At 37.9% G+C, this 144,179-nt stretch overlaps 1 protein-coding gene and 1 long non-coding RNA gene across 3 annotated transcripts; one reads left to right on the top strand and one right to left on the bottom strand.

The window, feature by feature from the left end:
- Positions 1-33,323: 33,323 nt before the first annotated feature.
- Positions 33,324-99,966, bottom strand: ACTR3 (actin related protein 3). The gene is made up of 12 exons (XM_036886582.2): positions 99,721-99,966; positions 72,895-72,950; positions 68,946-69,070; positions 65,160-65,270; positions 61,861-61,956; positions 60,400-60,507; positions 55,898-56,041; positions 54,005-54,178; positions 40,722-40,814; positions 40,412-40,537; positions 37,217-37,300; positions 33,324-36,098 (listed from the first exon to the last, which is right to left on the bottom strand). Exons 1-12 carry the CDS (start codon positions 99,762-99,764, stop codon positions 36,003-36,005), a joined length of 1,257 nt encoding a protein of 418 aa, XP_036742477.1. The 5' UTR covers positions 99,765-99,966; the 3' UTR covers positions 33,324-36,002.
- LOC118912954 (uncharacterized) lies at positions 99,067-141,578 on the top strand. Of its 2 annotated transcripts, none has more exons than XR_005025015.2 (4): positions 99,067-99,147; positions 131,499-131,636; positions 140,319-140,401; positions 141,051-141,578. It is a non-coding gene; the product is annotated as an uncharacterized LOC118912954 (long non-coding RNA). The 2 variants fall into 2 exon arrangements; XR_008998834.1 differs by lacking the exons at positions 99,067-99,147; positions 131,499-131,636 and adding exons at positions 100,073-100,483; positions 101,208-101,269.
- The last annotated feature ends 2,601 nt before the right edge of the window (positions 141,579-144,179 follow it).

The raw sequence follows: 144,179 nt of genomic DNA, 5'->3' as shown, positions 1-144,179 counted from the left end.
AACTGTTTTGGTTTTTGCTCATCTTTTTGTTGCTTTGCTTTACATTCTGAAAAAATTTCTGCAACTTTACATAACAATTCTTTTAGCATATTTTACATTTCCAACCTTCCTTCTTTTCCTCTAAGTGTTCCTTGTTTATAGCACCTATTGTTTTTCATGACTGTGAAATCTTCTCTTACATCTCTGAAGATGTTCATTATAGGATTTTGAAGTTTTTATCTGACCTCTACATTGCTTTCTCTGGGTTCTTTTTTTTTTCTGTTTGTTGGTTTTGTCCTCTGTCATAGGGCCTTCTTCTCAATATATTCCTTCATTGGCTTTCTGCTCATGTTTAAAAGTGAGACACTACACAGGTATCGCTGTATGTGAGAGTGAGCACTCTAGTCAGAGTGTGGGTATTTGCCTCCTACCTTGTGGTCCCTCAAATGCCAGCAGTGGAGTTCTCTTACCTTACCCTGGACAGTTCTGCAGAAATCCTCCAGGCTTCCTGACTGTACACTTAGGTATGGCTGCCACCATTCTGGCTGCTGGCAGAGGAAAGAGAGCTGGAGGTCACCCCTCTCAGTATGCAGAGTTTCTTGACCCCCCTTTTTTCTCCCCTTGTCTGTTCCTAACCATGGCTGTTTGGCCATCCCCAAGCCCAGAGCATGTCCCTCTAGTCTCTTCCCAGGGCACCTTTCTCTCTTCAGCCACATCGATCAGTTTTCCATCCTGAACTCTGCAATGTCCAAATCCTCAATGGCCTCTACCTTCCTGAATCCAAAGGATGATTTTCTGTCCTCATCTTACTCAGCTTCTCAGAAGAATTCAACATAATCTGGTATTTGCTCTTTCTAGAAATTCCTTACTAATTCTATAACGAGAGATATCTCTGCTACCCTGCCACAATCTTTTATAAATGTAAAATAAACATGTCACTCTCCTGCTTAGAACATATTAGAACTTCTCATCACACTTTGAAACTATACAGTTTCCTTACCATGGCCCACAAGGCTGCACATCGTGTTTCCCTGCCTACCCCTCCTGCCCATCTCTGATCATCCCTGAGCATTCACTCTGGCCCTGGCACTGTCACCTCTGTGACTCAAACACACCAACTTTGTCCCCTGTGGGAGTCATGCACTTGTGCTCTTCTCCATCAAGCTCACTTCCCTCAGAGCTTCCAAGGCTGGCTCCTTCTCATTATTCACTTTTCTGCTCAGACATCACCTCCTCTCTGAATCCAAGGATGCATCCCTAAAACCATTACCCTGCTACACTTACTATATTCCTCTGTTCTAGTGCCATCACTGCATTTGTAATCATGTGATATTATCTTGATTACTTTTTATTTATTTTGTATATGAAACCCCTAGAAGAATGGATGCCCCACAAGGACAAAGTTGTTGTGTGTTCTTTTGCTCACAAGTGCCATTAAATAGTGCCTGGCACATAGATCCTTGATAAGTGTTCACTGAGTGAATAAGTGAAGTGGTTATGCAACCATGTGCTGAGCTCTCCATGGGAAATCACTGCAATACAGTTCAGTAAAGGATCCATTATCAGCTCAATCTACCACCTAAATGGAACTCTTCCCAACAGAAAAGATTTAAATTCCCCTCGACCACTATGATTCACAGAATGACCCATCACCTGACAGAGGATGGGATGTCTACATAGAAAGACAGAGGACACATCTCACAGAGGCACTTCTCGTCTGTAGAAAAGCAGACAACTAGCAAGCGGTAAAATCTTCCAAGGAAATTAGTAAAGAAAAATTCAATATATTAAGACAAAACTTTGGACAAGTTCACATGTGAAGAATAAGAATTTAGCGCTGATAATTACAACATGTGATAAACAGAAAAATATCCAAAATCATCTAAAAGATGGATTGCTGTCTTGGACCCACTGGTTATAAGTCCTACCCACTTTATTAGGGTGAAAGAATTAGAAGTTGCCATCAGAATTTTCTGTAAATATTTTCATTTTCAAATTTTATAAATATATATGGTGAACTGTATAGAGGTATCAATAAAATGGTGATAGGTGAGTCACTCTCAAATTCTGACTTACAGGATATCTCTCAATATTTCACATGTAGAGTACACAAGCAGGTAGACATTAACTATGACGTCCTAAAAATATGATCTTTTTTGACCCAACAACTCTCCTTTAAGGAAGTTAACTGAAGGAAATAATTAAGAATGTGAATTAATTTTTGCTTATAAGGATAGTCATTACAATATTATTTATAATAACAACCTAAATGTCCAACAACAAGACTGGTTAAAGCTATTTTAAAAATTATTCTGCAGATAAATATTTATTGGCATAGAATGAGTTCATTAGATTCAAAAGCAGGTTACACAGTAACATGAACCACTATATGTATATAATATTATGTATACAAATATGAGAGAGAGAGCTTGAAGGGGCTTGGGAGGACCTTAGCTAAACTGAGATTTTAAAAGCAGTTTCTCTCCTTAGTAATACTATGGAAGTAATATTATGGAAGATCTTTTTTTATACTTTTTTCTTTATCCTAAGCTAAATTTTCTTGTTTTCCTGTAATGAATATCACTACTGTTGCAATATGAAAAGAAGTTAATGTTGATCAGAACTTCATTGGTGCTGAGAATGGGCACAGCCACAAACACTGTTCACAGAGTTTCATGAAGTTCACTCTACCTGAAGGTGCTGTTTATCACATGCACATGAATGACACAAACCCAGGCGACTGATGCAGTCCAATTGACGCCTCCAGTTTAGGTCTCCCTTGGCCATTTCATCTCACATCTGTCCAATCTGTAACCACCAGGAAACTCCTACCCATGCTTCTCCCTTTAGACTTCTCATCAGAACTTCCTTTCTTTCTCACAGGCTCCTTGTCTCACTCAGCTTGGGCCACCTTAACAAAATACCAGAGACGTGGTGGTTTAAACAGCAGACATTTATTTCTTACTGTTCTGGAGGCTGGAAGCCCAAGATCAAGGTGCCCACTGATTCAGTTCCTGGTGAGGGGTCTTTACTTGGCTTGCAGAAGGCACCTTCCCCCTGTCTTCATATGGCCCTACTCAGCACATGTATGTGCATTTCTTATAAGGCCACTAATCCCATCCAGAGGGCCCCACCCTCATGACCTAATATAACACTAATTCTCCCCCAAAGGCCCCATCTCCAAATACCATCACTTTGGGGTTATGTCTTCAACATATAAATGGGGGAGGGGGATCCAGGCAGAGAACACAGTCTGTAAAACTCCTCCTCACCTTTCCATATGAATGTGTTCCAATGCCGTTTCCTGACACCCTACACAATCTCTACCATTCACACACATTGATGGTTTCCATCCCATCTTCTTATCATCTCAAATTTGTCCCAAAGAGATCCAAACTCCAATTCCAAACTTAAATCTCCCCCAAGTCTCACACACAGCTCAAACTCACATGCCCAAATGTCCACCCTTCGCCAATCCTGCTTCTTCTGTAAGGGTCACCACTGTGGTGGATGCACAGCATGACCACCCAGCCATTCATCTGAGCCAGAGACTGGGAGCAGGCCTGGCTTCATCCCTTCCCCTGCAGTGGAAAGCACACATTCTGTATCATAAGCCCTGGCAGCTCCTGCCCATAGAAAACCACAAAGCACCTAGAAGGAGTTCAGGCCCTGACACACTGGCAGAGAAAAGGAGAAATCACTCAATCCAGAATCTCAAGACGCAGACTTCAGACCTTAGTGTGAGAAGTGTGACTTTCTCTGGGAGGAACTGTCAGTGGTTCCTGGAGCTGATGCAGGCAAGGCCACAAACCCAGCCCCAGACCTCCCTGACCTGGTGGGCATCTCAGTTAAGTGGACTACCGACACCTCCACAACACGGGACACCTCTAACAGCAAGGGAGGTGATAGGAGGCCTTCAGACTCATAACACAAATGACATATTGTCTGTTTATGGAAGGTGTTGTGAGCAGATCAAAATAAAAGCTACCTTGGGCTGAGTTGAAGTCCTCCTTCTCACCTTATTTGGCCTAACCAGAACTGGCCCTGTAGATTTCTAGAACATGTCCCAGATTTTCATTTTCTGCTCCTCTTATTAGCTCATGTTCTAGCCACTTCTCTCCCCGATCAGGGCTGACCTTCTAGTTTTCTCCTTCACTCGAATCGTTCCCAGACTCCCACCTATCACCCACACTGCCCCAGGAACAATCCCACAAGCAAAACTAACACAGTTCATCCACTGAAAATAGGTGGAGAGGTAACCTTTACGACCTGGCTCCTGCTTGCCTGCTTACATCTCCACACTTCGTTTTGCTTACTCTTGCCAAATTTGCTGTTCCTGAACAAGCCATGCTTCCTCTGTCACCTCCAATCCCTTGCACGTTCATTCACCTCCAATTGGTTTCCTGTTTCCCAAGCTCCCAACTCCTGTCCCTCTTGACAGCTTCCCTGGGAGCCCTTCCCAGCACATCCCCAGAGAGTTCAGGCTCCTCTCCACCAGCTCCCATTGCACCTTACATAGCCTTCTGAGTATCCAGTCCCTGCAGTATTTTGTAGTAAATGTTTGCTGTCACCTAGAGAACAGGCATGGAGTCTTTTCACCCTTCTTCTCACATGTATTTTTGGGCTTAGACAGAAATGTTTAAGAAATATTTTTGAATGAGTTAATTAATAGAACAAAGAACAAACCAAAGGCTAAATGGCAACAATGACAACAGATACTACTTCTAGGATTATAACACGTTTCACAAGATTTGGAATCCTTGTGGCCTTGGATATGGAACATTGGGATTGCAAGAAGAAAAAGATGAATGAAGTTATTTGTGGTACATGGAAATCAAGACAGCCAGGGTAACCCGAAGATGGAAAGACAGAAGATGCTAGCCTGAAGAGATCTGTAAGCTTCTGTAATATTGATCTGGTGATTTCCAATAGCCATCAGGAGACACTAGAGTTCAAACTCATCTTTCCTTAGCAAATAAACTCCAAAAGTTGACTCTTGGAACAAACCCCACTGAAAGCAACCTTCTGTTTATCAGGGTCTCTGAGGTGTGACCTCCCAGGCAGCCACTGCACCTTTCTGCCATTTATCTTTCCTCTTGAATCAAATCCATGGATGCTACAGTTCTTAACCTGCAGAGATGGAAAGGGCCTTTTGATTAATGGACTTGATCAGCGTCTGCTCTTGTCTAACCACAGCATTCTCCTCTATGTTTCATACTGCACACCCACAGAGCACCATTCCCCTTTTATTACAGGCATGGAAGAATGTGATGGCTTGCCAGACAGCAAAGTAATTTATGAAAAATGTATTTTTAAAAGGAGAACATATTAAAGCTTGAAAAGAATTCAGTGCCTGTTGCTATTTTAATTTTAAATAGGCTATGCAAATAATTAAATGTCAGGTCATATTGATTGAAACCATCAAATTTAGGAGAGTATAGATAGTATACAACCCTAGAGTCCTGGGGATTTTTAAATCAGATTTACCGGGGCACTGAAACATATTTTACTTTTGACATGAAATAACAGTATAGACTGGGTTAAAAATGAGCCAATTTCCAAAACCTCTCCCTGCTACACATGTTTCCATACATACTCCAATTCTTTAAAAAGAAATAAAAAGAAATCGAGATGAATTCATAACTATATGTAAGCACTAAATCCCTCTTTGGTTTTTTATTTTTCTCAAGCCTCTCTTGCCTCATGCTAGCTTGTCTCAAATGTTGACTTCCAGGAGAAGATATTTGAGAACAGCCAGTATTCAGAACTAAGATAATAGATGCTGCTAACCTTAACCTTAGAACAGTTTAATTTGGATGTTTACCTGAACTTTGTTCATGGCTTTGTACATTTGAGTATTAATTAGTCACACCACAGTGTGTTGTGTACTGTGTACTATGATGCAGCTATTCCAGATTAACAAGAAAGTCAAAATTCCCTTTAAAATGATATTGACTGGCCAGTGAATACATGTTTATTGTGCAAAGAATTGTACACTATTGTTAAAACTTCTGCAATGAATAAGACACCATCATACTCATGAGGAAAGAATTCAACAGCAGAGAATGTTCCTTTCGCCTTTTAAATTCTTAATTGGCAATTAAAGGAAATTCCTATTTCCAGAGTATCCAATAACTGGTCACGAGAGACAGCCCAGAATGTAGCTGAATGTCAGGAGGAAACCAGTTTTTCATCCAAGATTGGTTGGCCCATGACGAAGTTTAACAGTGACGTGGTCACCTGTCTGTCCATTGCCAGTGGCAGACATTACTAATCAATCACATCATTTGGCCATCTATTCCACAAATATTTATGGAGTGTTTCCTACAGGTTAGCACTCTAATAAGTGCAGCAGACACTTCCGGGGACAAGATAAACAAAGTCCCTGCCCTCTTAGAGTTCACATTCAGTGGGAGAAGAGATAATATGCAAGAAAGATCTTTTTGATGATAAGTGCTAGGCAGGTAGTTCAGCAAGGAGATAGATATGGCTGAGGGGATGGGGGAGGGATTTAGCTAGGGTGGTAAGAGTTCTCTCATTGAAAGTCACATTTAGGGAGAAACTTGACCAGTGAGAGAGGGCCAGCCATGTAAAGATCTATCTGATGGACTCTCCTCAACACAGCACCCTAGGCAGCCATTAACAGTTAACTACTGATTGGCTGTGCTGTGTGACCCCTGTGCAAGGCATGCTGGGGGATGTAGAAAAATACAGGGTAAAAGGCATTTGGTGTAGTTATGGGAACACATTTAACATCAAACAACACAAGATTCTGAAATACAGCATCTTGGAATGCTTGGATTCTAGTCTTCCTTTTCCTAATCGTGGCTTTTTCCTCAGTAAAATAAGGGTGGACCAAATGATCTATAAAATTCCTCTTAGAACCTTTGGAGAATAATTCTAATGACAAAGTGAAGTAGGCTATTAGACAATTGGGGAAGTAGGCTAAAGTAAACAAATCTTTTAATGAATGAGGTCACTTGAGCAGTCAGAGGAGAAATAAAATGTAGCTGTGGCTTCTTGGAGGCCTCTTGGTGATCTCAGAAAAAGTCACCATCAGCCCTGGTTTTTCAAATAGCTTCACCTATCACAATCCAAAGCCATTTAGACCTTGAATTCTGGATGAAAACTGAGTGGTGTGGTCTTCTCAGACATACACATTTAAAGTCATCAGCTTCCAACATGTCACCTGGCCATCTCAGAGCACAAAGGGCTACTCAAAAACAAATCATCATGTTGTGGGATAAGGAGGAAAGACTTAATAGGGACTCACAGAAAGAATCCACCTTTCACTGCTGCCTGCCAACAGGAGAGTCAACACAGAAGTCCTGGAGAAAGGAATGGATCTGGATCAAGATTTAATGATTTATTTCAAAAATTCCTGATCTTGCTTCACAAGAGCATTAAAAGCAGTCTCCAAGTGCATGAAAATGTCCCCTTTTTTACAGGTAGTGGGTCAAGTTTAGGATATCAGCCATAATACAAATATTTATGGTACTGTGATATTATGAGTTTAGACAATAAATGATTAAAATTCATTTTGTGGGTACAAAGTGCTACATAAATGCTTGCTCTCCAGAGAGACTTCAACTTAGCTTTTCTGACTCCATTTGGACTTCTTTTTATCCAAATCACACAGGGTACCTGTTCTATTTGTAAATACTTCATGTTCCACGCTAGCCTCTTCACTATTCCCCCTGCTGCTGATGGATGCTGACTTGGCTCTTGCCATCCAGGCAGACTAAGGGATCCAGGACAAGCCAACTCACAAAACAGCCCTGCTGATTTCCTATTGCTCTGTTTTTCCATGCTCTAAAGTAAGCATGGAACTATCTCTGTGACCTAGTCCCAGAGCCCAGGGACGGATGGCTTCAGGGGAGGGTGCCCTCCCAGAGAAGAGCTCCTGCTATCAATCAGCACATGGGGCCCACCAACTGCTCATCAGCCAAACTAGAGCCCCTACCCCTCAGCCAGCCACTGAACAGAAGAATGACCAAAGGCTTGCATTCTCTGGGAACATACAAGACAGAGCAGGGTGTCATCTTCTCTATCTCCCTTCCTGAAGCAACAGCTCTGAAGGCGTTGACCCCACCTGGCCTTGGCCTGCACACTAGACCCCGTAGGGCCAGGCTGGAGCCTTACTGACCGGAGAATTCGTGTTTGATAATAGATCACAGCAGCAATACCACCTCATCTTCCTGGCCCTCAATCTTCTTATCTATCAAATGAAGGTTTGCCTCTATCCCTTAAGCCTTTAACACCAAGGTAGCTTGTTTGGTGGGTAAGCCTCGGTTCAAATCCTATCTTTGACGTATCCTGTCTGTGCAACCTGGCCTCAATTAACCGGTCTGTTTAATGCAATAATGCCTACCTCATAAGGTAAACTGTAAGAAACAAATTAATTAAGCATTCAAGTGCACTTGTTCACTGCAGTGAGCATTTTACGTTACAGAGAAAGAGACCTCCTACATTTCCATCCTGTACCACTCCCTCCCCCAAGGACTTGCTCACTAAACACTGGGTCAGTTACTTGTTGGACTGAAGATGAGAACAAAATTAGACCTACAGTGTAGCCCAAACCCTGTTTGAATGAAGTTTTTTGAGACCATCCTGTTGAAGATGGAGGTCCAAGGCTAAGCATATCCCCCCACTTGTGAAATGTAGTTAGAGCACGCAGGCATGCAACATGAAAGATCTGTGTAAAGAGACAGGGAGAATCAGGTACCTAGCAGTGACTGTTAAGTGCATATGTATCTCTTCCACTATCTTTGTGGCTTAAGACAATAACCATATTATTATATCTCCTGACTCTGTGGGTCAGTGATTCAGGACAAGTTTAGCTGGGGCATGTTTCAACTCCACATGCCATCAACTAAGGTCAGTGCATGGCATTTAGATGGTGAGTGGGCTGGACTGGAGGGTCCAAGGCAACTTCACTCATAGTTTGGGGGCCTTGGCCAACACGGCCGGCAGGCTGGGCTCAGCCTGACCCCTGGAGCACCTGCACATAGCTGTGCCAACATGGTGATCCCAGGGGAGCCAGCCTTCTTAGATGGTAAGCTGGGGCTTGGAGAGAGTAACCAAGACACCAGGGCAGGAGCTGCATGGCTTCTGCTCACTTGGCCTTGGACGTCATGCGGTGGCACTCTAACCGCATAATGCTGGTCTAGTGATTCTGTTGGACCTCTGAGGCCAGCGCACATTCCAGGGGACAAGTAGCAAAGAATTGCAACCATATTTAATCTGTCTCAACCTAAGCCTCAGGTCTGCTGTTCAGAACCAGCTGTGGGTACCCTGTTCCATCCTTTTATCCTTCTCAGTGTCCCTGCCAAACTACTGTTTTCCTGCTGACATATGGAGGAGAAACCAATCTTCACCAGAAAGGACAAGACAGCTGGGCAGCTAAAAGCCTGTGTCCCTTTGCAGTTGGTAGCTACTGTGCAAGAGGGACCCAAAGCTTGGCAGAGTTCCCAGGGTCCCCAAGCTCTTTCCATCAATAATTAGCATCCAGGGTCTTACAACAACAAAAGGTTAATTTTCCCCATGCGGCCTCCATGGGGCTGCTGCGGCCTTGTTCTGTGTCATCCTTACTCCGGCATCAAGATGAAGAAAGCGGCCTCTAGCTGCAGCAGTTGGCTGTCATGGCAGGAGGAAAGTGAGCACAGTGATGCTTAGCCCTTCTGCTCAGGGATGGCTCCTGTCACCTCTGACACTCACATGTCATTAGTCAAAGCAAGTCAAAGGTCACACTGGATTCAGCAGAGCTGGAAGGTAGAACCCTCCCCTACCAGGAAAGACCCTGCAAAGGACTGCAGAGAAAGACGGCACAATATTTGGAGAACGTTAATATAATCCACCACCACAATCTGTTCCCTGGACACCACATGAGCTTAGGTGTAGCCCTGGTATTTGAAAGGAAGGAGGCCACTTCGTTGCATAATAAGATAGAAAACTAAGAGCATTAGGATGTGATTTGAGAAGAAGAGATGGATAGAAAACAGGTAAAACATGACCACAGCCATAGGGAATTTCTTGTCCACTTGGAAAATAAAATAAGAAAAAATGATGGTAGAGAGTAGTCCTGGGGGTACAGAAGTCACTGTGGGTTTGGAGTAGGCATGGGAGGACTTCATGGAAAAGGAGGCTTGCCTGACCTAGAGATGGCCACATAGGTATTTAGAATACCCGTATTCGGGGACACTCGGTCGGAGGACCAGGTCTGTCTGCACTGGACGGGATGGGGGCGTCTCGCCAAAGCTGTGAGCAGGAAAACCCTGGGGGGAGATGGCACTGCCACGTGTCCTCTGCACTGTCGCTCTCCAGCTCCATCAGCCCACGCGGGCCCAGATCCCGGGGCAGAGCGTGAGGTAAAGCAGGTGGCCAGCGGGACCCCAGCTCATGGGACTGCTTTTGTGCTGAGAGATGGATTGCATTCCCTGTGCAGATGGCAGTCCCCTCCTGAGCCTATGGCAGGCAGGAGGTAAGGCCGTGAGGTGAAGTGAAAGCAACAACAGGGGGGGGAGTTGACATTTCAACCTGCAAACCCGAACTTCTTGTTAACTTTTGAGATGTAAACTCTACAGGAAATATCCTTGGTAGCAAGGGTCTGGCTCTCTTATCTTCATTGTCCTCACCCCACAGGAACTCACCTCAGCACATGGTGGGTGTTGAATAAATACAGAATGTAATTGATGGAACAGGGCTCTAAGTATAGGTGAGACCAAGTAGGCAGCTACAGTAACTTATTTTAGCCACCAGGGGGCAGCATGGCATCTTGAACTGTAGACAGTGGTGGAGACCAGAATTAGGGTGGATGTGATTCTCAAAACCAATCGGTACTGGGATGGCAGTCTCTGCCAATGTTTTCCTGGGCCCACAGAAGAGAAAGACAGTCATTTTTCCCCATAAACCTATATTCATCCAATTTAAAGGAAATCCTTGATTCTGAGATTGTCTTTCCCAATGTTTCATCATTAAAACATCCTTTCTTTTCTGAGATGATGCTAACTGTATGTGGTAGGGGTTTAGTTTTGTTTGTTAATTAACTTTCTTATTTAATCAAATAAATGATGGCAACCTTCTGGTATTCCGAAATGTTTTTAGAAAATTACTTCTTAGGTTAGTGAACTCAAAATTCAGAGACCTATTAGTGTTGAATGTCAGAAGCAGACAGGGTGAATGCAAAGAAAAGACTGTAGATAAACCTCACCTTGGTGTTCCCCAGGTCTTCTTCCCTGCCACCCACTGCTGCTGCTTTTCTGACCACCCCTTCCTGGACAACGGGCCAGCTCAGGGTCCTTCTGCTCTCTCCTGACCTGACTTCCCCCTTTTGGTTAAACCCATTCTCGGGAAAAAAGTCTGTTGTCAGTAGCTTAGACCTCAGTGAGAATTTAAATGACTCCTTTTCCTCCCAGGAAAGTCTGTCTTCCAGGTCTTATCTCTTATTCCAGAAGGCAGGTGTGTGTGGCCAGTTTAAGGGATTTGGGCATCTTCAGAGGAAGGTACGAGAGTGAAAGAGTCGGCAAGGTGTTGAAATCAGGGCACCCGAGTGGCTTCAGAACCCACTCCAGTCTATTAGGGAGGCCAGAGCCTCTCCCTCACAGCCTCCCAATGCAGGCAGACCAAGTCTTCAGACAGAGTGGCTCCAAATGCATATTCTTCATTCAGCTTTCTGGAAAGTCACAGGCCACACTCCTAAGTCCCTACGGTACTTCAGTCCTGATGACAGAGATCCTTCTGTCCACTGGACCAGAGCATCTGGGCAAGAGACAATGCCCCAAATCATAAGCAGCCTGCATTGGTCACAAACCAGGAAGTACTGTCCATAGTGCATTGTGGAATACAGTAGCATTTTTAGCAAAGACTACACCAGATCAACAGGCCTGCACTGAGCCCTGCCTTGGGGTCACCAGGCCAGTATTACCTGGGGCACAAGAACTCTATGCTGCAGTGGGGCTGCCATCAAAACTACTCCAAAAAAATTGCCAGAGTTCTAAAGGAGATGACAAAGGATTTGGGAGACCTGCAATGGCTTCCTAAGCTGGGCCTGGACTAATGAGTAGGATTTGATGGAAACAGGAAAGGAGGACCTAGTCAGCAAAGATGAAGCCTGACCTAAGGGCTCAAGGAGGAAGTACAAGGTTGTGTTCAGGGCACATGGCCCAGCTCAGTTTGTTCACATATCAGACATGTAGTGGGAAAACATGGAAGCAATAATAAGTAGTATGAGGACTTGGTAAGCAGGCAGAAGTGAGCTTGAATCCCACAGCGAACCACTCAGTGGCCTTGGCTGAGTCTCAGGCAAGTCAGTCCCTAAGTCAGTCCTAAGTCCCTAAGTCTCAGCTCTTTGACCATCAAATGTGGACAACGGCCCTCCCTCTTCAGAGACTTAAATAAGAGAATGGGTATGTAATGGATATTAAATTTTAGTCCACAAACCCAATCAGTAAAACATTTTCTTAAGTAATTCTTCTTTTTTCGCACTCGATTTCTGTTTCAGGCCTCATTCTTCCTGACGTTGGAAGGACTCCCGCTGCAGACACTAGTGCCAACGTGGGCCCCTTGGTGTGAAGCCTCTCTCTGCGCTGCCATCTACAGGGACCTCTCTTCCTGCACCTGCTCCTCAGGTGTGACTCACACTAACTGCTCTCCATCATCCTCATTCCCATCTGGATTCGTTTGCCAGGACTGCCAAACTGAGGCACCAGCTGGGTGGTTTAAAATAAAAGAAGTTTATCTTCCCACAGTTCCAGGGGCTTCAGTCTGAAGTCCAGGTGTCAGCAGCGCCAGGCTCCTTCCACAGGCTCTGGGAAGAGCCCTTCCTTGCCTCTTCGCTTGTGGCGCCTGCGGGCAGTCCTGGGCCTTCTGTGGCTGGTGGCTGCATCCCTCCAGTCTCTGCCTCCAGCTTCCTTGTGTGTGTGCAGCTCTGTGTCCAAATTTCCCTTTTCTTATAAGGATACTAAACCACTGGATTAGGGCCCACCTTAATCCAGTATTGATGCCGGGTTCTTGTTCACGAAGCCGAAGAATGAGCTTCACAAACACTCAAGGTAGGAGAGCAAGGTACAGGCTTTATTTAGAAATAAAGTGAGAGAATAGAGCTCCCGGCTCATGCCAGGAGGGGACAAGAGAGCCCATAGTGGTGCGTTGTCTAGGGGGTTTTATAGACAGCTGAGGATTTTTCAAGAACATGAAAAAAACTTAGGGGTGTGAACTTGTTAAGTGGTCTCTGAATATTTAGAATTAACTTAACACAAGCAACTTCCTCTGATCATTTCTCCCTGAGATACCAGCATCTTGGTCTGGGGGCATATGAAAAAAGGTCACCTGCTCAGCTTCCCAAGGTGGGCTGAGGTATTGTTTGCTAAAGAGTAAGTTAAAAATTTCTGACGTCTTAACTTCTTGGGTATTAAAATGCAATCTTATCTTTAAGGTGGAATCCTTTTTGCCTTTTACTGTGTTGTTTATGCCTGGGCTTACTTGCTAAATTAGTTGCCCAGTTTGCAAAATCACTTCATCAGATCTGAAGTACATAGGCCTGGGCCTTGTAGTATGCTAAAGAAAACCTTACACATGATTATAAATGGTTAGCATAATAAAACATGATGCTACTCTTCTTTATCTGGGGAACATTAACTGATTTCACTGAAGAATGATTCTAGAGCTCAATGCTTCACATAAAGAGTTTTAGCAGGGGGGTTTCCTTGCATGTAGTTACATTGTTCTGACTGCAAATATCTCGCCCTGGCCCCTCCGGAGGCCCTCACCCTACTCTGACTACTTCCATGGTCCCTGTCTCAGTATGATAACCCTGAAAAGACTATTTCCAAATCAGGTCACGTGGTGAGACCCCACGTGGGCGTGAATTTAGAAGGGACACCGGAGCTGGTTCTCTGAGAGCACCTGCGGGCCCAGACTGCCCCAGCTGGCTCCATGATTCTGCAAGGCCCCTGCATCTTTCCTGTGCTCCGCTCTGGGATGAAGGTCTAGCCCTCTCCTCCCTGACATCTTCGCCCCCTTTCATGTTCTCCCCAGCAAAGGGGGCTCAGGGCCCTCACCCCAAGGTCCCACAGACCAGCTCTCCCCTGAGAGCTGGGCTGAAGGTGTATGGAGCAAAGTGGCCTCTCTGCGCAGAGGCCCACTGGCGCCCAATTTGTCCTCACCCACAACCACTCACTTCTCTCTCCCCAGCCTGGGAAAGTTGTGTTTAATTACCACAAATAAATACATTTTCTGTTCTTCTAAATCTATTGACTAACATTTAAACTTCTGGAAAACTCAGAAGCCAAGAAAAGAGCCTTTTTCTCCAGAAGTTTGCCTGTCTTGACATATGTCTTACTGGCTAAACCGAGACTAAAGGGGATCTGGTAAGAAAATGCCAGCAATAAGATGATTTATAATTTAGAAATATTATCCCACTGCCCCAAATTACCCAGCTTGCTGAGTGTGAAGGTCAAGCACTGCACTGCGTACATTCCAGGCAACCAAGACGACCGACCATCCGGGTTTGCTTTACTCACAGTGCCCAGCAATCCAGGACACAGTGGTCGCCCTATGCTCAACAAGAAGAAGTTCCCCAGGCCAAGAATGCTAAACAGCCCCAGGAGGTTACAGCTCAGACCTTAGCATCCAAATTGTTGAACAAATGAGGAAGTCTCTCCAACAAAGGCTTTCTTTTACGGGGCAAAGGGTCAGAATTTTGGAGCACTGCCACAGTGCTGTGCAGGCCCAACAGGCATTTGGCAACTGAATACACAGAGGCATCACTGAGGACTTTTATAACCAGGCCCTCCCGGGAGCTAACCTCCCAGTCCTCTTCCCTAGGACTCTGCTCCACACATCTGCAGCATGTTTCTCCCCCCACCACAGACAGGCCACTTCAAATTCTGTTCCCTATTCTTGAAAATAAAAACAAGGAGGGGTCTCCCTACCCCCACTGGAGATTGATTCTTACTGGCTCTCCTTCCTCTCACGGTTGCCAGGGCAGGCGTCTGATTCTGTAGCTTGTCTGTAGGATGGAAAAACAACGTGGATTTCCACAACCTGAAACCTAATTTCTGGTAGAAAGGTACCATCTGGTGGATATTTGGGAGACTGCTCACCTCCTGTGTTTGGAAATGAACATCGAGGGCAGTTTCTCTAGCAGCATATGCCAATGGAAATATTACTCCGAGATGGAAGGAGAGCTTGGCATTCAAATATGGGCTGATTCCCTTAAATTAGTATTTGCCACATACAGACAGTTGTTTTAAGAACCAACCAAAAGCATCTAGAAAAGGCTTCCTTGTCCTCTGGCCTCCTGTATCCAGTTTACAAGTAATTCAAACAGCTATTCATTGATTGTTCTCTTCCTCCCAAAGTGTAATTCTTGCTTCTCTTTCCATTGGACATTTGTCTATGAGTTGTATCTTCAGAAATCTAGGCCTTCCTCATTCAAAAGCCTTCTTCCAAAGTCTACCCCCCACAGACACATTCACACACTGTCTTTGATCCTTTGTGGGGGTCCTCTTCCCAGTCCAGCACAGTGCCCTCCTCTGTGACTCTGCACCCCTTTCAGGAGTGGGAGGTTCTGCCATATTTGCATGACAAGTCCCCTACCACAGTTGGTCGAACAGAAATGACCAGCTTACTCAGGGGTCAGTCAGATTCTTGCTCTCTTGAGATTTGGTCTTTGATATCCATATTCAGAAACCACGAACAGGTGTGCCTAGGTCTGGGGTGAGGTGGACTACGGCAGTGAGGTGTAGCTGCCACCCTCATGTGCACAGGAACAGAAGCAAGGCTGGCGGGCCAAGAGCAGAGCACACTGCAGAGACCTTTCTGCCTGTGTTCCAGAGCATTCCATGTCCCAGGCTGCATGCTGACCCTTGGACTTCATTCAGTGCACTGTATCCAGCAGTGAACTCCACTTTGCTCCTGAAGCAGACTCTGGTGTTTACTTACAGGTAGATGCCCACATGCACACACGGACATGATGAAGATCTGTCAGTAGATCCTGACACTGGGGCTGGCGACCTCTGAGGTCGTCTGGTAGATCAATGACCCAGGGACATCACAGAAGTGAAAAGTCACTTGTAGTCAAAAACATCCTGGGATTCCATACTCTGTATAATATCTGGGGTCAACAGGAAGATAAACCAACCTCCCCTGGGGACTGTTTAAAAGGTTCTTGCAAGGGAGGTGACTACATCTCTGCCCCTGCTGAAGAGTGGTTTCCCTCCAATCATTGTTCATGATGCAAACAGCTTGGGGGAAGATATGATGGTTATGGAGGAAGGAGACTCTCAGTCTGCATCAGAACAATCAGAGCCACTGTGGGTGACAGGTGAAGCATCCAGAGTGTTTCTATTACTAGTTTGATATTTACTGCTCAGAAAAATATTTTCTTTCAAAATATGACTGCTCATCAACAATGCCCCTGGCCACCCAAGAGCTCTGATGGAGCTGGTCAATGAGATGAATGCTGTTTGCATGCCTGCTAACACAGCATCCATTCTGCAGCCCATGGACCAAGAAGTTATTTTGACTTTCAAGTCTTATTAATGAAGAAAACATTTCAGCCTATAGCTGCCATAGATATTGATTTCTCTGATGGATCTTGACAAAATAAGTTGAAATCCTTCTGGAAAGGATTCACTTTCTAGATTACATTAAGAACATTCATGAAGAGGTCAAAATATCAATATGAACAGGAGTTTGGAAGAAGTTATTCCAGCCCTCATGGGTGACTTTGAGGGGTTCAAGACTTAGGTGAGGAAGTCACTGCAGGTGTGGTAGAAATAGCAAGAGAGTGGCTGCAATCTCATGATAAGACTTGAATGGATGAGGAGCTGCTTCTTAGGGATGAGCCAAAAAAGTGATTTCTTGAAATGGAATCTGCTCCTAGTGAAGATGCTGTGAAGATTGTTGAATGACAACAAAGGATTTAGAATATTATATACACTTAGTTGATAAAACAAATGGTATGAGAGGACTGACTCCAACTTTGAAAGAAGTTCTGTGGGTAAAATGCTATCAAACAGCATCATATCCAACAGAGGAATCCTTTGTGAAAAGAAGAGTCAGTCGATGTGGCAAACTTGACTGTGGTCTTCGAGAAGTTGCCACCGCCACCCAGCCTTTAGCAGACACCACCCTGATCAGTCGGCAGACATCACCATCAAGCCAAGGCTCTCCTCCAGCTAAGAGATGACAGCTGAAAGTCCGATGATGGTTAGCTTTTTTTAGCAATAAAGTATTTTTTAAATTAAGGTATGTACATTTTTTAGGCATAATGCTATTGCATGGTTAACAGAGGATAGTAGAGTATAAACATAACTTTTACATGGCATTGAGAGACCAAAAAATTCAGTTGGCTCACTTAATTGTGATATTCATTGTATTACAGTGGCCTGGAACCAAGCCTGCAGTATCTCTGAGGTCTGCCTGTATACCTAAATCACCTAGAATAATAAGTGTTCTTTAATTTTAGCTATTAGTAGCACTGTTAGTACTATTAATAGTAGCATTATTAGTATATCATTATTACTATAATTCATAGTATTATTGCTATTGTTAGAGTGTTAGTACTAGTAGTAATTTAATCCCTGAGCACCAAATAACTGAGTGACCTTGACCTTGAACAACCCACTTCATCTTGCTGAGGAGTGGCTTCAATTTCCTCATTTATAAATTGAGGGGATTGTCTAGTGTCCCTTCCAGCCCCAGAATTTTGCTTCTCTCATCCTCTACATGTCATCCAAGACCTACCCATCAACACATATTACCATATTATTGTATGACAGCTGTAATTTTGGTCTCACTGTTGCATAAGCCCCTTTTCCCACTTCTGCCCAGCCTGGAATTGTCCATGAACACCCCCGTGTGCTGTCAGTCTTCCTACATATAGCACAAAATGTAGGTCTCTGATCTTTGTGCACTTATAGAATCTGGAATGGCTTCTCCTTCCAGGAAGCATTTATTAACCAAATCCATGTTGAGCACCAAATGGTTTTGGCCACTTCCCAGCTACTTGTCTTCCCTGCCTCCCTGATCTGGAATCACTTCTCCAGCAGAGGCCCGGGAAATGCTCTGGCTTTTTCAATTGCCAATTTAATTTGCCACCATCTGTCACAGAGTATGAGTTCCCAGGGACCTAGAGCACATCTTCCAGGGGCTTAGCACTGTGTCCCATCCAACACCAGTCAGGGGGCGTTCGTACGCACAAAAAAAAAACAGGATCATGGTGGGAAGAGGGAAGGAAGGTGGAAGCTGGGAGTATACACACCGTTGGTGCCACATTCCTGAACCACCCTCACTCAGTGTGCTTTCATAGAACTGTAGAAATTGATTTCTAAACACTTAGAAAAATTAGTGTCTGTGAGTATAGAAATCTTTCAGAAAGCTAGCTTCCTGGATATATTCTTATTCATTTGTATGTTAACACCTATAGCACACACCACAGGTAGTTTGAGCTTAGGCCATTGTAAGAAGGAACTGACAAAAAGCCTTAAGGTGCACAGGTTTGGGAAAGAGGTGGGAAGGGCCCCTCTTTCTAGTGGTATCAGTGATAAAATCTGTGATTTGGGACAAAGAAGCCACCACAAGGTGAATGGGTGGAGCAGCCTTGCACCAGTGTCCTCTGCCTAGGTCAACAAATATAATTTACATGTTTCAATCTGTGTATATTTGGGCCTGTTAAATTAGCCATACTGAGAACACTTCCTAGGTTTTAAAAAAATATAGCATCCCTTTAAGAGGCAGTCAGTTTTCTAGCAACTTCTAACACTCTGGGCACAACCAAGGTCAAGTAAAAAAACATCAGAGCATCCCTTCCTCCTTGTACCACACCAGGTGAGCACTCAAGGAGCACAGAATCATTCTAGCTCAAACCACACATTCACAAGCGTCGTATTGATTGTAAAGCTGATTCGGTCTTCTTGGAGTCTGTTTGTGCTACAGATACAATTCTGAAATTGTATGCAAACGAAAAGTGCTTCTGAATTCAGAGTCTGGCATTTCCCATGCTCGCCTTGCCAGCCTCCTCAGCCAAGGTTAATCTCAATGGCTAATGCCAGGTAGTTCCATCACTGATTAATCTGATCAAAGGATATGTGCCTGATGTCTCTTATTAACACATCACAGTTTGCTTCCTAACCTATGGCTTGCTGCCATCTGCCGCAATACAATAGAGTGGTTACAGATCCACTCTGGGAGGGTGTCCCAAGGCTACATTCCCCACCATGCAGCCCTGTGCAGGTGGGGAAGGCTCCTATGTGCTGCTATGAAACCCAACCTCCTGAACCGTAAAGGGGACATTTGATAAACTTCATATATTCAGAGTATATAGAACAAAACATTTCTTAGGGAGCCATGTCATGCTGTGGACAGGCCACAGAGCTGGAACTGCCCCATCTGCATCCGGGAAGAGCCACAACTCTTCCAGAGCTCACCCACCCCCTCACACTTCCATCCCACTGTCTCTTACCTCTTCTGGGAACCTGAGTCAGAATCCTCTCTCTCTCAGCCTGTCTCCTCGCCCAGCCCACCGGCCCGGGCATGGCTTCCCAGGGGAACTAACCCACGCCAGCTGTTCTCAGCATTTCCTTACTCCTTGTGCTACCATGGAGCCCTTTCTTACTCCTTTAAGTGCATGTTTCTTGAGAAAAGCTATTTACAATTATTGGGTCTGCCTCAGTACCCTCTCTTACTCCACAGCTCCTGATCACCCTCTTGAATTCCATGTCTCTGCTGAAGTGGATCCTTCACAGCCACCAGTGAGCTTCCAGCTGAGGAATTAATGAGCTTTTACTCGCTCTTCACCTTGGTCAGCTCTGTGTATTTCAGCATTTTCACCAGCTATTTCCTTCATACGCTCTGCTTTCCCAGTTCCCAAGACACTCCACTCATGGCCATCCTCATCCTAATACTGTGCCCTACCCATCCTTGCTCTTTGACTCCTTCCTTGAGCCTTCTGCCCTGTCTTTGGCTTATTTCCCTCCCTTAACCTTCCTTTTACAAGATTTCAGCATTCACTTCTCTGTGCACCTGAGAGTTCAGTTCCGCAGATCCTCTTGACCTGGAGAGCTCTATCTCCACCTGCCTGTAGACATTTCCAGTGTTACCTTCCATGCATCCCTCAAAATCAGCAGGTGCCGAATTGAACTCATTGTTGCCCTATTGCAATTTCTGTTATTGGCACTGACAACTGTTCTCACCCCAGCCCCGTCACAGCGTTGCCACGCAGGCTGACAGGCTCAGCGTGGTCCTTCTCCACCTCCGCCCATGCCAAACGGACCCAACTCCATTGCTGCCCCCTCTGTGCTCGCTTTCTCCCAACCCCTCCCTCTGGTCTGCCCCCAGGGTCTACTCTTCAGGGGATGGCCACAGCAGGCTAACTGGCTGAGACACTGATCTATGTGTGTCCATGTTGCCTCTTCCCTCCAGTTGGGCATGAACACAGCCAAATACTGTGCTGCCCTGGCCTTCAGTGAAAGCCTCTCTGGTTTTGTTGGAGAAAGCATGCTTAATGCCTTTGAGGCAACAAGTAAAGAGGGTGTTTTTGCTTTTTTTAATAAGGAAAGAGGGGAGACAGGGAAAGACTTAGAAAATAAAAGTGGAATACTATTCACCAACAAAAAAGTAATACTAAGCAAAAAAAAAAAAGGAATACATATTAATATACACAATATGGATGGTCTCACAGACTCTTCAGTGAAAGAAGCTGAAGGATTATGTTTATATGAGCTCCTGGAACTGGCACACTCTGTGCGGACGTAACTCAGAAGAGTGGTTGCCTTGGGGCAGGGGAGGAATGGACTGGGAGAGGACACTAGGGAACTTTCTGGAGTGAAAGGAATATTGTGTATCTTGACTGGGATGTGGTCATACAGGTATTCCATTTATACAAACACATAAAACTCTACATTTCACTGAATGCCAAGTTTAAAAAGAGGTCAGAGCCTGAGGGAGGGTGACGGGAGAGATTACTGAGTATTGTTGGAATGCCCCCCAGGAGGAGACACTGTGACGTCCGAAGAGACAGCTCATGGTGTCAGCAGGGAACCTGGGCCTTGGGCTCCACAGGTCTCAGACATAGTAGAGCATCCTGTTCCCTAAGTCATGGGAGGCCACCAGGCTTTACAGATATCAATGCATCCATGATAGAGCGGAGGTTAGGGGCCCTTCCCAAGCCTCCCAGGCACCTGGGAATATTTCCAGATGGGAGATCATCTTTGGGAAGGAAGGAGTGCTGAATAATGATTCAGAATTAATTCCCTATCAGCCCAGAAGAACGAAACTGGAAATTCAACCTGAAGAAAATAAAGAAATGGGCATTTCTTGCACACCAGACTTGGTGGTCTAGAGGCATACCTCCTGCAAATGTAAAACCGTTCATTTTTCTATCAATTCTTCTCATCCATTCTGACAAATTAGTCCTTCTAAATCACAGCTGAAGTCATGTTTTCTCTAGTTAAAATATCCAATGATTCCACATTCCTTAGGGAAACAAAAGTCTATATCCATCAGCCTGAAATCAGGAGGCTTCATCAATCTGTCTAACTTCCCAAAGCCACTCAGTAAGGATAGTGAGAGGGTCACTACATAAGAAAAGACTATTGACACCAGTCAGAGGAATTAAGTTTTAAACTGTTGTCCAGTTGCTAGGAAGTCGCGCTCTCCAAGACCACTCTTGCTGCACACACCACTTGGCCAATGGTCAGACAGTGAACACATTTTAGTACTTACCCAAATATAATTACAAGCGTAAATCTCTCAAAAATTGGGATTTGTTCCAGTCATGTTTTTCATAATAGCCACACACAGTAAAGCCTCATGTGAGCTTGGGGAGTGAGCCAAGCCCAGGATAGGAATGAGACAGACTGGGCTTGAATTCCTCTGCTCTGGTTGCAGCAGCCATTGCTGGTTACGTATCCAACAACCCAATGTGCACACACACACCACCCACTCCCAACAGCCAGTTTTATTTCCATAAGCCACACCAGTCCACTGGGTCTCTCACTGAGCCAATCATTGAGAGCCGTGCAACTTAGGATGGATGTGAGCTGCCATCGGGTACTGAGACCTAAGGACAACTCTGCTGGGAGGCTGGGAGGGCATGTCTCCTCTGCTGCTGGATTTAATTACTGTCAGGATGAGAGGCCTGAAGCAGCCGCTGTCATCTGTCAACCATGGGAGGAGACAGCCTGAGGCCAGAGCCTCCATACAGAGACTGGCACAACACAAAAGTGGGGAAGACCGGCCCCTAATTCAGTGGACCACTGAATCAATCAGTCCCTGAGCTGTTATCTGCAGACTGCTTCAAAGTAAGGTGATGTTCTTATTTATTTAATTAATCCACTTAAATTGGATTTTTTTGTTAATTGTATCCAAAAGGATCTGTTATCCTTGCTAAGCTTCAATTGTCTCCTCTCCAAATATAGCTAGGAATGCCCAATTCATGAAGTGGTTGGTAGGATTAAATGTATATAAAACATTGCCTGGCATGCAATAGGTGCTCAATAGATAGTGATTATATCTTCAAGTACTTGGCAGCCTCAGTTTACAGGTAGCAAAAAATAAACTCCTTTAAGTGCTTGCTTTTAACCACTTTAAAACTAATCCAATTTATTGAACAGAATTTAATCTTTGTGGAAAAATTATCAAAATTGGGACTTAGGATCATGACTAGGAGCCTTAGATGTTTTTCATTTTAACATGGTGCATGCAGGCCCTCGCCCACTAAGAGAGAATTTCCTGATATGTGGAGATGTCTGTGTCTTTTCCTCCAGTGGCCGTCTGGATGGCCTCAGTGTTGGAGGCCTCGAAGGTAAGTGAGATGGGGATCTGCAGTTCATCGGGGCTGCCCTGCATGAGTCTCTCAGGGGCCTGGGGGCATGATGCCTGCAGACAGAGGCATAGAGGGCTCTTCCAGCAGGCTCAGCACCGTGCAGAGCCTGGGCCGGCTGCACTGCCAGCAGAGCCTCCCTACCACTTGCCTGTCTGGCCACAGTGAATCGGAGGTTGGGAACTGGATTGGCAGCAACAACTCATGAGAAGAGGACAGTTAGCAGGTGCTGGTCAAGGCAAGAAGGCAGAGGGCAGACCTGGGCCTTTTGCCCTAAGTTGGTGAGCCATCCCTGCCCACATTGAGCTGTGGTCAAGGACAGGAACTGTGAAATGACTTGAGATGCAATGATTAACATTACACATTTTTAAAACCTGATTAGACCACAAAACAGATCACAATGCACTCTAACAGAGCTGACTGGGATTCCCTCCCTTTGGTTCCATCACCTGCCTTAGCTGAGGGTGGGGCTGGGGATAAGACTGTCGCAGGTGCGTACTCACTGACGTGATCCTGCTTCATCACACCACTTGGTGAGCCCAGAGGAATGTGAGAACAGGATTACGGGTAAGTCCCTCGTCACTGGCTCAAAATCTAATATACTGATATTCATTAGGGACCAAATACCAGATAACAGAGCTTTCAGAACTGCATGAGAAGGAGCTCAGACTAATTCAGAATGTGTACTTTTATCAAATCCTTTCTGGTTACTCAAAATTTTTCTCTATTACTTCCTACCTCTCCTGGGTTGATAAATACCTGTATACCTAAGTTTCAAGTAAGTAAAAGTGTTACTTTAGACAGAGGTTGATCGATGATACAGATTCCCTTCCAGCCACTGAGAGCCAGAGATTTCCATTCTTCTACCAATCCTCCACATAAAGGCTGATGCCCACCTTGATGGCAAATGAGTAAACTGAGACTGCTTTTTCGATGCTGGTATGTTCAGATCTATTCATGTCTTCAGTGATTCCTCTGAGCTGCTTTTAATTAATGGTTCATTTCATGGTGACTCAGCCAAAGTGGTAAATGAACAAAAGTAAACGAGCAAAGGTCTGAAAGACAAATCTTTTGAGGTGAGGAATTGTGGGTGTCTGCACATTTTCAACTGCAAATGATCTTAGACTAGTATCTGACAGTTTATCACCTCTTTGAGTCCCTGTGCATCTATTTCATCTCTAATGATGCTGCTAAGGTCGTGGTGGGGGGGGGAGCTTATCTACACATTATGACAAACACAGCTATCCATTGACATTTGTGTGACTGCAGACAAATGGAGCTATAGGAAGCTTCAATTGCCCAGTGCCTCATTGCCTACGGGTAATTTGTGTTTTATTGGGCAGGAGTGGAACTGCGATAAAGAGGATAGCATAATCTGTTAGGTTTCAAACTTGGGGAGTCTCAAGGAAACAGCTAAGACATGAAGCTTCTTTGATTCAATGTGGAAAGTATTTCCTTAACATCTACTATATGCATAACATGTAAAATTCCACGACATGGAATTTTAAGCACACACTCTACCCTCCAGGAAGAGATATTACTTCGTGGAAGAAAAGTATCTACACACAAAACAATTAAAAGTAAAAAAACAGGATATAGGGATCTATGTAATGTAAATATTTTATAAATACATCACATGCATATCTTTACAGTTAAATTGAGAATTGTCAAAATAGAAAACATCAATTCAGTTTACTTGGTCTTGTATCTGTAATATCAAACTGTTAAAAAGTGACATCTAATAAATTAATGCAACTGCCTTCTTCAAGTGTTCCTGAACTCTCAATTACAACCAGTTTCCCTATCTTTTTGTTCTTGTACTTGAAATACACTTCTTTCCTAGCCCGATCAGCCTAAGTGTTCCAGGAGCAAACTGAGCGTCTGACAAAGGCAAGTTTATTGACCCATTACTATAGAGACTGCCCAGAGAAGAAATGTAGAAATGTAAGATCTGGGGAAAGGGTGAAATTTAAATAAATCATCATTGTGTGTAAAGAGTGAACATCAGATCTGGATTGCAAATAGGATTTAGGGACCCGTACCCTTAGAAACTACAAAGTTTAGATGTGGAATGTTGTGGCCCAAAAACCTGTATCTGAAGCTCTGCACCTCATTTAGAAATCAAGGCAACTTCTATGTGTCAAAGTAAATTATGTAAAAGTGCGGTATTTCGTTCTTACTGATACAGTTTGAAATAGCAAAATTCCTCATAGTCTACAATTTTAGAAAAAAGTTTCTCGGTAAGGGAGTTGTGGACCTTTCAGCTGCAGTATGTCCTTCTGAAGAATATTGTTGCCTGTTAACACTGCAGCTGGTTTTATCTGTGTCCGAGGAAGGACAAAGCAGATTTATATTTTCTCAGTCTGAGCTAACTTTTACTTTCTCACCTCCACTACAACGTAAAACACACTGCCCTGTGTTTTGGTAAATTCAGGGCTGTCTCCAAGCTAGGTTATAAATGCAAAGAGTTCTGTATCCCCACCAAGGTCTAGCACTGTGTCTCTTAGGTGGTGGGTGCTCAAAAATATTTCTTGGACTGAATATGATTACCAACAGACAGCAGTATTTCAAGCTTGTTGAAGAGGGCACATCAGGCCCCAGCAAAACTAAGACTAGTCCAAGTCCAGGAGCAAGGCAGGGAGCTCTTCTACAGCAAAAACACCTCCTTACTTGCAAAACTGAAGGCAGGCCATTCTTCCTCAGCTGCAAGAAACGTTTAACAGGATTTCAGTAGAAATGCACTCAACAAAGTTGTGCCTACAAGGGGAACTTTCAAAGGAAACAGGCTGCTATGTACACAGGTTAGCTTTCTGTGTAAATCCTGCTTGCATGAACAATATGGTACTTTCAAACCTACATCTTTTCAGATTTTGCTCTTATGAATGAACAGTAATCACCTTTTTCTCTTATCCTTCCCTAGGCATACATTAATTACTTAAGAAGGTATGGCTTACCGAGTTTTTATTGCTCAAATAATGTATGTTCAATCATGTCAACTAAAATATATCATCATTAAATAATCACCTCCATTATAGAGAACATAATGAAATCATTTGTAGTGGAAAACTATTATTTACCCCACGGTACTGTTTGAGTAAAGGGCTTTTGTGTCATAGGAACACTTTCCACTCTCTCACCATGAAATGCTAACATGCTGCAAGGAGTTGTGTGTAAATTGGTGTGGTGGGTATAAGCCAGAGGACAGACAGTACAAAAAGCTATTCTTTACAAAACCTAAAGACCAGAATATCTACACACTAAGTAATTCTAGGATAAACTTGGTAGGATTTGGTGTGCACATGATTTTCCATCTGACAAAGCAGTTTTGCTGTGTGCCAAACTGCAGACAAGAGTCCATCAGTCAACATTTGGATTACTAAATGAAAACCATTCTTAAAGAACATTCCTTACAGTATTCCACATCTTGTTTACCAGCCACATCATCTCTGGCCCTGATCTCAGGGCAGACACATAAAACAAAAATTCAAAAGCAGAAATGATGACAAATGTCAACAGCGCTTCTCCATATAAAAAGTTGCTTTGTTTTCATTGAACACGTGGAGCTCCCTCTTGAGACCAGGAGCAACATGATACGTGTAATAGCTACAGTTGTGCCTTCCACCCAGGGGTCTCCTGCCTGGTGTAATAGGAAAGCTCCCTCACTCTATTCCAAGGCTACCTAACATACTGATGCACTGTCAAAACAGTGCATGGCATTTATTCCATATTTTCAAAACGTTCGCATTTAACTTCAGGCAGCTTTGATCTCAATCTGAAGTGCCATCTCCCATACAAGAGCCATGGGTGGGAACAGGGAGAGGGAATTCTCAGAGTTAACTTTAGGCGTGGGCTGTCCAAGTCCAGGTTTTATCCAGTTCAGGTTTCCAAGTTTTATGAGGATGCTCCAGGAGGCTATAACAGCACATAAGGGAAAGAAAAATGCTTGCTTGCTTGATAAAGAATGACTTCAGTTCATCTCTTTGCTACTTAGGCTAAAATGTCCCACGTCCACTTATTGAAGAGCTTTAATCACTTCTTTCTGCTACCGTTACTCATTCCTTAGACAGTTAACAGGCCGCTGCTTGAGAATGAGAAGTGAGCTAACCAAGAACATAGGTGGCACAGCCCACAACAAACGGGTCTCCGAACACAATAAATGATCAGTTCTTGTTATAATGACTTTGATAAGTATAAAGTTACTGAGATTTTCTGAGGGAAATAACTAACCTACTTAAATTATTAGAAATATAGATGAAAGGAGCACGTATCTTGAGTAAATGTTAGAATATAAAACTGAAATCAGAATCCTCTCCCATGCTAAAGATTAAGTATTTCAGGATTGGGATACCTATGGTTAGCTCTGTGCTGCAATAGTAGAGCAACTGTCCAAACCAATCCCTGCTATCACCTCAGGTTGCTTGATAATGTAAAACATACCACTTTTTGAGTTTGAGATCACATGTTTGCAAAACAGGAACATTTTTCGATTTTTTTCTGGGTAAGAAGACGTCATTTACATATACATATTAACAAAGGAAGAATGCAGAACCTAAATTGATGGGTGCTTTAATCTCTGTGATGAATTAAAGGCAATTATTGTGTCCATATAATTTAGCATTAAGGGAAGGAAATCAGTCTTACTTTTCTTTGTTATCTTTGTAATTAACTTTGCGTGGTTCTGGTGATCTAGCACTAATGAGAAACTGTACAAAGTCTAACCTTACAGAAACAAAGAATACTAGCAAATATTGTTAAAATGGCACTTTAAGGTTGAAAAAAGCTTGGAATGTTACCCAATCCCTTACCTTTTATGGTTCTCCTTAATTTAAGAATATAAATGGCTGTAGTTCTGATAATGAAATTTTAATGTACTTTGTTGTGCCTTGAACACTCTTTTAAAGTTCTAGGATGCAAAAACAATGTCTATTCTGCTATTGTCCCCCCAGCATCTTTTTTCTTATGTATATATTTTTTATTAAGGTATCATTGATATACTCTTATGAAGGTTTCACATGAAAAGCATTGTGGTTACTGCATTCACCCATTTTATTAAGTACCCCCCGTGCCCCATTGAAATCAGTCCATTAGTATAGTAAGATGCCAGAGTCACTACTTGTCTTCTGTGCTACACTGTCTTCCCCATCACACCCACACACCATGTATACTAAATGTAATACTCCTCAATACCCTTCTCCTTCCCTCCCCACCCACCTTCCCCCACCCCTCCCCTTTGGTAACCACTAGTCCCTTCTTGGGAGTCTGTGAGTCTGCTGCTGTTTTGTTCATTCAGTTTTGCTTCGTTGTTATACTCCACAAATGAGGGAAATCATCTGGTACTTGTCCGACTTCACCTGGCTTATTTCACTGAGCATAATACCCTCTAGCTCCATCCATGTTGTTGCAAATGGCAGTATTTTCTTCTTATGACTGAATAGTATTCTATTGTGTATATATACCACTTCTTTATCCATTCATTTACTGATGGACACGAAGGTTGCTTCCCTATCTTGGCTGTTCTTAATTTGTTAATAGTGCTGCAATAAACATAGGGGTGCATATGTCTTTTTGAATCTGAGAACTTGTTTTCTTTGGGTAAATTCCTAGGAGTGGAATTCCTGGGTCAAATGGTATTTCTATTTTTAGTTTTTTGAGGAACCTCCATATTGCTTTCCACAATAGTTGAACTAGTTTACATTCCCACCAACAGTGTAGGAGGGTTCCCTTTTCTCAGCATCATTGCCAGAATTTGTTGTTCCTTGTCTTTTCTATGTTGGTCATCCTAACTGGTGTGAGGTGATACCTCATTGTGATTTTAATTTGCATTTCCCTGATAATTAGCAATGTGGAGCATCTTTTCACGTGCCTGTTGGCCATCTGAATTTCTTCTTCGGAGAAGTGTCTATCCATATCCTCCACCCATTTTTTAACAGGGTTATTTGCTTTTTGGGTGCTGAGGCATGTGACTTCCTTATAATTTTGGATGTTAACCCCTTGTCGGATATGTAGTTTATGAATACATTCTTCCATACTGTAGGATGTCTTTTTGTTCTGTGTTCATTTTTGCTTTTGTTTCCCTATCTCCCAAGCATCTTGAAGTGTTTAGCATAATGTTCCAAATTAATATTGCTGAATAAATCACACTGAATTACTATCGCAACCTAGGGAACAGCCTTGTTTTTACCGAAGTCATGGGTATTTTGCTGAAAATGACATCCTTTAAATAGGAAAATGAAACGTTTCCCATAATGCAGATTCAATTTGCTAAGAGACCTCTAGTGGACAGAGCGAGTCTAAACTACAAAGCCACAACTGCCCTCCACCTCCTGCTGAACTTTGAAAGTCATTTGTCTTCTCTGTGAAATAGCTCAAAAGCAAGTAGTTATTTCAATCTCAGAAATACTTGAATGCTAACGATTGGACAAGTCGTCTTCTATGTGGGTTTAATACGCCATTTCCCTCTTTCTTCTTGGGGAAGAAAAAGTCCTTAAAACCATTTCATTCGTGCTTCCAAGTGCCCTAGAGAACAATGTCCAGGGTTGCAACTTTCCATTTCTGAAGGTGAAGAAAGAGAACCAACAGGTAGGAAAAGACAGTACTGCTCAGATCAAATATTTGAGATCTATCAGTGGCAGGTGAATCCACAGACATACAATTCAAATGTACTCTGAACGTGAGATCCATTAGCAATACTTTTTCTTGAAGTTATTAAAATATACATACATAGAAGAGTTGAACCACTTTTTCAATGGACCATCTTCAAAGAGATGCATTTTTAAAAGACAGCTAGCTATAAATGGATGTGTAAAGAGAATTTGTGCCAAATACATGACCTATTTTAAAAATAGATATCACTCTGCTTATATCATGGACATTCTTTTTAATTACTGGATCAAAACAGTGATAGAATCAGAAATAACATTTCCACAAGTTCTTTTTGGTCCACGTAACTTTACTCAACAAATATTTGAGCATTTGCATCAGCCAACAATTTTACATTAATACAGACTTCACTTCATTGTAGCCTTACAATACTTTGCAAGTCTTAAAGCCAGTTGAGGTACTTTCTAATTCATAAAAATCCACTTATGCCACTGGCAAGTTTAACTTTGGTATTAGTGAAATCTGAAATAAGAAACACAAACAGCCAATTTGGACATACATGGACAAAATGTGCAGGAGCTTAAATATACCATGTGGCCTAGATCAGGGCAGTTTATAAAGTTCCAATGGTTGTTCCGTATGTGGAATGTATTTTTTTCCCTTCTTTTTAAAGATCATTATCGCCTCATAACATCTAATTCAGTCTCAAATATTCATGCTGTTTTAGGCTCTTGCTATTAGCTTAGCACTTTAGCCTGGTATATAGGCATTATGCGTGATTTGGTAGACTTATTTAGGCCATTTGATATCTTCTTCATCAGCAGCATCTAGCACAATGTTGATAGTAGCTTTCTCTCAAAATATGGGTCAGAGAGACTAAGCAAAGTTGTGAAATAAATTTTGAAATAAACATTTAATATATGCTATTCAGTATACAAATAAAACCATCATTACCAAGTTCTATTCTGCCACTAATTATGCAGTCTTTGCCAAGTCACTTAAATTCATGTCCCTTCATCTGCAAAATGTGAATCGGATTGGACCAAATTGAAAATTCCAATTTTTGATGTCAGTGGTGTGCATGTGTGGTTTCGACCTTAACAGCATCAATTAAGTTTTTCAGTCAGTGTCTGAGGGTTGCAGACAGCCTCCAATCTTATTCCCCCACTCTTATAACTGGCTTACAGTTCCATGCTCACCTTTCACCCTAGTTACTGATTATTACTCAGGCTTTCTTCCATACTTAAAGTATCTTCCTCTCTTACTCTTGATCTACCAAAACATTACCAATTTTCAAGGTCTTGGGAAAGAGAAATCAGTCTATTCCAGCAGAACCTACCCTGTAAAGTACTTTAGTTATCTCATGAATGTACATGATATTCTAGCTAAACATTATGGCACCAAAAACAAGCCTCAGATTATCTTATTGTCCAACCCTCTAAACAGTGGACTAAGCATTCGTTTGGGAAAGACTGCCATGTACTCCCAACAAGAGAAAGGATGCACTGCTCCAATTCCACTATCAATTTTCTAATGAACTTCCAAGTGAGAATAACAATCTGTTGTACCACTGACACTTATTCATTGAAAATGGAGGGAATTTTGAAGTTATCGTCTCTAAATTAACTGTTTTACAATGGGATTTGGATAAGATAGGATCAAAATTGATCAATAAAAACCAGAACTAGAAATCACTGGAGTTTCTACTGTTGTTGTTGAATGTTATAAAATATTCAGGGCATCGTACAGTGCTCTTTAAGTGCACCATCATTTACACTGTGGAGATTTCAAAGTGATACTAAGACCTAGTTAAAGAACTACTGAAGACCTACTTCAGAAAACTTATGATCACTTAATAATCCCCCAGTTCTATGTAGAATGTCAGTTTTATTTAAGGCAAATACTAGAAAAGAAAAATGTAATAATTCAGTCTTACACTTTTGATACATATGGGTATTTTTAAAGGATCAAAAATTGCATATTCAAGTAATTTAAAGTTTTAATTTCAAAATGAAAAGTGGCTTTTATTCACTCATTCACTCATCTACCAAACACATTTACTTAACCACTACTATGTATCAGGCCATATTTAAGGCACTAGAGGTAACAAGTGAGTTAAGACAGATCCTACTGTGTACTTTTTTTCAACTACTGTTGGATCTAACATACATTATTTTAAGTAAGAATTTTGGGCACACTAACAAGACTGATTTTAAACCATAGCCACACTTTTTATCTTTGAACTTTCACCCTCCCTAGCTGAGTTTTCTCCCTGAAAACATCCACCATCTTTATGAAGAGAAATTCAAAGCTTAGTAGTAAGAGCTCTCTGAAAGCCCAGTGCTCTGAGTGACTTTTTACTACTACACTAGTCTCTAAGCTCAAGGCAGAATGTTTTATTCATCTTTATGCACAATGCTTGAAACAAAGTATGTAGTCAAGAAATGAATCTGGGAGTGGAGGCCCAAAACTTGAGCAGTATTTAGGTAGAATAAATCAGCTGTAGTATTTAAACAGAAGTGAGACTGTTTTGACGACTCAGGATCTTAGTTTTAATTTAATGTATAAAAGTCACAAAAGCAATGGAACACTGAAAACCATTAAAGAATCATGTGTTAAATCAAAATATCAGAACAATTTTTTGTTCTAATTTTCAATATTCTGACTTTTCAGTAACCATTTTTTTTCTAAATTATTCATTTCTGTTTTTGTTCCTTTTTTTACTATTCCTGTGTTCATTGAAACAGTGTTAACAGAATTCTCAATTCAAATAGGTGTTACATAATTTCAGTTTCCAAGTATCCAATGAATCAGTTAAAACTGGGTTATGGCATGGAGAATATCAAAGACAACCACAGATTTAATTTATTTTTGTTAAGATTCCATCAAGACCATGCACTTTATATTAAAGATTCTGGTACACTGAAAAACAAGTTATGTGGAACAGGGGTGAACACTTCATAGTACTGAGGAGTTTGCAACAGTGAATAGCAGAAATTCTTTTTCACTGAAGCCTGAACACTTTGCAGATCCTCCAGGCACATCTAAAATTCTTGTTTAAAATCCAGTTAGATGTCTTATGGACCTTATTACAAAAACAAAGTATGGATTTTCAGGACTTAGTATGAAAGTTCCCCATTACTTCTCAGTAACAATTGTGTCGTTGACCAACTGTATGGACTGTGCTAATATACTGAAGTATGACCTAAGACACAGAATTCAATCCAAGTAGGTGATGCTTCACTACCAGAGTTTGCACATATCTATCTGGGTTTGTGTATTATTTTAGCTAATATATTTAGTGTCCATTAACCTAAGTTGGGAATCTGGATACTCATAGTTAGAGAAGCTGCAGAGGGCTAGCCAATGTACTCATGCCTTGTAATGAACTTCAAGAGGTCAGGGAACAAGAGATGACAGGAGTCAAAGCTGGGCTGGTAAGAAAAGCAGAAATACCCTGGACTTTTTAACTGACAGACTAGTCCAATATTTAGAGGAACAGAGCATGTTTTATAATGGTAAAAATAAACTTTTACAACATATACAATTTCCTCAGTTATGTTACAAGCACATTGTTACTATCTTAAGGGTTATCTAAAAGAAGAAATTTTCTGTTTATACTTTCTTCCAGGACTTCTCTGTAGAAGCAAAGAATAAAGAATGTAATAGCCTATAATTCCTATACTTCCCATTATTATTTCTTAAGATATTTCTAGAAACAACTGCAAGAACAGTTACTTCAAATCTGTTGATGTAGCTTTGAAAACAAACCAAAAGTTGTGTTGGGGAACCTGAATGCTTTGTCTCTAATCAGAAAGATAGATCAGAAAAAGTGATTGTTTACAGTATATGCCACTTACTAATAATGTTTAAGGGTTAAGTTGTGAATACATGCTTACTATAAGGAATAGGCCTCAAGTGAGATAACCACCATCTATTTTATTTCTGTCCATTAATATTTCCCAATTTTGATCAAAGCCCTGCCAATTAAAAAGGAGACATTAGATAACATCTTAACTACCACAAATGAATCCACTGAAAAGGCTAGGTTATATTCTTACAATTAATAAAATTTGCATCATTAATCCAAAATAACACCACCACCTTATATTTAAATTGAATTAAGGTGCAGAAAGTTCAAAGAATTTATCCAAGATCATACAAATATACTTTCTACTTTTTAACAATAACAACAAAGATATCAAAGCTGAAGGAGTTGTATCATCAATTTGTAAAGCAAGAATAAACACTTCAGTCGCTGGACTCAGTTTGGTGTTTTTCCAATGTACCATGCTCATGCAACCTGATATCAACCAATGTTAAAAATCTGAATTCATCTTGGCCAACCTCTGTAATATACAACCAAAGGTGCTCTCAACTGAAGAAATGATACACAATGACAAGAGAGATGTAAAAAAGAGCATTGTCCTATCATACTATAACTCACTCCTATAAAATAAGAACAAAAAGGATATTAGGAAACATACAGGGAAGGCTGGAGTCTTATTTCCCCAAGTTAAGTATAAGATAATTGGAAAATTTCTGACCTCCAAATTGGCATATCAAACAGTAAGAACATCTTTATATAATTATGCACAAGATTATAATCTGCAGCTCTATAAGCATGTGTTTTGAGTTTATTCATTTACTGTTCAATCATCCTAGATGGAAAAGGCATACTTATTTTATGACAATGCTAGTAATTCTTATTGGACCAGGATGAAATCTTTAATGCTTATCAATTTAGCTCTGTATCAAACGATCTTTGAAAAAGCCAAGTGCAGAACAGTACATACAGTAAGCTATTTGTGTAAAATGAGGGAGCTATATTCATTTCTATAGGCACAGAATAAAAATATTTACAAGACCTTTCTAACAGTGTAATGAGAAAATGAGGTTAGAGTGGGAAAGGAACCTACTTTCACTACCTACTTTTTGGTGCTTTTAAACAGTTTTTTTAATAATGTTTATGAAATACTTTTTCAAGTAAAAATAGATGTCTGATACTACTATGACTATAAGACATAGTTCTTTACTCCCACAGTCAAAGAATTAAGATTCACATAAATGATTAATATACTTTTAAATACCCAGGTTCACTCTAAATAAAAACTATAGTTCATTCCCCAATTCTTTCTTTATATTAAAAACAAACAGGACAACACTTAAATAGTTCTTTAACTTTTAGTTAGGGTTATACTTACTCCTATGTGATGTTTTTATGGATAATGAAGTTGAAGTATTCACTGGTATTACTGCCTAAATTCTAAAAAGCCTATAAAACATCTCTTATTTTAGTCTTTTATAAGTAACTGGTAAAATAACAAGTTCACAAGATTCTACCACACGCATCATAGAGATTTGAATGAATCCCACACTCCAGCAGAGACAGAAATCATATAAAATGCATAAGCGCAAAGTAAAATGAAACTGCTTCCTAAAAAATAAAAACAATAGAAAAGGTAATTCAGTTTTAATTTATTTTCATCACTTTTTCTTCATGATCCAGATATTTTAAAATGCAAAGAAAACGAACTTTCCATAATATGTCAGGGACTGGCACTAAAAAAATTTTCAGACTGCAAATGAGTTATACAAATCAAAGTAACAAATGGAGGTCCAGTTATCAAAATGAAAGCACTCAACATATTAAAAGTTCACAATTATTTGTTTAAAAGCACATAAAAAAGTCAGCTTGCTAACCAATTTGTGATTTTAAAGAACTATTGCAGAGGTTTGAAGAAAAAAGATTAGTTAACTTATAAAGAGATTAAAGAGCTTGAAACAAGTATTTAAATAAATTTGTGTCTTTATTAGAATGGTGTTAGGCTTTAAATATACCAATTTTGGTAATCAAATTATTTGTTTTTTATTAAGAAATGACACTACAGAACTGCAATACTGGTCCAACAGCCTTGTCTTTACTTTTCCTTTCAAGCGAGAAACAGAATGTGAGTAATCAGAAAGCACAAGCAGGCATCAGTTAATCCAAGGTACTAGCTGCTTAGTTCCAAAAAGCACTTGCAAAGAAAACCACTGGGAGGTGCTCAGGGAGCTGGGAGATGGAAGCAATTCATAATAACTGGAATCCCATGAGTGCTGTGTTTACGCCAAGTCTCTTGAGGCTATTTTTTAAATTTATCCTTTACTTGGTCACCTTTTTTTCCCTCAAATACTAGTTTTTCTTCAACTTTTTTTCCTCAAAGTATAAAAAGTATGAAATATAAACAAGCTCTTGCACTGTACACTTAGAAGTGTACAATTCAAGCATTATAGAGCTATCTACATACTGATAAATCCCATCAAATCTTGGATAATTCAATAATATACAAAATATCAGGGCACAGAAAGAACTAAAACCCACTTCTTTTTGTTACACATAAGATTAAAATATTCAGTCTAAAGAAAAACAATCATTTTGGCTCTCTTCTAACATTTGCATGTTGATACACTTATTAAAATATTCCTGTATAATTATGTTTGGTCTTATTATTTCAAGTCAGGTTTAAAACCTCAAAACCAGCCATCCAGACAAACAGGTAATCAGAAAGACTATTTCTTCCCCACCTCCCTAACCCCAATAGCTATGAAGTCAATTTTACGACATGACTCCAAACACTGGATTGTGACGACAAATGCTAGGTCCAATTTCTTCATAATCCTTTTTGGTGTGGCATACTTGGTAGAACTCAGGCTGAAAATAAAAAGTACATATTTTTATACAGGTCAAAAATCTACCCTTTTTGGATATGCTCTAAAATAGACTTGTTAACATCTAAAATGTTTATTACTAGTCCATCCAGGGTACCTGAACAAAGCTTATAAATTCTAGCAATCATAACTTAAAATCAGTTATAAATTTTTATCAGAACTGAAAAGGAGCATTTAACTCATGTCCCTCCATTCCCCCTCCTCAAAACCTTTTCTCCTAGGTTTTTCAAATTTGGAGGAACAGAAAGGTTGATTCTCAACTGCTCAGACTATTCTGCTGAGGCTTTCCCATATTATACACTGGATCAATAATCTTTATAAAGCAGCTTTAATACAAAGTACAGATAAATTACTCTTAGTTATGCTCAGAAACTTCCAGATCAACCTACTCTCCTCACTTAAGGTCTGGTATAAGACAGACTATATTCCATGCTCTGTTACCTCATTTCTCAAAGGGCAAAATTACAAACTCAACTAGGTTATATAGCACAATTTAGACAATTAAAATTAAGGAAGAAAATAACTTTTTAATGGTTTTAAGTTGAAGTCTGTATAGTTTTCAATAATTTAGATAAAAGCCCCTTTATTTTATTTGATACTTTGTGCACTATAAGACATGGCAGCAAAATTTGCTAGGCTAATCATATTAAAATACCTTTTAAAAGGGCTTTAAGATGTTTTGGTTTGGGAGAGGGTTCTTAGAACAATTCCCTTTACTCAGTTTAGAACATACTTCTTGTGCAGTGAAATGTAATTCTTATCTTAGTGCTTGTAAATATCTGTACAGAAAGAAATGATGACCTTCTGATATCTGTTGCTATGATAATTAAGAGTTTTCCCTACAGATAAATTTTAAAACTCTAAAAAAAAAGTCTGCAAGAAAAATATGAACATTAAACTTGCACTTTAAAAAATACTATGTACATGCACATCTAATTTTAAAACTTTCCCTTGCAATATGTAGATTAAAATGTAAAGAAATTTCCCTCCTTCTATACTGTGCAAGTAAGATAAGATGTAAGCATTTTTTCTAACCAACTAAGAGGAAAAAGTGTGCCATGGCAAAAAAAAAAAAAATTTTTAAAGTAAGCTTCATCTCACCGTGGAAGCCAGCATCGATCCTCCAAACCAAACTGCGTATCGCTGCATGTGGTGTGTAATGACTTGTACATCAATAGGTTTTGGCTAAAAACAGACATAGTAAGATCAGTTAAAAGTAAATTTCAAATTAACAGGTTCTGTATCATTTAAACTTAAATGTACAGACAAAAATATAATGTTTTGAATATTCAAAAATAAACAAATTTAAAACTTTAAAAGAGGCAGGAGGTGCACGAGAAACAATACAAAAGAAACAAATCAAATTAATTTTATTTTATTAAGAAACCACACTGAAGTGGAGGAAAGAACTAACCCAACTAACATGTGAACACAATATTACGATTATGCCCTAAGGCTTAATAGAAATACTAAACAAAGATTCAAGTAGATTAACAGTTCTGAAACTACTATATAGGTATTCCACAATTGAGCAGAAACATAAATACACTGCAGCTAATAGAAGCCAGGTTTCTCACTGTCAGAAGGTATTACAAATATGGAAATGTAGAAGGCTCTAAAGAACTTAACAGTATTGACAGAAACTGACAATATCAGTATGAATAGTTTATTTATACAGATGTACACACACACACACACACACACACACACACACACACACACACACACACGCACGCACACCCCAGCTCTGATCACCAAGAAGGCCTAGAAGCGGTGACCCCCAGTAACAAAGAATACACCTACTGTCTAAAACTGGGCTTCCTAATAGAATAATAAAATTCTCACTACATTTTGCTGACCAACTAACTAAAAAGAAAAAGGTGTGCCTTGGCGAAAAAATTGAAAAGGCCGATTCCAAGAGTGGAGAAGAGAAAGTACAAGATGGGCATGGAGTATCTTGCTGTGCTAGAAAGAAGGGCTTGAAGAATACTGAGGCCCCATCAAAAGGACATTAAAGCTACTTTGAGTGGGTTTCACAGGCCAAATCTGAGAAGGGAGCATAAAAATTAGTGACATTAATGGTATTAATGATGTTGATATTTTACCACAATATTAATGATATACAGCCTAAAGAAAAATATGAGAAATCAGGAGTTCATAGAGAGATTACCGAATGAATGAATGAGGGAGAAGGAGGGAAAACTTCCATACAGTAAAATGGACTAAAAAAACAAAGAAGGAATGACAGAATTTGCTAAATACCATTTAGAAAATACCACGGTAATAACTATTTTAGGAAAGAAAACCAGTGTTGAAAGTTTGATGAGAAACAGGTTTAGTTACATAGTATGCAAGTATCTACCCGTAAGATTCTTATTATATGTAATAAAAATAGTAATAACCTCATAGTAGAGAAATCTGGCAAACACAGCTTTAGCAAAGTGATCAAAGTTAAACATCTGGGACAAATCATATCAGGTGTCTACTGATACAATGCACTAGAAAGGATATAGTAAGTAGCACTTCTGTGGTATTACTGTCAAAGGTGCATAATGAGAACCTAATATCTGACAACCCCAAACTGAGAAGATCTATACTCTGAAGACATTACAGTTATAAAAGACAAAAAAGACTACTTATTCCAGATTGAAGAGACATAGTTCAAGCATGTGATCCTGGATTGGATCCTAGACTAGAAGAAAGTATTTTTTCTTCTTTTGCTATAAAGATAATAATGGGAGAATTGGTGAAATGTGAATCAGGTCTATAACTAGATAATGTATTATATGAAGGTTAATTTTCTGATTTTGATAATTGTAATGTCCTGTTTTTAGGAATATGCACTACAATATTTAGGAGTAATGGGTTTCCATATTTGCAACTAGCTCTCAAACAGATGGAAAAATACAATTTTTGCAAGTGTAGGTAGGTATATGTGTTTATGTATACATATTTTCATAGAAATAGAGTAATAAAGCAAATATAAAATGCTAACACTTGGGGAATCTAGGTAAGCAATACATAGGAATTCCTTCTACTAGACTGCAACTCTTTTGTAAGTATGAAATTATTTCAAAGTAAGTTTTTAAACTTCCATGCCATATAAAGATACGGTTATTTTTTTGTTATTAAAAAAAGCTATTTGGTGACCATTAAGAATTAGATTGAAAGGGAGTAAAGCTAGATTCAGATACAGAACTAAAAAGATCTATAAAAAAATGATTATATGGTAAAATAAAGGGAAGGAGGCAGAGTCCTGCAATATATAGGGTTTTAAATCCTGTTATCATTAGGTATGTCAATACAGTGCTGGATCACTGGAAAAACAAAATCCAAAATCCCTCATTTCTTATTTAGAAATGTACAAGAAGCTTAAAAATATGCTAAACATTTTTACTTTATTGAAATACTAAACTCAAAAACAGTTTTTTATTTCACAAATCTGTAACAAGTCATTATAAACTAAACTTATTAAAACATTTAACTGTTAACTGCATTCCAAAGGATAATTTTTAAGATAATCAAAATTTACGGACTGAAAGTCAGCTGTCATGCAACTTCTCAGCAAGCAGGAAATCCTAGAAGGCTACATTTTACATTTAAGTAATTCTGAATGACTAGTAGCCCTCATTGTTGGTATTTTCCAACTTAAATAAAAATGTAAATAAAACGTATTCTCTGAATCAATGTTCTGATTCTACAATAACTCTAAAGTAAACAAGGATGAAACACCAATTCACTGAAAATTTGTCTCACAAATACAGAGAGCAGACACCTGAGATTTTAAAATTAATTTTGATTTTTCAACAGCTAGCCCAAAAGGCTAGGATATACAATCTGTTGAATCACCAATTTGATTTCACACTATGAGGCTACTATGGGGGAGGCTGGAGACACCCTGCGAAAGCAGGCTTGACCATGCAACATCAGCTTCTCTCTCACAATTCTGGTTTGCTCCCCTGCTACAGGGGTATTAAAAATTCTGTGGATCCTTAGATTACTATTACTGGAGTATGCAAGGAACCACTATATATGTAAATTATCTGTGATGGAGATCAAAAAACTTCTCATGGCTATAACTAAGAATATTTTCCAGAAACATAGGTAGTATCCTAGAGAAATCAAATGACCAGAAGTCATAGATGTGAATCTATAATATTAATCATTTTCCATTAGAATACCCAACAGGTTCGTCTTAATTTCCTAAATATAAGCAAAAGTTGGCAGACATTTCCCATCCCCATTATAACAACTGAAGTACCTTCAACCTTCTCACTGATAATTGAGAAAACCTACCTTCAATCTACCACCACTCAATTCTTCACTTAATTTCAGCCTGGCATCTACAGTTCTTTTCAAATCTCTCTGCAAGCGACGTCCAAAGTCCCTGAACATGGTTGAACCTCCAGAGAGGACAATATTCTATATTAGTGGAGACAAATAAATGGCTTTTATTCAGAGAAAGCAGAGAAATTTTAGAGACATAAGAAACAGTACTAAAATCTTGTATTCTTTTGAGTTTTTAAATTTAGTATTCAACAAAGGACAGAAAATAAAGTTTCCTTAAATTATGACCTTGAGTAACAATTTTGCTGCGAATACTGACCTTGTAGAGAGGGCGTCTGACATCAATAGGACAATTCTGAATTACTTCATCTACAACTTCTGAGATAGGTTGAGTAAAGTCTGGATTAGCAAACTGAAAAGTAAAGTTGGATATATGACAGAGATTAGATCACAACTGATTTAAATATCTCAATAAAAAATTAAGAAAGTTTTCAGTTCAAAAACAAAGACTTAGAAACCATAACTTCTAGTCTCTGATTCAAATTAAAGACACTGAAATTAAGAGATTTCAGAAGAAATCAAATTAAAATGATAATATATACCATTTCATTACCATCAGAATAGGTATTTTAAAAAAATTTAAAGCCACACATATACTATGAGGTGGCAAAGATCTGCATAAATGACCTGTTTACACTGCTGATGAGAACAGACACTGATGTTATACTTTGGAGAACAATTTGGAAATATCTAAAACAATTTTAAATGTACACACTACTAACTTCTTTTCTTAGAACAAACCACAAAGAACTCCCCCACACATGTGCTGTTATATAAAAGCATATTCAAGGCAGTTTTGTTTCTAAGAGTAAAATCAACCCAAAAGCTCATTAACAGGGTACGGAATAAAATGTACAATCAATACTCATTATTCATGGATTCTTTATTTGCAAATTTGCTTACTTGCTAATATTTATTTGTTATCCCATAATCAATACTCATAGTGCTTTCAGTCACTCATGGGCATGCCCATGTGCAAAGCTGTAAAAATTTGACTTGACTGACACACACATTCACAGCTAAGGTCAAACAAGACAACATTCTGCATTTATACTATGTGTATTCTTTTACAGATCTATTTAGTGCCACAGTTTTCACATTTTTGTGGGTTATTTTGCAGTTTAAAATGGTCCCAAGCATAGTGCTTAACTGCTATCTACTGTTTCTAAGCACGAGATTAGGCATGTATAAATTTTTCCAGTTTTTAAAATTAGTTTTAAGTTATTCAGAGACTGAGCATACAATGAAAAGAGATTTAACGTTACTTAAGTGATAAGCTGTAATGATACAAAATATTTTAATTTAGATAAAGTACAAAAAATGGAGGTAGGATTAAAGATGGCGGTGAGAGAGGTGAGACGGAAACCTCCTCCCAAAACCACATATAATACGAAAATATAGCAAATACATCAAATCCTGAAAGAGCAACAGGAAAGAAAGCTGTGCCAGACTGCATACACCTGGGGAAACCAGCAGACCTCAAGGAAAAGGGTAAAGTACCAAAGCCGTGATCCGGCAGGATCCAAGCCCTTCCCCAACCCCAGCTCACCAGAGGGAGGAAGAGAAACAGAGTGGGGAGGGGGTAGAGGCCTAGGACAGCAGAACAGCCAGCCATGGATATCTGCTTTGGGAGCACAAACCTACACTACATGGTGCTCTGGAGATTAGTGGGGTTGGAAAGCTAAGACAGGTGGAATTCTTGGAGAGCCTGAGAATCCAGTTGCTTGTGGAAAACAGGGATCCACATCCAGACGCTCTGAGACAAAAGAAAGGTGGGAAGTCTGAGAGACTTCCTAACAGCGAGAGGGGGCTGCTAAAGAGGCAAGGACTGCAGAGAGCTTACTGCTCAGGAGAAAGAACAGGTGGGAAAAATTGTCCAGGCACACTCTGCCCAGCAGGTTGGGAACTTTAAGAGCTTCAGGTGCTCCATCTCCCTGAGCTGGCTATGCAGCTCCGAAGCCCCCCACTGCAATACTAGCCTGCTGTGCCTTCCTCACTGACACCAGCTTGCAAATCAGCTGCCCCCACCACTGTGCCAGGCCAGCTAGAAGGCAGTACCGCCTATAGCAGCTACAAGTGCAAAGCACAGAGGCTTCTCTCTGCATACTTGGCCTACTGGCCCTGTCAGTGGAGACAGGCATTGCAACTGGGATGCAGGAAAGGCCTCCTTTCCTCCCTACAGGCACCAGTGCTGCTTGCCTGGGACCCCCACCATCGCTCCAGGGGCTGAGCAGCTTCACAGAGTACAGCTTCTGGGCACTAGAGGGCACCATCTATAAATATGAAAGGTCAAAGGGATCTGGTTCAACCCAAAATCCCACAACCACCACAAAGAGGGCCAAGTGAAACTGACCTCATCATTCTTCCTGAAAGAGATTTCAAAATAAAAAGCATAAACATGCTAATGGAGCTACAGAAAAATACTCAAGAACTCAGGGAGGAATTCAGGAATGAGATACAAATGTTCAAGAATACAGTATCTGAAATGAAACATAGAAGAAAGGGATTTAAAGCAGATTAGATGAAGCAGAGTAGACAGTAAATGAAATAGAAATTAGAGAACAGGAATACAAAGAAGCTGAGGCACAGAGAGAAAAAAGGATCTCTAGGAATGAAAGAATATTGAGAGAACTGTGTGACCCATCCAAAAGGAACAATATTCGCATTATAGGGATAAAAGAGGAAGAAGAGAGAGAAAAAAGGGATAGAAAGTGTCTTTGAGGAGATAATTGCTGAAAACCTCCCATAACTGGGGAAGGAGATAGTCTCTCAGGCCATGGAGGTGCACAGATCTCCCAATACAAGGGAACCAAGGAAGACAACACCAAGACATATAATAACTAAAATGGCAAAGATCAAGGATAAAGACAGAGTATTAAAAGCTGCCAGAAAAAGATCACATACATAGGAAAACCCATTAGGCTATCAGAATTCTCAGCAGAAACCTTACAGGCCAGAATAGAGTGGCATGATATATTCAATGAAATGAAGCAGAAGAGCCTCAAACCAAGATTACTCTACCTGGCAAGATTATCATTTAAATTTGAAGGAGGGATTAAACAATTTCCAGATAAGCAAAAGCTGAGAGAATTTACCACCCACAAACTGTCTCTACAGCATATTTTGGAGGTACTGCTATAGATGGAAGTGTTCCTAAGGCTGAATAGCTGTCACCAGAGGAAATAAAACCGCAGTAAAGAAAGTAGACCAATTAATTACTAAGCAGATGCGAAATCAAACCAACCACTCCCAAAGTCAGTCAAGGGATAGACAAAAAGTACAGAACATGATACCTAATACATAAAGAATGGAGGAAGAAGAAAAGGGAGGAAAAAAAAAACCTTTAGATTGTATTTATAATAGCATACTAAGCAAATTAAATTAGGCTGTTACATAGTAAGGAAGTTACCCTTGAACCTTTGGTAACCATGAATCTAAAGCCTACAATGGCAGTAAGTACTTATCTATTGATAATCACCCTAAATGTAAATGGTCTGAATGTACCAATCAGAAGACAGGGTCATTGAATGGATAAACAAGACCCATCTATACGGTGCCTACAAGAGACTCACTTCAAACCCAAAGACATATACATGGAAAAAGATATTTCATGCAAATAATAGGGCAGGAGTTGCAGTACTTGTATCAGACAAAATAAACTTCAAAACAAAGTCACAAGAGACAAAGAAGGAAATTATTACCTAATGATAAAGGGGTCAGTTCAATTTAGATAAAGTACAATATCACTAACAAAGATTCTAATGACCTCTACTGCTGCAGTCTCAGAAAAAGAAACTGGCAGCCAAAATGTATCTATCTGAAGCATGCTGATAAGTGTACATAAGAAACCCCAACAGGGATATACACAGTGGGTACAGAAATGTGTCTCATGCTGAGCCTTGAGAAAGAACCCAACCTACGGACTAAGGTATGTTTTACCTGTTAGAGGTGGTCCATATTGTATTCTATGGAAAATGGGAGACTATAGCTCCACTTGGCTGGCTGACTGACTATGCCATTTAAAGGGAGGCTAAGATTAGAGGCAGGGAATGGCTTTGTTGATGATTAACTCAAGTGAGCAGCAGAACGAACTGGATCCTGAAAATTTTTTTCCATGATTACATTAATTATCTTGAACCACAGCCTTTCTAGGCTTTAGATTGTGAAATCTCTAAACAACCTTCAGTTCTCAAAACATAAGGCTTTCATGATCCCATAATGATACTTAAACTTGAGAACCTCTCATTTGCTTAAAAGAGACTTAATCCCCAAAATCTGGACAAGGAACATTAACAATTTGATAAAAATTAGGCTGTATAATCATTTTTTAAAGTGCTATCTTGGGGGGGGGGCATGGGGAGGGCTGTGCAACACAGAGAAGACAAGTAGTGATTCTACAGCATCTTACTACGCGGATGGACAGTGACTGTAATGGGGTTTGTGAGGGGGACTTGGTGATGGGGGGAGTCTAGTAAACATAATGTTCCTCATGTAATTGTAGATTAATCATAACAAAAAAAAAGTTCTATCTCATGGCTACTAACATTTAAAAATGGATGTAACTGTGGAGTCACTGTGTTGTATACATGAAACCAACATAATACTGTATATCAGCCATACTTCAACAGAAATATAAACACAAAATAAAAGTGCTATCTTATCAAATTATTAATTTAGACCTTGCAAATTCTCTACACTGTTCTTTGTAAGTCATACTCTTCATTATTTACCTAAAACAATAACATCTGTATATGAGATTAATTGTCCCATTAATATACACATAAGATTAACTGTCCCATTAATTCTTTCCCATATTTAAGACAGTTTATCTGCTATACCATGACCAAGTAAAAAAGGCAAGGAAAGGGTCATTTATTCCTGTGCTATGCCCTTCTCATAGCAGTTTTTATTCAGAAATACAAAAAAGAAAGAATTTACAGAACCTTGAAATATTCACATACACTGGATTCACCCACAGTTAACTGATTTAGAAAAAATGAAGTCTGATTTGAATATATCCTTTGAAAAAGCTTAGGAACTACTGTGCTACAGAACTCCAGGTAAGAATGAGTAGAACAATATACAGTAAAGTAGCAAGCAATGAATATTTAGTGAAGAAATAAAGGAAAAAAGAAAAATTAACAGTAAACAAATGAACAATAAATTTTTATAAGTTATTCAGTACTTGAATACTTATTGGCTCAACCCAGATTCCCTACTAAGGAAGTTTTAGGTCTTTTCTTTCATTTTCAGCAAAAGGATTAGTCCTGCCTCTAACTGCTCTCAGATTAGATCATAATATACTGCCAAGTGGCTATCAAGGAAGGAGTATCTTCTCTCTCTCCTGAAAAATGTATAAAGAATACACCCAAGTAAACATATCTGCCCAAATAGCTAAGGAAAATTTAATTTCCTTAAAAAAAGTGTCAAGCCCATTCCTTATAAAATCGGTTCAAGTATTTGTGATGAATTTAGCAATTCAAAAATAAATATCCTTACTCTTTTATATATTTTGTCTTCAGTGTTCAAGTTCAGATACCTACACTTTCACTTAACCAAAACAAAAACAGAAAAAATATTTCAAATGACAGAGGAACTATAACACAGAGATACCTAAAACTACAGGAGAAAGAATCTTAAAATTCACCCAGGAAGTGACACAGTAAGTTCATGCAATACAAAAAACAGGTTATTCTCAGAAAACATGGTGAATTCAACATATATGATACATAGTAATTTTGTTCTTTCTATTAAAAGGACCAATAAAGAGAATTTTTTTTTTTTAAAAAGGTATAATCCCAGCATGCATAACGTGGGGTGAGGGGGCGGGGCACAGAGAAGACAAGTAGTGACTCTATAGTATCTTACTATGCTGATGTAATGGGGTATGTGGTGGGGACTTGATAATGGGGGGAATCTAGTAACCACAATGGTGCTGACGTGATTGTATACTGATGATACCGCAATAAAAAAAGAAAAGGTATAATCCCAAAGTTAGAGAAACCAGAATAGCAAGAAATAACCACAAAATGTGGTAAACTGGAAAGCAGACAGACAACGCACTCCCTATAAAACACTTAATAAGGCATCAATAGGGAAAGCCAAGAACCACGCTGTTTCGTCTCATAAATCCCCCAAAGAACTGGCTGCACCTGTAGCAGTGAGACAGGCAGGAAGACTGGGTTGAAAGCCTTTCTGAGAAGCACTTGAAGACCCTGTCTTGCCAATGAGTTTCAGCCCTGGGCAAGTTCACTATGGATTCAATGTGACCAAAGAAATGACAGTAAAATGTTCTTGGGATGAAAGGGTTTATATCCAACTTTACTTCCAACATGGCAGGTCAGTCACTAGAATCCTGTCCACTCAAAGCAAGTCTACATGCAACAAGCCAGTCTCTTGCCTCTGGGCCTCTCTACCTGCACAGCCGTCCCAGTCTCTTTCCTTGGCACTGCCACCACTCCAGCCTCTGCTCTACTCTCCTGCAGCCTTGCAACCATGCCACTGTTTCGTACAGAGCACTGGGTGGAGCTCTTTTATATAGAGTCAATAATGATGCATCACCCAGACGTGTGTAGTGAGCCAGCTAACAAGGGCCAGGTGAGAATACTGGCCATAGAAACCTTCACTTTATTCACAACTCAAATCACCCTTCCCCTGCCAAAGAAGTCTACTAAATGCCTCCTCCTCATCCAAGTAGAAAAATGGCTAATCTGTTCTCGTAAGGGAAGAAACTAGAGAGTCTCAAGATTCTTATACACAGCTGAAAGGGATAAAAGCAGGGGAATTACAAGTGAAGGTATGCAGCCTACTGCTGACATAAATGCCAATCCTCTTACCCCATTTGGCTACTAACCTTAATCTTCTTCTCTTTAAGTCTTCTCTTTAAGTACATTCTGGGAACTGGACTACCCAAAATGACATGAAGAAATACACATAGGGCATTCCTCCAAAGAAAACGCCATAGTCAACAAGCCCTCCCCACAAAGCTCAGATTTCCAATCAGGTTTTCATTTGTCCCCTTCTTAAATGAGCGGTCCCAGAAGGTCTCCAGCATGACAATACAGGAATCAGAACAAAGAGAAAAGGAAACTTGGAAGAAACAGACTGCGGATAAAGTGAAGGTTCCTGTGGCCAGGATTCTCACCTCGCCCTGGTTGCCTAGCTCACTACACACATGTGGGCAATGAGTCATTATTGACTCTATATAAAAGCTCTGCCCAGTGCTCTCAGCGACATGGTGGCATGGCTGCAAGGCTGCAGAAGAGAGATGAGACTGGAGTGGTGGCAGCACCGAGAATAGAAACTGAGACGGCTGTGCAGATAGAGAGGCCCAGAGGCAGAGACCGGCTTGCTGCATGCAGAGTCGGCTGAGTGGACAGGATTCTAGTGATTGACCTGCCACCGTGGAAATAAAGCTGGGTATAACCTTTCACCCCAAGAACGTTCTACTGTCATTTCTTTCGTCACAATGAATCCATAGTGAACTTGCCCGAGGTTGAAACCCATTGGCAAGACAATTGGCAAGTCGGCAGGGTTCACTTGTGACCAAGGATAAAAGAACAGGCTGCCCTCATGAAAGGAGGGTTTCAGCAAGCTGCACCTATGAATAGGGAGACATTTGAGTGTCCCCCAGTGGACATGTGGTACTGTGAAGGGGTGGAGGACTGGGTTCTACCCCAAAAGAAAATTTGTTGCTGACTGAAATGGCGTCACTACTAAATGCTGTGGAAATAGTAAAGGCCTAAGAGGAGGCAGCAGGAGAAGGAGCAGAAGCCCAAGAAAAAGTAGCAAGCAGGCTGCCAGGTGCCGTGGGGCAGGTGAAGAATGTAGTGGAGCCATCAGCCCCAGAAATGGAGGAGCAGAGGTTTGACGAACAGGTGGGAGTGGAGGCCCTGCTGGTGCTGGAGGCATCAGCCCCTCCTTGGTTGAGACCCCACCTGGTTGAAAGCTGGTGGAAGGCCAGAAGGACTCAGCAACTGCGGGTTCTTTCAGGAGAAGTGCAGCCCCCTCCTCAGGTTGTGGAGCACTCCATGCTCTGCTTCTATCCTCAGGCTCAAGTACAAAAGGAAATATGGTCTGCTTCTCAAAGGAAGAATTTAAAAGGCTCCGTGAATGTTACAAGGACCCAGATGTGAGTTGGTTTGAAAAGGCAGGAGCAGACAGAAAGAAACTGGATGACTGGAGCTGTGGCAACAATTGAGACTGGAGTAGCAGTTCCGGCTGCTGAGGATGAAAACAGAAGGCAGAGATAAAGTAACAAGACCGGCCTGTGTGTCTACAAGACTTTCTGCTGGAGAGGCTAGAGAGGGTGGGTATTGTAAGACCCACCCACAGTTCTTTTTGTTAACTCATTTGAGTAGAACTGGTTTCAATACAGCCAGGATGACCACTCGGTGTCAATGGATCTCCTCAGGCTTCAGGGTTATTATAATTTGTTGTAATTTTTATCTGTATGTTGTATTGTTATTATGGAATTTGGTTACAATGCTCCAGATTTCTCACATAGGGACCATTGCAGAGGATTGAGGGCACACAGACTGAGAGGCGAGAATCTGGAGGAGTAGAGTGTGGTTAAGTGAAGGTTCCTATGGACAGGATTCTCATCTGGCCCTGGCTGGCTAGCTCACTACACATGTGTGGGCAATGCGTCATTACTGACACTATATAAAGAGTCCTGCCCAGTGCTCTGTGCAAAATGGTGGCATGGCTGCAGGGTTGCAAGAGAGCAGAGGCTGGAGTGGTGGCAGTGCCAAGGACACAGGCCCAGGGGATGGCTGTGTGGGCCGAGAGGCCCAAAGGCAGAGACCAGCTTGCTGCATTCAGACTAGCTCTGAGTAGACGGGATTCTTGTGATTGACCTGCCACCATGGGAATAAAGTTGGGTATAACCCTTTCACCCCAAGAACATTCCACTGTCATTTCTCTGGTCTCACTGAATCCATAGTGAACTTCTCCGGGGCTGAAACCAGTTGCAAGATAAAAGGTCTTGAAACTTTCATCTCCCATACACCCTATTTATTGGGGATCCTACTGGCAGATTATCTGCACCAAAATAAGTAAGTGGACAAGAAGAACAAGAAATATATAGGATAAAAGAAAGAGAGTTGTAACACAAAAGAGAAGCAAAGGGAATCCCCAGAATGATGAAGGAACATGAAAACTCTTTATCAGATGCAGAAGTAAACAGGTTCAGAGTGGGACATACCAGATAGTCTGAAAAATTAATCTAATAAAAAAAATCGTATGTATCTAAAAATTCTGAGAACACAGTTACAAAACTGGTGGAGAGAGATTAGAGTTAAATTAATGACAATTATTTTAAAACTAAGGAAACAACTTATGAATGACTCCATGGAAAACAAAATATAGGACAGGAAATATTTCACAGTAAACTATGCTCAAATCTGAATAAAATTTGTGTTCACAAAAGGAGGGAGCACACTCAATTTTTATCTTACTGAAATCACAATATAACTATTGGGACAGAAGGATATGGAAAGGTACTGTTTGGGACAAAAGAAGGAGAGATAAGGCAGTACTCTCCCCTTCCACAGCTGAAAACTGATAGAAATGCCCAAGGCTAAAAAAAAACTTGAAGTTGCAATGTAACCAAAGTTTACCTCTGAAAAAAAGAAAAAGAGAGCTAACCATTCAGATCACTCCTAGTTTTAGCTAGAATTTAAATAACTAGGACTTCTGAACAATGTGCATAGACATAACTGATGTTTTTTAAAAACTTAAATTAAAAAAAAAGATTTCTCAAAGAAATTATGAGGAAAAGAAACTATAGAAGAAAAAAAAGATGTTTCAAAACTTTAAAACTTAAGAAAACTTGGTATAATCAAACAGCAAAGATTACTCTATATCAGTTGGAAAATATTATATATGGAACATAAGCAGCAAGATAAATTTTCACCCAGAAAAGTATCCCTTCCCTAAGCAGTATGATACAACCAAAACACATTTTATTTACATACCTAATATTTCAAGGTTTTTAAGACAGTCAAGACATTATTAGCTAAGGTCGTCTGTAAATTTATTAAAAAACTGCATGTATTCCACTCATATGCTTTCTCCTTTGAAACCTGAAATACCTCCTATCTTCTAGTCTATTATATCTCTTGTGGGAATGATAATATTTACCTAGGACTTTGGCTCAGGACCTTTCAAAATCCTCTAATTCCTGTCATCAGTTTGGGGTTTTAATATCTCTCTCCAACATTTCAACTTCAAAACAACTGATATTCCTTAACTCAAGTGACCTTTAATCTACCTCTACTTCAGCCACTCACACATACATGGCCCTACAGGGAAATTTGCCAACTTCTAGCTACAAGCAGTTGTCTCTGTCTTTGTCCTCTTGAATCCCCACTAAAATGATGGAAGGAATTTCAAAGGAAAGGCAAATGTCCAAGGACAAAGAGGAGGCAAGAAAACAATGACAAAATATTTCAACCCTGTTTGAAAACCAAAAAATGAATGCTGCATCCTAAGTGCTTCCAGAGGGGCATACTGGTAAGAAGTGAAGCCATTCATCCTTGTAGAATGATCAAAAGTCCCAGAAATCAAAGATGTAAATAAAGGAACAAGGCTTTAAAAATAGAAATTGTTAAAATTCTCTACATGGAATAGTGAGACCTCCATGAGTAATTGAAAGAATAAACAGAAAATGATACAAATGAAGAGATGAAGCAAAAGTTTTTAGGAAAAGTTTAAGAGAAAAAAATTACCACATTTTAGTGCTGCCTCAAAAGTAAATAACATTCACAGGTTAACGCTATTAATTTAGCCAATAATTATAACATTAATATATAAACAGGCTAAGGGAAAAGAGGGCCTATGGGGAAAAAAACAACTAACATAAAAGGAGATGAGCAGATAATTTATGTTGATATATCAAGAAACAGCAGTACCAGCAGAGGACTTGAAAAACTGGAGGTAATTATCAAGAGCAATGGCTAAGTACGAGCTGGTAGCTGCTGTGTAGAACACAAAAAAAGGTAAGGACTAGGAAGTGAGAGCTACCATTTTTGTTTTAAAACTATAAGTATCGTTTGACTTTTAGAACTATGTGCATATATATTCTTTTAATTCTTATTCTAAAAATTGCCAAGAAAATGTGCTGAAATCTTAGAACCTCCACAGTGTACACACTGCCTGACCACAAAGCCTTACCTTTCTGGTCCTCACTCCTTTGCTCCCAATTTACAAATCTATGCCAATTCATCATTATCTCCAATTCTTGCCTCCATTATTCACTATCTCCAAATAATCCAGCTTTCAGATTCCCTTTCTTCTCTATAATGCAGTACTTTAACCTTTGTCTTATCAAAAAGCTTTTACCCCACACTGCCTGGGGGAACAAACACTATTGTAAAACTGTAAATCTGGGGTAACTAACTTCAGTGAATGCCTCATTGCTTTAATACTGTTACCATCTCAACTCCCAAATATTGATTATGGAAGTCACTATTGTCTCCTCACACTCAACCTTATTTCCAGTCCCTTTTCTGAACACAACTGCTTGATTCCACTTGATGAAAATAAAATCTGTGAACTATGATCCTGAACTTCCTCAGCTACCTGCTGCATACTGCACTGCTCTACACCTCCCAGGTTCATATTTTCCTGTATCCATACTGAATGCCTTACTGTTAACACTGGAGTAACCTCTCTTAAAAATAAAAACTAATTTCAGCCTCCCTTATTTTTGTCTTACCAGTCCTGAATAGCTAGCTGCATGCTTTTCTTTCAAAGCCACCTCTGTCAATTTCATTGGTGCAACAAGCTGCCTCAATCATACCAATCCACAAACATTCATCCCCTATATCACCAACAACCTGAGTGCTAAAAACCCATGAGAACTTCTCAAGTTTCCTCTAGTACTGTAGCTACTGGCCCTATTTAACCTCCCTCCCTCAAACATTCTCTTCTCTCAATGTTAACACCACAACCCCTTAACTTGACTTCTCCATTTCTGTATTCTTCAGTATTTTTTGCAAGCTCCTCTTACTGTGCCTATCCACAAAGTGTCAGGGTTTACTTAGGGCTCCCATTCTTCCTCTTCTACCCATTCCACATCCTCTCCCTGGCCAATCTCTTCCTTTGCCCAATACATGATGATATCACATCTATCCTCACTTTAGGACATACAGATCAGTTTAAAACCCTGAGAATCCAACTGTTCATTTTAGAACCTTTTTAAAGATGCATAAACCCATCTCCTGTTTATACCTCATCTATTCTTCCCTTCAGTATGCCCAATTTCAGTGCACAGTACATGTAGTTGCTCAAGTCATAAATGTGGGAGTCTTCCCAGAGACTTTATTCTTATTCCTTTCAGACCTAAGAAATCAGTAATTCATGATGATCCTATTCTTTTCCTCTCACCTCCTTTCTCCTTCTTACTGGCCTACTGATATTATTTATCTTCCAGAAAACTGCAATAAACTTACCTGTTTCCAACACAATTCACACCTCCCTTCCAATCTATCCAACCCAGTGCAGCCAGAGTGACCTTTCAAATACTGTTCATAGATTTGTGTCAATTGCATGTTGAAGATTGCTGCAAGACTAAAGAATCCAGTAAACTCTTTTGTATTACATACTAGTCCCTCATGTACACCCATCTGCATCCATCTCCTACCACTCTCTTCCTTTATACTTCTCTTATCTGGCTTTCCCATATCTCATATCACTACCCAGCTTATCTTCTCTACTAGAAATATATTCCTCTAACATACCTGCCTGACAAATATCCATTCATATTTTAAGTCTCAGTTGAACTGTTACCTCCTCTAAGAAGTTTTCCTGGTTCTCCAAAGCCAACTTAGATGCTCTTTGTTCCTATGCCCTCACCAGATACATGCATTCATTAAACAACTATACCTGTTTAGATATTCATCTCTTTTATTCTTTAAGCTCCAAAAGCAAGATAAAACTTCTCCTGTTTGAATATTCCATGCTCAAATGTGAAACCATGAAAACTGTATTCAATTAATATTTGCTGTGTAAATAAACAGTAGTAAAAAATAACTGCTGTTAATGCTGAATAAGCAGAGTTGGTATTTAATGTTAATAAAGTCATTATATTAATAAAGCTAAATTTCTTACAGCAGAAAATTTTTCATTATAAAAAACCATATTTCATTAATTTAATACAATCTGTATGTTGCTAACATTACATGAGACAGAAGACTATTTTGCTAATAGTTAAATATTTTCTTATTATAGTTATTGAAGACTCTTCAAATAACGGTCATTTTACATGATAGGAAAGAGGGGGGCTGTTCCCAGAACTTTTCCCAAAATATGTAAGTGATTATAAATTTCAAGAGCTCCCCTTTTCATGACCACACATAAGCCATAAGCATTAGAAGTTTCATTTTTCTAAATGTATAAAAAATATCAATTGTTTAGCCTGTTTTAACAAAGGCAATTTAGTATAAAAAACAAAGTTACTGAGATTAACTTCCTCTCGGTAACTTACAGATTATTTTCTGCTTAATAACTTCTAAACAATTCCACCTAAAAGGAACTTACCTCTGGATGAAAAAATATTTCAGGTCCCAAGAATCTTTCATAACCAACATCAATGGAAAATTCTTTCTTTGAGATGGCATTGATTCCAGTGTACTGTTTAATCCACTTTGATCCATCTGTGTCATACTTATTAAATTCTTTTACTAAATCTGGGCAGACATAACTATAGCGCTCCTAGAAAACCAAAGAAATGAGTAATTTTTTCCTGTTTTAGGAGAAGTATAGAAGGATGGCATATTTTCAGTATACTAGAATCAAATGAAAAATTATCTTCAAAAAATAACAGGAAATAAAGTTGAAGAAAATTATGTTATTAGGACATTTTATGTACAGTACAAACAGCTCATCTCCTACACATAACTCCTGGCTTCATATAAAAACAGAATAAGATTGACAAACTAAAGAGTCAATTTCTACTATTTCAATGTATTTCATGAAATATTCATTAATGTCATCCAACATTTTATACTGTGTTAGGAACTCGTAGAGTTTGTATTATACAGAGGAGAAAGCACAAAATATAGAATTGAAAAATAAATAATAGTTAATGCCATAAATTAATATAGATCCTCAATACTTTTCTGGAACAAAAATGAGTACTTCTAAGTAACTGAGCAAAAGAAAAAAGGTTGAATAAAAACATAAACTCTTCTTTTTCACTATACTACATGCAAGGTTAAATTGTTACACATTTAACAGTATGTCCTAAGTAAAAATTTTCATCAAAAATGCAGTTCAAACTGACACTGTTTGCAATTTACAGACTCCTGATTACCAGTTTCTTTTTTTTTAAAAGAAAAATAAATTTCACATATTTTTACACATCAAGGATTATATCCAAGATATATGCAAATATTACTGATAATCAAAGGATATAATAGGAAAGAATACTGAAAAACAAAGGAGGATCTGATTGTGCTATACTGAATCTTCTTTCTCCAAACTTTGGAAGTAGGAATTAAAAGGAAATTATGATTTTTTAAAGACATTTGGACTGAGCATCAGTACTGTGTCTAAAATAGATTTACATCTTTAGGGTCCTTGTTATTTTTCTAAACTCCACAGACTTCCCAAAGTTGAAACAGTAGTGTTATTAATTTTTTTTACACACTTAATTCTGATGCCATTAACTTGGGGCAAGTTTTGGCAACCATTTAGTAATAATATGCCTTTACTATCTAGTAAGTAGCAAATTCATTTTCATTCTTAACATCTGATGAGCAAGGAAAACCCTATAATCATGCAAAGACAGGAAAATAAATAAAAGTTATTTTTGCCAAAGCAGTTTTGCTTCTACATATTCAAAATGTGGGAGACCCAATGAAATTTTTTAAGTATGATGGCAAATGATAAATTTAAAAAGCAAAGCTAAGTATTTGGACAGTTTGAAGGAAGCACTGATATAATAAAGATCTATGTAGCATACAAATTATTAGAATACCTTACACAACTCACATTTTTCTTCTATTTGCCATATCACTTGAGCAAACCATCACCAATAGTCTACAGCCAAATGAGTCCAAATACATAAAAGAATTTTTATGACAGAAAACTGTTAGGATTAAAATAAAGAATTCTGTGAATAAATTGACATGTGAGGACACTGACATGAGCTAATTATTGGTTTTTATTAAAGAGGATAATCATAAAAATGTATGTTAAAGACAATTAGTATAAATGTTCCTACAAGTTAGGCCTCTTACATGTGAAATGTGGAGACAAAAGGCAAAACGTTGATAATCCCCAAAAATTTCCTTCCAAAAACTCAGAGACTTTACATATAATTAAAAGCAACAATTTGTAGCTGCTAATAAGTAATGTTTTTCACTTAAGAGTTTTTCATGTTAACATTTTAATTTCTAACTGAATTATACTCTCATCATTACTTTTTACCTTTACTGCCTTAGCAGTTTCCAAGGATTGCTCTGGAGGGATTCCTACTTCTCGGTCTCTCAGCAATTGCTGAATAAAATATGTTATATCTCGTCCTGCAATTGGAATGTGCTTGATACAGCTGCCAATCACATACCCTTCAGCCTAGACAGAAAAAAAAAAGTTTCAAATTTACTTTCAGTATTTTCAAAATTAATAGAGCCTAAATAATTAACTGTTAAAGACCCAATTTCTCAGGTTAGTGTTACTTCTTTTCTCAAATACTGCTTTATCCCAGGAGAATTCTTATAGTCTTTATTCCTCAACTGCATTCCTCTCGGTTTACTTATCACAGAATATAGATACTATGAACAAAAATTGCCAGCAACTTAGGTTTATTCTCCCACTGATAAAAGTTTACAATCAAGACTAAAATAACTTAACAGAGAAATAATAAATTTCAGAAGTATTACATTTTAGAAAACAGCAACTTCAAATAGGATATTATTTTAAAATATTATAATTTCAGTAAAGAAATCAGATTGCATTGTAGGAACTTTGATCACTAATCCATAAATCACTAGCTATCACTTTCTAATCGAAATAATAAGTACCAATTTCACAAGACTGAGGCATTCTATACATACACCATCATGATGCCAAATAATTAAATTACGCAGAATGAATTCATAAATTTACTAATACGGTCAGAAGTACAGAAAGTAATGAAGCAAAATTAAAATTTTATTAACAAAGAACATTAGGGATGTCCTCATCTGGCCATGACAGAATAATAGATATTGGCATTATTCTCTCACCTTCAAGAGAAAACAGGATAAATTATATGAAATAAAAGTTTTCAGACACCAGGCACTGAGCAAGAATTCTCAGAAGAATACTGCCTCAATATTGGGAACAAAGTTACCAAAGGGAAAGGGACTGGGGAGGATGTGTGGGAAGGGAGGGATAAGGACAGGGAAAAAGAAAGGGGGCATTACGATTAGCATGTATAATGTGGGGGGCAGCATGGGAAGGGCTGTACGGCACAGAGAAGACAAGTAGTGACTCTACAGCATTTTACTATGCTGATGGACAGTGACTGTAATGGGGATTGTGGGGGGGACTTGGTGAAGGGAGGAGCCTAGTAAACATAATGTTCTGCATGTAATTGTAGATTAATAATAACAAAATTAAAAAAATATATATTGGGAACAAAGTAGGCTTAGGCAAAATGCCGTTCTGAACTTGCTTAATAATGTTTAAAAGGACTCTCTGGAAGGATCAAACTGATTTTTAATAATTTTACTGTGTCCCAGAAAAAAAAAGACAAAAAATATATTTAAAGGAGTCCAAAGGCCCAGGATATAACAGTATGAATATATAGTACCCAATCAAATATTATAAGCAATCAAGGAAGCAGGAAAGTACAACCTTTAACCAGGAGAAACAGCAATCAATAGAGAAACAAACATCAAAGATAGCAACATTAGTAGACAAGGATACTTAAAACAGCTACTACATACTCCATATGATCAAGATCAATGGAAACATGAACAAAAAGATACAAAAAGACCTAAACAGAACTTCTAAGGAGAGAAAAGGAAGTATCTGTAATTAAAAATACATTGTATATGCATACAAAATATTAGACAATAAAGAAAAAAAAGTCAATTTGAGACATAAGAACTATCCAGTCACAGAGAAGGAAAAAAATGAAAAGAACAACAGTGAACTATGAGACAACTTCAAGCAGCCTAATCTATATATAATTGGAGTCCCCAAAGTTGAGGGACAGAAAAGATATGTAAAGAAAGAATGGACACAAACTTTTCAGATATGATGAATGCTACAAATCCCTAAACCCACGCAGCCAAGAACCTCAAGGACTTTAAAGAAACAAAAAACATTATAAGCCAAAAGATACTACAGCGATATCTTTAAAATACTGAAAGGAAAACTGTCAACCTAAAATTCTACACCAAGTAAAAATATCTTTCAAAAATGAAGGCAAAATAGATGGAAATCTGGACCTTCAAAAAGGAATAAAAATAACTGTTTGTTATGGGCTGACTTATGTCTACCCCTCCCAAACTTATTACACTGAGGTGCTGACTCTCAATAGCTCAGAATGTGACTGTATTTGAAGATAGGGTTTTTACAGAGGTAATTAAGTTAAAACAAGGTGATTAGAATAGGTCCTATTTTGATATGACTAGTGTTCTTAAAAGAGGCAATTAAGGTGCCAACACAGAGGAAGAACATCTGAAAACACATGGAGAATAAGGCCATCCACAAGCCAAAGAGGTGTCACAAAAAAATCAACCTTACCAATAAACACCTTAATGTCAAACTTTATAGCCTCCATATCTGTGAAAAAATTAATTTTCTACTGTTAAGACACTCAGTATTGTGGTACTCTGTTATGGCATCCCTAGCAAAACTAATACTTAAAACAAATGAAGAGTGTATACATTGAGTTTATAATTTGTAGAAGTAAAATGAATGACAATGACAGTACAGGCTAGAAGTACAGTGCTGTACAGTTCTTATGAAACAGAATACTATTAGTAGTTAGACTGTAATAAGTTAAATGTTTACTATAAACACTAGAGCAACAACCACTAAAAAACAAATGACATAACAAAGAAGTATACTACTCCTAATATGTCATAAAGAACATAAAATCAAATTATTTAAAAAATACTCCATTAATTCAAAAGAGAGCAGGAAAACAAAGAAAAGCAAACCAGGAACAGGAATGCCCAATTCTTAATATTGTAACCAAAATTTATTCTTTTTCATGTTGATAACTTCTATTTGCAAATTACCTATTCTAATATTAATTGTCAAGATACCGACTCTAATTACTGCTTAGTTGTATAAATGTTAAGAAAAGACTGGAGTCAGGCAGAACCAATTCAAAACCTAGACCCACAATCTATTACTTGATGATCCTAGGCAACTCACCTATTTGTATTTTATAAATAAGTAAGCCAAAGTCCTCAAAGGATAATATACTCTATGTCATAGATTCTGAGGTTTAAATGAGACTTTCAAATGAAACTCTTAAGAATCTTTATGCAACACTAAGAAAAATATGTTGCCAACTATAAAAAGCCATTAAATTTTGCATACATCCTAATTTCTAAGATAAAATATCCTCTAATGGTGAACTAAAACATGATTTAGCCATACAATGAAGTATTGTTTAGCAATAATAATAAATGAAGTACTATACATGCTACAACATGGATAACTCTCGAAAACATTTGGCTACACCAAAGAAGCCAGTCACAAAAGGCCACAGAATGCATGATTCCATTTTTAAGACATGACCAGAGCAGGCAAATCTAGAGAGACAGGAAGTAGATTAGTAGTTGCCACTAATTAGTGGTTGCCCATTAGTGGGCCTAATGTAATCAGGGGAAGAGTACCTGTTAAAGAGTATAGGATTTCTTTTTAGAGTTATAAAAATGTTCTAAAAATGACTGTGGTGATGGATGCTCTCTGTGAACATATTAAAAAAAAAACAAAACACTGAATTGTAAAGTCTAAATGGGTGAATGGTATGCTGTGTGGATTTTGTCTCAAGAAAGCTGTATTTTTAAAAGGGCAGTTAATAATCAAATCCTTGTGACATCAGGAGGGTGGATTATGACATCTAATCCAAAAGCAGTCACCCTGAGGATACAATCCTCAACAGAGGTTGCCTGACACATTAAAAATAGGAATGAGAATACTGAAGAAATAAAATTCAAAATTATTTCATTCCTTACATGATACTCAACATAATATAAAAATTATTTTAAAAGGTAAACCTTTCTGTATATACTCATCTAATAATAATTAGCATGAATTACAGTATCAATCTGAATTTACTAGGCACAGTAAAAAACTTATTTTGTCATCAAGAATCAGAAGCTTTGTGCTTGGCACAAGGCCTTGGAAGAAAATCCTTTCTGATGCATTTTTCTTAATATGATTTACTAAATCCAAACCATAAAGCACAATCATAACTTAAGCTTTTTACTCAAAGAACTAATTCCCCAAAAGTCATCAATGGTCATGTGCTTACAAGTACTACTTAACCGATGCATCAGTCTGAAATCTGTTAATTAATGGTAAGAGACACTAGCAACCGGCTGACACACACACACAGATACATCCAAACTGGAAAACAGAATTCCACATTTAAGAAAAGAAGAGCATTATATACCTCCATTCCAGATACTCCAATTCATCATTTCCTAGTTATGAATTAGAAAACTATTTCTAATAATTTTGTAATTATTTTCTAATTGCAACAAAAACCTACAGCAAAAGGAAGATTGTGGATAATTTGTCTATAAAATTTTAATAGTTATTTGAGCAAACTATAGCTACAGCTGAACAAAGGGGCCAATTACAACAAATATTTAAAGTGTAATATTTTAAGTTTTTAAAAAGTAATATTAATTCATATAATTTATCTTTGCCAGATGTGATATTTAATGTCCTCTTCAATAATTTTAAAATATCCTTACCACAGGAATGACATGAGTGACACCATCTCCACTGTCTATTACCGTACCAGTCAATGTCCGTTCTCCTACTTGTCTTGAGGTCCAGGATGCAGCTAAGGCAAGAACAGCCTTGAACAAAAAGAAGTAAGATAGGCATAAAATAAAACAAAGAATTAGTAGAAAAAAATATTTACTGGATGGAGTACTTTATTCAACTTTAAATGTGAATCTTTGGTAAGAAAATACACAAAACTATATTATGCAATAAAACTGTTCACATCCTATGTTTTAAGACATATTTATAAACTTTTCATATTACAGTGAGGGCCATTTTTCTCCTAAAGCCAAAAAATTTGGATGACTAACATGAGAAAGTACAGTATTAAGACTGCCAAAACCTAAACTATGTCTATAAGGGCTAGCCTATTACAAAGTACAAAGTAAGGAAAGTAAGGTAGAGAAAGAAGCACACAAGCACCCAGTCACCCGAATTATTCAATACAGAGATGGCTGCAAACAAGTGTCACTCTTACAAGAGTAGCTCTTAATTTTCTAAAGAGTAACATGCATTAAAGAATATGTAGCAAATTATTTAACCACAGAAAAAGCTACTGCACACTTCCAAATACTGTAATTTAATTCAGAAACAAAGTTGGTGAAATATTTTTCTGTGAAAAATTTTGGCATAGTCAAAAAAGTTCAATTCTTTTTCTGAAAAAAAAGCTTAGAAAATAAAGAAATCAACACAGCTAATTTTTAAAAACCAAATTTCATATAACATATATAAAATAAGATATATGACTAATGATTAAAAACAGCTAAAATAGCTTTATTTTACCTACGTGTAATACAATAGATAAAAGAAACCTAGAAAAATATCTAGGCCATCCTATTTTAACACAGGATGACATAAACATTGTGGGTTAACAAAACTATTCATTAGTTTATATACTTATTAAGCACTGTGATAATGCCAGGTCTACATTTGCTATGGAATTAAAAAACAAGAGGTCATCAGCTCCGATCCTAATAGGTAGGAGAGAAGCTGTTCCATACAGATATAAATATATACAAATTCGGTGCAATAAAGAATCACAGGGATTTATGACACTCAGGATAGGGAGGGGTAACAAGGAAAGGGTGGCAAAATATACCCAGTAATAGGTCAGTCAAAAAAAATATGAAGAAAGGATACAACAAATACTATAATTTCAAGTTTTTGCCATAGTATGTTTCCGTATTTCTATGAAAGACCTTGATTTTTCCAAAAAGCATAAGCTTACTTCAACATCTATCTCTTGCTGACTAAATAAATTCCATTTCCTATAATATGATTTTTTAATTATCAATTCAGTAGAGAACTATGATATGCTTTATGGTTATGAAAAAATGTATTTTAAGAGTTAATATATTTCAAGTGAATTTAAGAGTGAATTAACATTAAAATGGAATTAAGCTGATTGTGACTTTGAATTTGCTTACCTGCACAGCAATGTACAAGCCGGGAACATTGAAGGACTCAAACATTATTTCAGCAGTATATTCCCTGTTTTCTGGAGTATTTAGTGGAGGTTCAGTCTATTAAATTGAATAACATTTTAAATAGACAACATCAGATCATTTTGGTAACTTTATATAGACAATTAATAAATTATTAAATGAGAAATAATTTATTTCAAACACTGCATTTGAAAGTCATTAAACCAAAGATAGATACAGACCAAAGAAAAACTATAAAGAATTCAGAGATCTACACATGTGAAAAAGTTATTTGCATAAAAAATATACATAGAGAGAAAAATTTACATATATATACACAAATTAAGTGCAATAAAATATTACAGGGATTTATAATACACTACAACAATATATACATTTCTGTGCCATACCACTCAAAAGGATTAAACACTGAGAAAGGGATGGAGGGAGAGAGAAAGGGAAGAGAGCCAGTCAAATCACCTTGTAAACACGCAAGACGTCCAAACAAACATACCAATGGTATTTGCTAGTAGAAACCTCATCTAACAGGACTACCTGATCTGTCTACAATTATATAAATAAGTCATGATTATACAAATATATGGCATGGCTTTCTGGAAAATGTTATATAACTGTTAAAGAGTATAAAATGGGGATGTTTACAGTTCTCTTCAGTTTTGTGTGACTACATAAACCTTTTAGAAACCTGTGTGTTAAATCTGGGCCAGAACATATACTAATGAGGTGAAAAAAGGACCCAGGAAATGGCACTCACAATCCTGAAGTTCATGTTTTACCTGTGCCTTATGACTACTTAAATTAAATTATTAAAGCTTGAAATTTGGGTAAGACCTGTGTGTGATTTTTAGGAGTCTTAGTTGACAGTTCTTTTTGTTATGTCAAATACTTAACTTGAAAGGCAAAATTTTAAACTTACAAATACAGAAGAATTGTGTGACCTTAAGGTAAGGAACAATTCCTTTTTAAAGGGCAAAAATTACAAAAGGAAAGACTAATAAAACTTGAATTCATTACAAATTAAATCTTTTATAATTTTAAAAGACATTATAAAATTTAAAAAAAAATTTGCACTTTGATAGCTAAACTACCTGATGTGTTTATCTCCTTAAACTTATTTAGAAGTTTTGAAATTATGTTCAAGAGTTTGGAAATAATTTAGTGATAAATACATACAAAATTATTGTATACATATATAAATACATACAGGCAAAGTAAAAAAATCAATGCAGTTTAATTATAAACTCTAAGAAAAACCCAAGTTCTATATAAAATATCATCACTTTAAGACCTCACAAAGAAAATACACAAATAGCTAATAAGCACATGAAAAAGCACTCAACATCATTAGTCACCAGGAAAATGCAAATTAAAAGCAAAATGAAAAATCTTACACACCCACCAGAATGGCTAAAATTAAAAAGACTGACACACCAAATGTTGGCTAGAATGTAGAGCGAACAGATCACTAACACACTGTTGGTGGGTGTAAAAAAAGGTACAGCCTCCTGGAAATAGTTCTGAAAGTTTCCCTACAAAGCCAATCATGCACCTACCCTTTGACACAGCAATTTCGTATCTAGGGATTTACACAAGAGAAATGAAAACATATGCCCACAAAATGACTTGTACAAAAATGTTCAAATAGCCCAAATATTCACAGTAGTCAAAAATGAAACAGTCTGGGTGATCATCAACAGGAAAATGGATACTGAGGTATATTTATAAAATGGAGTCTGACTAAGAAAAGAAAAAGGCAACCAATACTAGTATATGCAGCAACATGGATGACTCTCAAGATTATGCTAAAAAGAAGTCTTTGATCAACGAGCAAATCTTGCATGATTCCATTTAAATGAAACTTATATACAGGCAAAACCAATCTGTGCTGGAAAAACTCAGAATAGTGGTTGCTTCTAGGGAGCAGAGGCAGGGAACAACTAGGAAAGGACATCAGAAAGCTATCGAGGCAGATAATAATGTCCTCTATCTTGATTAGGGTTTAGATTACACAGAAGCATGCATCTTTCAAAACCAGGGGATGGGCAAACTACACCATGCATCTTGTATGCCAAATCCAGCCCACCATTTGTACAATTTTATCAGAACACAGCCATCCCAATTCATTTATGTGTCTATGGCTGCTTTCCTGCTACAACTGCAGAGCTGAGTAGCTGTGACAGAGAGGGTTGTCACAAAAGCCAAAAGTATTTGTCATTGGGTCCTTTAGAGAAAGTTTGCCAACACCTGGTCAAAACCCATACATGGTAGAGCTAACATCTGTGTACCTGACAACATGTTAAATTTATGTAAAAGAAAAAAACTGCAAACAAATAATGCACTTTATTTGATGTGTGTCCTAAAGTATTTAGGAGGGAAATGATTCCATTTAAAACTCATTCTGAAGAAATTTAAAAAATAAGGTGGACTGATGGATGGATAACCCAATAAATGTCATACAGCAATTATAGTGTTAAAAATTAATTGTTGGGTCTCGGTTTTGGGTATGTGGGTGCTCACTGTAAAGTTCTTTCAAAACTTTATTTAAGAAATCATAATAAAATATAGAATATTGATTTAACCAATAGTTATAACTATATTGTGGGGAGGGAAAAAAAAAGGCATTTTGTGTTAAGGGAAGGGAGATAAAAGGAAAAGAAGTATTCTTCATCTTTCCACTAGGAATTTAGTAGGTAGTGTCTAATAGAAAAACAAAGAAGAAATAGAAGAAACACGTTTAAGTTTATAACTATTAGGAAAAACTTTTAAAAAATTTAAACTATTTGCTTCTGGGAATACAGATCTAAGGCTCAGACAGGTAAGGAAGGAAAATGCAACTTTTTTGTTTTAAATCTTATAGCATTTGATTTTTTTTAAGCAGAACCTGCACTGCTTTGGAAAAATAAGAACAAAGTCTAAAAATTTAATTATATTGTATTTTTGTTACCAAGAACTACTAATGAAATAATAATCAGACTAGTTATAAAAAAAGAGAGAAAATGCCACATTTCCAACATTTTCCTGACCCTTACCTTAGTGTTCGTATCATAGTATTACAAATTAGTTATAGTAAGAACTTCTTAAGTGCCTAAACTTTGGTGCTTCAGCATATTACTACTTATCTGGAACCCAGAACAGGGTAGTCTTAAAGATGAGCTTTATAATAACTCTTTTAGACATATGTTTAATAAACAATAAATATGTCCTAGTGAGTACAGATGTTAGTTAACACATTATTAAATTCCTTCAAAAATGTCTTCAGTGAAATTATCATTTGTGCTTACCAAAAGAAAATAATGATCTTCAGGTTCTGCCCTTAAATATTTAAAGATCACCTGCTCCATAAACCTTTCCATCAAGTCCCAATCTTCAACTATACCATGGCGGATTGGCCACTATTAAGACAAAACACAAAACACAAATTAATCTTATTCATACCAAAATAATAAAACTACCATATTTAAAACCCCATGGAATATTAGATCACTAGTGGATAGTATGTGAGGACAGCATTTCTAAGATATAGTAATAATACTGTAGGTCATTCTTAGGAGATGCATACTTAACTATTCAGAGATAAATGAAATTATTTCTAAAACATATTTCAGATGATTCAATTAAACATAATGCAAGTATGTCAAATGTTAAGAATTGTTTATCACTCTGGATCTCTGAAAATTTTGTAATAATACAAAAATTAACCCATTAAAATTTAGCCTATGAAAATTATAGTTTATAACAGTTTTCTTAATTTTTAATATAATAGCTCTTTCATGAGAAATATTTTTATTTATTTATTAATAAATGAATGAATGAATATTTATTGTGTGTCTAATATATAAAACACAGTTGGTAAGCATATAACAAGAATAACCATAAATCAAGCAAGTTTAATATGAGAAGTTGTATGTATTTTTGTAGAACCATGCTTCTGAAACTAAGTACTGCAGCAAATTCACAAAGACACCAAAGTATTTTAGTGTTTCTATGAACAGAGAGTGATATTCAAAATCAGTTCAACACTGCATCTACTACTTCAAGCCAGTTCAGATACCATTCGATTTTACTATATTCCTTTCAATAGCATCACTTCTTGGAGAAGCTGAGTTGCTGTATGCTATGATAAATCCAAGCAACTCCACGAAAAAAATACAAAAAGTAAGAAGTTAGAGAGGCAACATGCAATCTAATTCCAGATGTAAAAATCTATGAAGTACCTAACAGGCACATGCATCCTAAAAGTAACTGTGATTATTTAAAAATGAAATAAAAATGTTTTCATTTCAAATAAATGTATTTTTTTTCCCAAATGGTACTAAGTTGCTTAAGACCTAACTGTTAAGGTATTTCCTCTGGTCTAGGTGGCACTGTAAAAAAATCTTACTGAGACATCAAGAGCGCCAAGAAGTTTGTGTCTGCAATAAAATATAGTCCCACAACACATAAAACTAACAAGATTCGTATTACAAAAATACAAAGAATTCCTTAAGCAAGCAAATTGAAGATTTAGTCAAAAAACATATATATACATACACATAATATATATATATATACACACATGCATGTATATACACATATAAAACAGAAAAGTAAACAAATATATTCCCATGCATACAATCAATACCTAAGCTGAGTAGATTCATGAATGAATAAACATCCTGTAGTCATTTATTCAATAATTAAAGCTCTCGTACATAATCCCTAATACACACATTTCATCCTAGCCTTCTAGATACCTTTTTAAGGCTTAATAGTTAAAGTAACTTCTCCTCAATTTGAATTAGGGAAGGAAAAAAATGTACCTTACTGAATCATTCATTTTATAACATTACCAAACCTATCTCAATGTTCTAAGTGTTACGTATTCATTCACAAGTAAACTATTACTGTGCACCTACTGTGAACCACTAGCAAAAAAGCTAAGGACATGAACATTCTGCCCACAGAAGCTCAGTCTAGTGAAAAGAAATAGATACAAATATTACAGCCTAAGTTTTTAAAGAAATTTTACCTGGACAATATGATCAGCTTGGCTTCTACGGGAAAACAGGAAGGCTCTTTCATGACTAAGGAGGTTATATCTAAGCTGGATTTCTTAAAGAAGCAACCCTGTCAATTTTTGTGTGCTTGGGGTGGGGTGAGGGGACATGTAAATAGAGAATAGATAAGTATATATACAAACACTATATAACATACAAACAACAGAGTTATAAATGATTAATGCGTATGCCAAAGGACTAGGAGAAAGATGTAGAGAGATAAACAGTTCTAGATGGAGGGGACCAGATTCTCAAAAACTGTATTTGCCTCATGTTAGGGTTTTACCCTGTAAGAAATAGAGCATCAGGAGAAATTTCTAAACAGGGGAATAAGAACAGCTTTGATTTTTAGGAGGATTATTACAGCAGCACTGGGAAAGCTGAAATGAATCTTAAAAGAACCAACCAAGAGAGAGTAAGTGTCCCAACTGTGATATGAATTGTTAGGCCAGATTCAAAATTTCTGTCAAGAAGAATGAGAAAATACTCAAAAGATATCAATAGGTTTCTAGCTCTGAAGTCAGGATGGAAAGGGTCTATCAATCAAGACAAAAAAGTTGTGTTTTTTTTCTTGTCTTGGAATTAGCAAGGTTGGAGTACATATATAATGAACTTTGTTTGGGATGTATTAAATTTGAAAGCCAGTTAGCTGACAGTAGATAACTGGAAATCTGGTCAAGAAACTAGAAACAGAGATTTAGGCTGTGGTTGTAGACAAAAGAATTGTTGAGATCATCCAGGCAAAGTCTTTAATAAAGAAATAAAATACACAGTACCTGGGAAATACTGAAACTTGAGTATTGGGCAAAGGAGAAGGAACTAGTGGCAACAGAAAAACAAAAAATGGTAGCAAATAAAAAAGAATAGTCCTGTTAGGAAGAGGACCAGCAGAGTAATCCTATGAAAGACAAATCAAGAAGGATGAAGACTGTTACATACAACTGGACTTAACAAAGAGCTTATCAAATTATTTGAGACTAAATAAGAAGTTTAGTTTTAAAAGGAAAGAGTAAAATAAAACAACAGCTAAAAGGCTGAGGAAAGAAGTTAAGAATAAAGCTTGAGAGAAGTTTTGTTACTTTGGCTGGTCTGTTTGAAGCATCTGAAGTCCAAAAATGTGTTTGAGAACAGAATCAGTGCAGAGGAACTCTGACCTCTCAGATCACTGACAGTATTTATCATCTTTGAAGATTTCTCTTCTATTTTGGCCACAGGTTAGATCTTAGTATCATTACCATGGTGTGGCGGCAGTGGGGATAGAAAGAAATGGAAATTGCAGGTGTGTATCACCTCACACACACTCACTTAACTTTCATCCTGGAAACCTTCATGCATTAAAGTAGACAAAGGAATAAAATGAACTCCCAAGTTCTCATTCATCATAGAGCTTCAGCAGTCATCAACTTATGGTAAACCTTGCTTTATCTATATTCCGGCCCCTGCCCACTGGATTATTTTAAAGTAAATCCCAGATGTTATTTCACCTACAAATACTTACCTCCTTCAAGATTTGCTCTATATCTTGACTGTTTATGACTATAGTCACAATTTTTTAAATTACATAATTAAGACATCTATTTTATTGTATAGAAATTATACTTCAATAAAAAGGGAGGGAAGAAGAAAGGAAAGGAATGAGAAAGGAAAAAAGAAAGAGGTGGGGGAGAAAGGACCACTTCCAGATGACATGAGTCTCAAAAAGGAGTGTGAGTCTGCATAAGGACAGGAGGGAAGTGTTTCTAGATGTGACAGCGGAGGTAAAAGAAAGGCAATCACATTGATGGTTCTGAGACCTACAAGGGATGGAAAAGTAAATACTGCTCACTTTAACAGCCTAAACTTTTCCTCTTGGGGAAAAAAGCTAAGCAGAATTAAAGAAAGGTTGGGAGAGCCCACAGGGAAGAAGAAACTCCATTGTCAAGAGGTTGAGGGCATTAGACCTGTAACTGAAATTCCAGATGGCACAATCATTGAATAAACTATTTTTTTGAAAGAAAATATTATTCATTTACACAAACCATAAAAATATACCTTTGTTGCATATGTAGGTTTTTCTATTGCTTCATCACCAATGAAGAAGTCTAGGTCATCAACACCTTTCATCACCCTCCTTTGAGCTTGATCACCCACTTTTGCGGATTCCTTAATAGCAATACCTTTAAAATCAAAGTTATTTATACATGTCAAAAATATATTTTTTTCAAGCATGACAATTTGTAACAATACCTTTTCCATTATAAAGTGTTATTAAATAAAGCACAAGCATATTTCAATTGTCAAACTAAAGCACAAAGATCATAGCAAACTGATGACAAAATTCACTTAGTATAATGAAATCTCAACTTCCACCCAAAGACAAGGCCTCAAATGTAAAAAGCCAAAAAAAAAAAAAAAAAAAAAAACGTACTGCTGTGGAAATGCTTCAGTTATATATTTTTTTAACTATGTAAGACCTATTATTTGAATAAAATTGTAATACCATCAAGTCAATATATGCTTGATGGACAAAGAAAAAATTGAAAAATATTAACAAATGAAAACAGAACTTCAAGGAAAAAAATGTCTTAAAGCCTTCTGCATATTCCCATCCTATTTGCACTAATTATAAAGGACTAATCATTTAAATATAACACTGGCATGGGCTCTGTTAAAATTAATCATATCTACAAAAGGAATTTTTAAATCTTAAGGCAAAATCCACAACAACCCTCTTAAATATTTCAGAAATCCAGCATGTAGTTGTAGACCTAAAACTTGTTATATATTTCTTAATTAAGTTTTAAATGTCTGAATCCTTCAAGTTAAGCAGTCCTTCATTCAAAATAATTATCTGCATACACTTAAGTTGATCTGGCATTCAATTGTCACACTTTCACTTAATAACAATTGTATCCTTAATAAGGTGGGTAGAAATTATTAAAAGAAATTCTTAATCCACAGTCTATTCCTTCTAAATGTTAGAAAGCTTTTCTAGCAATTTATTTATAATGTACACAGGCATCCAGATGGCTTACTCTAAGTTTCTTGGAAAACAAAGACCATGAAAATAACCTTAAACTGTATCCACAGGCTTTCCAGATCAAATATCCATGCTCATCAGAGGCAATGAACACTGCACCTACAGCATTAAACTAGCTAGGTGAAAAAAACTCAAAATCAAAAACCTTCTTTCAGTAGCAGGCAAATGAATTTTTCACACACTGCAACTTCTCATCTGCAAGACAATGAAAACTAAACCTGCCTATATTTTGGCAGAGATCCTAAGGTTCAAAAGATCAAGATTACATGAGCCTCCAACAGATTTAACACAGCTACTTTAAGAACATAAGCAAAACCAAATTTTGCAAAGACAAAAGTTAACACAACAGTAATCTCCTTAGGTAAAACACGTTTAATCACAACATAAAACCTTATAAAAGATTACAAACTGAGATTTCAAAACCAGCATTTTTTTTTGGTATCATTAATCTACAATTACATGAAGAACATTATGTTTACTAGGCTCCCCCCTTCACCAAGTCCCCCCAACATACCCCATTACAGTCACTGTCCAGCATAGTAAGATGCTGTAGAATCACTACTTGTCTTCTCTGTGTTGCACAGCCCTCCCCACGCCCCCCCCATTATACATGCTAATCTAATGCCCCCTTTCTTTTTCCCCGCCCTTATCCCTCCCTTCCCACCCATCCTCCCCAGTCCCTTTCCCTTTGGTAACTGTTAGTCCATTCTTGGGTTCTGTAAGTCTCCTGCTGTTTTGTACCTTCAGTTTTTCTTTGTTCTTATACTCCACATATGAGTGAAATCATTAGGTACTTGTCTTTCTCTGCCTGGCTTATTTCACTGAGCATAATAGCCTCTAGCTCCATCCATGTTGTTGCAAATGGTAGGATTTGTTTTCTTCTTATGGCTGAATAATATTCCATTGTGTGTATGTACCACCTCTTCTTTATCCATTCATCTACTGACGGACACTTAGGTTGCTTCCATTTGTTCGCTATTGTAAATAGTGCCGTGATAAACATAGGGGTGCATCTGTCTTCTTCAAACTTGGCTGCTGCATTCTTAGGGTAAATTCCTAGAAGTGGAATTCCTGCATTAAATGGTATTTCTATTTTGAGCATTTTGAGGAACCTCCATACTGCTTCCACAATGGCTGAACTAATTTACATTCCCACCAGCAGTGCAGGAGGGTTCCCCTTTCTCCACAACCTCGTCAACATTTGTTTTTGTTTGTCTTTTGGATGGTGGTGATCCTTACTGGTGTGAGGTGATAGCTCATTGTGAAAACCAGCATTTTTATAGGAGTTGAACTGTGCCTCCCTCCATAAAAAGATATGTTCAAGTCCTAACCCTGAGTAACCTCAACATGTGACCTTATTTGGAAATAGGGTCTTTAGAATTAAAATGAGATTATTAGGGTGGGCTCTAATCCAATATGCCTAGTATCCTTATAAAAAGGGGAAATCTGGACACAGACAACCACACACAGAAGGGGGACAAAGGGAGATGAAAAACCATGTGACTGGAATAGTGCATATACAAGCCAAGGAATACCAAGGACAGTCAGCAAACACCAGATGCTCCAAGACGCAAGGAAGGTTTCTTCCTAAGATCTGTCAGCAAGATCATGCTCTGCTAACACCCTGATTTTGGATTTCTAACCTCCAGAACTTTAAGTTTCTGTTGTTTTAAGCCACCAAGTTTTGGGTACAATGGTCTAACACTAAATTCAAATATAACTAAAGTCAAGCGCTAGTCCACAGAAGTATTTATTTGTCAGCAACAGAGCCAATATTTGTCATCAAATTCTTAAATAAGCAACAAATTAGTAAAACATTGATATATAAATGTGGGGAAAAAGTAACAAAAGCAAACCTGCTTTCACTGTAAAAAACAAATGTGCATGAGTAAAACATAAGGAAAGAGTCAGCAGTACCACCACACTAAGACCACTATACTCATGTGAATGAGCACTTACATCAGCATCACCTAAATCCATTTTAGGTATTTATTAAAGAATTAGATTTAGGTAGTAGCCTAAGTTGTTATATAATTAGTTTCTATAAAAATACACCAAAAGTATACCAGAAGTGTAAAAGCCAAACAGGTTTGTTTCCAGAGTGAAAAAAATACATAAAATCTCCCCTTTTAGGTACAATTTTGTCGGCATATTTTTCATATTTCACACATTAATTCTGTTCTTGCTTTACAAATGACAAAACATTTGACCTGTTCATGTCCAGTGAGTGCCTAGTTGAAAGTAAAGCTGCAGTTTTTGATAAAACTAAATTTCTACCTTCTCAATTTCACTGATTCTGAAACTTAAGCTGCTTTCACTACTCTCATGTTTATTTTTCCATTTCCTTATTTTCATAAACTAGTAAGAATACACAAAAACACCTAGTCACAAAAATACTACTGTGCAAAAAATAGTGACATTCCCTAAAATAAACTGTCTAAAACTCAGCACCACAAAACAATGGCTGTCATCTAATACTTAAAGTCTTAATTTGGCAATTGGACGAGTGGATCAGAGGTACAAAAGGTGAACTGTTTTAAAGTCAAAATATAGAAATAGGTCCATCAAGACCAGATACATACCAATCCAACAAAGAAAAGTACTAACAAACCATGAATAAGAATGTTTCTTTAAAATTACTGAAAGCTGATGTTCAGGTAAAATTAACAAACATAGGAGAGAACAAAAACACTGCTGAGTATGGGTAAAAGACATTAGAAGACAGCTGAAGATATTAGTTAACATCGCTGAAGATCAGATGCTGTCTTTATTTTAAAATACGGGCTCATAAGTAAGCAAGCAATGGTTAGAAGTGCAGAAATGAGGCCACACTTAGAACTTAGCAAGCCATGATTTTAAAGGACTAAATCTTACAGTGTCAGAAACGATTATTTTTTTTACTTCAATTATCAAGAAAAAGATCTTTAAATCAGCTTACTGTGGCTTAAAATAAATACTCACAGGAAGGGATGATAAACTGTGGTTCTGTATTTCCAGCATATCCTAGTTTTGTGTACCTGCAAACAAAAAGAATTTTGTAAGAATTTCACTAATAATTTAGCAATTATGAATTTAATTCTCAGATTTCCATTTGTTATGAAGTGAGATTCCATTACAGGCAAGTAATATACAAAATTTCACAGTTTTAATTCATTTAAGCATCTCTACTTACAAAGTTACATAGAAATTATAGACACCCAGAGCTTTTAACCAGAAATTTCACTTCTAGAAATTGATCCTAAAGGGATTCCAGGTATATGTGAAATAACATGTAACAAGGCCATCTGCTACAATCTTGCTTATAACAGCAAAACTGGAAATAACCTAAATAACCATCAAATGAGGAACTAGTTAAAAATGCTAAATTTATACTATGGAATATTACATAGCTATTAAAAAATAAACTGAAGAAGTTCTTTATGTACTGGCAAGGAACAATCTCCAAAATGTGTTGTTAACTCAACAGAAACAAAGTACAGAATGATGTTTAAAGTCTATTTATATGAAGTAAAGGAGAGGAATAAGAACATATATAAAGTAGTTTTGATTGTACAGACACAGAATACACTCTGGAAGAATATGAAGAAAAGCAGTAATTTGGGTTATCTCCAGGGAAGGAACTGAATAGGTGATGGGCAGGCATGAGAAGAATTTTTATTGCATATTGTTTCATACCATTTGAATGCATTACTATTCAAAAATAACTATACTTCTAAAAATGTTTGCCACAGCGGATTCAGCCTATATTCTTATGCTAACAAAATAACAACAATTGAAACCCACTGCTAAACAGTAGGCAGGTAATTTCTGTGAAATTCTCAGATTCTATTATCTGTACAAATTTTTTTTTCTAATATAAAAGGGGGTGGGAGGAATCATTCTTTTGGGGATATTTTAGCCCCAAAACTAAATTCAAGAATTAGAGTACCAAAGATACTAAATCATTAAAATAAGGAGAAAACACAGAAACTGTTCAAAATGTGATTTTGCTAAACCACATTTTAAAAATATGTAAACAAAACTTTTTTGCAAGGCATACACAAGAGCCCCTTAGTATTTAGGCTGACAACCTCTCCAGTGGTCTTGATACCACACCAGACTTCCCAGCTGTAAAACTGCTGATGATTTCTGAGGAGACCAACTCATGTCATGCTCCAAAGCCACTATTAACACTGTTCCACCTACAGGAGATGCTCTTTTCAATGGTGAATGCAATTGCTAAACTCTAACTCATTCTGCAAAATTCAAGTTAATGTCACTGCCCTCTTAGGAAAACTTTCGTTACCTCCCAGATAGCTGATTACCTCTGCCCTTGTCAGTATACATATTATTCCCTCATCTGTAAAATTGTGTTGATTCCCTCATCTGCTGAAGTAAAGAGAAGTAACTAAAGGGTAAAGCATTAAGCCTACCACATGGCAGAGTACACAGTACACACTCACTACATGTCAACTTTTTTCATCCATTCTCTCTAAATTCTTCCAATAATTAAAGGCCATTGCAGATACTTGAACTTTTAAATACTTATAGTTATGACACAAATTATACCTTAACCCATAAACCAAAGTCAATCTATAGATTTTTAGATTATAACTTCTACTGCCAAATATTTTTCACTCTTCCAAATCAGAGTTTTTTATTAACGTGAAACTCTCAAGTCTGATAGAGCAGAATTCCTAGCCATAGTGGAGCCATAATATGGATGTCAGCAAGATCGAACAGCTCGCACTCCCTGGTCTGGGGACAGAAATATTAGAACTAATTACTCAAATGCACAAAATTACCATTAACCAATAGGAATAACTGTTCCCATTGAATTCACTGACAGTAATTGTAACCTTCCTGAAATAAGAGTGTAGTATCAATTAAAACAGTGCCTGAAAAATCAGAGGCTACAGTGGCACTAAGACAGAAATTTATGGATTTAAGAGGCTCAAGAAAATCCAAGCAGAGTACAAAGAAAACCATATGTACGCACATCATAATCAAACCAAAAATTTTAAAATCTTGAAAGCAGCCAGAGAAAAGTGGCCCAAGTAACAGGAAACAAAAATTCAAATTACTACCACCTTTCTTATGAGATGCTATGGAGGTCAGAAGACAATGGAATAACATCTTTAAATTCTGAAGGGGGTAGAGAAATAGTCACAACCCAGAAATCTACAGAAGGCAAGAACATCCTTCAACAATGAAAATAATATAGAAATACTGTTTAGATAAAAGAAAACCCAATGCTATCAAACCCGTGCTGAAGAAAGTTCTTCATCCAGAAGGGAAATGATGGCAGATGGAAACTAAGGTACGAATGAAGAATATCAGAAATGATGAACAGCTAAGTAAATGTAAAAGGCCATTTTTTATGATTAATTTTTTAACCTACTTGTGACTATATCAAGCAAAAATCACATTATCTTGTGGGGTTATAATGTATGCAGAAATAACATCTATGGCACCTACAATACAAAGGACAGTGGAGTAGGGGGAGTGGGCAAGAGAATTAATAAACCTACAGAGATGCAAGGTTTCTACATTTGCATGAAATTTTAAATTAACTCTAAGTAAACAGTGAATAGTAACTTTTCTTAAAGATGGATATTGTAATCACTAAAGCAATCACTTAAAAATATAGAGGTATAATTAAAAAGGTAAATTAAAATGTAATTTTAAAATATACTCAAATTAATTCAAAAGAAGGCAGGAAAAAGGGAAAAGAACAGAGAACAAATTTTTTTAAATAAGTGAATAAGGTAATATATCTAAATGCAACCGTATTCATTATTACAGTAAATGTAAAGGACTAAACTCTTGATTAAAAGAGATAAATTGTTTTTAAGAAAGCAAGACCCAAGTATGTTTTCTCCATACTATATATACACTTTAAATATGAAGATAGAAAATGAAAAACGATGTATGGAAAGCAAATAGTTAAGTTTAAGAAGGCTGGAGTGGGTATTGATATCAGATAAAACTATTCTTTAAGAATAATATCAGAGATAAAGAGAGATTTTATATTAATAACAGAGTAAATTCATCAGGAAGGCATACAGTCTTAAATATGTATGTGTCTATTAACAGTTTCAACATACCTGAAATGTTTCAGAATTAAATGCTAACATAATACACTTAACAGCAAGAAATTTTATCACCCATCTCTCAGCAATCAATAAAACTATACACCCTCAAAAAAACAAAAGTCAGGATCAATACTAATAATCATTTTGACCTTATAGATACAGAATATTTACTCAAAAACTGCAGAACATGAATTCTCACTAAGTACATATACTTTGAGGTGGACCATGGGATCAGCAACTATATATATATATAGCCCACAAAAGGCCAAATACTTGTCTGTGGTCAGTTTTGGCATCATCACTCAATTTAAAATGGTTTTTAAATTTTTGAAGGAGGAACAAGGAGGGAAAGTGGTTAGAAGGAGAAGGGAGTAGGGGGTAAGGGGAAAGTAGCAGCAAGGACAAAGATCAAATGTGGCCCACAAACCCTAATATTTACTATCTGGCCTTTTACAGAAAAAGTGTGTCAATCCGTGACCTAGACCATATGCTAAGCCATAAAACAAGTCTCAATAAAAAAAGTAAAATCATAAATACAATGTTCTGTGTAAAGGAATTAAATTACAAATCAAAGCAGTAAGATACCTAGGAAAACCCCAAACATCTGGAAATTCAATATACTTCTAACCATAATCCATGAGCCAAAGAAGAAATCACAAGGGAAATTAGAAAATATTTCAAGTTGACTAATAGTGAAAATAAAAACACCCCAATTTTTGTGATGCAGCTAAAGCAGTGATTAGGGGGAAATTTACAACTTTAAATGCTTTTGTTAGAAAAAACAGAAAGGTCTAAAATCAATGACCTAAGATTCCCCCTTAAGGTAGAAAAAGGAAAGTCAATCTAATGTAAATATAAGAAAGTAAATAGTAAACACAAGAGTAGAAATCAAGTTAATAGAAAATAGAGAAAATTAACAAGCTACAAAGTTGGTTTTTTGAAAAGAGCTGGGCTGATAAAAAAAAAAGTAGTAAAGAAATAGCCAACAAAAAGAATGGAAAAACTGGTTAACCCTTTAGACCATACAGCCATGAAAAGGATAGAAAGAGAGTATTATAAACAAGCATGCCAAACATATTAAATAATCTAGATGTGATGGGCAAATTCTTTCAAAAATACAATTTACCAAAACCAACACAAGATTTAAAAAAATGTACTTCAATAACCTCATAGCCATCAAAAAAAATTATCAGTAACTTTTCTTAGATAACAAACTCAGCCCAGATAGTTTCACTGATAAATTCTATTACACATTTAAGTAAGAATTAACACTAATTTTACATAAACTCTTTCAGAAAATAGAAGAGGAAACCCATCCCACATCCTTTGATGGGAACAGCACAATTCTATTATCAAAATCAGATAAGACATTCCAAATAAAGAAAATGGCAGACCAATACCCATCATAAATATAGATGCAAAAATATCCTTAAAAAAACAACTATAAAATATGCAAAAAGGATAATACATCATAACTAAGTGGGGCTTAGCCCAGAAATCCAAGCCTGGTTTAACAATAGAAAAATTAAGCCTTTGCTTTTTTAGAACACCTCAGTGAATTTCACTGGTTTGAAGTGTACTCCTCAACATGTTACGGCAGTCAGATCCCTATCTACCTTCCCAGATTCATGTAAATAACCCACTTCAATTTCATAGTACTGAGCTCCTGCAATATGCTCTGATACACTTAAAGCAAAAAGAATCACTCCCTTTAAAACCGTGATAATTATAGTTAGGAAGAGCAAATATAAATCCAAGCACTTAAATAATATCAATGCTCAGCCTTCTTTTCATTGCTGTTTTGTTTTATTTTACCCTAATCCTGTCTTTCCTCACAAGCCCTTTTCAAACCTTTCGCTTTCATCAGTCCTTTTGGACATACCTGATTTTCATAGTATGATTCCTAGGCAAAATCAGTAGAGTCCTAATGCCTTCTAATTTTCTGTTCCTTAATAAATGGTGTGTGTTTGTGTATCTGTATTTTTAATATCGCTTAAATTATATTTTGCTACCTTGAAATATCGCAAAAATACTTTCAAATCTATCCTTTAATGTCTGTTCTAAAGAGGGAAATCAAATTTTGTAAATACCCTGAAATCTTGGATACTTTCGTATCAAAAATCTTTTTGTTATGCTACTTGTAAGCAAAAATTTACACATACATGTAGAGTAGAAATAAAGTACAGGTCAAGAACAATTCTATTATCTAATGCAGACATTTTCTCTTCTGAATGTCTACACAAAAAACAGTAAACTATGACTAAAGATAGAAGGATGGAGAGAAGGGAGAATTTTGCCTTTAAAATTTTCACTGTTCTGTCTTAAATGGTCTAAACATACACATATATCACACTTTTTAAAAGAACTTTTGAATAGGTAACATCAGCCCAAGTTTAAAATGTTAACAAATAATATATCGAAGAAGTACTAAAGTAAGTTTCCCTACCATGTCTATCCTCTAGCCACCCACTTGCCAGCCAAGAGTCAATTACTTATAGACATGCATATATATTACTTTAAAACATTTCATTGGGTTGTCTGTACAGTCAAATTATGAATACTCTTTACTTCTTTATACTTTTCTATACTTAAAAAGTGTCACTTTCTAAATAGTTTTTTAAAAGAGATCATAAAATGAAAAAGGCAAAACTATCCTAAGTTGCCTTAAGGTTATAAAACTCTTAAGGCAATGTATTTTGAAAAACTAAACCAAAATGTTCCATTGTGGCGCAAGAAAGCAAGTTAAATATTCAGAAAATCTCCCTGGACAATGACAGCAATGAAAAAAAACAACATACAATACTGATTTTGGTCAGTAAGGAAAGAAAAGGGCTTGGAAATTGATTAGAGAAGGGAATATGGGACAGAACTCAAAAGCACTTTTAAAATTATCAAATAGTCAGCAACTAAAAGAACAGTAGTGGAAATAATAAAAAGTAATAAAGTTAGAAGAGAGGGAAGGCCTAGACTGAGAGAAATTAAAGGTAAAAAACAAATGAGTTTTATACAAAAAATAGCTAATCTATCACGATCCTAACCACCTTTGTGGAGCAGGGAAGTAGATTTCAGGAAAGTCATCAATAATGCTCCTTTACTCATAAAAAAACAGAAAGATGAAACAAATATAATAAAATTTTAGCAGATATCAATTCTGATAAAAAGGGTATCTGTTATATTATTCATTGTACTTTTATAAAAGAAATTACTTCATTAATAGAAAAGGTATTTTTAAATAGTAAAAAACCAGTTACGAGTATAATGTAAAAACCATTAGCATCCCTTATGTTGGAGATCATTTCTAACTCTGCATATTCAAATGTTTACTTATTAAAAGCGTGTAGTTAACAGAAAAGTACTTTTACTTATTTAATATACTGGCTCACATTTCTTTTGCTTTGAAAGACATCTCACAGCAAAAACCTATTTGAATATTACAGTAAGTTACTGATATTGAACCACTAAATGGGAACAGAGAATCTTTTTAAAAAAATCATACTGAACTAGGAAAAAAGCTCCAACAAGTCACTGCAGAAAAGAACAAACATGTACTGAGGTTATTGTGCTGATACAGTATATGACCCTACAGCTTATGTCAGGGAGAAATAGCACTAGGATTTTAACTTTCAATTCAACAATTTTAAACCATGTAGCAAAATGAGCATATAATTCACCAGTTAGAACATTAGAATGGAAAGAACCTTAATGATATAGTACAACCCATTTACAAAATTTCTTGGTATTGTCCACCACTAATTTAAAGTTCAAATAATTTTCTACCTCTATATGAATGGCAGCTTCTGCCCTTACTGTATCATGAGAAAAAAGTACACTATAGTTATTTAAAACAGTAAGCATATAATTATCAAGTTTTAAATGAAAATGGAGATCTACAAATGAATCCAAATACCTACTTTTGTAATACCTCAATTCTCAGTTTAGCGATAGTTTTTTTCATACTTCCAGTATTAGAAACTCTTTGAACAAGAATGGCTAATTCACAAGCAATTTTAGCTTTAAAGATAACTACCAATTGTTCAAAAAGCGTTTCCAAGTCCCTCCCAAGTTCTCATTACATTAAAGTCAATGTTTAACCTGACACAAAAAGACTGATAACCTGTGGAGTGGAAGAACCTGAACTCATCTAGGTCATCACATACAACATTCTACCTGTCCTTTTTTTTTTTTAATAATTATTTTTTTATTGAAGGGTAGTTGACGCACAGTATTACATTACATTAGTTTCAAGTGTACAACACAGTGGTAGAACATTTATATACATAATTCGAGGTTCCAGCTATCACCCTACCAAGCTGTTACATTATCTTGACTATATTCCTTATGCTATACATTACATCCCGGTTACTTATTTATTTTACCATTGGAAGTCTGTCCTTTTTTTTTTTTTTTTTTTGTGAGGGCATCTCTCATATTTATTGATCAAATGATTGTTAACAACAATAAAATTCTGTATAGGGGAGTCAATGCTCAATGCACAATCATTAATCCACCCCAAGCCTAATTTTCGTCAGTCTCCAATCTTCTGAGGCATAACAAACAAGTTCTTACATGGAGAACAAATTCTTACATAGTGAATAAGTTACATGGTGAACAGTACAAGGGCAGTCATCACAGAAACTTTCAGTTTTGCTCATGCATTATGAACTCTAAACAGTCAGTTCAAATATGAATACTCATTTGGTTTTTATACTTGATTTATGTGTGGATACCACATTTCTCTCTTTATTATTATTATTTTTAATAAAATGCTGAAGTGGTAGGTAGATACAAGATAAAGGTAGAAAACATAGTTTAGTGTTGTAAGAGAGCAAATGTAGATGATCAGGTGTGTGCCTGTAGACTATGTGTTAATCCAAGCTAGACAAGGGCAATAAAACATTCACGTATGCAGAAGATTTCTCTCAGAACAGGGGGGGTGAGGTTCTAAGCCTCACCTCTGTTGATCCCCAATTTCTCACCTGATGGCCCCCCTGCGACTGTGCCTGTCTTAGGTTGTTCCTCCCTTGAGGAATCTTACCCGTCTCTGGCTAACCAGTCATCTTCCGGGGCCATACAGGGAAATGTGAAGTTGGTAAGTGAGAGAGAAGCCTTATTGTTTGAAAAGGTTAGCTTTTTACATCTTTGCATATTTATGCCCTGTGGCTTCTATGCCCAGCATTTGTCTTGAGGTATCTTTACCACTTGGAAGAATTATGATACTCGATAAATTTGATACGAGGCACGAATTCTATTTAAGGGTTGTAATTAGGAAGGAAGAAGAAAAGCTGTAGAAGTAGCAGGCGGAAAAAAACATGGGAAGATTGATTATTTCTTTGGCATATCTTCTTGTAGAGTAACTTCAGCATGAATAGGTTTTAAGCTACTACTTAAATTGCGCACACACATTAACATAATAGGAGTATAGTTACATAACCAAAGCATATCTGTAATTACCAGCCATCTCCAGTGAAACCAAGAAAACCAGTTAGGCACCTTAGGCATTTGTGAAAACTTATCTATGACATGGTGGATATTGTCCAACTGAACTTGAACAGTCTGAGAGAAATCAGACAAATTAAAACAACCCATTCCTGGGGACTGTTCACATGCCATATGTTCTTTTAACAGTAAATAGTCTGTAGTTGTAAGAGTTTGGAGCGCTACAATTTGCACTTCTCCAAATTCTTGGTTGAGTTCCAACAGTATACATCCAGTCAAATTTGTTGTTTTACTGTATGCACAGGCCAGTTTAGATATCTCCTTCCTCATTCCCATGGCAAGTGTAGGAACTGGTGGGATGAGTGCATCTACAGCTGTAGCAGTGCATGGATCTTGTTGGGGATTTTTGATGATCATCTTCTGGCATGAGTCTTCCAGAGAGTGCTGATGTTGGAAGTTCTTTTTCATATCGTATCTTAGTTCATTTTTGGGGTAGCCCAGTTAGGCTTTGATCCTCTGTATAAACACAAACAGACCCTTTGCCTACACTTTTATATGCCCTTTATACCCTTGTGTAGAACTCGTTGGAGGTTACGACACAGGAACTGCCCTTTTTTTTTTTTTCTTTGTTTTTGGTATCACTAATCTACACTTACATGACGAATATTATGCTTACTAGGCTCTCCCCTATACCAGGTCTCCCCTATAAACCCCTTTACAGTCATTGTCCATCAGCATAGCAAAATGTTGTAGAATCACTACTTGCCTTCTCTGTGTTGTACAGCCCTCCCTTTTCTCCTACCCCCCCTTGCATGTTAATCTTAATACCCCCCTACTTCTCCCCCCCTTATCCCTCCCTACCCACCCATCCTCCCCAGTCCCTTTCCCTTTGGTACCTGTTAGTCCATTCTTGAGTTCTGTGATTCTGCTGCTGTTTTGTTCCTTCAGTTTTTCCTTTGTTCTTATATTCCACAGATAAGTGAAATCATTTGGTATTTCTCTTTCTCCACTTGGCTTGTTTCACTGAGCATAATACCCTCCAGCTCCATCCATGTTACTGCAAATGATTGGATTTGCCCTTTTCTTATGGCTGAGTAGTATTCCATTGTGTATATGTACCACATCTTCTTTATCCATTCATCTATTGATGGACATTTAGGTTGCTTCCAATTCTTGGCTATTGTAAATAGTGCTGCAATAAACATAGGGGTGCATCTGTCTTTCTCAAACTTGATTGCTGCGTTCTTAGGGTAAATTCCTAGGAGTGGAATTCCTGGGTCAAATGGTAAGTCTGTTTTGAGCATTTTGATATACCTCCATACTGCTTTCCACAATGGGTGAACTAACTTACATTCCCACCAGCAGTGTAGGAGGGTTCCCCTTTCTCCACAGCCTCGCCAACATTTGTTGTTGTTTGTCTTTTGGATGGCAGCCATCCTTACTGGTGTGAGGTGATACCTCATTGTAGTTTTAATTTGCATCTCTCTGATAATTAGCGATGTGGAGCATCTTTTCATGTGTCTGTTGGCCATCTGTATTTCTTTTTTGGAGAACTGTTCAGTTCCTCTGCCCATTTTTTAATTGGGTTATTTGTTTTTTGTTTGTTGAGGCGTGTGAGCTCCTTATATATTCTGGACGTCAAGCCTTTATCGGATGTGTCATTTTCAAATATATTCTCCCATACTGTAGGGATCCTTCTTGTTCTATTGATGGTGTCTTTTGCTGTACAGAAGCTTTTCAGCTTAATATAGTCCCACTTACTCATTTTTGCTGTTGTTTTCCTTGCCTGGGGAGATATGTTCAAGAAGAGGTCACTCATGTTTATGTCTAAGAGGTTTTTGCCTATGTTTTCTTCCAAGAGTTTAATGGTTTCATGGCTTACATTCAGGTCTTTGATCCATTTTGAGTTTACTTTTGTATATGGGGTTAGACAATGGTCCAGTTTCATTCTCCTACATGCAGCTGTCCAGTTTTGCCAGCACCACCTGTTGAAGAGACTGTCATTTCCCCATTGTATGTCCATGGCTCCTTTATCAAATATTAATTGACCATATATGTCTGGGTTAATGTCTGGATTCTCTAGTCTGTTCCATTGGTCTGTGGCTCTGCTCTTGTGCCAGTACCAAATTGTCTTGATTACTATGGCTTTATAGTAGAGCTTGAAGTTGGGGAGTGAGATCCCCCCTACTTTATTCTTCTTTCTCATCTACCTGTCCTTTTTAGCCTAAAAATTAAAACCTAACTCCTTATCACTCTTGAGTAGGAAAAAGCATGGACCTCAGAATCAAAAACTCGTGAGTGAAATGTTTGTTCCATCACTTACTGTCCCATGATCATAGACTTTATTCCAAATGGTAAAGTGTAAAACTGAATTCACAAGGATATCCTAAAGATTAAAGTAAGGTTAACAGTGGGTGCACTCAGTAAGTATTCAGTAAACATTTCCTTCCCCAGATCAGTTCTTTGTCCACAGTTCTTTGTCTCCTTATATTCCTTTGGCCATTCTGGTAATTATTCTTTCAAAGACTCTTGGTAATCTTTCTCCAAACTCACTGCTACTACACCACTCCAACTATCTATCATTAAATATGTGGATTACAGCAGTCAATACTTGTCCCATGAAAGAAGCCAGTCACAAACAGCCATACTGTGGAACTCCATGTACATGAAATGGGCAGGAAAGGCAAATCCATACAGACAGAAATTAAATTAATGGCTCCCAAGGGTCAAGGGCAGGGAGACTGAAGAGTTGAATGCTGAAGGGTATGGAATTTCTTTTGGGAGTAATGAAAATGTTCTAAAATTGATTGTTGAAATGGTTGCATAACCTTGTGAATATACTAAAAATCATTCAATTATACACTTTAAAAGGGTAAATTTTATGGTATCTGAATTATATCTCATTGAGCTATTTAAATAAACTACTAGACTCACATTAATACAGCATACATTTAACTTTTATCAATCTCTGCTTAATAACCTACACAATCTACTTTGCTCATCAAATCAATTCCAAACAACTGTGCCCCATTAAAGTTGTTCTGAAATAAGACAGGATATAAATAAACTACTTACTGTCCCACAGTTCCCAATAAGAATACTTCAATACCAGGTAGGGCAATCTCTTAACTATCCCTCCCTCAAATACTTTGAAACTCCTTCCTGACTCCCCTTCATCATTAAAACATTAGTGGGCATTAATGAACACTATTCACAAGGCCGTAATCTGGAGAGAAAGTGAACAAAGAAGACATCCTGCCATCACAGAGCTTTCAATTTAGCTTACATATCTTACATTGACAAAGTCTTCCCTCTCTCTCTTCCATCTATCATAACCTATTTATGCTTTTCTAAGGATTTGATCAAGTTAGGCTCCTCCATAAACCATCCTCCAAATACTACAGCCTTTATTAATCTCCCTAATTAAGTACTAATATGCCATCCGTAATTATTTTACATACATCATTTTCATCTCTGGAAATGAACCTCATACTTGAGGTATAAAATCAGACCATAAGGATTCTATATATACCATACTGTTGGCACAAAACTGAGAACACTTTAAGAGTGAAATAAGTAATCAATTACTTTCAGTACTCTTATATAACTATGGGTGCCATTAATTGTTTATTATATGTCAGTTTTTGCTATTGCTTTACATTATCTCTAATCTTTTATCATACCCTGAAAAATGGATGTCCGATCTGTTTATACATTGGGAAAATGCAGCTCAGAGAAGAATCCACTTCAAAGAAATGGTAAAGCTAGATTTGAACTCAAGTTTATCTATCAGTCTGGAAGTCAATGCTTTTTTGTACGGTCTCCCTTAAGCATGAGAGGTTATGTTCAAAATAAAACCAGAGAAAAAGCAGTACATTTTATCATGCTAGCTATGTGATCCTTGGCAAATAATTTACACTGTGTCAGTTTCTTCTGTAAAAGAGAAAGACCTTATAGGATTAGGTATCAAATGAATTAATGCATGTAAAGCAACGAGAACAGTGACTGACACATAGGATGTAGTATGCACTATGTAACTGTTGGCTGTTATAACAATCATCATAAATCTACCAAAATGAAGACATCAGATATGTCCTACTCTAATAAGCCTGGTTTATATGACAGATTATAACATCATACTACCTACAACATAAGTAACAAAGCTAGTGTAGAGTTTAAGAACTTTCAGACCTTCATAATCCAGCTCCAACATATCTTTTTAATTTAACAAGCACTAAGTAAGTACCTACCATGTATCAGACTCTTTAAATACTTTCCTATACCATACCAAACCTACATACCCAAATTCAGCCTTTACTTTTCTCACTTTTGTTTCTTCCTACTGTCCGCTCACCTACCACACTAAGTCTTATTTCTGCCTAGCAATACTTGACTTATTCTTACAGGTCTACCTCAGTTTTTACCTCTACCAGAAAGCCTTTTTTTGGCCTTCCCTAGACAACGTAAATTTCCCTTCATCTACGATTTTAAAAACTTCCATTTATAGCTGCATAGCATTTACTATATTGTCATAATTGTGTACATGTGAACTACCAAAATGCAGGCACGATTTTCTATTTATCTTTATATTCTCCCACAACAAAATCATTGCCAAAGTATTCATTTGCAGAGATGATGCTTAACAGGTATTTACTGAAAACTAATTTCTCCAACTATAAACTAAGTAGATGCATAAGCTATGTCCTCTCTTTCTAGTTTTATTCATATAAAAATAATTGTGAAGTTATTTTAACTATAAACAAACTAGATGCATAAACTATTTCCTCCCTAGTTTTTTTTTTATTTGTATTATCTTCTGGAAAAAAGAATGCAGCTCAAGTTCTTTAAATTAGAATTCTGGTATACCATCAAAAAAAAAAAACACCTTAAAGAGATAATCTGTCATATCATCACTACGTTATCAAATAGGTCCTATTTTCAAAAATATTCCATAATCCCCAAATTACTAGACTGTTACTACCTCTGTTCTCATGAAAAATCCCACATTATTTACATCACCATCAATTTTTTTCTTACTGAAGTATAATTGATATATAATATTATATTAGTTTCAGGTATACAACAGTGGTTCAGTAATTATATATGAAATGCTCACCATGGTAAGTATAGTTACCATGTCACCAATACAAAGACATAATATAATTGACTACATCCCCTATGCTGTATTTTTTATCCCCATGACTTATTTATTTTATAATTGGACATCTGGATCCAAAGAAAATCATTAATTCAAAGAAATTGCACCCCTATGTTATTGCAGTATTATTTATAATAACCAAGACATGAAAGTAACCTAAATTGTTCATAAGTGTTCATGACAGATGAGTGGATAAAGATGTGGTACCTATACACAATGGAATGTTATTCAGCCATAAAAAAGAGTGGACTCTTACCACTTGTGGCAACATGGACCTAGAAGGTATTATGCTAAGTGAAACGTCAGAGAAAGACAATACTGTATGATTTCACTTCTATGTGGAATTTTAAAAATTAAGACAAATGAACAAACAAAATAGAAATATAAATAGAGAACTGGTGGATGACATGGTGAGGAGGTTGGGGGACACAGGTAAAATAGGTAAAAGGGATGAAGACGTACAAACTATCATCAATTATTCTTTTTAAAAAAACTGCTCTTTCCAGATGGCTGCCATCCAAAAGACAAACAACAACAAATGTTGGCGAGGCTGTGGAGAAAGGGGAACCCTCCTACACTGCTGGTGGGAATGTAAATTAGTTCAACCATTGTGGAAAGCAGTATGGAGGTTCATCAAAATGCTCAAAACAGACTTACCATTTGACCCAGAAATTCCACTCCTAGGAATTTACCCTAAGAACGCAGCAATCAAGTTTGAGAAAGACAGATGCACCCCTATGTTTATCGCAGAACTACTTACAATAGCCAAGAATTGGAAGCAACCTAAATGTCCATCGGTAGATGAATGAATAAAGATGTGGTACATATACACAATGGAATACTACTCAGCCATAAGAAGAGGGCAAATCCTACCATTTGCAGCAACATGGATGGAGCTGGAGGGTATTATGCTCAGTGAAACAAGCCAAGCGGAGAAACAGAAATACCAAATGATTTCACTCATCTGTGGAGTATAAGAACAAAGGAAAAACTGAAGGAACAAAACAGCAGCGGAATCACAGAACCCAAGAATGGACTAACAGGTACCAAAGGGAAAGGGACTGGGGAGGATGGGTGGGTAGGGAGGGATAAGTGGGGGGGAAGAAGAAGGGGGGTATTAAGATTAGCATGCATAGGGGGTGGTGGGAGAAAGGGGAGGGCTGTACAACACAGAGAAGACAAGTAGTGATTCTACAACATTTTGCTATGCTGATGGACAGTGACTGTAAAGGGGTTTATAGGGGGGACCTGGTATAGGGGAGAGCCTAGTAAACATAATATTCTTCATGTAAGTGTAGATTAAAGATAACAAAAAAAAAAAGAGAAAGAAGGGGGATTACTCCCTGACAGGATAAAACTAACTGTAAATCAACGATTAATGCATGTTTTAAATATCCTTAATTTTGATCACTTAAAGGGTGTCAGATGATCGGCTATGGAGGTACACTTTTCTGATAATATTCCTTTCTCTTAAAAAAAAAAAAAAGCAGTTCCTGTGTGTTGACCTCCAATAAGTCCTACACAGTGGTATAAAGGGCATATCAAAGGGTGGGCAAAGGGTCTGTTTGTGTTTATACAGAGGATCAAAGCCTAATTTGGCTGCCCAGAAAATGAACTAAGATACGATATGAAGAAGAACTTCCAACATCAGCATTCTCTGGAAGAGTCATACCAGAAGATGATCATCAAAAAACCTCAACAAAGATCCAGGAAATGCTGCAGATGTAGCTGCATTCATCCCACCAGTTCCTGGACTTGCCATGGGAATGAAGAAGGAGATATCTAAGCTGGCCTGTGCATACAGTAAAACAACAAATTTGACTGGATCTATACTGTTGGAACTCAACCAAGAATTAGGAGAAGTGCAAGTTGTAGCGCTCCAAAATCTTACAACGACAGACTATCTACTGTTAAAAGAACATATGGGATGTGAACATTCCCCAAGAATAGGTTGTTTTAATTTGTCTGATTTCTCTCAGACTGTTCAAATACAGTTGGACAATATCCATTATATCATAGACAAATTTTCATAAATGCCTAGGGGGCCTAACTGTTTTCTTGGCTTCACTGGAGATGGCTGGTAATTATAGTTCTGCTTTGGTTATGTAACTGTATTCCTATTATGTTAATGTGTGTGCGCAATTTAATTAGTAGTTTAAAACCTATACATGCTTAAGTTACTCTACAAGAAGATATGTCAAAGAAATAATCAACCTTCCCATGTTTTCTTCCGTCTGCTACCTCTATAGCTTTTCTTCTTCCTTCCTAATTACAACCCTTAAATAGAATTCGTGCCTCATATCGAATTCACTGAGTATCATAATTCCTCCAAGTGGTAAAGATACCTCAAGACAAATGCTGGACATAGAAGCCACAGGGCATAAATATGCAAAGAAGTAAAAAGCTAACCTTTTCAAACAATATGGCTTCTCTCTCACTTACCAACTTTACATTTCCCTGTATGGCCCCGGAAGATGACTGGTTAGCCAGAGACAGGTAAGATTCCTCAAGGGAGGAAAAACCTAAGACAGGCACAGTCGCAGGGGGGCCATCAGGTGAGAAATTGGGGATCAACAGAGGTGAGGCTTAGAACCTCACCCCCCATTTTGAGAGAAATCTTCTGCATCCGTGGATGTTTTATTGCCCTTGTCTAGCTCGGATTAACACATAGTCTACAGGCACACACCTGATCATCTACATTTGCTCTCTTACAACACTAAACTATGTTTTCTACCTTTATCTTGCATCTACCTACCACTTCAGCATTTTATTAAAAATAGTAATAATAATAATAAAGGGAGAAATGTGGGATCCACATATAAATCAAGTATAAAAATCAAACGAATATTCATATTTGACCTGATTGTTTATAGTTCATAATGCATGATCAAAACCGAAAGTTTTTGTGATGACTGCCCTTGTACTGTTCACCATGTAAGAACTTATTCACTATGTAAGAATTTGTTCACCATGTAAGAACTTGTTCGTTATGCTTCAGAAGATTGGAGACCGACGAGAATTAGGCTTGGGGTGGATTAATGATTGTGCATTGAGCATTGACTCCCCTATACAGAATTTTATTGTTGTTAACAACTATTTGATCAATAAATATGAGAGATGCCCTCTCAAAAAAAAAAAAAGTGCTCTTTCACATGTTTAGATTAACACTGTGTGAAACTCACAAGGGTTTTTGCACTTTTGGAAAAGAATGTGTTAATTCAAACTGCTAGTTAGTAAAGCATCAAGCAATTAGCAAAATGAAATGAAATGAACTTAAGGCATCATAAAGAAAAATAGGTAACATACTTCCTCATCTTTCCCCTACAGTGTATATTCATTCTTTTCTGTGATAATCTAATCCCCATTCCTATTCTAAAGGACCCCACCAATGATTAAGTCTTGGCAGGAGCACATACCTTTATAGGAGGGAACGGATACTCACTCATTCCAGTCCTGTCAGCTACTTTGTATCACGTGACCTACGTCTAGACAATCTGAGCTTAGGATATAACTTAAAATCTTGACTGAGCTGACAACAAGATGATGAGATGGTTAAAATACAAATTGCTAGTGTCCACCTGCAGCATTCTGCAGACTTCCTGCACCATGACTTTGATGACAGACTCTTGCTACATGGTCTCCCTCTTTCTCTACTGTTCCAGCCTGGTTCTCATAGGGAATTCAGTGATCTTCACTATAGCCTTCCAGTAACTCCTTTGCTTATATTAGCAGAGTTATTTTGTTGTTTGCATCCAAGATTTCCCCCTGACTACGAGTTACATCTCTCTATTTATGTCTCACAGCCTTCCTACCAAATTTAAATCCTGTTTTGCTTTAAAAAAAATAAAAAATCAAAGTTTTGTTTTTTTAAACAACTTGCCTGCCAGAGAGGGAAGTTTAAACAAGTAAGGCAGGTCCCTCTGAGACATTTTTGGAAGCAATAAAATTCTCAACTAGTCTCTTTGACGAGTAACAGAATAACCAAGGAAAGGCAGAAAAAAAGCTCAGAAGTCTCTTTCCTTTGCTCTGTTCACCTGTATTATGAAGTAAAAATTTTAAGTAAGTACTGTCAAACAGGAAACACAAGCTTTTACTAAAACTGTCTACTTTTCAGATAAGTGCATCTCAATTCATTATGTACTCCACACATGCCGATCTCTTTAATTCACTTTTAAAAAACAAACCTACAAATGGGTTTCCCTTAATCTAAATATTCATTATTTTGAGAGTCAAATACAAAATACTAAGTCCTCTGAGTCTAATAAAGAAATTTCTTTTTTATAGTTATATTCTTAAATTCTTCTATTCTGAAGTTCAACTGTTTTCTTGTTTTATGCAGTCATTAATGAGAATGGGATGAATTTTTTAACATATCAATTATTCATTTTCCATTTGCAGCTCCAGTAATACAGATACTTTATACTGAAGTTACATGTACTAAACATTTCCTTAATTGAGCTGTCCTGAACTGACCAGCAATTTTCAGTTTTATCAAGTCAGATACAATATATGTCCTTGCAATACTCAAACAGCTAATATATAATCCTGTCATTTAACTTACATGTGTTCCAGGTTAATCAAACCAATGAAGTGGTCACTACATTCTCCCTATATATTTCATATTTCTACTAAAACATAGCAGCTCTAAAAATTTTTTTTTAGAGAGATTTACTTTTCTACAGATTTATTTCTGTTTAATTATGTATGTTTAAATTCGAACACTCTACAAAGACTGAGTTAAGAAGTTAACCACCCTAGTTGAATATATCCCAACTGGAGGCAGTTTAGCAGTGGGCTCTGGGATCAGACTGCCTAAGGGCTCAAATTCTAGATCTACTACTTAACTGTATCCACTATTTACTTAAGCAAGAATTAAGCTCTCTATATTTCAGTTCCCTCACCTTTAAAATGGTAATTATATAATAGTACCCACTTTGTAGGTTTCTGAAAAGGTTGCAATTATCTCAAAAACAAAACTCTTAAAGGGCCTGGAAATGTCTGTTGTATGCACATCCCACATAAGTCTCTAAATAACTGAATTCCAAACACTAAAATAAATGTCTAAGATTTAAATGTATGGAAAAAAAAGTATATTCCTTTATAAAGAATGGTCATTTTTATAGAAACAGTTTCTGAACTTGGTTTAAAATGTTACGTTGAGGAACATAAAATTAGTTTTTCATTTGTGCCATGTAGTATGTGTCTGTACTGCAATAAAAACATTACAGAATTCTAATGCATATGTTGCACCAGGCCTCAACCTGAACCACTTAACTATGAGTAATATAACATACATTATGGTATTTCAACTACTGAGAAGAAATTTCAACTACTGTTAACACATAAATGTGAATGCCTAAGAAAACTTGAGAGAATTCAACAGTGCTATCAATTAATAACTAGGAACACTCCTGAAAGACATTTCTCAATTCTGTACCTCTGTTTCATTTGTAAAGGCAGAATTAAATTATTTCTCAGTCTTTTTCAACTCCATAATTCTATGTGAGTCAACAGGCACTTCCCTTAAGTCACTAAATTTCACAATTACACACTAAATGCTATTTTTGTAGCACCCAAGTAAATGAATTTTAAAAATGCTTAGACTACACTGTATTTAATTTTACTAAGCTCTGAAACTTCTAGTAAGCAAATACTTGTGTTTTATCATAGACCAATACTAAAAATATAGTTCATATTTTCACAGTTTCAAAACCAACCTGAAACTGTAAGATATTTTACAATGCAATTCCCCTTTTTAAGACTTTTACCCCCTTGTTATCAACCCCCTCATTTACACTAAATATTGTAACTGAAAATGTCTTGAAGACACCCTTCTCAAGATACTGCATTTTCATAAAGGGAAAGACTTGAAGGAGAAAATGTTAAAAGATAGCATGTTCAGCATCAGAACAGATGAAGGAAATACTCTTGGAGGTATTCGGAGAAGGGAGGAGAGAAGGAGAGGAGGAAGAGAGGGGGAAAAGAATTTATCTACCACACAAATTCAAGGCTGTTCCTTCCATGACTGCAAGGAGTATGTAAGAATGACTTGAGGTTAAATCTACTTTGGAAAGGTTTTGAAAAAACTTTGAAAGAAAATTATTAAAACACCATAAAATGGTCCTTTGGAAAAAAACAATTATTTGTCTTTTTGCTCTGGTATTAATCAATCATGTAGGTATCTGGTCCTTTGGAAAAAAACAATTATTTGTCTTTTTGCTCTGGTATTAATCAATCATGTAGGTATCTTTCATATATTTTAACGATACAAAGGCCAATGTAAAGATATAAAACAACCAGCACACTAAATAATATTAATCACTATTTTATTTTGAAGAACAAATTTTAAAACATTAATGCAATAACATCACCTTGAGCTGCACTGTCACTTCAAAATTCATGAACTTATAAGAGCTTGGTGAGCTATCAAGCATGTTAACGTAGTGTTGGTATCATGCAACTGCTCTGCTCTTGCCTCTTTATGTCAGTGGCTATTACACAGATCAGTAGTATCATAAAAGAGGGTAAAGTTCCAACAGAATTACAGGTGAGCACCCAAATGCCTTTACTTTGGGAATTCCGTTTTAGAAAACACACTGCTTGAGGCTACATTTCAACCATTCCACATTTCTGCCTCTAATCCAAGCATTAGCTGTTTCTACATGTTGGAGGAAGGGGAGCAGGCTAGACACAGAGAACACTATGGAGGGAAAGTTAGCCTTACCTTGAGCTAAACTCGCATCCTAAGGATGAGATGAGATAGGAGACTGGCTGTCAGTATTAGCTGATCACTCACGACTTCAAGCCACATGTTCACACTTTTCACTGCGTTGCTCAAGAAGCCAGATCACATATCCCCAGATTTTTTAAAGGAACATTAATATTGAGTCTTGTTTTCTCTTTAAATTTTCATTTTATTAGTTTCAATTTATAAATTGACTGCCAAATCTCCACCTTCATTCCTGAAGTTCAGTATTTTTAACTTCCCTAGAACATTTCCAATGATGGATCATCATTGCAAATTCAATAACAAATTCCAATTTTACTCTGCTTCTTAAAACTAACTCCCTTATTGTGCCACTCAAAATCAAAACCTTGAAATCTTTATTGATGCCTATTTACAATCGACTACAATCAATTGCCAAGACCTGGTCATATCTCCATCTCAAATCAACAAAAACATTTTGACTATGCAAAGAACTGTGGTAGGCAAATTACTGCAAGAGATAAGGAAATAAGCAGAAGAATTATGATTAGCATGTATAATGTGGGGGAGGGGGACACGGGCAGGGCTGTACAACACAGAGAAGACAAGTAGTGATTCTACAGCATCTTACTACGCTGGACAGTGACTGTAATGGGGTATGTGGGGGGGACTTGGTGATGGCGGGAGTCTAGTAAACAATGTTCCCCATGTAATTGTAGGTTAATGATACCAAAATTTTTTTTAAATGTGTAAAAAAAAAAAAAAGAAAGAAAATAAGAAGACACAGCTCTTTTCCTAAGAATTTCAATTCAATTAAAAAACAAAAAGGGAGCAAATAGTTTTAACAGTTGTTACAAAGTACTGAGTTCTTCCTATGTGCCAAACATTATGCTGAACCATTTTCATGCATTATCTCAAAAACATAAACAAAAGGAACAAACAAAACAAACAAAAACATCCATAAGTTATATATTGTGATCTCCATGTTAACAGATGGGAAAGATAAGACATGCAATTTGAAGTATATAAAGTCAGATAGCTAGCTAATAAATTGTAGATTTTGAATTCAAAACAGCTCTAACTACAAAGCCCTTGCTAACCATAAACAATGCAAAATAACATAATAGCCAGAAAATAGATATAAAAGAAGCAATCTTTCCCAAATTCATCTCTTCTGTTCCATTCCCACTGCCAATACCCTATTTCAGAATTTCTGCAAATCTGGTATTGAGAGGGCCACTTAAAAATCATCTAGGAAACCTATTTAAATAAATATTTCTAGGCCCAACCCTGGAGATTCTGAGTCGTTGGTATGGCGTGTTTCTGATGCACTTTTTTTTAACCATATCCCTTATTCTTGTTCATTCATTCATTCAACAGATTTGAGTACTTAACATGCACCAAGTCCCTTACCTTCATCCCAAAGAACTCTTCTACACCTGATCCTATTGCATTCCATTCTGCAAGTATTCTACAGGCCTTATTTTCAACATTTCACTCCTGTACTAGAGGATTTTTATTTTCTCTCAAATAAAATTATTTTGGAACAAAACTTTGCTGACATATAATGAACACTTGCTATACAGTAAGTGCTCAATAAATGTAAGTTCCTTTTCTTAATGCACAATCTAGATCCGCAGAATGTTATTAAAATCCTTAAAAGGAGAGCTCAGATCCTACCTTTACTAAAACTCCCTTGACCCTTCCTGAACATAATAATCTCCTTACAACCTACAGAACAGTTGTTACTGTCAGAAAAGTACATATCTTAACATTTGATTAAATTCAGTCTTCTATCATCCTCTAATATTTTAATGATATTTAGCCCTTGACTCATTAAAATTTTTGAGTGCAGACTGTATTAACTTTTTCATTATAATTCCAAGAGTACCTGGCCTGCTACATAAGTATATATTAAGCCTTGATTTGACCACTTTTTCTACTTATGCAAGTAATCCTTAAATTACCAATACTGCTTTCCGTCTTTATGAATTGTCTCAATACCTAAGCAATTCAAAATTACCAAAGGCTCATCCCGTACCTATGGAGACTTTATATAATGCAGTGGCTCTACAACACTCATTTGCTATACCTTGCACAAGCAGTTTAACTTCTCTAAACCTAAGTTTTCCGTCTGTAAAACGAAGATAAATACTTCTCAAGTTGACATGAAAAGTACATGAGATACTATAGAGTATTTAGTATAGGACCTAATACACGTAATTCTTGATAAACGTCAGCTGTTAGCATTTCCTGATAAAACCTAGAGTAAATTTTCCCTAGAGATTACATTTAAACAAAGTGACATTAAAGTAAATCTAGGAATTCACATATCCAGGGAAAAAAATCTAAATCAAGTCAGAAAGATCTGCACAGAAAGATTTCTCTAATTAATTAAATCAAATGTGGAAGGCTAGATTTTTTAATAAGAGTACTTTAAACAAGAACAGAGTTAACCTTACTAATAAATACAAAGCAACATGCATAGTTCTGAAAGGGGGCTTAGAAGTACCCATGGTGTAACAAAAAGAGCACAAGGTTTAAATACAGGAAAACCTCAGTCCATACAGCATCTCTTACCCTTGCTAACAACATGACATTTAAAAAGTAATTTAAAATCTCTAGTGCTATTTTCTCACTATAAAATGAGGTAAAAATAGCTGTCACAAGATTAAATAAGGTAATAAAAAGCCTGGCCAGCAGGTTCTCCACTAGTGGATCGTTCCCTTCTGTGCTTAAAAATAAAATTTCTGAACTGTGTTATATAGTAAGACTGGAGAGTTCATCAGATACACAATCCAAAGTCAGTATTTCAACACAGAATTTTCAGGCAGGAAAAGAGATTGGCAGAAAAGGAAAGGAAAGGAGAAAAGATTTTAGTTAAGTCTAAATAAGAATCTGACTTCTCAACAGGAGCATGCCTGTTATGCTTGCTTCAAACAGCATGCAAAACCTGACCCATGAAAGGAGTAAGAAATTTAATGAATGTTTTTTAGTAACAAGATACTGTGACTGTTTCTGCCCTTGGAGATGACTGGAGAAACAGCATTATTAATTATTATATATGCCAACTCATGCAAGAAACATGAACTACCCCCACCCAGTCAGCTTTTCCCCACTGCTCTCAAACAAGATCATCCTATCTATATTAATAGCTGGAATGTGGCCACAAGACAAACTCTTCATATATCAACTCCAACAAAATATTTATGCTCCTATTTAAAAACTGCTAAGAAGCTTAACTCAATTAAGAAAATTCCTTAATTCATTCTAGATCTGAATATATCAGAGTTCTAAAATAAGGCTATATTAATAGTAACCTCTATCATAATCAATGGAATTTACCAATGCAGTATTTATCAAGAAAAAAGATAATGGGGAAAACGAAATTTTACAACACAAAACTATCTATCCTAGCTACACCATAATTAAAGTACATAAGGAATTCCCTTATTTGGCTTGAATGTTAAAGAAATGAATGAAAATATACAAAAAGTAATTTAAGATAATCTTAACTTTACAAGTGTTAAAATGTTTTAAAAAATGTTTTTCTCATCACTGGTAGCAGGTTTGAGTTCTTTAATTTAGTTCTTAAACACCCAGCTCTATCAATGTACAGACCAAAAAAGTGTGTAGATATGTTATCAATATGAAAGAAGTATTTTTTTCTAAATTCTTTTCAAAAGGAGTTTTCTTTTATGGCCTGAGCTTAGGTGATTCTTTATCTTATGTTGAGAAAATGCATCTTTGATGGAGGAACTCTAATTTTAAACACTGGAATTAAGCTTAATGTTTGCTAACTTTTACAGCTTTTCTTATCTAAGACCTCCAAATTTCACAGATGGCCACTCATTTCAGTCACCTTTTGCCTAACTTACATAATGGAATGGAATGAGCACCCTGATTCAGGTTATAATTTTTTACTTACATTTAGTGGGTAGTTGTAATAAGAGACCTGAAAGATGAACGCATTTTCTAAAGCATAAAGGAACGCATAAACAAATTAATGGGTGCAAAATTTGCATCTGGGAACCAGAGTATTCTGGAACATAAAACTCCCCATATTAAGATCTTTCTTAAATAATGCTTATCATGGCCCAATCTAAATGAGCTATCCTTTGTGTGCTAATAAAGCTGAAGGTGTAACTTTCCAGAAGTTGCATTAATCGTCAACAAAAAAGATCAAAAAGCCTTTTGAACACCAAAATAAGTGGGCCTCTAAAGGTGGAATTTCAGATTGTGAGTCGGTAAATGAAAGTGAGGGTCACTGGAGACTCCTAAACAGTTCTATTCAAATCATAAAGAGTGCCCAGGTAACCTCTCCTTGCCAGGTAAAAATAATATAATAACTGAAATACTAAAACAAACATACCCTAAATAAAAACTGAACCTCTCTCCCACACCTCCTGGTCACTCATCATTTGTTTTAATTTCAAGGTTGCCCTACCAGAAGGAGGTCACTTGAGGACAGTTAACCTCAATGAAATACCTAGTACACTAATTTAAAAATAACCAAAACTATATTTCAAAGCAGAAAAATGAAGTGAGAAAAAGTAGCATCCTACTTAAGATGTGACTATGCTGTTTATTATGGCAACAATTACACTAATTTTGACAACACAATAATTTCTAAAATACTATATAGTAGCATTTTTCACTTCAAAAAAACTCACCTGAAAATTCCTTCTCAGTCAGGCAAATTCTAACTTTAAAACTGGCCGTAAACATGAAACTACTCACCAATTAGAATAAGAAGGGAGAGAAATAAAATCCTGGTTCAGAGAAACGAAATTAGATTAAGAAGAAAAAAAACCTATAAGCTGTCCATCAAAAAAATTTATAAATAAATAGAAGTTCCAAGGATAAACTAGGCTGCTGTTACCCAAGGGAAAATATTAATAAATCGGTTGTTTCCCTCTGCATGGCTCGGATTTTAGAAACTGCCACACTAGCACAAAGTTATGAGAATGATTAGAGATATTTTACAGAAAGCAAATAAGAGTGAGGAACACACCATCCCTTAAGTAACAAAAGTTTGCTGAACGATAAAAGGGGAGGGAGGGAGGGAGGCTGTCAACCTACCTCTCACAAACCCCCACCCCAAGCACACAAAAATTCAGAGTACTTTGGCAATTACAGATGTAATCATGTACCAGCAACGGACTCACAGAAAACACTTCTAATATTGCAACGTAGTCCTTCTACATTAAAATATACTATATTTTCTACGTAAGAAAGAAGGGTACTAAAACTAAACATCCTACTTAAGATGTCACCACGTCACTTATTAGGGCGACTAAAATGCCTCTTAATACAAAAGGAACGACCAACTTTCTATTCTGTATTTCAGTAAACCACACTACAGTTTTTATGACTATCAACTCCTTGAAAAGCAAACATGTCCCTTTATAACTGTACTTTTCTTTCTCACTTTAAGATCCCGTCACAGAATGAACATACATAACTTAAATCACTGTATTTTCCCCTGTGCTTTCCATCCTCCCTTTCCGTGGAACACAAATGTATTTTTTTAGGATCACATAAATCGATTCCTAAAACCAGTAACTCAGTCTATTTGAAATGTGCTAAATTTTTAAAGTTCTATTAAGATGAGTTCAGGTTGGAAACGAAAAACTACCTTATAAGGGTATAAAAGACTGAAAGCAGGAAGCGTCTTTGACAAAACTAAGGAAGTTGCAGCGCGCTTGCTCACTGGGGGACTTTTTTTTTAAGGCAAGAGAAGTAACACATGACATCTTTCTCAAATTAAAATGTGACTTGGTTCACCGGTTAAACGCAGTGAGAGATGGAAAAGACCTGGAGTCGAAAAGGAAGAGGAGGTGGGTGGTTAAATGAAAGCACCGATCTAGGTTCCCATTTTCAGTCCTATTCTTCCCCTTCCCCACCCACACCCCGGGCTGTGTTGTCACAGCAATCTTGCAAAAACCTAAAAGGAGCGCTTCTCTTTTCTCGCTCCACTGCCAGGCCAGTCCCCACGCTCGAACCCCTTGGTCCTCTGATACCCCGGGCAGGAAGGGGCGCGAAGGGAAAGGGGCGCCGGGTGCTCCGGGATCATCAGCCACCCCCGCCGCGACCACCGGCCCGGGGGTGCGACTGTGCCCGCATCTCCGGCCGGCGCTGACCCCCGAGGGCGGGAAAGGCCGGGGGTCGCGCGGAGAAAGCCACTCCGCGGGTTTCCCGGCCTCGCGCCCACGTCCCGATCCCAGGAGGTGAAGCGAGGGTAGAAGGGCGGCCCTGGCTGCCGGCCCCACCCCTTGCAACCCGGCATGGCTGGGACTGACACCGCCGGCGGCAGTACCTCGCCACCCCATTCATCGCCTGGCCTCCTCCCTCCCCCGCCATTTTCTTACCTCCGCCTCAGTTTCCCCACGCCCCCCCGTCAGCCCCCTTACCCTGTGCCACAGTCCACCACACAGGCCGGCAGCCGTCCCGCCATCTTCCTCCTCGCCTGCTGCTGCCGCCGCTGCCGTCTGCTCCGTGCTGATTGGGGCCGGGGGTTGGTGGCGGGAGATAGAAGCTATCCGACCATCCACAGCCGGGCCTCCCTCTCCGTCCGTGGGGGAGCCGGGACGCCGAAGCAGTAGCGAGAAAGCAGCAGGCTCGGTCAGCGGCTACCACTTCCGCAACCCAGGCAGGCAGACAGTCCCCGCCCTGCCCCGCCGCGGCCTCCTCCCCTCTCTCCCTTCCTCCTCCCTCCTGCCCCCACCCTACAACTTCTTCCCCTCACGCTGCCGTTCCCCGGATAGCCAAGATGGCCGCCGAAGCCGACGCCCCGGCCAGGCCAAGCCCAGGCCGCGAGCGCTCCCGCTTCCGGCTCCGAGCGGGCGGGGCGCGAGGGCATGCGCACTGAGGCGCTGCCGCCGGCCGCCGCTCCATCCCGGCGTTGCGGAACTCCACCTCGGGTTTTTCCAGCGGGTAGGGGCGGGGAAGTCGGCCTGAGCTTCCAGTTTTCCCTCTGAAGCTGGACGGCGGCTTTAGTTTCAGTTACTTCTGTACAAGGTTGAAGGAGGAGTGACCCGCTTCCCGCCGCCACGAGTATCCTCCAGTGCCCAGGGGTAAACGGCCTGACTAAGAACGTTGTCAGCGGCACACAACCATTCTTGTAACTTGGAGCGTCTGACGTTCTGGGTGGGAAAGAGCGATACCAGACCGAGAGTGAGCAGTGGGGGCACGGAAGACAAAGGCTTGCGCCGCGGCTCTTCTGCCTTTGCGCGGAGGTTTAATTCATTTACACTTGTGCATTGTTACAACATTGCACATTACAAGTGTCACAGCATTGTTTAGATTCTAGGCCTCACAGTGGGCAGGACTGCCTGCACTGAGTACTCCTGAGAGTACATTCTACGTACACAAATAGGTCTTTATTCAAGGCTATTGGATGACAAAGGTTTCCTCTGCAGTAGTTTAAGACTACTATTTTACCAGCAATATTATACCAAGTCTTAAGGATAAAAGGTTTTAATTAAAAAAAAAAATTTTAAACCGGAAAGCCTAGAACAATGGTTTTCAAATTTAGGTGTGCATCCGAATTACCTGGAAGGCTTGTTAAAACTGATTGCTTGTGGGCCACGACCGCAGAGTTCTCTGATTAGGTGGCCTGAAGCAGGGCCTGGTAAGGTGCATTTCTAACAAGTTCCCAGGTGATCATCAGGGACCTCACCTGGGGAACCTAGAAGGTTAAAAGCTTTCCCTTCGCGGCTTATCTTTGGGTAAACCATACAGTGTTTGCTTATATGAGTCTGAAATGAAAATATTTTCCCTAAGAAAGGATGTCTTAAGCATGCCAGATCACACAATGTATTGTTAGACCAGCCTGGGGATGCAATATGGGTTTTTTAATTCATTTGACATAGATATTGCTCACCTACTCTTATGGCAGGACCTGTGCTGACCCTGAATATTAAGTGAAGACAAAATAAAATCTCTACTCAGAATTCACAGGTACTGAGGAAATATATAAATTGTGTTAAAAGAGCAATAGAAAGCAGAGAGAAGGGTTGCATGAGAAATGGGGTGAGGGGTGGGAGAACAGGAGGGAGGTGGAATACAGGGAAGGGTTATCTGACAAAGTGGCATTTAAAAGCTGAGGCCTGAAGGACAGTAGGAAATGGGGGAAGGGTGAAAAGGAAGGGAGCCCTGCAGAACAGAGAACAGCGAGAGTCAAGGACCTGAGGTGGGAAAGAGCTTGGCTTCTTCCAAAAATTTGAAGACCAGCCAAATGTTCAAAGGGAAGTAAGCCAGGGAAGATTCAATGGGAGGTGAAGCCGGAGAGATAAGAATCAACAATGCAAAGATTTGTAGGCTAATGTAAGCATCTTAAAGTTTAGCCCAAAAGCAACTTGGAATCCATCAAAGAGATTTAAGCAAGGAAATGTGACTGCCTTGCAGGGAATGGATCCCACAAAGTAAAGTGAAATGAGTGGTCTTCTGTCATACATTGTGTTCTGTATGTAGTTCAGAGACAGACATATAAGGCATAGTGTCCAGATGGAATCAGATATGTGCACAGGAGACTCACTTAGGGGAATTATCGTTGTCATTAGTGCCCAGCACATCCACAGCTACTCACAGAAAATAAATAATCCATCAGAGGAGACTTTCCTCAGAGATTGTTTTCCAAAAAGTCAGACAAGTGGTTCTTCGTTCAGAGGCATAGTTATTTTTTCCCTGCATTTTAAAAGATGCTACATGGGGATTCTTTGTCTTTGCAGTGTTTTCCATTATCAGGTATTTAAGGTCATTTGAAGAGCAGATGCCTGAACAGTGGCCCTGATAGAAGAGAGGGATGTGGCTTGGTTGGGGGAGAGCGAAGGTTGTTTCCAGCATTACAGATCAAAGTCAGAGATAAAGGGATCCTACCAAAGGAATCCCGATGATAAAGGTTCCAAACTTGAACAAGTAAGTCACTCAGAGAAGCCCACACTAGTAGATCCTTAACTAGCTGCCCACGTGCTTGCCTTGGGTGGGTTGTCATGGAAGTAGTGACATCAAGGGTTAGAAATTGGAATGCTGCCAGGGTCCAGGCAGGTGACATGATGAGTGAAGAGCGCCAAGAATAGGGTATGGCAACGTGGAGAACCGCTTCCCCACAGAAGGCCATAGAAAACTGTTACTATCCAGGAATGCAGGCCTGGTGTTGCAAGAACCTCTCTTTTTTCAAGAAAAGCCAGAAATTTGTGTTTTTATCTGTTGGTAACTAATTCTCTGCAGACTACTGAGTCTGTGGGTTGCCAGTTTTCAACTTTTGATTTGAAGGGCTGTTTAATGTTTACTTGTGTGTTGTAGTCAAATATGAAGCTCTTGTCAGTACTATATCTCATAGGCATAAAGGAAACCTTTCACCATTGTCTCTCACATAGGCAAAACTTTCCTTTGTCTATAAAAACTGTCACTGTTAGAAGAATCTGGAAGCTTCCCGTACTTGTTGGAAGTATCATATGTGCTTATTCCTCATAATTTGTCTACCCAAACAGTTGGCTTGCTTAAGATCCCTTCTACTTCCTGCTTGCTACATGCCAAATTGGTCAGCCTCTGCATGACTGTGGTAGCTCAGCCTTGCTTGGCTTTGCACAGTCTTCAGATACACATCCGGCCAAAGTATTTCTGACCATCCTGCTTGCATATGCACCTTCCCTGCTGCAAATACAGAGAAGCAGAGAATATCAGAGCTTGAAAGCCTCTTAGAGAGAATCTTGTTGGATATGAAAAGGAAAGCAGTGATGGATGAGGTTTGTTTGACTGCCCTACATCCATTCTTCCCTAATAGCACCCTGATTTTCTTTTAGTTCAAGTTACCCAGGTCTTGGTTCTTGTCTGTTTCCAAGCCTGGTCTCCAACCTTTCAAGCATTTGTAAGTCTCGCAATATTCTTCTAATCAATCTCCTTTTGCTGAGTTCCATCAATTGCATCAAATTTAAGAACCCTAATGATAGAAGCCCAGAAAGTTTAAGTGACTTTCCTAGTATCTTAGAGAAACTAGGGAACAAAATCCAGACCAAAGCCGAGTTCTGACCTCATTTCAGAACTGTTTAGCTGTAATGTCACAAGTGTTGTTTAATTTTGATTGCTATACTGGTTACTAGTTACCATGAAATTTCCTAGTTTTTTCCTCTGCTTTAAGGCCAACTGAGCCAAATGAGCATATGTCTCTGGATTTTAAAAGTATCCAGGAAATTCACATGTCACTCAGTCTCCATTATTTTAAAATGGGAAAAAAATTTTTAAAGGAACTTAGGTTGCAAGGATGACTGTTTACAAATTGGCAGACCAAACAAATCCACAGACAGCATTAATTAAGGGCAGATAGATAAATGGTCACAATGTCCAGGCAGTCTAGTGGTCAGAGGGGATGGCAGTGAACTTTGTCTTCTCCCATCTTAAGTTGTGTGATTATAGACAACCAGCTAACTTAGTTGTAAGAGAGAGTCCTGAACTTTGAAGCAAGAGGCTTGAGCTGAGGATGAGCTCTTTAAATTAGTGTTTCTCCATCTGTAAAATTGCAGAAATACCTAACCAATGGGATTGTCATAAAGCTTGAACTTTAAAAAAGCATATTGTAAATTATAGAATGGTCTTGTGGGCATATCAAGAGGTATATGGTTTAATTATAAAGTAATGACTCTTACTTATTACTTAAATGTACACACTGAAACATCCAAAAACTTGTCCTCCTTGTCACAGAAGTTATCTTGAGGTCTTTGTGCTTATTCATTTAATGCTGTCATTGTGCAAAATATTTAGAAGGTCACCTTCAGACTTGCCTTTGTAGTCTGTGGCACATGCCTTTAAATATCTTCATTGGTGACAAATCTTGGCCTTTTTGGGTAACTTTCATTTTTGGAATTAGCCAAAAGTCATTTTTTCCAAGGCAAGTCAAGTGAATAAAACAGCTGACCAACAATGGCTGTTTTTTTGTGAAAAGCTTTGTGTGACTATAAAGTAATAAAACTGATTTTCATAGGTGAAACTGCTTCTGACCATGAACTTCTAAAAAAGACGTTCCAGAAAGATTTTGCACAATGACTGCATCCCACAAATAAAAATATTTATGTTCATTATAGTTTAATTTCAATTGAAGATATATTTCATATAGTGCTAACATCTGTACAGTGTTTGAAATGAGGAGAGATTCTATGAGATACCACCCTAGTCTCCCCAACCTCCTGTAAAATGTGGATAATTTATTTGAAATGTAACTCAATTTGAAAGAAAATAAAAGGCTATACACACATATCATATTATATATAGGCCATATAAACAAATATAGAGCAAATTCCAGGTGGACTGTGAATCTTCAGTATAGAACAAAATCCATACTATTCAGTGTAGTCTGCTAAGCTCTCTGTGTTCTGGTGCCTGCCTCCTTTTCCAACTTGTCTCCTCCTTTCCCTGATGCATTAGCCACATCAGCCTTATTGCTTTTCACACACACCAAAGCCATTCCTACCTGCCTCTTCTCTTCTCCCTGGACATCCCTTCTAATCATTAGTTATTCATGAATGAGTTTAAATCTCACCTTCTCAGAGAAGCCTTTCCTGACCACCCATGCCAAAGTAACCTGTTTCACTCTGCCATGTCCCGAAGTTTTAAGTCTGTACTACCTTGTTATTGGTTCATTTGTTTATTGCCTCCCTCTCCTGACTAGAAAACATCCCCACTAGAATATGAAGAAGACCCATCTCATTATAAGAGCTCAACAAACATTAGTTGAGTGAATGAGTCAAAGGATAAAAACAAAACTGTAAATATATAAAGGAAAATTTAGAAAAATATTTGCATGATCTCAAAGTGGAGACTTTCTTAAAGTAGAAACCCATAGCGATTAATTGAAAGATTTGGTTGCAAGACCAATTTCCATTGACTAAAGATTTCTTTAGAAATTATAGATTAGAAGAAAACGGTTACAACACATATGACAAAAGTTACTATGTCTAGTTAAAAATGCAAATGATGTGATCGAAACATTGGCAAAAGGTATTAACACAAGCTCCATACAGAGGAAATTTAAATGAACAGTTAATATGGGAAAAGAGGCATTTTGTTGCTGGTGGTAGTAGAAGCACAAATTAAACAATGACAGATACTGCCTTTAAACTTCCTAAACATTTAAAAAGAAAAACATAGGAAAAAAAATTACGAATGAGTGAAGGAAAATGGACATGTAGTGAACACAGTTCCCTGAGAATATAAATTGCTGCAACCTCCTACAAAGTTAACCATCAATATCTATTAAAACTTGAAGTTTGTAAAAATTAGCCTTAAGAATCCATTTTGTTGAACTCTAAAATAAAGGTACTGATGTTGAAAGGAGAGATTATAATCATGACTAATTATTTAAAAGTTTGAGGAATTAGAAATACATTCTCCAATTGAAGGACTCTGGGACCAGGCAAATCTAAAGTGTTTTTTTAACTTTGAAGGGGAGGCTTCTTGAGGGGTACTCATAATCTCCCATATGTTTGTATTAACTTGTAGGGATCTGTAGCAAAGAATGATACATGTGCTTTCTCCTTAATAATGGTACCTGTATTTTATTCACATGCCTATGTGCTTAGCCAAAAGAGCTCATTCCTCAATCTCATTTGCAACTAGATGTGGCTGTGTGATTAAGTTATGGCCAATGAAAGATTAGTAGTTGAGTGGAACTTCTGGAAAATTATCTTTAGCAAAGGCTGACTCAGGAATAGCACCATCTTGTATTTTTGCCCTCCCCTTTTCTTTCTGCCTGAAATACAGATAAAATGGAGGACTAACTGACCTTTAAGACTTGAAGCTATGTCCTAAGGAAGGTGGAGCAGAAAAATAGGACAAGCTTCAGGTCCCTTATGACCCTGATGTGCCATCTTAACCCTTGACCACCCACCTTTGGATTTATTTTACATAAGAGAAAAAGCCACTATAATTTGGCATTTTAGTTATATGCAGGCTGAAGCTGATTCTAATTGATAATGCCATGATAAAGTGTTCAATGCAAAAAATTTAAGTTGCCAAGTAGTATCACAAGGATACAAACACAAATGCTTATAGGTGATTGGCTGATAATATAGAAAAGTATAAATAATAGGGAAGGGAGAGGACCAAGGCCACGTGGAAAGCCTGTATACAGCGTTAGTAATATTGCCATGCAGGCATGTAGACCCAAATGTACCAGTTTTTCATGTTAAATTTTTCCCAATGTCTTGCAAATAGACTAGACTTTGGGCCCCTAGTTTGTGTGATTTGTAGTGTGATCTATTATTTAGAAAAATGGGGGGAGTAAATGAAGGAGAAAGTAAGGTCCTGTGTATGTACAGTAGTACCTCCTTATCCCCAGTTGCCTTTCTCTGCTTTCACTTACCGTGGTCACCTGCGGTCTGGAAGCAGAAGCAGATGAGCCTCCTGATGTAGCGTCAGAGGGTACGTAGTAGCCTAAAGCTTCGTAGTTACCCTGCTTTTATTGCTGTCTGTTGTATATTGTTATTCTTGTTCTATTTTATTATTATTAATCTCTTACTGTGCCTAATTTATAAATTAGACTTTATCATAGGTCTGTATGTATAGGAAATAGTGTGTATAGGGTTCGTTCCTATCCATAATTTCAGGCATTCATTGTGGGACTTGGAACATATTCCCCAAGGAGCAGGGGTATTGGGGTGGGAACTACTGTATATTTTTATGTGTGGTATAAACATGATATGGAAGGTTGCATACAAAATGATGGACCTAAAAGGGATGAGATTGAAGGAGGACATTATTAACTTTTTCATTTTAACTCTGTGTTTTCTGCCTTGTTACAATCAGTATACATTAATTTTATAATTTAAAAAAATCTAGCAAGGTAGAAGGAAAATTGCTGAGAAGTTACCCAAACTAGAAATCCACTACAAATGCACAACAGAATCATAGAAAGTCTTCAGGATAATTCAGTCTGAGCAAGTTCAGTCTTTTCAGGAACAGGTCATTAAGTATTAATACCTAACACTAAAAATTACAGATTTGAGATGGGAACACAAACATGCTGTAGGTTACAGTGACTTTTACTAGGTGGAGATGAATTGGAAATCATATATAAACATGCACTTGCTAGTTGAAGAAAAAAATGTTCCAAGAAATGGTACCTTGATTATTTTTTTAAGTAAGAGATATAAATAAGTGTATTATTAGTTCTTTGAAATTATAGTGTGACCCAATGTGTACATTGTATCCAGTTTAACACATCATGTTGTTTTTAAAACCAGTTCTAGTTTTAGAGCAGCTCAGATTTTAAAATATTTGTTGATTTTTCCTACTTTTGTGTCAGGCATTACTAACCCCTCCAAAACACGTATTTTAAAAATGTTCAGGCTTCTCATTTCCATCTAAAACTGCGTTTGGTTCCAGTTTGGTGAGAAGAAACCAGATAGAGTACATTTTTTCTGACCCATCTATTTTCATCCTTTGGTAAATTTGACAACCTATGACAGTTCTTGCATTTCTGGAACAAACCTCCCAATTATAGGAGAAGCTAATAATGATAATATGATCAATAATAAATTATTTAATTTGGGGGGGATACCCAAAATAAAGTTTATCAAACTTTCTTCTCCTTTTTCTCCCCACCCCAATCCTGACCCTGAGCATTTATGCCAAGGGAATTATCCTTCAACAGCAGTCAATGGATCTAACATTGTGTCAGTGCTTTCTCTCATAGAATAATAGCTTTGCAGAAGGAAACTCTTATACCTTCCCAGTTTAACAAATGAAGAAACTGAGTTAGAGTTAAGTGACTTATTTGAGATCTCACAACAAACTAGTAAAGTACTGCTACTTAAATATATCTCTAGAGATTCATAGACTATAAAAGCTCTATTGAAAGCCCGCATAATTCATGTGCAGTGTAACACATTCAAAAATACTATAAAATCTGCTATAATGTCCTATGTTCAAGGCACTTGCAGTAAATGAGAGAAACCAAACAGAAACCAGCTTGAGAATAAAAAGGAATTTTTTCTTTAGAGAGAGGGGAGCTCAAGTTGTAAATTCCAAGGTGTAAATTGGGTTCAGATGTAGCTAGATACAAAGGCTCAAAAATAATCAGAATCTGCCTCTCTCTCTTTTGGCTTTGCTTGACACTGTGTTGGCTTCATTCTCAGGCAGCTTTAGTCACACAGTTGCAAAATGGCTGATGTTCCAAGTTTATCACCCACAGGGCAGAGTACATCTTTCTCAGTGGCCCAAAGGAATTCGGAATAACTCTCCTTGGCTGGCTTGGATCAGGAGGACTTCCTGACCACTTTATTGTGACTCTAGTTGGCCAAGCATGGGTCGCATACCCTTCCTTCTCCCCATCAATCCCACCAGAGAGAACCACATGGATAGCAAGAGAAGGCAGGATAGTCACAAAGGGAAAAAAAAACACATGTTAATTATCCAAAGAGAGATAATGAATGTAAGGCAAGCAAAAGTGAAGTCCATTAAATTTATATTCAATGGTAAACTGATACAAACAAGTTAATTTCTTGTGGAGGGAGCTCATGATACTTTTATTAAAAAAAAATACTACCAATGCTAAAGAAGAGGATACTCTAAAAGCAGAAAAAATAGAAATACACAAAATTATTTTGACTTTGCCAAAAAAAACTTTTGTATGTGTGTTTATCTTGCCAGTCCATAAACAAACATAAAGGCAAATGAAAGCTAAAAATGTTGGACATCTACCAACCATTACATTAATTTAAATGTTTAATGATTCTCTCAATCCTGCACTCAGAAAGCAATCATTATATTTTTATAGTAGCACTCTTTTGGTTTCCATTTCATCTGAAATGCTGATGACTTGTATTAGCTGCACTGACTAGTAGTCTGTTGGAAGGTATATAATTATTCAGTCCATAAAGAGTAGTGGCTTCCTACACAGCCAGTTTTTATCATAGTGTAACTGGAACTCTGCTCTTCATTTATCCATTTGTTCATTTACTTATGTTATGTGCCAGTTATGAAGCAGGAACAAGGCTGGAGACTAAGAGATGAGTAATTTGCGGCCCCACCTCTAGAAGAAGTCAAGTACAAGAAGGGAACAGACAAGTAAAAATTAAAGTACACCATGAAGAGGGACTTGCACAGGGCTTGAGAAGCTGAGGACGACCCACAGTGTATTCAGCTGACTGACCTGGGAAAGCTTCAAAGAAGTTTGTAAAGTTCAGGAGACACTTTACAGGGTGGAAAAGGAGGTGAAAGGCAATTCTGGAGAGAAAAACATGCAGTGGCACAGAGGCTTGAAGGAACTGTGGGAGTTTCAGGAATGAGTTACAGCTGTGGCTGAGATACAGGGTGTGTGCAGGGGAAGGGTCAATGTGAGTGACTGTGTGCTAAGTTTGGACTTTATCCTGCAGTTCCAGAACCCAGGTCCTCCAACTAGGACCAGACTGACAGTAAAAAACCATCTGGAGAACTTGTTTAAAGTACAGAATGCCCAGGCTCCACTTCTAGAAATATTGGCTCAGGAAGAATCTGTTTTTTTAAAAAAAGTTTCCCATGTGATTCTGGAGTACATCCAAGTTTGAAAACCACTGCATGTAGGCACCGGGGATCCATCAGAGGGTACTGGGAAAGAGAATGACTTGCTTTGGAAAAAGAGCTCTTTTGCCAGTGGAGAGTTGCAGTAGAGCCAGTCAAAACAAGGCATGGAGAGACGTGATGGAGACTATTGGGATGGAGCAATTAAGAAAAGGGAGCACCTGAATATCAGAGGTAGTAGAAAAGGCAAATACTCACGAGTTCAGAGAAATGAAATCTGCAAGACGAGGTGATCTGTTTGATGTGGGAAGTGTGGCACTCGTGGATTCTAGTTTGTAAGGGGTACCCTTGAGAACTGGGAGTGAGAGGAAGGCGGGAAGTGTGGCTGTGTGTACAGCAGTGTGATGTTAACTCAGGGTGGGAGACCAGCTGGAGCTGGCTTGGACTGGAGGACAAGGCTTGGGACTAGGCTACCCAAGGTCCAGAGGCTCAGATCTGTGAATCCTGAGTTTGAAAACTTGCTGGTGACTCCTTGCCTGGGGCCATCTCCCTTCTTTGTGCCACATATTGTCCCTGCCAGTAGTTAACCCTCATAGCTCCCCAAAGCCAGGAATTATGTGAGTCCATGTTCTCAGAGCCTTGCTTGGTGCCTGTACATATTTGATGCTCACAGTTCAAAGTGAGTGAATTTTATTAATTACCTAGATAATATAATTATAGCTACAACAGCCTCATTATATCTGTGTAGTCTGGGCCTTTGTGTGTGTGTATGTGTGTGTGTTTATATAAACACTTGTCTTTATTTTTATTTAAAGTATAATTAATATACAATATTACAATGGTTGTAGGTATTTAACAGTGATTAGACAATTGTAGACATTGCAAAATGCTCACCACAATGAGTGTGGTTACTTTCTGTCACAGAGTAATTACAATATTATTGACTGTATTTCCTTTGCTGCACTTTTCATTCCTATGACTTATGTATTTTATAATTGGAACTTTGTACTTCTTTATCTCCACCTATTTTGCTTGTCCCCCCAACCCCTCTCCCAGATGGCAACCACCAGTTTGTTCTCTGTATTTATGAGTCTGTTTCTGTAGAAAGTTGTATTTCTATAATTCTCCATGCTTTTTTCATTACTTTCCAAAGTGTACGTTTTTATGATGAATAAGAGTATGCAAGATATATTGCTTTCTTCTAAACATTAATTATTGCAGGATGCCTGTATAATTAGTGAACCAGGCATCTTCTACAGATAATAGATTCCACCAGAAAGGGCTTGATTAATAAAACATTATTTGAAATTTTTTCAACCTAATTAACTAAAGACAACGAATAATTTTTAATACAGTTATCCAAATAAGCATATACGGATCCACAGAGATTAATTTTAAGTAGAGTGGTATGATCACTTTAAAGTATCTTTTTCTCTTATGTTCCTACATGAAGTAAACAAGAGAGGCTTTACTCAAGCCCCAAGGAGTCACTGAAGTGAAAAATAAACAAATAATAGAAGGGTAGAAAATTATAACATGAGAGTGACATCACTTTTTATGTACAGGCTTTCCTTCTGTTCACTGTTAGTATGATTCCTTTTTTATTTATGCCCCATTATTTTTGCCTTCCTTATTGTAGATAACTGCCCTCTGAATATGGAACAGGAACACCCTACTTACAGGGACAGAAAACCCAAATAGTTACAATTTATCTTTATAGTCTACTTTCATGACAAAAAACAATGACAAGGAAGCAACTGCTATCAGTGATTTCAAAGTACAATTTCCAAGCAGATGCGGAAATTAACTGTGGATAACCAAAACATTTAAAATGACAGATACTAGCAAACACTAAGAATGTGTTTGGATTCTGATTTCTACATTTGAAACTGGTTATTTGGCATGAATTCTTACATTTAGATAATTAATTGTATCTCTTTCTTTGTTAGTTCCTGGTGTGTGTTCATGTTCTGTCCCCTTGATATGGTCTAATTATTGTGAACATCTATAACTTCCTGCTTCTCCTGATCTCCAGGAGACTGTTCTATGCTTCCCAGTTTATAGTTTATGATATGCATGTGCTAGTCTCTTACATTGACTCAGCTCTTGTTTATGACCCTGTGTTCTGTGTGTATATACAATATCAATCACACCTTACTAGTGTGACCCAGTCCCTGGTTTTGGCTTCTCTGACCTGTTTTGACCTCGGGCTACCCTAAATCCAATATAATATACTGCTCCAGCCTCAGTGTGCTGGTCATTTGCCTACTTGCTTTCAGAGCCTTTCATTCCTTGCCCTACTTTTGTCCTGTTGAAGGAAGCTGATTCCTGCCAACTCCATTTGTAGACTCATTTGCCCACGCCCAAAAGGAATTGGGACAATGAAAGATAAAAAGATTAAGTAGCAACACTGGCAGAAGAAGAGAAGCCAAGGTATTTCTCCCCTTCTCTGATTCAGGAAGTTTCTCCCACAGTGGCTACCAGTCCTCTGTGGTTCCCATTCAAGGTCCAGCCAGGGACAGTGGCACCAGGGCTCTGTTAACCCAGCTCCTCTGTTGGATTCTCCAAACCCAGGGATGGAGTGTAGAGGCTTCCTGCTATTGCTACTCTCTGAAGTGCCTCTCTTTCCCCAGCTTGGTTTTCTAACACCTTTGTAACTAGTCCCTGGTATTAAATTCCCTCAACTGAACTACATCACTTGGGCTCTGATTGCTGACTGACCCCATCTCATACCCTGAGGGAACAATACCTGACAAGTTGTTAGGCAAAGAAGAAAACAATTGCCATCATAACAGAAGAATTTCTGGAGATATTACAAAGCTTACATCCGAAAATGTCCAACAGAGATATAAAGTAACTAATGAATATGTTGTTGAAAATACATAATACAAGCAAACAGTTCTTGGATTTTTTTCAAAGCTACTTTAATTTAATTCTTATCTTCATTCATTAGTAATCTCCCATCAATAGGGAAACCATGGGGAATGGAGCAGAGTGAACAAAGAATCCTGCCCACACAGATCCCAAAATAAATTCAAGTACATTTGCCGGCACAAAAGGAAAAAAAGATGCAATCAGCACCCAAAGTAGGAAACAAAACACATTTAACACTGTTAATGTTAAGTAACAATAAAGACCTCTGTGAAGATCTCGGCTGCTCTCCCCTCAGAACTTATTTGATTTTCCTGTGACACAAAGCAGTCAAGCTTATTGCATGAAAAAGTCCAGGACGTTTGTCAGTGGCCTGAACGGCCTAGGAGTGACTCATCCTTTGAAATGGGTCATACTTTCGTACTCTGATGAAGGTTAAGGTGGTAGTTTCATGATCTTGGGTAGAAATCAGTTAATCATGTGTAGCTTCTAAGCATATCTTTTTCTGGTTTTGTGGAGATGAAACAGAACTAGAAGCCACAAAGGGGACTAGTTTTTTTCTTCAAGCAGTGATAGGCCACATGTTAGTTTCCTGGGGCTTCTGTAACAAAGTACCTCAAACCAGTGGCTTAAACAACAAAAACGTATTGTCTCATAATTCTGGAAGCTAAAAGTCTGAGACTGAGGAATTCACAGAGTTGCCTCCCTCTGAAAGCTGAGGGGGAAGGGTCTGTTCCAGGCCTGTGTTCTAGGTTCAGGTGGTTTCCTGGCAATCTTCAGGGTTCTTTGGCTTGCAAAAGCCTCATTCTGATCTCTTCCTCCTTCACAGGCATTCTCCCTGTGTGTGTGTGTTTCTGTGTCTGCATTTCCCTTTTATAAGGACACATTTTGGATTAGTGCCTACTCTGATGATCTCATTTTAAACTTGGTTACCCCTATAAAGACTCTGTTGCTAAATAAAGTTACATTCCGGGTACTAGGGGTTAGGATTCCAACGTATCCTTTTGATAGGGACACAAACCTGTACCTGATTAGTTCAATATCATCTGTTCTAAACTCTTCTTTCCACACACATGTACCCATTTTTTGCCACCAAAGCCTTCCAGCAGAACCTGTGGTCAGGAAAATATGTGGTAAACTCATTCACACTGACAGATAATTGGCTAAAATTGTCTTTATCGTATTTGTAAAGTACAATAGTCTAAAAACATAAAGCAATGATAAGAAACCAATAAAGTTTAATTTGCTGTTCCAGGAGGGCCAGGAAATATCCACAAGTTAACGAATCACAAGGAATTAATGCCCATTCCTCACTGTAATATAATTGGTAGCAACAGTTGGAGTTATGAGTAAAAACTTGCTAAACAGCCCTTGGTTTTCATTTTAATTAAGACTGCATTTTCTAGTTATGGCAAAGTAAGGTTGAATTCCATGTTGTTGATACAAGGCTATGCGCTCATACCTCCCTACTACAGATTACTGTAAATTTCTTTGTTAACTCTAATAGAAAATGTCAACATTCCTGAATGAACTGCAAACTTAATAGCTGCTGTAAGGTTGGAGGCACCAGAGGGAGGGGTGAGCACGTTGGACACTGATGACGTGCCAAAGTCCCTGGCTGCTGCCCTCTCCCAACCTGAAAAGTGCCTTAGGCTAGCCAATCCTCCGGCCGCTGTAAATCTATACTCTGCCTCCCCCTACCTTCTTTAAAAACTCCCCTCCTATCTAGTTGCGCATGACTTCTCTAGCCTGTGTTTCAGACTGGTGAACCTCGCCCAGGATTGCGCCCAAATAAACTGCCTGGCCCTTTATTGCCTCTTGTCACCTGCTTATTTCGGTTAGAATTTATCTTACAGCTGCTGCCATATTATCTGTTTCATAAGTGGTCCAAAATCTATGAAGTTGGCAAGTATAAGTCTGGGGGCGGAGGAAATCCGGGAGCAAAATAACTCTAAAAATCAAAATCAGTCAAAGGGAGAAATAAAGTTTAAAATCTGTTTATTGCTTCCAAACTGCAGTCTGGGCTCTTCTGTCTTTCCTGCTCCAGCAGAAGCAAAACCGTCCCTCCCCCTCACCTCTCAGGTACAGATGAGCCCTCTGTTGCCCAGGTAATTACCTATTCATATGGAGATGAACTTCTCTCCACCCCTGAGGAATGATGCAAATGCATTAAAGCCATACTTCTTTCCATCTCTGAACCCCTATTGATATGCAGGTGTACTAAAGCCAAGTGAGATATTCTGGATATATTACAATTTTACCCACAGCAAGGTACTTGAAACACTCAAATGACCAATGGCTTTAAGTCCATGCCCTTCAACAATGCCTCCATCCATAGCATTAGGAGCCATTTTTGCACCCAATGGAAGATTTATTGGGAAAAAAAAAAACCCAAGAGTACATTTTTTTAAATATGTTTTTTAAAACTCAAGAATTTTTTTTTTAACTCAAAGAAAAACTTAAGTTGACACTAAGAACTAAAAAGTAAGGTAGGACAAGTTGAATTTATGTGTTGTGTTCTAAAATACAGTTGATTCTTGTTATTCACAGTAGCTGTTTCTATAAAATCTCTGCCAACACTGAATTAGCAAATACCGAGCCATTGCTCCTAGGGGAAATAAAAGGTTAGGTACCCGTGAGCGTCTACTCACATTTTGTCAACCTAACACTAACCCTGTTTTATGTGTGTTTCTGTTTACATGGTTGGTTCACTAACGTTGAGCTCACAGCCAACAGCACTGTATATTTCTTTGTTAACTCTAATAAAAAATGTCAACATTCCTGAATTGCTGAACGAAGCTTATCTAACGTGTGTTTTCTCCCCAAGGCACATCACATCCTTCTTGTGCTTAGAAACAGTAGACAGCCCTTCAGCCCTGTTCTGGGAGGCCATTTTCAAAAGCAAAATCACCCATAAAACACACAAAAATTTTTTAAAAAGTAGCACTAAATAGACCACAAAAACGATTCTTTTACAGCATGAGAGCTGAAACAAGGCAAAATGTCAACTGGTCTGACCTCAGCTGGAAACATGTAATCAGCAACTTTTTTGCCACTCTACTCATGCCTGGGAATGACCATGAAAGTGCCATGGATATTGATTTTGGGTTTACAAATAAACTTTTAGTGAGGATGAGAATTGCACAAATACGGAAGCCATGAATAATGAAGCACTTTAACTCAGTTTCCGCTACCCATATACCCTCCCCCCACAAAAATTGGCTTTATTTGCCTAACAAAATGGGTATTTACATTTAAGGTCCACATTTGTAATGTGAGGCCTTAGAAGGGTAATTAATGTCCAGAGCCTGCTACTGATTTGCTGAGTGACCTTAGGCAAAGGGACTGAATTTCTGTGGGTCTTGGCTTCTTACTCATTAGTTGATAGTCTTGAACTACAGCCATATATAGATACATATAAGTACAGATATTTTTAAAACTATATTTAGAACTGTAACACAACAACACAGTTTAATGTGTTTAACATCAGGAAAATACATAAGAAATAGTATTCTTGACAATGATGTGATGTTTTACTGCATTTCTTTCTACACCTTCTGGTCTTGGAGCCATGAGAACAGATTAACTATTTTAAAAATATAACTTTATAAAGAAAAAAAATAAGAAACTTCAAGAAAAAGGAAGAGAAGGAAGAGGGCGAGAAAAGGAGAAAAAGGAAAAGAGGAAGCGGAAGAAAGAGAAGTCCCACTAGGCTCGTGTATGGGAGGGGGGCAGATATTTTAAGCTCAAATATACTATGACTATTAGACCCCACACCACAGGGTTTTGTTTACATGTCTTTTTATAAATCATGTACTTACTGAGCATTTACTGAATACCAGTGACAGTACCAGGATATTATTCTCTTTAGTTTTTCTTTATGCCTGTGAAGTATGTATAAGGTTGAATCACATGCAATTGTCAATGTTCAACAAACATTGACCACAAAAATGTCAGCTTCATGTATTAAACTTAATGTTAACATTCCCATTCCAATGATAAGGAACCCAGGGTTCACAAAAACTGAGTAATTCCCCGTGGCACACACAGCTTGAAAGAGACTTCTGATCTGAACTTAGATCTATTTCCACTGAGCTGTGGATATGAATTTCAAGCTATAAAAGTAAATGTACAAGAAATGTTTACCTTCCTTTTCCTATATGTGACCTCAAATGTCACCAACAAGTGGTAGAGATTTGACATCAATTAAGTTGAGATTTTCTCCTATTAATCACTTCCCACCCATTCCCTAGATTCGAGTCTGGCAGGTGCATCCAAGCCAGTCATTCCTTCTGCCTCTGCTCCTTGCTGGCAGGGAATGGGAACTCGGGGGTCTCATTGCCTTTACCTCTGCTTATGGGCCACAGACCAGGGGGTATACCTCACAGGTCAGTTCTCTGGATCTGCCTAGCTCACTCACCACTAGTTTCTTCACTAGTTCTCCTGGATCCAGACCCTTACTCATCTCAGAAAGCAGAAAAGTCTGGCTCTGACATACTGTCCACAATCCAAGACTTGAGAACTTTCAAGGCATTGGCATTGAAATTTCAACAGCTTGATCTTTTGCCTTCAACAGACTCCATTCTTAAACTCTCCCTGTTTGTGGTTTCAAAGTCAAAAAAATCAGGAATTAGCTCTGTGCTTTCTTCCATTCTTTCCTTGAGGCAGTAAAGGCAAGATAATTAGTAGACTGAAGAGTGAGGGGAGCAGTAGGGATAACAGAAAAGAACAGATGGGAAAGAGGAAAACACCAGTTAATGTTCCAAATCCTGTCCTGACACATACATTTGTAGTTCTTTTCTCAACACAGCTTTTCAGGTAGCCCTCAAACTTGAAGATGTCCACAAATTGTCCACGGGAGTTGCATAGACCCCACTTTACCAGAAGAATACTAGTCTGGACCAATGGGGACAGGTTAACCCATACAGTGGCACTGATTTTCATTTGTGAGCACAGTTGACATAAGAGCCCGCCATCTCACAGAATAGGAGGAAATTTTTTTTGGTGAATAAAACTGAAATTTCTTCTTCAACCTAGAGTTGAATAGCAACCTGGCATTGTTTGAGCAGCAAAGTCCATTGTGATTGCACCTCTGTGGCCCTTTTGCTTTACCAGTGAAGCAGTTTTTTTAAACAGAGATGGGGCGCCGGGCCAGTATTTGGGCAAGACTCATATAAGACAGAAATCTATCAAAATGACATGACTGATCAGAGAGGAGAATCCAGCAAACTGTACTGTGGTGCTGCATCTAAATTGCAAAGGAGAGGAGGGCTGGGGAGAACTGTGATTAGAGGCATTTTGAGCTCTCTTGTAGGAGGAATAGCTAAATAGTCTATATTTGAAATTATAGTGGGAGCCTGAAGTTCTAAGGTGGCGGGGATAGAGTAAGAGGACAAACAAAAGGGAAGAATAGAAGGAAGAAGACACAATGTGCTTTAGGCTCTTGGGGAATGTATCTGATCAGATACCTTGAAGAATCAGAGAAACAGTTCGCGGAGAAAGGCACAGTAAAATAACATTTCTCCTAAGTCCAATGAGAGATGGAGGCTGAAGAGAAAAAGAATGAGAGATGACAGGAGAAGGTTTGACAGGATGGTAACAGCTGAAATGGAAGCAGCTTGAATATTCCAAGGGATAAAATAAAAATTGATTTTTTTAAGTAAAAATATTTCACTGTACAAGATCTCTAGGTATGCCATTAATGCTTAATTTAGAGTACACAACTTTATCATGCTCACTATGTATTTTTCTAAAAATAAAAGTGCTATCTAGCCTTCTTGGCCACAGTTCATAGTATGATTATGGAGTCTCATATAGTTCCAGAGGCTTTTTTTTTCCTGAAGACTGGTTTTGTTCTCTCCCTGGTCCTGCCAAACTGAGAAAATACACCTACAGCAAGGAGCAACTCCCAAAACTGCTCTAGTTCTTAAAGGAGGGGCAAAAATACAAATGCTTCAAGTTTCTCTTATAAAAGCTTTCTTCTATAAATAATCCCTCACAGTTGTATAGCACTTTATGCTTTTAAGGCACTTTCAGATGCATTACCTCATTTGAATTTCAGTAAATTCTACCACAAAGGGCATTTTCTGTATCGTGTTTTGCATACTGCCTTTTTCACCATCAAAACCAATAAAACATTATAAACATGGTTAATTCGTTTCTTATACCCTAAATCCTCTCAATCTTTCACTGTTTTCACTTAGTTTTTCCTTTCTTTCCTTCTGACTAGAGAGCATTTTATGCTTCTAATCAGTTCTCTTGACTCTCCAAATCTCTAGACTTTCACTTAGCAAAGTAGCATAAGACTTCAAAGACCTAGAAAAACTCCAGATTGGCATAGATATCTGGCTCCCTATGTCATCGCTAACTGCCAGGCCATTCATTGGTAGTCTGAAATCCATTGTGGCCTTATAGAGGCAGTTAAAGGACATCAGGGGCTATCAACCGAAGTCTTAAAGCCAGACTAGACCTGGCTTTGAACCCTGGATTTAACACTTAATGGCTGTATGACACCCACCACTAAGTAGTGATATCCACTTAATATCATTTGTAAAGTATCTAAGTGCAGTGGAGTTCCTGCCATATGGTAGATATTGAATAAATGTCCATTCCTCTCCCTTGCCTCTTAGAAGGACTGTTGAGGAGTGGAGTCACCCACAGTTTATGTGACAGGGCTGGGGCTTGATCTTGACTGAAGTAGAGAGGGGAACTCTCCCCTTAATTCCCAGGGTAATTGTGCACTGCAAAACTCTGACCACCCACCAAGCCTGCTGAAACCAGGGCACCCGCTGGCACCCAAGCAGACATAATCCCTATTGGGCAGGTCATAAGGCATCTGCATCCCATAATCCTAAAACAGCCCAAATGCATACCATAATTCCTAAGAAGACCACCCTAGTCAGCCCCATAATTAACACAACTGCAGATAGTGCAGCCAACGAATTTCACCCGGACCTTTCACTTTGCTAATGTGGGACAGAAATAGTTTAAGTGTTTGGGCTTTAAAAATCTACCCTCTTTCTCCTCTCCTAAATCATCCTTGCAGGGCTCCTAGACCCATGCCTTTTCTGGGTCAAGTTCCCTGCTTTTCAACTCAGCACTCAATCTTAGGTCTCCAAGTGTCTTTATTTTTTCTTTAATAGTGTTTGGGAAGAATTAGTGTCTTAGCCTCTGTGGAAGAGACTTGGCCTTTATTCCCCTAGGGAAGAAAGTAAAAGTCTCTGTGAACATAACATGACAGATGTCAGTTCTGTGCGTAACAGAAAGAACAAAATTGGGAGAGCTGGACTGGAAGGTGGGAAAAAGTTGCTTCAACAGTACAGCTGATCTCCTGATGGACAGTGGCTGGCTTTCAATGCAGTCCTACTGAGTACATATATTGGCCAGACTGCATTAGATGGCAGAGACATGAGGAAGAATACAACATGGTCCTTAGCCTATGGACTTCAAAGCCTAGTGGTGAAGGACAAATGAAATACAGTGCAACACATCAGGATTATAACTGATGCTAAAAAAAACTCAAAATGAAAAGTACTCTGGGGTCATAAGGGGGGCTGGTCAACTCTACTGGGGGTAAGACAAAGCTTCACATAAAAGTACTAATACTAATTAGGATCTCTCTGTGGATTCTAGCCAGCAGTTACTTTGTGAAAATGAAATAAACTATGGAGTTCGTTGACATTTCTAATCTGTCCTAATTCTTCTATTTTTGGGTAGTGATCTTTTCAGTTTATACACAAATTATATTTTAAAAATGTGTATATGCATATAATCTATATGTATATGTGTATATATATGTATGCACATATATACATTAGAAATACCATGCTTGCTTTTGTGACTCTTGCTTCTGCCATTCTGTCATACATCCAAGTGTTTAAATTTGCTGAAGCTATGCTTATTCTACACTGTAGATATAAATGGTGACTCCTTCTAAATAAGCTAAAACTTGGGTCAGTATGCATTATTATATATAGCATATTATATTTATTAAATTAGATATAGATATAAAATTTAAATACATATACCTCTTTTGACAGTAATCCCCAAAGCACCATCCTTTCTTTGCAAGACTTCCATCCTTATTTTCTGCTGTGTATTTTCTTCAACATTGTTGTTGTAGTCTGCTAGCAACATGCAGCCTATAACCCAGCAACATGCCCCAGGATCCCTTAAAAGAAATACTAGGAGAGGCCTAATATTGTGGTCTCAGTATACAGGCCTTCTTCTCACTTTCCAAGCTCCATGCAATCCTGCAGCTTCCAAATATGTGTGCACTTTGGAAAGTGCTGGTGTCTTTATTTCAAGGAGATGCTCTGTGCCCTGCACTGCTCTTTTGATAGCCCTCAGAAGTATTTTCTGTAGACAGTATATTTTCTGGAGTTCTCATTTTCAACCTCTCTGAAACTCTCTCTCCTTGAGCTGTGTCTGAGCCATACTGATCCAAGGAAAAAGGAGTTATCTTGCTCACATTTTAACAATAAGAGAGCTGGAAGTAGTGTAACCTGATAAGATTCCTTAACTGGACCAAGGACTCTACTTTCTATGCAGTTCCAGTAAACACCCTCCCTTGCCACTGCTACTTCATCATTCCATACCCACTCTGGGGAAGGGGGCAGCTTTGGTTGAAGCTTACTTCACATCCCTCTATATACAGACCACAAGAGCACTTTGCACATTATAATGCATTATACATAGTATTATTGCAATTATGTTAGAAACAGCAACCCTTTAAAGAATAAAGTCTTTCTGCGTAGATCACACCCATCCCTTGTAAAAATTAAAGTCCACTTAGTAATAAAAAAAATTAATGCCCTACATTTATATCGTCATGCCACTGAGATTTCCTCTGCCTCCCATCTTTTTAACTTTGTACTTTCCTTTATCACCATTTATATGAACTACTCTGGGACTAAGTTATCTTGTCCCTTGGAGTCATTAAGAGGTTACCCATGTGACTGCAGAGGGTCCAAAGAAGACTTCAGCTTTTCAGGAATATTCCTTAATTAAAAAAAAAAAAATGAATGAACACTGATTAATTCTTGGTGTATGTGTATTTTCATTACCATTTTTTCTGCATTTGTATATGTTTCAAATTTTAAAAATAACCCTCTTCCCCCTGCCCTGAGCAGAACTGCACACCTGCTAAAATATACATAATTACTGTATAAGAAACAGGGACCCAGTTCTGCTGAATCCACTGGTTCCTAAAGCTAACTTCTAAATCTCCCACATTTATCTCTTTTATTTTTAAAAAATGTTCATTTTCTAATTTTTCTTAGCACCCCCTCCCCTGTTTATGCTGAGAACATCCACTGCTTATAGGAGCATATTTATGATAGTAGGCAACTGAAAACAATAGATCCTAGATGCAGACACTGAGAATATTAGGTCCAATGACTGAAATTGTGTCAGTGTAAATGTTAAATTCAAAAAATGTCACACTGAATTGTATATTATACTGTGATTAAATCTAGGTAAGTATTGTTAAATACTATGTGTATCTAGAGAGAGGTAGATAAAATTGGGAAGGGGGATGAAGAAACAAAAACTTCATGTGCAGGAATACAGGAATTAAAGTGACTTTAAAAAAATCCCTTGTAAAAATTAAAGTCTACTTAGTAATAAAAAAAAATTAATGCCCTACATTTATATCTTCATGCCATTGAGCTTTCCTCTGCCTCCCATATTTTTAACTTTGTACTTTCTTTTATGACTCTTGCTTCTGCTGCTCTGGCATGTGTTCAAGTGTTTAAGTGCTGCATGCTATGCTTCTTCTGTCATACATTCTAGCTATAAATGGTGGTTTCTTCTGCATAAGTTGAAAATGGGGTCAGGACACAGATCTCTGTCCCTTCCTTAAATTTCATTTCTCTGATATGTGATCTGTACTGCTAAGCACCATAAGGATCAGCTTTGCCATATGCATGTTCCCTGATGCTCTCTTCCTACCCACCCTGTGAGTGTGGTGAGGACACTGTGCTATGGAATGTTTTCTTCAATTTCAGCCCTTCGTCTCTTTGCATGGATGGCCCAATATTAAATCTGTCCTGGTGCAAAATTAAAAATCACCTTCCTGATTCTCTCCTTTGGTGTATCCCATAATTGCTCTTAAGCCACCAAGCTAATATTTTTTTACCCTTTTATAGTATACTTTATGTTTTGTGAGTCATGCTTCCGGTATGTTTTGCTTGCTTTGCAGTAAGAATAACCACAAAATCTTAAAATTTAGGAACATTAGTGCTCCCCAATTCCCAGTAGCTTCCTTTTTACTATTGAAAATGTCACTGTTAATATATAATCTATGTGAACATATATATACACATATATATGGATGCCAACATGTGTCAAAAATATAAAATCATGTGTTAGAATGATGAACACTAAATTAATAAGAAAGATTTTAATATAAAAATGAGCACCAGGATTGAAGAGAAATAGTGTCAATCATTAGTATAAGGGTCTTCAATAGACTGACAAAGGTTTCTTCTTAAAAGGGAAGAAAGTATGTTACAATGCTAAGATTTAATAAAACTGAGTAGTGGATCCATGTGCTTTCCAGTATTAGTCCCTATTATTGTCTTGTTATTTATAGTTTTCATTATTGTATGTAAGCATGAACTATTTCATAATTTTTTTAAATGTCATTATTAAAATTCCTTATTCCATTATGCTGTTCATTTGAATCTTTTAATTAAAATCATACAGAAAGCAGCAGTGAGAGAATTTTCAAAGTGGAAGGGGAGGGGACCTGTACAAAACGGGGAGTTGAGAGATGTAGGTTATGTTAGTGGGACAGGAAACAAACATACATATATTGAGAAAGTTACAAAGAGGAACTTAAATATTATGTAAAATTACAACAGAGGAATTAAAAATAGTGAGACATTCATATTGAGAGGGGGAGGGTATAAGTGAACTAAACACTCATCTATCAGAATGGGAAGGAAGTCCACAGATAAAGTCTATTTAATATAAAGACATGACGATATGACTGTGTCATCCAGAGATACGGAAGTAACCACCCATAAGAATTTTAAAAACTGTAGCTGTTAAGAAGTTGAAAGTGATTACTTGTCAACTGTGGGTCTAGGGTTTGGGTGGAAAGCAAGGGGTGGGGTAGGGTTTGGATGTGGCAGCAAAGCATTCTTACCTTTTTTTTGCATTCAGCCCTTCTGCACCACTGATTGTTTTGTAAATGTGCACACACACTGCTTTGATTAAAAAATTATTTAAAGGATAACACAATAGTAAGACCATCAGACCAAGAAAATGTCCCTCTCTTCAATAATTTGATCACTTAGTAATTTGATTACTTCTTAAGGAATACTGCCTGCTTGCTACTAAATTACTGACATCTTCATCCTTTAACTGGCATCCTAGAATTATCCCTTATTTTTTTTTCTTTCTTTTAATTTTAAAAGAAAAACATTTCTTTAAATGTTTTTAAAAAAACATAATTTTAGAAATGTTTTCTCTGTACATTATAAATTTTTTAACTATCCATTTACAGAAAATTTCTTTCTGATAGACTATTAAGAGAAACAAGGAAGGTGCCCCCAGTTCAACCAGTTGAAAACCTGCCTCTGACAAATGCATACAGAGATAGAAAGCTGAGCCAGGAGCTGGAGGGATGGGGAATAGAGCACAGCTGCTAATGGCTTTTTTCAGGGTAGTGGGGGAGATGAAAATATTTTGGCTAAGAGAATGGCAATGGTCACGCATCTTTGTGCATATACTAAAATGACTGAATTGTACACCTTAGGAGTGGGTTTTATGGTATGTGAAATATATTTCAACAAAAAATCCCTATGAAAAATGCAGGAAGGGAGTAAACTAAAATGATAGTCATTGTGCTATACATGGTGGGTATTTTTTCCTATCTTCTACTGCCCTAAAGTTTTGGTGAGATGCTATTACTTGCATAATTTCAGAAATATTTTAAAGTAGCATCATTAGCCTCAGTGTGTGGTACTACTATCTTCATGTGTCTAATTTTTTTCTCCTAATTTCATAACGCTTTTTATTTTCTCATCCACTCTAGAGTGCATAATTGTCCACATTTGAATCTATTTCCTTTATAGCTTTGAATTTGGTGCTCCTTTCATTCTTGTTTAACCTTTTCCTTTTCATTGTCATGATGCTTCCAAATCTTGTAATTTGCTCTTCTCTGTTTTTTTTTTTTTTTTTGCTGCTTGCCTTGAGAGCTCCCCTGAAACACATATAAATGCCTTAACCTGTTCCTTTGATTAGTTGCCTCTTCCTAAACTAGTACCATGCTGTTAATTTTGATGTTTGGTATAACATATCCCATCTTCTTGCAATATCTTTTAAATGAACAAATAAACCAAAAAAAATCTCATAAATAAATAAAACTTGCCCTCGATGTTAAATGACTTGCTCAAATTCATGTATCACTTAAAGATAGAATTCAGAGAATAATCTCAGTGTCTTGAGTTTGGATCATTTGTTCATTTTATGTAACAGATTTTTATTGAGCACCTGCTATATGCCAGAAGCTGTTCCAGCTACTTAGAATCCCGCAGTGAAAGAAACAAAAAAAGTTTTCATGGAACTAACACATATTCAACATTATTATTTATTTTCAAATAGATATATCCTTGATATACCCTCTAATAAATTACCCAATTTTTGAGAAATAAATTTTAGTTATTAATTCAGCATAATTAAAAGAGTTGTAATTTAATACTTTATATTTCACAGCCTCTTCTTGCATATAAATTTTTTTAACTATAGTTTCATTTATCTTGTTTTTAATGCAAAGTAGTCTTCTTCCAGGTTTAATTTCTAAAATCCTCTTTGTAGAGAATTCATTGTCAAAGGGCTTCAGACTTTGTGAGGAAAATTAGTTTAAAGAAATCAAGATCACAATTAAACAAGAAAAAAATGCATATTTTCCTTAAACATTTATTAATATAAAATAATAAATCTAGTACCCATTATCCATCTGAAATTAGTGATTAACTTCACCATTTCTTGCTTTGGGAGTCCTTTTCAGAACTTTTTAAAATGAAATTTTAACAAGATGCACTATCATTTTATTTTATAGCACATAGTATTCATGATGAGTCTTTTTTTTCTCCCCCTTAGTTCTAATCACTACATTTTGTGACTTGAAGTTTTAGACTCCTACTAGCTAGTCCCAAAACGACCCCAGAGAAAGAAAGTATTTGACAAGAGTTAAATAATTATACATTTGGGCTCTGTAGTTGTACAGATCTTGATTCAGACTCAGCTTTGCCACAGAATTGTTGTACCTTGGGCAAGTGAGGTCCTTCTCTAAGTTAGGCTTCTCCACCTATAAATTGGTGAAAATAATAATAGTGCTTCATAGATTGTTGGGAAAATTCATAAGCTAGAACATGTAAAGTTAACAGCCTAGTGCTTGTCATATAACAAGTGTTAAATAAGTGTTAGCCAATATTAATATTGAGATGTTTGTCAATATCCTCTTACTACAAAGAATGATGTTTTGTTTGGGTGATGGAAGTAGGGGTAGTGTGAGGATAGTCATGGAAGCAAGGACTTCAAGAACTCATGGGAACCTCAGGAAAAACTATGGGGTCAGACCTCGTGGACACTGGCAGTCACTGAGGAACTAGTGACATTCAAGGAAGAGTGGCTGGTCTGAGTCATCTTGTTGCCATGGCAAGTTGAAGTATCCCATAACATTGCAGTGACCTTCCCTCTGTACTGCTACCATTCTTATTTCTACTCTCATACCAGTTTCTTGACTCTCCTATGAATACCTTCTGATTTCAGTTTACCATAGTTTCCATTTGTTCATAGCCACTCACTCATTTTTTTCTGGTAACTCAAAGCTTCAACTTATTCATAATTTGTCAGTTCAATGTCAAATTTTTAGAAGACAGTGGCTGCTTCACCTGAAAATAGCCCTATTTGAACAGAGGTTCTATGCCAAACCAATTCATAAGGCCTTAAACCCATCTGAGAATTGGTTGCTTTGCTGTTACAAGCTGAATTGGGAGAACTGGGGGATGAACAATTGATTAGTGAAGGATAGGAGGGGTCATATGATATAGAAGATGACTACATCTCAGGAGGAGTTACAGGCCTTCTGGTTTCCCCAAAAGAGGCCATGTGCAAGCCATACCTTGTTTAAATTATATCTAATCTATCCAACATAGCCAAAAAGGAATGTATCAATTTCCTTCCCTCCATTCATCATTATTTTGTTATTTCTGGTTGGTTTCAAACTTGGCACAAAATGGGGAAATTACTTGTTTGGAGGATCTAAGAAAGGAATAAAAAGTAGATTCCCAAAGCCCAGTCTTTTCTTCCCATATTATGTTTCTTGTTTTAAAAGTGTACCCTATTTCTTTCCTTTCTAATCTCTATAAACCATGGATCCAACTTTGAGTGATTTAATGCTATCTCAATAACATGTTTCTGAATTCAAAAATACATCAAGAGGATCATACACCATGATCAAGTGGGATTCATCTCAGGGATGCAAGGATGGTACAACATTCGAAAATCCGTCAACATTATCCACCACATAAAAAAAAAAAAGGACATAAACCACATGAACATCTCCATAGATGCTAGAAAAGCATTTGACAAAAATTCAACATACATTCATGACAAAAACTCTCAACAAAATGGGTATAGAGGACAAGTACCTCAACATAATAAAGGCTATATATGACAAACCCACAGCCAACATCACAGTTAATAGCAAGAAGCTGAAAGCTTTTCACCTAAGATTGGGAAAAAGACAGGGATGCCCACTCTTTCCACTTTTATTCAACAAAGTACTGGAAGTCCTAGCCACAAAAATTAGACAAAACAAAGAAATACAAGGCATCCAGATTGGTAAAGAAGAAGTCAAACTGTCACTATTTTCAGATGACGTGATACTGTACATAAAAAACCCTAAAGACTCCATTCCAAAACTACTAGAACTAATATCTGAATTCAGCAAAGTTGCAGGATACAAAATTAATACACAGAAATCTGTTGCTTTCCTATGCACTAATGATGAACTAGCAGAAAGAGAAATCAGGAAAACAATTCCATTCACAATTGCATCAAAAAGAATGAAATACCTAGGAATAAACCTAACCAAAGAAGTGAAAGACTCATCACCTGAAAACTACAAGACACTCTTGAGAGAAATTAAAGAGGACACTAACAAATGGAAACTCATCCCATGCTCTTGGCTAGGAAGAATTAATATTGTCAAAATGGCCATCCTGCATAAAGCAATCTACAGATTCAATGCAATCCTGTCAAAATACCAACAGCATTCTTCAGTGAATTGGAACAAATAGTTCTAAAATTCATATGGAACCATAAAAGATCCTGAATAGCCAAATCAATCCTGAGAAGGAAGAATAAAGTAGGGGGGATCTCATTTCCCAACTTCAAGCTCTACTATAAAGCCATAGTAATCAAGACAATTTGGTACTGGCACAAGAACAGACCACAGACCAGTGGAACAGAATAGAGAGCCCAGATATTAACCCAAACATATATGGTCAATTAATATACAATAAAGGAGCCTGGGATATACAATGGTGAAATGACAGCCTCTTCAACAGATGGTGTTGGCAAAACTGGACAGCTACGTGTAAGAGAATGAAACTGGATCATTGTCTAGCTCCATACATGAAAGTAAATTAGAAATAGATCAAAGACCTGAATATAAGTCATGAAACCATAAAACTCTTAGAAAAAAACATAGGCAAAAATCTCTTGGACATAAACATGAGCAACTTTTTCATGAACGTATCTCCCCGGGCAAGGGAAACAAAGGCAAAAATGAACAAGTGGGACTATATCAAGCTGAAAAGCTTCTGTACAGCAAAGGATACCATCAGTAAAACAAAAAGACATCCTACAGTATGGGAGAATATATTCATAAATGACATATCTGATAATGGGTTAATATCCAGAATATATAAAGAGCTCATGCACCTCAACAAACAAAAAGCAAATAATCCAATTAAAAAATGGGCACAGGATCTGAACAGACACATCTCCAAAGAAGAAATTCAGATGGCCAACAGGCACATGAAAAGATGCTCCACATTGCTAATCATCAGAGACATGCAAATTAAAAGCACAATGAGATATCACCTCACACCAGTAAGGATGGCCACCATCCAAAAGACAAACAACAAATTGTTGGTGAGGATGTGGAGAAAGGGGAACCCTCCTACACTGCTGGTGGGAATGTAAATTAGTTCAGCCATGTGGAAAGCAGTATGCAGGTTTCTCAAAAAACTAAAAATAGAAATGTCATTTGACCCAGGAATTCCACTTTGAGGAATTTACCCTAAGAATGCAGCAGCCCAGTTTGAAATAGACATATGCACCCCTATGTTTATCACAGCACTATTTACAATAGCCAAGAAGTGGAAGCAACCTAAGTGCCCATCAGTAGATGAATGGATAAAGAAGATGTGGTACATATACACAATGGAATATTATTCAGCCATAAGAAGAAAACAAACCCTACCATTTGCAACAACATGGATGGAGCTAGAGGCTATTATGCTCAGTGAAATAAGCCAGGCGGAGAAAGACAAGTACCTAATGATTTCACTCATATGTGGAGTATAAGAACAAAGAAAAAAGATGAAGGAACCAAACAACAGCAGAATCACAGAACCCCTAATGGACTAACAGTTACCAAAGGGAAAGGGACTGTGGAGGATGGGTGGGAAGGGATGGACAAGGGTGGGAAAGGGGCATTACGATTAGCTGACTAATGTAGCAGGGGGCACGGGAGGGCTGCACAACACAGAGAACACAAGTAGTGAGTCTACAGCATCTTACTATGTTGATGGACAGTGACTGTAATGGGGTATGTGGTGGGGACTTGGTGATGGGGGGAGTCTAGTCACCATAATGTTGCTCATGTAATTGAAGATTAATGACACCAAAAGAAAAAAAAAAAAACAAAGAACCTGTTTCTGGTTTATATAACACTTGGCCCATATGTGTACAATTTATTTTTAGCACCTTTAGACTTCCTTTGAACTCCTTTTACTTCCTTAGATTCTTAACGTTTTACTTCCTTTAGTCTCAGGACTCATGTTACTTCCCCTTCCTATATTCTTCTGTCTTCAATAGCTTAAGCACCCTCCGTGGTGCTTCTCAGTGCCTTTGGGCTTTACCGCCATGGATTTCCCTGGAAATCCTTTCCTTCCCCTTCTTCCTTGCCTCTTTATCATTGTGCTCGTTAAGTTTTCACCTCAAAGCAAGGGTATATCTGCTGGAGTAAGTAATCTTGGTACTCTTTCCTCAACAAAGACTCATCTTGGCAACCACTGCCCTTTTTTCATTTATTTTTATCTCCACCATTTCCTGAAATTCATCTTCTTGTTTTTATCATCTCTTCTATTGCCTTCTTTATCTCCCTCTTCTCCTACAGAATCAGTTAATTCCAGTACTTTGCTTGTCGTTTGTTCTCAGTAAGTGCACTTGACAGCTTAGTCAATATTCTCCCACTTCAGATTCTACTAAGTTCAAACTAGCTTAATGCTCGGACAAAATGTTTTTAGTCAATCCCTAAAAATATATTCTCTTTGGGAAGTGGTCCCGTTTAGTCAGATTATCAAGAACCCAATTAGGCGGGTGCAGGGGGGTACATGTTTGAGGTTGACCCTGTAGGGGCCGAAACCAACTCGTACGGCTTGGATGGGATCACTTCAGGAAGAGGCCCTTAGTACAACAGTGGTCAGAAAGCAGGTGACGGTGTTCATTTGATTGACAAGGTGAGTTTGGGGCAAAGTATAGTCCCAAGCTGAAAATCAGGCTTTTGTTGGTTGGGCAGGGGGAAAGCATGCTCAACGGACAGCACTTTGGGTGAGTCTGAGGGAGAAACTTTGCCTCAGTGCTCAGCTGGTCAAGAAACTCTTAGTCAATTCTTCAGTGTCAGGGTCCACAGTAAGAACAATGACCTAAGTATAAGATTTCCTCTTCCTAAATGGAAAAAACCCTCCCTGGCCCAGTGAGTATAGCCTTGCCAAGATCTTAAGTTTCTACCTCACCAGAGTCTTTTAATACTGGGGCCTCAATTCCCCTGCCTCTGGGCTATGATACATGTCCCCAATACTTCTAGTGGCCCCTAGAGAGCTCAGGACTCCAAGCCTCCTCCCATCTGGCCACATCTGAATTGCTAACCATGTTTCCTCACAAAGCAATATGGAACTTTCTCTTTGCAACAAGACCCTTGGCTATTATTGTCTTACTTTCTCAACTCTGGCCATCCAAAATAATTTCTAAAGTTTTTTAGTTTGTTAAGCATGTACTATATGTTAAGCACTATAGTAAATACTTCAGAAACATCTTTTCATAACAACCTCCTGAAGTAGTACACTAGTTTTCTATTGCTGCTAATTCTATAACATATTATCACAAATTTCATAGCTTAAAGCAACACTGATTTATTTTCTCACAGTTTCTGTGGGTCAGAATCCCAGGTATGGGTTACCTGGTGCTCAGGGTCTCATAGGCTAAAACCAAGGTGTTGGCTGGGACTGCAATCCCATCTGAGGCTCAGGTCCTCTCCCAAGTTCACTCGTTGTTGGCAGAGTTCAATTCCTTGCAGCAAGATGACCAATGTCCAAATTTTCTTGCTAGCTCTCAGCCAGGGATGACTTTCAACTCCAAGAGGACACCCTCTGGTTCTTGCCCCTTGGCTCCTTCTCTCACAGGCTGTTTGATTCCTTCTGCTGCAGTAGGAGAATGTATGTGAGGCTTTACCTTCTTCTAAACACTTACCTGATCAAGTCAGACTCACCCTGAATTCTCTCTCTTTTTAATTAACTCCTAGGCAATTGATGAATAACCTAATTGCAGGATTGACATCCTATCATATTCACTGGCGGCACCCAACACTCAGGGGAAGAGGCATGCATACTGTAGATCAGACACCTTGAGAAAATCTTGGAATTCTGCCCACCACATGGAGGTACCACTGTGAGCCCTGTTGTACAGAAGTGAAGCACAGTCACACAGCTTATAAGTAGCAGAGTTGGAGTAGAATTTCAAGCATTTTGATTCTAAAACCAGTGTTCTGACCCAATGTACTAGACCAGCTTTATTATCTCCACTGCTGCCTAAAACATTGTCCTTATCCCTATTTCTGCCTGCAAAATTTCATATCTTCCATCTGTCAAAGTTCAACATAATTTTTATGTTCCTCACCAAGTCTCTCTCATTAACCAAACTTGATGTTGACCTCCACTAACCACCGTCTCTTATGTTTTCCAAACACTCTATCAGTTAAATGTTTACAGGATTCAATACGTACCAAGAACTAATGTCTGTGTTTATGCTAGAAATATATTGACTGCTTTTAAAACTGACCAGTAATTGTCAAACTTAGTATAAAGAACATTTTATTCCCGGGGAAAACCTAGACAAAATCAGAAATAAAAAGAACTGAAAGGTTTACTTTGTTTCCACCCCCTCAAAAAGATATAACAAATGATATGCCCTTAGACCAAGAGATACCCTGTGTTGGAAGAGTAAAGTGCCTTTTGAAAATTGGACCAACAGGTTGTGACATCAGTGCAACTGTGAACTTCAGGTAAAGCTAAATGTGTCCAGGAGGAGCCTTGCTTTCCAATACAGAGTTTCTTGAACTTGAGTACATCAGAATCACCTGAGGGCTTGTTAAAATACAAATTGCTGGACTCCATCCCCAGAGTTTCTGTTTGGTAGGTCTGTAGTGGGGCCTGAGAATTTGCATTCCTAACAAGCTGCCAGGTGGTGTCGATGCTGCTAGCTTGAGGACCACAATGATAAACACTATCCTGGAGGAAAGAACCAATAGTCAGCAAGTATAGGATAGTTAGTTTTAGCTAGGGATCTGGAGAAATCTTTTTAAAAGGCATCATTACTCTGCAACAATGCATGGGCTCTTTCATGAAGAAGAGAACATTCCATGACTAGAAATAAGCAGACATTAAATGACTGCCCATTGGGGGTTTGTAAACGTGATTGCTGCAATAAACAATGGTGTCATGGGTCCAATCTATGAATCCAGGATTGATCTGGCAAAATTAGTAGGGTAGGGGGAGAGTCATGGGGTTTTGCCAGGACATAGCCATCAGAAAGAGAAGCCTAGGCACTGAAACAAGGAGGCTTGGTATTACCTGGAAGAGAGTTTTAAATTTTACCCACCAAGAGAGAAATGAAAGCAAAGATTAGACTAGGGCTAGGAATAACCAGACCTGCATCTTTCTAGAAAGGATTATGTGGCTCATACCTGAAGGGTAGATAGAAATGACAAATCAAAACAGAAGCAAGAACAGCAAGGCACTTCAGGATGGTAATCTACAAATGCTGGGCATCCCACAAAGAGGCCCTATGGTCAAATATTTCCAGATTGGAAGGAGGGGTGGAAGACTGGATGATGGATCACTGAGCAGAACACAGCTGTACTGGTATTGCTTCTCAGACCTAGCTGATCATCAGTCACCAGGGGGTAGCTTTCCAAATCCCAGATCTGAGTCCCAGCGAGTTTAGGGTCAGGAGTGGAGGGTCACAGGCAGTAGGCAGAGACAGGAATCTCTAATCCCCAGGAACTTTCAGGTATGGAATTCACTAGCCCTGACGATCACTATCAACATTAATGGTTGGTAGGTATCCCTAAAGCTGTTTCACAACAGGAGACTTAGGCCTTTGCGGTATTAATCCTTAAGCAATTCTTTCGAGACCTCTGGCAGGGAACAAATTTATTTTTACAGATAGGCCACTGAGCGAACCAAAGCACTTCACTTTTATCTTTTTTCTGCATTGGGCAGCCATGCAGCAATTTTATTCTATTTTCATTAAAAATATTTCGAAAGACTTCTGCTTTTAATACAAATGGTTTGAGAACAGCTGGGTAGAAGCAGGAATGTCAGCCTTTGAGCCTTATCGACCAGGATTTGAATCCCAGCACAACCACTCATCTTACAGTAAGCTTGGATGGGTTGCTTAACTTCTCTGAGTTGGTTTCCTTATCTGTATATGGTGAACACGGAGCCACACTTGGAGATGGTTACGAACTCTTTGAGGTCATGGCTGTATTCCTAGTTCTTAGCACTTAGTAGTTGCTCATAAACATTTTCTGAATGGGCTAATTCATATGTAAGCAGTCTAGCATAGCTCCTGCTTAATAAAAAGAACAACATTATTGCTGCAATTTTTTTTCCTTTCCTTTTTCTTTTATCATGCTCAAAATAACACATGTATTTGCACCTCAAATTTCAGAAAAAGAATCATTTGAGGATGTATGGGATTTATGCAGGATACAATTGAGAGGTGGCCAAAGGGATTTTATTTTGATGTGTAACTTTTATAATTTTTGTAAGGAAAATATATTCACATACTATTTTTCCAGGGAAAAAAAATAGAAAAAATTTAAGTAGTAGACCCAAAGTCTGTCTGATGTCATCCCACAAATGATCTGTCAACAAGCTAAGGGGTTTTTCTTTGATTTTTCTTGTAATTTCTGTAAGAAAATTGTAATTTTTTGTAATTCTTATAATATTGGACTTATAAGTCTGCATATACACACCCACACACACTCCAGACCCTTAGCTTTCCATCTAATTAGTGTATTTCCCTTCCTATTAGACAAGCTTATGCTTTAAACTACATAACCCTTTTCTGCTAAGAAATACATATATCTCTTCTTATTCAACAGTTGCCTCATTCTCTGTCATCTAAACCCCATATCTTATCATGTTAAAAACAATTCTGATTCATTTAAGCCTTTTATCTTATCTCATGAAGGATTCTTGTTACCACATCTCTTTATTTCTGTGGTGAACACAGAATGTGGTACTGTTTGCAGCCTGAGCATAGAGTGACCCCTTGACCCTTCGCTGTCCCGGAGCTCCCCATCTGACAGCTCTCACGCCACAGGTTTCTGCTAGGCTGGCAGGACCCTTCAGGTTGGTTCTCACTAGACCTAGGGGTCTCTTCCAGCCATGTGTAGACTTCTCAGCTCTTCTAGTGGACGATAAACTCCTTGGGAGTGGAGCCTAAGCCTTCGAACTCTTTCTTTCCCAACAGTGCAATGGTGATACGGGAAATGTTCCTATTGAATGAATAAAACTGGAGTTTTGATCTTGTGTTCTATTTTAATTGACTCAGTCACTAATTTTTATCTACAAAAAATGAAGTTATGGCCAAGAAACCACAACTTCCCATTTTTGTAACAAGTTATTTCCAATTGTCTAGCTATTTTTCAAGGTTATCTCTGACTTCTGATCAAGTTTTTAAAATATGAATGTTCTAACTTCTCTTGGTCTTGTGCTCAAACCTGTCCTGAGTTCCTCTCTGAATGCCCTTTGTTTTCCCCCATCTATTGGTTTGGTTAAAGACATCTTTAGCTTCTGTTCTTGCAGAATATGTTGATTTTATAGCTCACTGGATGTAAGTATTGGAGAAATTTCAACATCTCATCCAGAGGGTTTGGTTTTGGTTTTGGTATTGATTAGAAAAGACCACTGGCTTTGGGAAGACCTGGGTTTGAATTCTGCATCAGCTGTTTAGTACTTGTATGGCTGTGGACTACTTATGTCACTTTTCTAAGCCATATTTTCTCATTCATAATATTAAAAGAAAAAAACTGTTCATATATAATAATTGTGAGGATCAAATGTGAAAATGATGTTAAGGACTTAGTCATAGTCAGCCCACAGATAGTGCTTAATAAATAGTATCTATGATTATTATCAAGGTGGATAATGTGGACTTTATTCATTTATCTGTTCAGGCATTCATCCAATTGGTATAGTGCACCTAATATACATCACAGCCACTTCTCTAAGCCCCACAGGAAAACCAAAATGATTGAGACATCTTCCTGCTTTTACTAAATGAACATTTATGTGTGTGGGTGTGTGTTTGTGCACACACACATGACTCCTTTCAGATTCCTGCACCCAATTCCAGTGCATGTGTGCCTTCCCATGCACACCACAAAACAATTCTCAAACAGGGTCTCTGAGTGCTCAACTCAATTCTGACGCTCTCTGCCCAGAGACGACACCAGAATCCCCAGGTGAAAGGCTCTGTCCTACAACACTGCCCTCCACCCCCCCCCACTCCAGATGCCAGTCACAAGCCGCAGGCTGTTCCTTGTTCTTCTGACAATCGGCTACAAAATGGAGATTCCAACAACCTCCCCCTTAGGTTTGATTAATTTGCTAGAGAGGCTCACAGAGCTCAGGAAAATTTCTTTGACAATGTCTTCAACTATGCAAACAATGGTGATGTAAATTATAATACCGGCAGTATCCAGGTTTTTTTGCATTAATCATTTAACCAAGTTCTTATTAATATTCTCAATACTCAATACTCTGAGGGACTCAGAAGTACTATACACAAAGCAGTCCTTACAAAAATTTCTATGGGGCTGTAGTTCATATGTAACAAAAAAGGGCTATATATATAATTAGGATATCAAGGTAGACAATTGTGGACTACAAATCAGTGATTCTTTGCCTACTCTCAGCTCACACACATCCAAGGGCCTGAGATTCCTGGGGACACTCGGGTTTATCATGGTTGTGCCAACATCTACTTTATCCCTACCACTCTTGCTCAACAGGATTGAAAGAGCAAATGTAGTGTAAAAACAGAGATAGCTCTGAACTCAATCTTTTTTGCATATTATTAGCAATTTCAGCCTTTTCACTGCTATCAGGTACAAAGGACTTGGTGGAGCTTGAGAAACAGAGTCAGGAAAGGGTCATGAGCTCAAATGCCTGCAGGGAGAGGTGAGCTGAATCTGAGAACCCACAGGGTGCCCTTAGTGACAGCCTGGATGCACAGGATTGCACCTATCTTGTCAATGGGGCTGTGCTCACGTCGCTGTAGCGAATCACAGAACCTGCATTGCCAGCTCTTCTGGTGTCTCAAAAAATGCAGACACCTGCAATTTTATGTGAAATCTCTGGATTTTAATGTTGATTCAAACAATTTAAAACAGTATGAGACAAATCTAACACTGCACTTGGTAAGACCTACAAGCTGTCAGTTTATGAACAAACTTACAGACCAAGCTTTTTTTTTTTTTTTTTTTTTGTAGATAATTATTTTTTATTGAAGGGTAGTTGAAACACAGTATTACATTACATTAGTTTCAGGTGTACAACACAGTGATTCAACATTTATGTACATGATAATTCTAGGTACCAGCTATCACCATACCAAGTTGTTACCATATTTTGACTATATTCCTTATGCTATACATTACATCCAGGTTACTTATTTATTTTACAATTGGAAGTGTGTACTTCTTTTTTTTTTTTTTTTTTTTGTGAGGGCATTTCTCATATTTATTGATCAAATGGTTGTTAACAACAATAAAATTCTGTATAGGGGAGTCAATGCTCAATGCACAATCATTAATCCACCCCAAGCCAAATTTTCGTCAGTCTCCAATCTTCTGAAGCATAATGAACAAGTTCTTACATGGAGAACAAATTCTTACATATTGAATAAGTTACATGATGAGCAGTACAAGGGCAGTCATCACAGAAACTTTTGGTTTTGCTCATGCATTATGAACTATAAACAGTTCAAATATGAATACTCATTTGATTTTTATACTTGATTTATATGTGGATACCACATTTCTCTCTTTATTATTATTATTTTTAATAAAATGCTGAAGTGGTAGGTAGATACAAGATAAAGGTAGAAAACATAGTTTAGTGTTGTAAGAGAGCAAATGTAGATGATCAGGTGTGTGCCTATAGACTATGAGTTAATCCAAGCTAGACAAGGGCAATAAGACATCCACGTATGCAGAAGATTTCTCTCAGAACAGGGGGGGTGAGGTTCTAAGCCTCACCTCTGTTGATCCCCAATTTCTCACCTGATGACTCCCCTGCGACTGTGCCTGTCTTAGGTTGTTCCTCCCTTGAGGAATCTTACCCGTCTCTGGCTAACCAGTCATCTTCCAGGGCCATACAGGGAAATGTAAAATTGGTAAGTGAGAGAGAAACCTTATTGTTTGAAAAAGTTAGCTTTTTACTTCTTTGCATATTTATGCCTTGTGGCTTCTATGCCCAGCATTTGTCTTGAGGTATCTTTACCACTTGGAAGAATTATGATACTCGGTAAATTTGATATGAGGCACGAATTCTATTTAAGGGTTGTAATTAGGAAGGAAGAAGAAAAGCTATAGAAGTAGCAGATGGAAGAAAACATGGGAAGATTGATTATTTCTTTGACATATCTTCTTGTAGAGTAACTTCAGCATGTACAGGTTTTAAACTACTAATTAAATTGCGCACACACATTAACATAATAGGAGCATAGTTACATAACCATAGCATACCTGTAATTACCAGCCATCTCCAGTGAAACCAAGAAAACCAGTTAGGCACCTTAGACATTTGTGAAAACTTATCTATGATATGGTGGATATTGTCCAACTGAACTTGAACAGTCTGAGAGAAATCAGACAAATTAAAACAACCCATTCCTGGGGACTGTTCACATCCCATATGTTCTTTTAACAGTAAATAGTCTGTAGTTGTAAGATTTTGGAGTGATACAATTTGCACTTCTCCTAATTCTTGGTTGAGTTCCAACAGTATAGATCCAGTCAAATTTGTTGTTTTACTGTATGCACAGGCCAGCTTAGATATCTCCTTCTTCATTCCCATGGCAAGTGCAGGAACTGGTGGGATGAGTGCATCTACAGCTGTAGCAGTGCATGGATCTTGTTGGGGATTTTTGATGATCATCTTCTGGCATGAGTCTTCCAGAGAGTGCTGATGTTGGAAGTTCTTTTTCATATCGTATCTTAGTTCATTTTTGGGGTAGCCCAGTTAGGCTTTGATCCTCTGTATAAACACAAACAGACCCTTTGCCTACACTTTTATATGCCCTTTATAGCCTTGTGTAGAACTCATTGGAGGTCTCCACACAGGAACTGCCATTTTTTTTTTTTTGGTGTCATTAATCTACACTTACATGACAAATATTATGTTTACTAGGCTCTCCCCTATACCAGGTCCCCCCTATAAACCCCTTTACAGTCACTGTCCATCAGCATAGCAAATGTTGTAGAATCTCTACTTGCCTTCTCTGTGTTGTACGTCCCTCCCCTTTCTCCCACCCCCCTATGCATGCGAATCTTAATACCCCCCTTCTTCTCCTCCCCTTATCACTCCCTACCCACCCATCCTCCCCAGTCCCTTTCCCTTTGGTACCTGTTAGTCCATTCTTGAGTTCTGTGATTCTGCTGCTGTTTTGTTCCTTCAGTTTTTCCTTTATTCTTATATTCCACAGATGAGTGAAATCATTTGGTATTTCTCTTTCTCCGCTTGGCTTGTTTCACTGAGCATAATACCCTCCAGCTCCATCCATGTTGCTGCAAATGGTAGGATTTGCCCTTTTCTTATGGCTGAGTAGTATTCCATTGTGTATATGTACCACTTCTTCTTTATCCATTCATCTATTGATGGACATTTAGGTTGCTTCCAATTCTTGGCTATTGTAAATAGTGCTGCGATAAACATAGGGGTGCACTGATCTTTCTCATACTTGATTGCTGCATTCTTAGGGTAAATTCCTAGGAGTGCAATTCCTGGGTCAAATGGTAAGTCTGTTTTGAGCATTTTGATGTACCTCCATACTGCTTTCCACAATGGTTGAACTAACTTACATTCCCACCAGCAGTGTAGGAGGGTTCCCCTTTCTCCACAGCCTCGCCAACATTTGTTGTTGTTTGTCTTTTGGATGGCAGCCATCCTTACTGGTGTGAGGTGATACCTCATTGTAGTTTTAATTTGCATTTCTCTGATAATTAGCGATGTGGAGCATCTTTACATGTGTCTGTTGGCCATCTGTATTTCTTTTTTGGTGAACTGTCTGTTCAGTTCCTCTGCCCATTTTTTAATTGGGTTATTTGTTTTTTGTTTGTTGAGGCATGTGAGCTCTTTATATATTCTGAACGTCAAGCCTTTATCAGATCTGTCATTTTCAAATATATTCTCCCATACTGTAGGGTTCCTTTTTGTTCTTTTGATGGTGTCTTTTGCTGTACAGAAGCTTTTCAGCTTAATATAGTCCCACTTGTTCATTTTTGCTGTTGTTTTCCTTGCCCGGGGAGATATGTTCAAGAAGAGGTCACTCATGTTTAATTCTAAGAGGTTTCTGCCTATGTTTTCTTCCAAGAGTTTAATGGTTTCATGACTTACATTCAGGTCTTTGATCCATTTTGAGTTTACTTTTGTATATGGGGTTAGACAATGGTCCAGTTTCATTCTCTTACATGTAGCTGTCCAGTTTTGCCAGCACCATCTGTTGAAGAGACTGTCATTTCACCATTGTATGTCCATGGCTCCTTTATCAAATATTAATTGACCATATATGTCTGGGTTAATGTCTGGATTCTTTAGTCTGTTCCATTGGTCTGTGGCTCTGTTCTTGTGCCAGTACCAAATTCAGACCAAGCTTTCTTGATTGTGTACATGGTCAGTATGAAAAAGTTCAGCATGTAATTCAGAATGTAACTTATCAATGATATATGCATACTTAGCATATACAAAGTCAATGTTAATAAGGCCTTCTTTCTTTTAGCAAAAAAGTAAATCTAAACAGATGTTCTCCCATTTCCCTTCTTACCCCACAGTGTAGTGCCATGGGGATCACTGGCTGGACTCTGCAGGCCGTAGAAGCTTGGAGGGGAGGTCGTGGAACCCAGAGAAGTGAAAAGTGAGCCTCTCCTTTCTTTCACATCTGACTTCCTAGTTCCCTTCCCCAAGCAGCCACTATAAAGAGTTGGGTTTTTTTTTCCTGTGTATGTTTTTCATTGTTTATTAATCTATTCAAAAGAAATTCATTAATAGCTACTATGCACCAGGCCCTGTTTTAGGTGTTTGGAGATGAATACAAAAAGCAAAACAGACAAATATGGCTTCTTTGATGGGACTTTACATTCTGTTGGGGAGACAGCTAATAAACAATTAAGTATATAATTAAGTGTCAAGGAATGATAAGTCCTATGAAGTGAAATAAATCAAGGTGAGGTGATAGACAGTGACAGGTGGTGTGTGGGGAGGGAAGGGGCAGAGAGAGGGGCTAGGAAAGGTCTCTCTGAGGAGATGACATTTGGGTAAAGAGAGATCTGAGTGAGAGGCTAGCCTCAAAGTGTCAGGAAAAGCCCTCTAGGCAGAGAGGCCATGCATTGCAAAGACCCTGAGGAAAGAATGAACTAGAACAAGATGAGCATGAGGCCAGAACCAGATCACATGGAGCTGTGGAGCCCTGGTAAGGAAGATGGTTTTATTCCACCTGTTGAAAAAAACAAACTTTAAGGGTTCTGAACAGGGGGGTGCTATAACTTAATATTGCTTTTGACTAGATTCCTTGGGCTGCTGTGTGGAGGCTAAACTGCAGGATGGAAGCAGGGAGGCCAGTCATGTAATGAGAAGACTACTGACCTCATGCAGGCAAAGGTGATGGCTTTCCTTTGAAAGAGCAATGGAGGGCTGGGATGTGGCTGGAATTGGGATTTATTTGGAAGGTAGCCTCAACAGAGCTTGCTGATGAATTATTCTATGCAGATCAAGTACGTATTTATAGATGCCATTCCCTCCATTTTTAAAATACAAGTAATAGCTTACTATACAAATTATTCTGCATCTTGCTTTTTGTCACTTGATTATTAGACAGATTATTGCATAGCAGTCTGGATTAAAGACACCCATCACTACTTTTCTGTCTTTTTTCTTTTGCTTTATATTTGTATTCAAGTTAACATGCACATAGTTTAAAGAAAAGTATTTCCCTAAGATTTACTGTGAAGCACAGCAGGTCCTCATCCCCTCACTTATCATTTCCTCCTTTTCAGAGGCAACAGTTATACCTCTTTTACCAGTTTTGGTATTTGTGTCCATTTTTCTAGATAATATTCTTCCATTGTTCCTTCTTAACTTTCTGGTTTTAGGAATGATGTTTTGATTTTCCACTTAGGAAGAGGTCATCCCCTCACTTATCATTTCCTCCTTTTCAGAGGCAACAGTTATACCGCTTTTACCAGTTTTGGTATTTTTGTCCATTTTTCTAGATAATATTCTTCCATTGTTCCTTCTTGACTTTCTGGTTTTAGGAATGATCTTTTGATTTTCCACTTAGGAAGAGGTATGAGAGAAAGGAGTTCCTTCTGCTCTTTTTTACCGTCTGCCTCACTATCTATACCCACTGTTTGCACTTCATTTTCCCCCTGATATGGCCAACTTGTAATTTTGGCTAGTTCAATATTTAGTGTTAGCTGGATGATTTATGATTAAATAAATACTAATTACCACTAAATTTGTTGTAAACTATGGTTATTTTTATTTGCCAAACAATATTCTGTTATCATGAGTTAATAATTGCCTATTTTTTATATTTGCTTAGTTATCTTTATATTTATAATGAATTCAACACTAAACACTTTGATAATTTTCTAAATCTTTTCTCAACATGTTCTTCTCTCAACACATCAGGTACGTTTTACCAACTTCATCTTCTTAAATAATTTTCTTCTGGAAACTTCTGATAAGCTCTGTGGTATACTGCTTATTAAAATAGCCAGCAAACTTCCCTTTCTTGTATCCATGCTTCCTTGCTCTGTGACTTTGAGTACACTTTCCACTTTGATTCTAAACTTAACCACATAATTTGCTTTGGCCAATAGAATGTTAGCAAACATAACACAGCAGAGGTTTGAAAAGTCCTGTGATTTGGGTTCTTGGAGCCCAGCTGCCATGTGCAGAGCAAGGTTCACCTGCTGGATTAGGAGAGAAACATAGCTCAGACATCACAATGGCCCCCCAGCCACCACTAAGTCATCTGTCAGACACGTGAGTACTGCCACCTGGAACCAGTCATCCCCAGCTCAACTGCAAACTGACCACAGACAACATGAGTAAGCTCAACTGAGATCAGTCAGAAGAACTGCCCAGGAAATGCAAGCTAAAGATGGCTATGTTAAGCCACTGCATTTTGGGTGGATTCATTATGCACCACTAGATAGTTGATGCAAGGTGCAATGTGAGCTGGTTTGCTCTGGGGCATGACTACTATCCTGCGACTCTCTACATCATCATCCTGGGGCTGTTACTTTTTGTGTATACTGGATATCTTATTCCCAGTAACCCACACCTCTCTCTTGCTTGGTTTCATCTCTTGCCTGGTGACTAACCAAGAAAATGTATATGAGAAGTAAATTGTTTAAGATCTTGAATGTTTGAAAATGTCTTTTGAAAAATTCTCATATACAATGAGAATTGGTTGGTATAGAATTCTAGCTTGTTAATTATTTTCTTTCAGAATTTTGGAAGTCTTTCTCTATTGCTTTGTAGCTTTAATGCAGCTGTTCATAAGTTAAAAATTAATCTAGGTCAAAGGTTGATAAGACCACCACTCAGTATCTTAAAGGACAAAGCTAAATTTACTGCTCTTCAGAGTAAGAGAGACCTTTGCTGGTCAGGCACAGTCTCTCCAAGCAGAGAAGATTGCTGAGCTTGACTAGTTTTGGAGAAGCTTGGGGTGTAGGAACTTTCAGAGGCTTTAGTTAGTTGCTATCACCTGTAGAATTGCAGTCCCTTGGGTGTGTATATTGGAGTAAGTTCATCTTTGACTGGCTGACATCAGGACTCATGCTGATTGGTTGGCTCACAAAGGCAAGTTCAGGAAAGGAAGTTGCCTTTGATTGAGTTTGAAACCAGTTTTAATGGCCACTTATTACCATGACTATAGAATATAGCCTTCACCTAAGTTTTTGAGAACATTTTTATTCTTGCTAATTACTGATCCTATGTATGTGATCTGATATTTTTTCCCCTCTATATAGTCTTGCAGGATCTTCTCTTTGTCTTCAGTGTTTGAAATTTCACAGTGTTGGTGCACTGGCTCTGTTTTTACTTGGTAAATGTTTTAGTCTGGAAACTCAGATCATTAACATCTTCTCCTCCTCACTTTCCCTAATTTCTCTTTCTATTTTTTTAATGTTAATATCCTTTGATGAATTTCCTAATCATCATTAGTTCTTTATCTCCCATTCTCCATCTCATTTTCTTTTTGCTGATAGAATTTCTCAACTTCACATCCCAAACTTTCTCTTGAAACTTTTTGTTTCTGCTATTGTTTTGAATTTTCAAGACCTTCTTCATGTTTTGGGGACATTCTATTTATTTACTTGTTTATTTGGGGGTAGAATCCTTTTCTCATTTCATGAGTTTTGATATTTATTTTTATTTCCTCATGGGTTTTGACATTTATTTTTATTTCTTCAAAAATTCTTTTTTTGTTTTGCTTTATTCTCTATCTTCCAGGTTAAAGGATTTCCTCAGGTATCTCTTAGTCTTTGTTTCTGACAATATTTTTTTTCTTTTGATATCATTAATGTACAATTACTTGAACAACATTATGGTTACTAGACTCCCCCTATTATCAAGTCCCCCCACATACCCCATTACAGTCACTGTCCATCAGCATAGTAAGATGC

The sequence above is a fragment of the Manis pentadactyla genome, chromosome 8 (assembly GCF_030020395.1).
Source record: "Manis pentadactyla isolate mManPen7 chromosome 8, mManPen7.hap1, whole genome shotgun sequence".
Lineage (NCBI taxonomy): Eukaryota > Metazoa > Chordata > Mammalia > Pholidota > Manidae > Manis > Manis pentadactyla.
The sequence above is the reverse complement of the archived record's forward strand: the minus strand, read 5'-3'. Positions and strand labels throughout refer to the sequence as shown.

Excerpts from the sequence above, each read along its gene's own strand:
- ACTR3 (XM_036886582.2), bottom strand. The coding sequence starts at position 99,764 with ATGGCGGGACGGCTGCCGGCCTGTGTGGTGGACTGTGGCACAGG. Across the intron at positions 61,957-65,159 it reads AAGATCATTATTTTCTTTTG|ACTGAACCTCCACTAAATAC; the intron begins GTAAGCACAAAT and ends TCAATTTAATAG. Across the intron at positions 54,179-55,897 it reads AAACTGCTAAGGCAGTAAAG|GAGCGCTATAGTTATGTCTG; the intron begins GTAAAAAGTAAT and ends TTGGTTTTCTAG.